A 144,179-nucleotide genomic window follows, 5' to 3' on the forward strand; every position below is an offset into this window, starting at 1 on the left:
CATATAAGTGCAAACTGAATACTATATCACTATAATGTTAATGAAAACAAATTATTACAAATCTAAACTTCTGCATTAAATGTTAATATTATACACATACCATATATATTTTAACCCTTCCATTATTGTACAAATCATTAGTTTTGCATTTAACGATAATATACATATTTCTTAACGTGGAGAAACTTGTTTAAATTTTAATATGCAGCTCTAGCATCCTTTGGCGAATAAAGATTTTTTTTTTAACTTATTTTCTTAAAAACAGCCGTCAGGTCCGTGCGGGATTCGAACTCAAGTCCATGAAGCACTTTGTGGTAAATTGTTGGTAATTCTCCGTAGCAAGAATTAATGAATTCACGTATTGCTGCCAAGATTCTAGCAGATTAAAACATCGGCCCATCACAGTTTATATTCCTACCAAGAACTGAAAGTTATGGCCAATCATAACCCATATCGGCTACAAAGGGTTTTTTTTTTTTACTTATTTTAGCGATAGTTTTTTTTAAAGGCAGTCAATCGTGATTACATGTACCAGTTAGGAAAAAAATGAAGAAAAAAAAAATTACACTAGCAGAGGATGGTTTCGATCCATCGACCTCTGGGTTATGGGCCCAGCACGCTTCCGCTGCGCCACTCTGCTCCGTTACTTATTCTTTCATTTCTTTTTTTTTCACTAATACTTTTTTTTTTTTGTTTACAAATTAGTTGGTGTTAGTCGAGGCAATCCAATAGCCAGACAGCAACTATGTGCAACTATTCGCCGTCGGACTAGTCGTTCGCCTCAACGCACTAATTCTAGTTTACAGGTTGACACCTTCTATTCTTTCAGAAGGGCAGGATGGCTTCTACATCGCAAAGGGTGCTTTTGGGATTACGAGACGCAAGGATTGACGTAGGAAAGCTGCAAAATCTTTCCTTTTTGACGAACAAAATTGGCGATGTACCGGTAAGATATATATATATAAACTTAACAACTTCATATCAAAGTCTTTATTAAATAAAACACATTCAAGTTTTTTCATAACCTAATTGTGCGTGCTGCCTATGCTACACACGCTCACCGGAGGCACTCTGTTTACACGTGCGTTAACGACGGCTGACAACGTAAGTCAACGTCGAGGCTTGTTCGGAACACAATGATGACATTTCGTTCTACACATATGTAATATGGAATCGTGCCAGTTTACACAGTGTAATTTTAAAGTGCGCAATAGTGATAAGAAAACACAAAGCAAGTTGTTTTTAAGGCAGAAAGCGTGATTCTTCAATTTTGAGGCCTGCATGAGACGTAACCGAAATCGCGTTAAACCACGTTTATACACTGAATACCAGTCGTCTGGTGCCGCTTCATTTTATAACATATGAATGCCACTAGACTGTAGACTTAAATATCGTAAACATTCATAAATAAACGAAAATATTTTTAAGCGACATCTTGGCGGTCGTAAAAAACTCCGTGTAATGCTCCTGGTAAGAATGGGGCAGTGTGCGGGCCAGTGGCGCAATGGATAACGCGTCTGACTACGGATCAGAAGATTCCAGGTTCGACTCCTGGCTGGCTCGATTGTTTTTAATTTTTTTTGCAACTGTATCGTTGAAAATAAATAAATGTAAATATACATTTACTTCCCAGCTAGAAGAATATGATCTCTTTTAACCATTCAGAATGAAAATGCCACAAGAAAACTATGACAACGTGGCCATACTATTTATATACATTAACCAATCACGATGTATCATCATTTGCTGTTATATTTAGTGTAGGTATTACGCACTTACTGTGCGGATGATTTATGACGCATAAATACTATTAATAGAGGTTGCTGCATCTAGCTGATGTGTCTATGTAGAGCAGGTTTACCCTTACTACTTTTTTCACGAGGGCCGTATATTAGCAGTTATTGTACTTTATACCAACTGTATTCATTTGAATTTACTTACCGTTCAACAAGCAGCGGCTTGAAATAAGAAGCATGCAGGTGTGTCGACGTTTTGATGTTGCGATACTGTTGTAGGTGTGCAACCGAGTCTTCTCCTGACATGGCTTTTGATGACGTTCATTGAAATATTAAAGATTAACAGATACTAATGAAAGGAAAAGAACGGTGAAGAGCAGAAATGCAATCGGTCTTGTGCGGCAGACTTGTAGATAGTCTTTTTTTCGTTGCCCTTTAAGCAAACAAAAAAAAAATTTTAATATTTCAAATACGTCTAGTTTACGAAGTTCTTCCTACAGGAATGGAGTCCACTGGCCATCTATAGAAACGAAATGAAGTCGTAGAAAAAAAATGAAGGATAATTTCATTTAACAACTTGAAACGCTCCTTTCTATTCTGTTGATAGTACTGTCGGGAAAGTATGCATCCGAGAGTAGTTTCTCATTTTGTATTTTTTTTCCGCAATGTTGCGGTGTAACTGAGTATCCTGTTCGAAGAGGACCAAAAGTTCAACTGTCGTATAATTCCCGAAACGCTTAAATTTTTTTTTCGGTTAGAAAGGTAAGTTCGCATACTTTGTCCATCATTCAACCCCTGCTGGCCAACGCAAATCATTACGCAACCTAAAGCAGGGTGCTGTGGTACGTTGAACTCTCGCGAGTTAAGTGTAAAAGCCTCATCATTTCATGTATAGTTTAATTTTCCTACTGAACTTGGCTCGCAACTTTAACTTTGGTATGAAGAAGCGAAATGCTATTAACGCTGGGTTACGTTGTGACTACAAACACCATTTTTGTTTTTGCATTAAGAAGTCATGCTCACGTGTATGGAGAGCAAACAAAGCAACTCTTTCTGAAAACACCCCACTGAGAACTTAGTCAATGGCGAGTAATGTTCTATCTGCTATCTTTATATTTGAAAACAGAAAGAATTTTTGAAATCGTCTTCCAAAACGTCTGTTTACTTAACTAAGCATTTGTTCGGTACTGGTAATTGTCCCTACAGCTCCAGTTTTTTGCATTGTAACTTACATCGCCTTTCACTATATAAAATGAAATAACACCATTTGCAATTTCATTTTCAGCCTGAACAGCAATGAAGCTGCAAAAATGAAAAGTAAAACGCAAATAAGCACTGGCGCCACCTGCTTCTCACTGAATTTTTATTTTCCACTTTGCTTTTTCAAGTTCTCGATACAAATAGTGTGGATCAATGGGCGGAGCTTTACACCTCTATTTTCCTCTGCTATAGCCACTTTGATCAGTAGAATAGTTCTTACTTCGATTGTGTTTGAGTCATGTGATTTTCATCTTCGTCATCTCCGTACTGCGAGCCTCATAGCGAAAACGTCCCACAAAATCCGGGGACATTTCATAATTATAGTGCTGAAGTAATTCCATCCATTATACAACCCGCTATATCCGAACTACAGGGTCACGGGGGTCTGCTGCAGCCTATCCCAGCCAGCACAGGGCGCAAGGCAGGAAATAAACTCCGGGCAGGGCACCAGCCCACTGCAGGGTGCTCACACCCACATACCAAGCACACACTGGGGGCAATTTAGAATCGTCAATGCACCTAACCTACTGTGCTATTTAATTACAATATTGAACATGACAAAAATAACATTTATTATGTCATATTTATTTACACTGAAAAAGTGTTAATCTTAAACAGAAATGAGCATAAGGACTTGAAGTTGTTCATGCTACATCAACCGACCTCAGGGTTTAACCTACTAATGAGATAGGAGGGGGTCAAAGTTATTCCTTTTCACAAGACTTAGAAAAAATGAGAATCAGTCATATAGGTATGTCGAGTTTCGCTTTATGCAATTTCTTGGTTGCTTATCACAAATGTGATAATTATTTTGATATTTGCTTATTTACCGGTGGCCCTAGCCTTCTAAGTGCCACTCCCAAAGGGTTGAAAATGACAAATTTGAAACATAAGCATGTGCTGTACCGTTATAGACTATTTCAAGGTCAGTGATTACAAACATAATGTTATTTTTGATTTTAATCCTTTACGGGAATCTAGCCTCCTATCGACTTGTATTAAAAGTCGAAAATGATAAATTTGTGTTACAATCAAAAAATATTCAGACTTTACACATTTAAAGTGAAGACCTTGTTTTTCCATTTTAAATATCTGACACAACTATTCTTTATTATTATGTTCTCCTACTTCACAGATTAATTCATTATCACTTTTATAATCACCCCGAATTAGGGTGGCTTATGCTAATTCAGACTTTAGTGTGGTTCTGTGTGTGTCTTTTGCAGAGCAACAGTCCATGAAATGTCAGTAGCATGTTTTGAAACTTATACTTAGACCCCTCCAGACGGTTATGTCTGAGCATAACAGACAACTTGACATAATATTTTTATTGCCTACTAAAATAAATGAAAATGTGTAGGTCAAGTGAGAATTCAGTTGTCGGTTTTCATTATGAAATATTAGCATTTCATATAATCAGGACCTGAATGCGCTGTTCATTCATTTTCATTCATTTTCAAATGGCACGTTGCTATAATGAATTAACTGCTGTAGCCCCCAGTTAAAACACCCTAAACCATTTCCCACTCATTCATAATGCTTGCTAAGAGAAGGGTATAGCCAGGAGCCAAATGTTGAGTAGGAGGGGTAATGTCAAGTGGAAGAGCCTACAGTGTCGAGTAGGAGAGGTTTATGGCCTGTTAACATCTGATTGGTCATGGCGTAAAATGAATAGGAAATCTTATGTTATTGCACACAGTGCCTGACACATAGGACCAAATAGCTGGCTTTAAATATCGGCCCACAATTTGTTTAGGATTAGCAAAGAGTATGTTAAAATAAATAAACACATTAGTCATATTTTTTGTCTTTATTCTTGTGTGATCTGTTGATTCACATGTAAAAAGTAGAAAGACACAGTAACCAGGCAGCTCAGGCTGACAGTGTAAATCATTGAAGTAATTCAAACACTCTTCCTCTTTAATGAGAATTATCATCTGCATTTCAACTGTCAGCTTATGAATCTGCCTGCTAAGTGTATTGCATCTTCAAGCTGAAGCCGAAAACCAAAGCAGTAGTTTACTGGGATGTTGCCTGCTCGCACGTATCAGGATTGCTCGATATTCTAATAACATGACGTACTGGAGACATAAACAATACTAACATTAATGGGTAGGTGAAGCGAGTCAAACAGCAAAGCAACAAGAATTGGAAGGCAAATAGTACTGTATTATTTTTAAGAGAGATCAGTGACAACCTGAAATAAAGATTAAAAATGTAGAGAGTGAAATGAAGAAAGTAATAAGGGAGAATGAAGAGAAAGTGAAGTCATGAAATGAACACTAAAAGTTGAAAGTGAAAATGCAGAATGTTAAGTGAGAAATTCACATTAAAAATCCAGAATGTGAAATGAAAACTATTGGACCCAGAAGCGAATCCAGTGCTCTTGAATTACAGGTGAATATGATCTCTGCACCAGGCAGCTACTGTTTTGGGGTTTTGACTGCATGAATTTAAGAATAAAAGCTGAGTGAGTGAACTTGACACTAGAGTGTGCACTTGAAATCATTATTAAAAGTTGACTGCAGCATGCAGTGGAGATAGAAAAAACTCTCAGTATGAAGTAAAGTTTTAAAAAATTACAGCTTCAAATCAACATTCAGTTAGACTGGCTGTTCTTGGTCTAGGTCTGTGTTTTGGGAATATGGCTTAAATCTACCTGCAGTGTATTCTGTCAATTCTGTTTAAACTGTATATGTAAATTGTATATTTTCCCTATTATAAATAGCATAAGCTGTGAAAACTTTAGGGTATTCATTACAAACTTTAATTTTGACAACCTCAAGTGTAACAATCTTTTTTTTTTTTGATAACTTCATCCTACCCATCAAGTATGTCCCCTCCTACTTAAAATTGCTCCTCCTACTCAACATTCAGCTCCTGGCTGTAGAGATACTTGAGTGCTAAACCATTACTGATGCCATGTATTTTTCACCACATCCATTTTACGGGGCTCTGTTCTGTGGTGTTCACCACTCTGCCTGCCCAGTAAAAGGTAAAGTGCCTCAGAATACAGCATTCAGAACATCTCTAAGCCTTTTTAACCATACAAATGCATTTTCTTTTGATAACCCAGTGATAAAAATGCATAAGGTGCATGTTTAGTATTACAAGATTCATTAAATAAAAAAAAATAATAGTTGAACAGCCACATTGCTATTATTTTTGAACATTATGAATTTGGATAGCAGCACCACCACCTGTTTGTGTTTCCCATTTTATACTGTGGAGTATCAGCCCCAGACACACACAGGCACAAAGACACAAGTGCAAAAAAAAACCCATTAATTTTCTTTTCTTACCACATAATGCACAAATGACCACCAATAACCTCAGCTACTTCCTCTCTCTATCTATCCTTTCTTTTTTTCTTTACCGCCTACACTCCTCCACACAAACTCTGTCCTCCATCTCTCGACTCTGGCTCCTGGAATGAAGTGAGGCGGCCTCTTTTATAGCGCACCTGGAAGTGCTCCAGGTACACACTGATCCCCCTTCAGCAGCACTCCTGAGTGTGGCAGAAGTGCTGCACATGTTCCTGGATCCTCTTCCTGCAGCACTTCCGGGTGTTGTGGATATATCCTCTTCCCTGGTCCTTCCATCATTGAGGCGTCCCAGCTGGGCAAGGGTCCCAATCTTCCACCACAATACTTAAAAAATTATCATTTGCTAGAAGATAAACACAAATGTTCATGTTTAGTTTTGAAAAGAGACCCCAAAGAAGCACAAAAGAACAATTGAGCAAGGTTTTACAGAATTTGTACCCAGCATTTTCATAATGTTACTTTGGCTGGCCACATGAAAAGCAAGTTTTCTTCTGGTCTACTGCACTTTCAGTTGTTGCTGCTGCTGTTGTTATTTCTCCATAAATTCCTGCACTATCCTCTCGATCAAATCATGTGTTATTGCTGTGACAGGAGCTGCCAAAGGCGTGTAAACAACTGCATGAGACACAGTTACTTCTGGAACATGGCATCTCCCCTAAAAGACACAGTGCATCAGAGTGTAGCTTTTAAAAAGCAATTATAGACATTTAAAGTATGCCAGCTATTGTTGTGGAAAAAACATTCCTCTATTTTTAAAGAAGGGAGTCATGGAGCCCGGGTGAAAATGCAGAACATTTCTTTATTTGCACAGAGTATGCACAAATGTCTCAGTCCTTGGAGTGAGTAATCGATAATACAATAATTTGATTTTATACATTTCTTTACCATTACTTCATCTAATGCATCACATCATCTAACTCTTAATATGCATAATATGCAGAACTTTTGTTATTTCATCTGAACAACTAGTGGCATCAGTATTTTCTGACTCTTGTTGACTCTCCCATTTATCTAAATGCCGCCTTGTTGATAGGGGTGTTTTGCAGACTGCCCTATTGATCTTAGCGCTGCTTCATAGGAGGGGTGTTTGGGCTTCGCATTCGTTTATCTTTGCTTTCTAGAGGGATGTTGGGTACTCATTTACCTCATTTTAATGTTGGAAATTCAAGTTGCTGGTTTCTCTAAGGTGAGATAAACCTTACAGTATGTGGTCAAGCTTTAGGCTACGTTTAGGTAACCCTTGAGTTACCTTCAGTTCTTTTCCTTATGTTTTAATAATTCATTGTTACAACTTAATTTAAGTATATACTTGTAATAATGTATGAAACATTATATATATTAACTACAACTTCCAGAAGTACTCCACATAGCTAATACATAGCTAATTGGGAATAATAAAATATCAGCTTTTCCACTTATATGTGATTGTACACTCACTTGTCATAATTATAAGTACTAAAGAATGAAAAGTAGAAGAAGGTTAGGGCTTAAAATTTTGATTAATGAAAAAGAATCATTTAATGTGTACTACTGCTCAGGTTATTGTTTGTATCATTAATTTATAATTTAATATAGAGTATGATGCTGATCAGATTAAATTCATATTTCTAAATTATTTGATTGTATATTTAGTTATTTAGGAGATAGAGAGAGAGATGTGAAGCACACTAGATAGAAAGACAGATAGATAGATCCAATAGTATTATCTATATATTTCAGTATTTTCTTTGAGCATGTATATGTATGTATAGATAACAAATCCGTGGCTCTTTGATGGAATTTATGTTGTAAAGAGGTTAAGATAATACACACATTTATGATTTTCTATCTGTTGGTAATGGGTTAATAAGCTATTTAGAAACTCTGTCCTGAATTAATGTTTGGGTGAAATGAATCCCTAGTGAAAATCAATGCTATAGGCAATATAATGCCTCAGCTATGCATATTATTAATTATTATCAGTAGTCAAAGCATTGTATAAACATTAAGTGCTAATAATAAAAACAATTGTTTTTTCTTTCAGAATTGTATGCCATGTATCACATTTCTTTATCCCACTTGCACACTTTGTGGTGAAACCCTCCTTCATATTGTGCAAGTATACTGCCCTTTGGAGGGTTCCCTGTATCATCGAACCATTAATGTGTTTGCTTGCCCACGAAACGAATGTTCAGGAAAGTCAGAAAGGTGAGTATTAACAATGCTAATGAACAATGTGGTTAAGGGTCATTTTAAGCAATTTTGTATTAATATATTGGCCTGATGTAAGTGACTGTGGGTGTACACTGCATTGCACTGCAATGACCTTACTTGTCCTGTGTTGTTTCCACTCTGATCCTGCAAGGAATGGTTTCAGTTTCCCACAACTACGAACTTGACAAATTGGGTATGGAAAGTTAAAACATACTGTAGATGTATTTCAATCCAAAACAGGGACAAGAGTTTAATGCATACAGACTGTAATTTTGTAATCAAGAGTGACGAGACTCACAGAGGGAAAAAGTTCTTTATCCATTTCAAAAAGGCATGCATGTTAGGAATAAGATTACCAAATACCCAAGATACAATATCCATGATATACTGTACCTCCACTACTCACAGTTTCTTCTGTTCGGGAATATTTGAGTTACTACATAGAGAAGTAATAAATAATTTGTAATCTTCACATTTTTTTTTTTTTGCTGTTCATACGTAAAGTCCACCTCTGACTTACTCAGTTCAGATGTAAATATTTGTTTGTATATAGTGTATATATTGTACATAGTAGACACTCAAAAGTTTTTACGTTAAGGTGTCTGCAATGCAATTGTTTTGCAAAGCCATAGACACCACAACAAATTGGAATGGGTGTCTTTTCTACAATGGTCTAAATTCTTGAACTGATATGTTTTTTTCCTATTTTTCTCTGTGCCACCATAGACTTCTGGTGTCCTGCAGCAAATGCCAGCTAACATGCAGCAGATAACATTTTAGGAGGAATAATTCGACAGATACGTAAGGATTTAGAAGCAAAAAATACCTTTTAGTTGTTTAGTACTTTTCTGTAGTGAATACTTAAGCATAAAGGTGCATGTTCCCATTTTGATGGTAGAGAGAGAGAGGTTAGGAGCACGCACTGATACAGCACATTGCTGCACCCACCACATGACAAACCAACTCAGGATCCCAGATCAGGACCAGAGTTTAGCCATGCAACGGGTGACACCTCAGCACCACACTAGTTCAGATGGAGTGGAACTAGTGTGAGGTTTTTTATGGTGGCTGGAGTGCCAATTCTGCCAGCAACCCCCAAATTTTTCCCTGCTGTGTGGAGGGCCTACCTGCAGGTCTGGATGCAAATTAACATCATACCCAGGACGGATAGGTACAGGAAAAAATGTCTTACTGAACATCTCCAGAGTACTTACAACAAACACACAGTAGAGTGCACAATTAAGAAAAAAGAGAATGTCTTCCTCCCATATATAAATGAAAAATCTTATTGTTAATATAAAAGAGTGGTTCATTGAAGTATAGGACTATACACTTGTGTTCCTCGTATTTCATGTCTCGCTACATGAGATTAACTATCTAAAATGCGCACAGACATACTGGTGTATTTATGGTAAAGAAAAGTGTGTTCCTCTCTGCTACTTGTGGTAAAAAAAGCATTGTGAGTAAAAAAAAAATTATATATATACTGTATATATGTATATTTGTTTTATTTTGTATATGTCACATTTGTTTCCCCTTGTGGGGATCAAACCTCGGATGTCAGCACCAGAGGCAAAGCTTCAGATGTTGCTCCACAGCGGCTGGTTCACTTACTTGAGAGGGTGTAGATTGAAGTATTATATCCATAGGTCTAACATGTTTATAATCTGCTTCTCACAACTGAGAGGGTGTGGCTTTATAGTATACATTAAAAAAGTAAATAAAAACTATGGGATTGGTGATTATTAAATTATTATTGATAAATGACTATTATTCTGTTCTTTGAGTCTCGTAGAATAAGAAATTTTCCTGTGTTGTTTTGTTTTTTTCTATCTCTAGAATTTACAAAATTTGCTTGTTGTTTCTGCATGGCAGCACAGTAGTTAGTGATGCTGCTTAAAAACTCCAGGGAATTTTGTTAATTTCCCAGACTAGAAAATATTTGTTTGAACTTGGACATACTCGCTGATGGACTGGCATGCTATCTGTTGGTATCTAATGGTTCTGACCTTTACTGCTGAGATAGGCCCTATACTTCCTGTGATCATGTAAAACATAAAGGGAGTTTCAAATTATTTCAGCTTTTCCTCACCTTGGATGCTGGATATAATTTTCTATCCCACTTAATCTAGACCAGGGGCACGGAGGGATGTTGGGGCCTTAGCCTGTCCCTGCCAGCATTGGGTACAAGGCAGGGTGAACACAAACGCAGGCCAATTTAGTGTCATCATTTCACCTAACCTGGATGTCTTTGGACAGCAGGAAGAAACCCACGCAAACATGGGGAGGACCTGGGATGTAAACCCTGGTCTTCTTACTGCAAGGCAGCAGCACTACCACTATGCCACCATGCATTGATGTGTTTCAATTTTAAATCATTAATGTCCTCAAGATATAACTGGCACTCTGAAAAACTATATATCGAGCCTTTATTTTTATTCTATTTTACAGCTGGAAAGTATTACGTTCCCAATGTTTGGAAACAGAAGCAAGGCAAAAATCTGAGGCAAAACAGGTAAGACAAACATACTGTACATGTGTATAGTGTGCAAGAGTGTGTGTTTTATGACATTTATAATATACTCAAACTGTACTACAAGTTTTGCACATGTAAAGTAGATGCAATGAAGTGCGAGTCCTAATAAACAGTGTTTAAATTGAAAAACAGGTAGTCCCAAATAACATTCATGCTGTAAATGAGGACTAATATGTCCAGAGTAATGATTATTTTGTGCTAATATTAATATGTAATATACAAACAGTGTAGCCATAATGACAATCTTAAAATTCCCAATAATTGCTACTAAGGAGCAGCATCCCAGGATATACATATTTTATTTAGCTTCATATGCAATTGTATTATAATGAGTAATATGTAAAAGTTTTAAATATTAATGTTTAAAAGTGCAATAGCTAATAAACAGTGATATTTAAAAGTGGCCATGGTATTTTTTTTCATGATCTTGTAGAGTCCAAGTAGCATTATGCACATGTCAGGGTAGGGCAGTGTTAAGTTCAGTTGAATCATCATAGCAGTATTTTCTACAAACTGTGCACAGTTCCTTTTTTTATCATGGCAAAATTGTTAATCTAAATTTTATACTACATTATTGTGTTCTACATTCCTATATATTGCTTTTTAATTGGTGTAATCAAGTTTGCAACATTTTGAAATGTAATTACATTTCCTTGTTAGATTATTAGGATGTGTTACTGTTTTAACTCATAATGTATGTAACTTTTTAATAATTGCTCTCAAGTGCTATTTTGTTTCAGTAATTTGAGAATTTGACATGTATTAATTTCCTGCTGCTTTTCTTCATTAGATAAATAAATTTCTTAGTTCACTTTGCCTCAGTCATCTAGTTTATGTCTAAAATTAATTAACACTGCCCATTCTTTATAGTGAAGTACTGTTAATAGAAATTTTACACAAAACATTTTAAACTGCAGACATCGACTGGAGTGACCAAGTGGTGTGATGGGGCTGATGATTGGGGAATGGATTCAGAGGAAACGCCTTCAAGAAATATGACTGTGAACATATCTGAGGTTGCAGATTTTACAAATCACCTACAGCGCCTTAGCTTCGCAGATAACGCACAAGAGGCAGAAGACATTCCTTTACCTACTGGAACAACAGGGCTGATACCTCCAGGTCCTGTTCCAACTTTCCAGCCCTATTATATAAATGTGATTGATGAGGAAGAACTGTGTATGCAGGAGGACACAGATCATGCCTTGCAGTTACTGAAGGAATACCAAAATAGAGAAGGCATTGATGGGATTGATACTGAACAGTTAGCAAGGTAAGAACACCTTATTTGTTCCCAGGGGGAAATTAATTTTTTTTTTTACAGAAGCACAATAAATAAATAAAAATTATTATATTTTGTCAAAATAAAACAATTCTCAAAATATACACAGTCACAGTGGAACATTGTAAAGACGTTCTACATTGGTATAAAGGTGAACATATGTGGTGCATTTATGAGTCACCCAGTTATGGAGGCAGATAAACCTGCCCAGTCATGGTCTGCCTCTGTCTGTGTATGTTTCCCCTGGGTGCTACAGGTTCCTGTTCTATCCCAAAAACATGCATGATGGATTGAGAGGTTGTGTTTCTTATGGAAATCCCTGTGGATAGTCTCCAGATCCTCAAAACCATTTAATTGAAGTAAGAAAGTTCATAAAGTACATGAAACAGATGATGAGTTTAATCAAGTCATGCAACATAGTGTTTCACCAGACTCATAGATAATTCATATGTTAATTTAGTGTTTTGTCAAGACTGACTGTAATATCCTTCATGCATGTGTATGTGTAAATCTGTACTTTAGATTAAAAGTAAGTTGACAACCAAGAAAAAAGGTGAGAAAACAGGTTTTTTATCAGCATTGTACACATTTGACGAACTCTTGGTATATGTTACTAACCTGCTTCATTTAGTAATAAATACAAGCAGTCTGATGAAATGGCATTGCTGCTTTTGCACTTGTGTTATTTGTTTACTTCCAGTTGTAAAGAGAATGGAGGAGAAGAACGATATGAGAAAACAAAAGCTAAGCATGGTGATGAAGTATTTATGAAGTTCATGAAGAGAGTCTCCTTATGTCAAGAGCAGGTGCTCAGGTACTGTGTGTGTGTGTAGTTTTTGTTTTGTCTTTTCAAATGTGGAGGCTCATGGTATTTGACAGTGTGAATGTCAAAACCACTATATTTAAAAAAAAAAAAAAAAAATCCTTTGGTGACCTGGTTTAGGTGTAATTCTTACAACCTCTCGAAAAATAACCAAATTTAGCCGGTCAAATGGCTTAAATCAAACATGTCAATGTTTTATAACCTTGGTGTTACAACATGCTTAGATAGTGAAGTATATATGTGTATATAATAGATAATATATTGTGGCATCCGACCGGGGCTGGAGCCCAGCCGGGACGCCCAGGAGGACCGGAGGAGGGCTTGTACCTCCTCCAGACCGCGAGGGGGCGTCCGCCCTGGTTATGTTGGGGGCCACGGGTAAAGGGCTTGGTAGCCCAGCCCTGTAGGGACCCATGGCCACCGCCAGGCGGCGCCCCGGTGCCTGAACAACCCTGGAGCCCAGCACTTCCGCCACACCAGGAAGTGCTGGGGGGAAGACAACTGGGGACACCCGGATGGCTTCCGAGTGCGCAGCTGGAACTTCCGCCACACTGGGGCGTGTCTGCAGAGGAGTGCCGGGGAGCAGCTGGAGCCCATCCGGGTTCCTATTTAAGGGGCTGCCTCCCTTCAGTCGAGAGCGGAAGTTGGGTGGAAGTGGACAGAGCTGAAGAGAGGACTGGAGGCGGCCAAGAGAGAGAGGCACGTAGGACTGTGTGGCCTGGACTTTGAGGGATCGGTGCTGGAGGCACTGAGGGTGCACGTGAAGTCAATAATTGTAAATATTGTAAATAAAGGGTGTGTTGGGTGAACATAAGATGTCCGTCTGTCTGTGTCCGGGCCAGCGTCCACAATATGTATTTAATAGATTTATGAAAGCTGTAACTGTGACCCTTTGTTGATGTAGATTTTTAATTCATATCTGAGTGTAATTTTAACATTACATTTTACATTTACTTATTTGGATGGTGCCTTTATCCAAGGTGACTTAAAACATTTATGATACAATTGGTTACATTTCCCCCGTGACCCTGTATTCGGATTCAGCGGGTTAGAAAATGGATGGTTACATTTCCTTTGCTTTTGTAATTGGAGCACAGGCAGGTCAAGCGACTTCCTTATGGTCACACAGTGTCAGTAGTAGGATCTGAACCCACAACCTCAGGGTTTGAAATCCAAATCCTTAACCACTATAGCACACTGCCTGCCTTTTAAGGCACTTATGCTGTATTAAGAGAAGTAAGCTTTAAATGGAAAACCAATCTTTAATCAGAGTTTTACTATATACTTTTATTGCTTTTCTAGGTATTCTTTCAATGGGCAGCCACTATTTATATCTGCCCCACCTTGCAATGTGAACCAGATGGTCCCTTTTTGTAATAACTGTGGCAGCTGTAGAAGATTTGAATTACAAATTATGCCAGCCATGGTTAGCATGCTCAGAAGCAACAATGAAGATGGTAAGGGTTGTATTTGTTGTTGGTGTTCTAAGAAAAATTATTTCCTGTCCTGGAGTTCCTCCATGCATATCTTTAGAAAAATTCATAGTTAATGTGATTTCTTGTTTGCTGCATCGTGAATAGACAAATATTGAATAAAATAGAAATAAAACATACATGCACTGAGCTGTCAACTTTTTTGTTGTATGAGATGTTTTGCATTTTTCTCTGAAAGTTATCTTACTATTGTAAGTGGACCAACCATGACAAATTGATCTATTTTATTTCATTTTTAACTAGTTATTTTCACTATAGTAATGCAAGATGCATATTTGGTTTATAATTTATTAACCCTAAATATCGTTTTTTTCTTTATAATGTATTTGTCTTTCAGATTTAACAGTGGAATTTGGGACTGTGTTAATTTACACATGTGAGAAGAGCTGCTGGCCTGCTAGCAATCATACCTCTCTTGAAGAATTTTTATTCTTGCAAAGTGATCCAGATCAAAATTTTTTTAAATAAATAATAAAGATGGCATGGTAGTAGATCTATATTGTACAGACATTTTTTCTTGATGACAGAAGGACACACTGTGGCTTAAACCGAACAGGAGTGGTGGAGGTGGTATAAACCAAATGCTAGGATCTACCCCTTATCTGAGTTGTGTTTTTATAGTAGAATCAAAATATCAGAAGGTATATACAGTGTTTGGGAAAGAAGGAGTAACTGATGATAGGAAAGGAGCAAGCCATGTTTATCCTGAAAGAGAAAGGGAATGATGGAATGATGTAGGCTCCTTTTTAAACAGACAGGGAGATTACCCACATTACCTAAATAGTGTAAAGTTGGGCAAATAAGCTGTTATGAGTATGATCAGCATAAAACAACATTCAGTCCACATTGTTATGAAAATGACTGACAGCCACACTTTGTTTGTTTAGTCTTTTAAACAGAGGTTCTGCAATGTTACAGTCATGTTTAAGTGTAACCATTTCTGTTGGAGTAGCCTGAACCCTTGAGTAAGGCACATGAATTAACCACCTCTTTTTATGCTATGGATAGTTGTTAGGAGTCAGTAGCTCCTCTGCAACCAGTTGGGGGTTAGAATTGTAATTACAAAATGTTTTGTATTTAGGGAATGTTATCACATTCAGCTACTAGAATATTTATGAAGCCTTCTGTATCAGCAGCGGACATGGATGCCTAACTCTCTAAACAGAAAATGACGCTGTGGAGGTATGGCAAAAAGTTGCAAAGCCTTCTATCTGGGGAAACTATGGCTATCTGCTCATTCAAGGATAAATTCAAAAAGGACTGGCAGGAGGCCAGTACTCTCCCACCTAATATCACACAGTCCTTGACTTAGAAGAGAGAGTCTAGGTCATAGGACATTCTAGCCAGCTGTCTTCTTAACATAAATGGTATAGCCCTTGATCATGAAAAGGATCCTGACACTTAGCAAAAAATTACCTCAGCAAATAGTTTAAAGCCGCCTACATCATAATTTTATTTGGTGGAATGCAAGTGGCTGAGATGGCAGCAAAAATTTTTGTCATAGAATGAGTTGAGAAAATACTCAGATTACTTGAATACACTGGAAATGATTTACCAAAACATTAATCTGAAATCACAAACTACACCAAAGATAAGTTTAAAAGCCTAAAAATACTTTCTCTAATGATTTCATTGTTTGTAGTTTTTAATTTAAATCTTTTAACCGGTCTTCCCTTTTTATTGAAATGTTCAGGCATACAATTGTTTTTCTTATTCAGTCTTTCTAAGGCAGTTGGCAAACCACATTATGGTGTATTACTGCCACCAGTTGGACTGCAGTGGGGTGTAGGGCGTTAGAAGAAAAAAGGCTTTCATTTGTTTCTTCTACACCATACTAGAAACCCACTTAATCCAGAGCAGGGTTGCTGCGGGCTGGAGCCCATCCCAGCAAACATAGGGTGCAAGGCAAGAACAATCCCTGGGGAGGACCCCAGTCCATTGGTGGGTGAACACACACACACCCCTTTCACATTAAATATAAATTACCTCAAAATTGGAAATAACAAAAACTATCCTTGGAATTAAGTTGTTTACCTCCATAATTTAACAAATTTTGTAAATTAAAACTATTATCCTCAAAGACTGCAAAGCAGCCTGAATATAGTCGCTGTCCACTTTAAATGCATTACAGTACAACTGTAGTTGTGCTTCATATTGATGATAAAGCCTATATATTCTCAAAGGCATCAATAAAACTAATACAGAAATATTAATTTAGGTGAACAGTTACACCAAAAACCTTTTTTCATGCTTTTTTGGGGAACCACTACTGATTTTTGCAAATGTCCACTCAAATCTTATCCAGAGATCCAAAGCACTGGACCAAGAATCCCATATTCCAGGACAATACTGAAAATTAAGGGTTAGTGTTTTTACAGAGGGCTCATAGGAATCTTGAGCAAACAATTGAGCAATGTGGTTGAAATCTTCATAACTCTTTGAAATGTTCTGCATCTGGATAAAATACTGGGTCTGTTTTGTTAACACTTTTTAATTAGACTGACGGACTGAATTACCCACTGTACCTTGCAAAATGTCTTGCTTTTACAATTCAGTTCAAATCCAACATCTGAAGAATGAAGAAAATAACTTGTGAATTAATATGAAGAAAATAACTTGTGAATTAATTTTAAACAAAATATCAAGATTATAAAGAAAATAGTGGTGGTACTTACAGATAAACAGGACATATAGTACCTATAAAACATATTCACACTCTTGGAAGTTTTCAAATTTTTATTACTATACAACATTGAATTACAGTATTGTACAATTAATTTGCCTTTTTGACACTGATCAACAAAAAACAGTATAAAAATGAAAATGTATCTCTGCAAAGGGGTCTAAATTAATTACAAATATAAAACACAAAATAATTGATAACATAAGCATTCCCCTCTCCAAGTCAGTATTTAGTAGATATACATTTGGCAGCAATTCTAGCTTTATTAGCTTTGCACATCTGGACACTGCAATTGTTCCCCATTCTTCCTTGCAAAACAGCTCAAGCTCTGCAAGGTTTTGTGGGGATGATGAGTAAACTGCCTTTTTCAAATTCAGTAACAAATTCTCATTTGCATTGAGATCTACAATGACATGGCAATGTCAGTTGTTTTAAGTCGTTCCTGTATAGCTTTGGGTTTATGCTTGGAGTCACTGTCTTGCTGGAAAACAAATCATCTCCTTAGGTACAGGATTCCTGCAGACTTATCAGGTTTTCCTCCAGGTGGAAATAGTGTGTTTTGATAATTTAGTTTGATGTCCAAAAATCTCAATTTTGGTCTCATGAGACCATAGACCTTTCTTCTAGATGACTTCAGACTCTCTCACGTGCCCTCTGGCAATCTCTAGTCAAAACATCCTGTGCATTTTTTAAACAGTGTCTTTCTCTTTGCAGCTCTCTCATAAACCTGTGGCTAATGAAACACCCAGGCAACAGTTGTATGCATAGTCTTCCCAATCTCTCCACTGAAGCTTGTAACATCTTTAGAGTTTTCATAGATTTCTTAGTGGCTCCCCTCACTGTTCTTCTTCTTGCATTATCACTTAGTTTGTATGTGCAGCCTGCTCTAGGCAGATTTATAGCCATGCTATACTTTTTCCATTTCTTAATGATTGATTTCACTGGACCCCAAAGGATATTTAGCAACTTCTATACTTTCTTATATCCATCCCTGACTTGTGCTTTTTTCAATCACATTTTAATTGTGTTGCTTGGTGTAGGGTTATTAGAATTATTTTCTTTTTTTGTCTACATTGTGTAGGTTTGGCCATGTTACAGATTCACCAAATTTTGGACCTTCCAGATATGGGTGCATTTACACTACAATCAATTGAAACACTTCTCTCCGAACAGTTGATCTTAATTCAACCAATTATGTGTCATCTAAAGTGAGCTGGCTGTACCAGTGATGATTTAGATATGTTATACTAATTAGGGTGAATACTTATGCAGTTATATTGTGTTTTATATTTGTAACTGATTTAGACCACTTTTCAGAGATCTGTTTCACATTTGACATTAAAGGGTCTTTTTCTGTTGATTAGCACCAAAAAAGCAAAAGTTAATCCACTGTAATTCAATATTGTATACAGTTCAGTCCTGCACATCCTCCTCAGTCAAACCCTTTTCCAGCAGATCTTTTACTCTATCCATCCAGGTCCTCTTTGGCCTCGCTGGCTTTCTCTTTCCCCATACTTCCATTCCCATTACTTTTTTCCAACATATTCATTGTCTGGCCTCATCACATGTTCATCCCACTTCAACCTATGTTTGTGTACTTTCTTAGATATTTCTCTCACATTTATTGCGCTTCTGATTGTCTAATTTCTTATTCTTTGCTTTTTTGTAACTCTATACTTCCATCTCAACATTCTCATTTCTGCCACAACTAAACTTCTTTCCCTGTGGTCCCTTTACTACCTGTATCTCAACTTCATACATCTTTGCTTGGTTTACCACTGCCTTAAAACCTTACCTTCAACCTTTACCTTAATTATTCAATCACACAACACTCCTGATATCTTGTACTAATTGTTCCATCAACACTACACTCTATGGGTTATCTGTGTATGTAACTTTCCATCTCAGGCTACCACTGACCCTAGATATTTATATTTGTCCACTCGTTTCAATAGTTTTCCCTGCAGGCTAACCTCTGGATCCTGATCTTCATTAAACTTCATACATTCGTTTATATCTTCAGTCCTCTGTCTTCCAAAGCCCTTTTCCCTTCTTCCAACTTCCTCTTTTCTGGTGCTACACAACACAGTGTCATCAGCAAAAATTATGCTCCAGTGGAATTAGACACAGCACATCCATAACCAGATCAAAGAGGTAACAACTTAAAGAAGATCCCTGGTGCAGGCCTACTCTAAATGGGATCTTTTCTGTTACCCCAACATCACTTTTAACCCAAGTCCTCACTCATTGTCATACATATCCTGGACATTCCTCACATACTGTACTTCTCTAGTACTCACTTCTCTTGCATACCCCTCCAGACCTCTTGATTTTCTCAATGCTTATGCTGTCTCAATACAAAGACCGCATCAGTTGTTGCTCTCCCTGGCATAAAACTAAAATGCTCCTCACATGTGGTGATCTCATCTCTAAGCCTTCTCTCTACAAACCTTCACAAATTTTCTTTGTATGTGATTATCAGTCTTATCCCTCTAGTTTCCACAATCCTGAATATCTCTCACCTTATACATTGGTATCACTGGTACTCTATCATGTTCACAGATCTTCTGCATTAGATCTACGACACATCTACTTGCTCTGGTTTGTTAATAGTTAACACATTTTTTGAAAATAAAGAAAATCGGCTACTGTGGAGGAAGTAGTACTAGCGTGTTGTATGTACCATGTTAGCCATTGTGAATGTAGTGAGAAGTCAAGCAAAATGATACATTTTATTGGCTAACTAAAAAGATTACAATATGCAAGCTTTCGAGGCAACTGCTGCCCTAAGGAAAGCCAAACAGGCTTTCTAATATATAGATGATCTCATTTGGGAGACACGAAAATTATATTTAACAGTCGAGATGCACGTAATAATTAATACAAATTACATAGTAAAGAATATTAAAATAAATCAGCTTTGCATGGATAGTGTGTGAAGAGACAGATCCTTCTAAGAGTAAATTATACATGTAATGAAAATGTTTGCCTGGCTGATATTTACCTCCGCCTCTCTAAACGGAACGAGGGATTGGGTAACATAAAAATGACTGATTGATTGGCGCCTGCGCCTCAATAGTCTCTCGATTGGTTGGCTTCAAAAATGATTGACGAAAATCCCGCCCATGCCGTCTTAAGTCTGTAATACTATTACAGACATATTTTTTAAGTCTTCCGAGTCAGCAAGTGGCGCTAAGCATACTGCCGCGTGACTACCACTACAATATAGTTGTTTCCTTTCACGATGCTTGTCAGCAGCCAATGGTTCGCATTAGCGCTGATTTGCAACCTCGTCCTGGAAGGAATTGAGAGACAAGAAGTATCTAGGTTGTAGTCGCTTCATGATGGCGCTAGTGGGTTCTCTCCGCAAAGAACTGGCAGAAGCCGTGGCTTCAGGCAGGGTGCTGGTGGTGGGAGCAGGGGGTATCGGTTGCGAGCTGCTGAAAAACCTCGTTCTGAGCGGTTTCGTCCATATTGATGTGGTGAGAAGGATTCTCGCGGCGTGTTTATTTCTTAGCGCATGTATAAACAGGCCTCTGACTCACTGGGATGAATGAAACAAAAAAAGAAAGACAAAGGAGATTAATATATACGATAAATGAGCTTTGGGAGGGTTTTCGTACGTTTACACTACCCATCTTAAGCAGTAAAAATGCGATTGTTCTCTGAGTGTAGTTTGTTTTTTTTTATTCTTATTTGTAACCCCCGTTATACGGTCACGGTTTTGTTTAATAATCCGTTTACACAGGCTAACAGATATTTATCACTTTACGTATTGGATTTCTGTGTAATTTTAGACAAGAGAATAACACGAGCCCCTATACCTCCTGTTGTTTTGTTACCCGCAGCTATTGTCCCGTAAATTTGAAAGTGAATTTTACCCGCCACTACCGAGGGGAGGGTTGGCGGAAGGGGAATGCTTTGCTCTTCCTTAAATCCGTAACGTTATTGGTGATATGGATGGCGCAGAGGTTCTTATTTTTTTTTAAAGAGTGATGCGCGTAATGATCTCCTGAAAGTTACGCTGTTTTTGATAAGCATTTTCATCATGTGTTCTGGTTAGACCAGTGTGTAGTGGCCTGAAGATGTTTAGTTGTGGTTTTATAGAGTTCTTTACTTGTCACACACATTGCGGGAGCACAGCTCAGTGGTGTAAATAATAAGAGTATGCATGCAGTGCCAAGTTATGTGTTTTTTTTTTTCCCCTCCTTGGGCTTAACTAATATCGCTCAGAACGTTATACTTTTGCTGAGTGTGTTTCGTTTACTTTTTTTTTTATATATATATAAATATGGTCTCACCAACATTGTACCCATAAAATGTCCGTAGTTTCATTAAATAACAGTACATCTTAAGCTCTCTAAAGAGAAGGATGTGGTGTGAATGATTCACACGAAGTGTGTAATTTATGAAAAGCATCCTGTGTATGTCAGTCAGTTCCTTTAAATGATAGATAACATTAACATGTCACTATTAACGTTTTGATAGCACTTTTTCTGGGAAGTGTAGATTTTTACAGGAGCTCAACAAATGTTATTACAAACAACACAAACCTCTTTGAACCAAAAGACAATTTTTTTTTTTTTTTTTTACCCAAGTTCTATACCGTATCATCTGAGAAATTCGGCAAGTGACTTGCCCTGGTGCTATATTTATATTCCCAAGTTGTACAGGGTATACAGAGAAGATGGAAAATTTGTTCATTGTGGTGTTCCAGTGTTGGTCACGTCAACATCAGAGACATGTTACTTGCACCTCACAAGCTGTGATTTGCTGGACAGCTAGTCTGCTACGTATCCTTGAGCTTACTCTTTAACAGGCATGGCTGTATGGTAGCAAAAATTGAAAAAGGTAACCCACAAAGTACTGCCTGTAGTGTCCAGATGGGAATAAGCCTAGCGGCATCACAAATGCAGTGCCTGTTGTTCCTAATGCACGCCTCTGGACCTCCCAACAGACAAACAAGATAAAGCAACTGTTCAGTATTTTCCATATTGACAATGTGTGTGTGTGTGTGTGTTGGATTTGTTCATAACTTTATGTGAAATTCTCAAGATGGCCTGATAGAGCTTTAGGTTACAGAAATAAACTACAAACCTTATTGCTGTGCTTGCAGAATAACCATTTGTGGGTCTGTTTCAGTTTTCATTTTAACATATTCTGTTACTTGCATGTTTTGCCCCATTAATATAGCTAGAAAGGTTTGTTTATCTTTCCTCGCCTTGTTCTAGTCATTTATGATGAAACCTTTGCTTTTTCTCTCTTCAAAAGTACGTTTAACATTTTTTGTTTTGCGATGGGTGTTAGCTTCATAAGTCAACACTTAACCTCTTTTATTGTGTACATGACTGAAAGCAATTTTCTATGTATTTATTTTTTGTAAAAACTATACATAAAGCTAAGTAAATGTTGTCCAGATATTTATAGGAATAGTGGCCTACTAGAGAATTTGTTCCAAAAATAAATACAGTAGACCTCAGCTGATGCAAACTGGTCAGTTTTTTTTTTTATATTTATTTGTACATCTACGTTTACAAAACTAATTTATTTAAATGATACATGTTGTAATCTTAGTAACAATTTATTTCATCACTCCTCCTAATGCTAGATTTTCTCATTTTACCTAATATGATTATTTCCAGATTGACCTTGACACCATTGATGTAAGTAACCTCAACAGACAGTTTTTGTTTCAGAAGAAACATGTTGGAAAATCAAAAGCCCAGGTGAGAAAAGCTTCCTCTCCGTATTCTTGAGCATTGTGTACTTTGAAAATACAGTAGATTTAACATTATTCTTCCCCTCTGTTTAGATTGCCAAGGAAAGTGTGTTAAAGTTCTGCCCCAAAGCCAGCATCACAGCGTACCACGACAGTATAATGAAGTGAGTTAATGTATTACTTCCATTTGATATATTGGATAAAAAAATTTTTCAAAGAACTATTTCTCATCAGGAGATATTTGGGGTTGGAAGAACAATACTTACTTTTTATCTCATTTCTGCAAAATTTGTAAGTGGCAATTACTTTCTGATTTTAAAATCTTACACTGGTACACTCCTGCCTTATATTTTAGTAATTGTCCTACACCACCTTTTATTGTTGGTAATCATTCCAAAACATGTTACACAATCCACTAAATTTTGCTGCAGATGCTTGTGATGGAGGTGATAATGGTGTTAACACACTTCATACAGTAAATATGTACCTATAGAACACAAATAACCAAGGTAGTTACATATAAGACCCCCAGTAGTTATTACTGTAACATGTTTGTGAGTGAGATGGAGACCAGCTCAGGGTGTTCAGTGGTTTAACTTTATTTACTTTTATACTTTGCCATTAGAATTTCAGAAAAAAAGCTTGTATAAACTTATTTTTTTAATGTAAACATTTATGTGAAAACTTACAGCAAGAGAAATGTCTTCATCTGCCATGTCTTTGAATTAGTTTTTATTCTCTGAAAAGGATGTTTCAGGAACTGATACTTAGGTACCAAGTTGATGTCAAAGTTCTAAAAAAAAAAATAATGGTAATACCTAGACCGTCAGTACTGCACTCCTACATCGTTACAAGTTTACAAATCACTCAGGATGGCACAATAATACATGAGAAAATTGTAAGAACTACACATGAAAATGACTCAAGAAGAAAAACAGCATAAGTCATGTCTGGAAATGCTTTTATTTTAGGCAGGAAAAATTCATAGCACAATTGCAGGTGTATATTTGTTATTTAAAAAAACAAAGCTGGGCAAAACACACAGCATAAGCTCTTGTTATTGCTGCTTTCATCCCATTATGGAGTTAGTTTAGAAACTGGTTTGTGCATGCTGTGAGAGCAGCCTAACACCCCAGATGAGATATGGTACATTACTTTAACTTTTATGGTAATGCATTTGTAAGAGGAGATGAAAAGATAAGGTTAGTCACTTTTTAATACAGTGTCCTGCACATTCCTGATAAATTAACAGAGGCTTTGTATTCTCTGATTGTAATGAACACTTCTACAAATGTTCATCTGTCCTGGGACGCACTTCTACAAATGTTCATCTGTCCTAGTATCCGTCCATTTTTCAACCGGTGTATACAGTTCATGGTTGATCTGAGGGATGTGTGAGAGTAGGGGTTGCAGCCTCGCACCATTTACAGTTGTGCATGTAGGGGAGTGGAATATGGGAGAACTGGTAGCACTAACAACAATAGTAGCAAGTAACCATCGACAAAAGATTCAACCAAAGTGGCTATTTGGCTTGTCTGCACCAGCAATGACATAAGCTGCTCCATTTTTTAATTCAAAAATAAAATAATTTTCCAACACTTCCAAGGACTAGGCATGTCTCTCTATTAATACAAAATGTACTGCATTAACAGAAATGTATAATTGCCAAAACAGCATACTTCAGTTCTAAGTACAAATCTGCAAGCACTCCATTTATGTCATTTGTTTGGTTTTTGAAGGCAAACTTTTCATTAGTATAACCTATAAGTAAAAGGCCACGTCATATATTTGAGTGGTATGTTGTAGAATGTAATACAGTGTCACCGTTGTAAATTTTTTGACTACTGGTAACAACAACTTAAGTATTTTTCTAATTCTGGATTTCTACATAGGCTTAAACAAAAAGTCTGATCATTTGTATAAGAAACCTTGAAAATGGCAAAGTGATGGAGTTCTGAAAGAAAGGAGTAATGTAAAATCGAGAAGTTTGATTTCATACAGGATGCTTTAAAGTAGGGACAAATGTAAAGCACTATTAGTTTCCTTAAATTATAAGTAATTACTTGATTAGTATAACAGTATTTTAACCTCCTACTGTTAGTATATATGTATTTTATATAACAGAGAAAAGCCAAATATTGTTCACTACAGTAATGGTGGTAATTTTATTAAAAAAAAAAAAAAAGCCATTGAATGGGATTTCTATTTTTGACTTGGTATTGTAAGGTATCAAGTACCAGTAAAATTTTGCTGGTATTGAATATACAAAAATTCTGGTATAGTGATAGCCCTGTTCTCTGAGGCATTTGGTGCAATCGTGGTGGTGAATTAATTTCTCATGATTAAAGTTCATATCAGAGTTGTTGTTTTAAAGTGTTGATTTTTCAGCTGTTGTCCACCTTTTCAAAGTATTCTGTTTTATAGTTATAATTGACCTTAAGTCGTATTATGTACTTAAAAGACTGGACAGCTTTTACCTTTGTGGACTAAAATGACTTCAGTACATTCATACAGAGAGTAAAATCTATATCTTTATTTTTTGGTTCTTGTTGTTTAGCCCAGATTACAATGTGGAATTTTTCAGAAACTTTACTCTTGTCATGAATGCTTTGGATAACAGAGGTAAAGTTTTTCTTTTTGCATTTTTATTATCTTTAGAGCATTGTGAATGTTATACATTTTCTGAAAAAAGTTGTTGCCTGATTCATGAAAAATTACTTTGAATGACTTTAAAAAGCATAAAAATGTAAATTTGTTTAAGATTAAAAAAATATTGAGGTTTTTGAATGTACTTTTCAAAAATTACAAATCCTTACATAACTGAAAAAGGGTACAAGTTGTCTCTCAATGACAGGGAGTAAATATGTTTTTAAATGCAAAACCTTTACTCTGATAAAAATAGCAGTGGCAACACATGCTTCCCCTTCATAGCCAAATATTTACAGTTGATAAACAATATTCACATGCATCATTTTATCTATCTACCTACCTACCTACCTACCTTTCTTCATTCATTCATTCATTCATTTTGGGGCCCTACAGTAGGTTGATAACCGCTTTAAGAAAATATTTAAAAAATATTAATTTCACAACACTCGACTCAAGAAAGATTTAAGCACAATCTGTAAAAAGTTTGTGGATTACCAATATAGGTAATAGACCACACAAAAAAATTAGGAAAAATTCCACTGATGTGTTTACAGAGAAATACGAATACATATACAGTACCTGTATCGTTATATCACACCATTGTTCTACCCAGAAGTTCATGCTTTCCATCCTTTAATTGAAATAGTAGCTTTAACACAAAATACAACTGTGCAGTTTCTATGATTAGTTAAACCTTACCGTTATGGCTTAGTAGAAAACATTTTAGGAGGAATTCTTGAAGGAATCCATAAATTTTGAAACACCACATTTTTTAAGTTTATTACTAATAATACATTAGGGTAATTAGGATTTGGTATTTTTATGTACCTTTGTGTGTTCAGGCCTAGCAATGTCTGCTGTGCAGAGATTGACTTGCATGTTGGGGTGTGTGTGTGTGTGTGTGTGTGACTTAAGTGTATTTAAATGCGCTTGTCTTAGTGGTACACAAACCAAAGCAGCATCTACCTATGAGACTGTATTTATACTTGACACTCATGACGCATGCGACTGCTGACACTACTTCTACACAAGCAGTTTACTGTTTATATTTGCACTAGCAAAATACCCGCGCTTCGCAGCGGAGAAGTAGTGTGTTAAAGAAGTTATGAAAATGAAAAGCAAACATTTTAAAAATAACGTAACATGATTGACAATGTAATTGTTTTGTCATTGTCATGAGTGTTGCTGGCATATATATATATATATATATATATATATATATATATATATATATATATATATATATATACACATATATATACATCTATATATATATATATATATATATACACATCTATACACATATATATACATCTATATATATATATACATCTATACACATATATATACACAGTTATATATATATATATATATATATATATACATATACACACATACATATCTACATATATACTGTATATACACATTTATATATACAAATCTACATATATATATCCACATATATATATATATATATATATATATATATATATATTAGGTGGGACTCGATTAAAAAATTAATCCAATTAATTAGAGGCTGTGTAAGAATTAATCTTGATTAATCGTATGTAATCGCACGTAAATTTGCCCCAAATCGCAAATGGTTTTTTTTAATTTAAAAGTGTTTTAGTGGGCGACAGAATCAAATAATAGACATGTACATGAATATTGTAAACTGAAGCTGTTTTAATTTCTGAAAAAAAAGCCTTTAAACTGCATTTGAATTCAAAACAGAAACAAAAATATCATCCCTGGTTAAAATTGGGCAGACTTAAAAATAAAGTGGTAGTTTAAGTACTTTAAGTAGATTTTCAGAATAGTATTGTCTTTAAATAATAATAACCAAAATTTCAACATAAAGTGCAGTTTTTCTTCTGAAAAAAATAAGTCAGAAACATAAAAGGTAATTTGACCAACTTAATCTTTAAACTCTGAGTAACCTTAGCCAAAATTATTTTGTACATTAGGCTAAAACAGTGTGATCATTGAACATTTTGTAATTAGATGTAATTAGAATTACTAACGGTCACGGAAGTCCAATGATCCCCAGTAAGAGCCACAAAGTCCGCTTTCTGTAATGCATCTAATTTTGCTTGCTTTTCATTGTACACAAAACCATGCTTTTATCAAGGCTTCGCTCGGGAAGTCGAAATGATCAGTCGTAGGAACGCGCTTTATTCCGACTCTAACATTTTTGTAGCTGTGATGTGTGCATCAGTGTAATGGATGTACCAGGAAATGATGCATTGACAAAAGTTCCGTTTGCTTGGAATTGAAAGTGTGATTAAATGCGTTATTTTTTAGCGCGTTATGGAGTACATGCATCGAAGCTTCTCAGCTGTGCTTGTGCTAATAAAGGGAAACATTTTAAAAATAACGTAACATGATTCTCGTTAACCGAATATTTTTCATACGTCCCAAACCAAGGAGATGCGAAGGTAAAATGAATCAGTCGCGCGTACATACTCAGTGCATCCCTCTCGGGAATCGAACCTCGAATGTCGGCATTAGAGGCGAAGACTCTACAATTGAGCCACAGCATGTGGCTTGTCTATGTGAGAGTATGTACTGTAGATTAGGGGTATATATATACATTTAAATATATACCCGCGTATCGCAGTGGAGAAGTAGAAGTTATGAAAAAGAAAAGGGAACATTTTAAAAATAACGTAACATGATTGTCAATATACAGTAATTGTTTTGTGAGTGTTATTGAATGTTGCTGTCATCAAGGATTTGATTATCATTATTTCTTTCAATCAGGGTCGTATTTGTGCGATGTGTTGTGTTCAAGTTACATTCCGTGTTTGTCAATCGTTGTAAAGATGACAGGTTTCATTCATCGATTCGTTTCTTACTGCATCAATAAACAGCTCGTCTTCTTCTTTATCTGAGACCTGACACACTGCATGCACGGGTTTTTTTTACACTGTCTTCCTTTAGCGGGACATTGACTTTTTCCACCGTGTGCTTTGTTTCCACAGTAGCTGCATTTATGAATATGCTTATCAGGCGCTTCATATTTTTGCTGCCTTTTCAACTGTGTAATTCGGTTTTGTTCAGCTCTTTGGAACTGTTGCTTTTATCTGTGCACTGCGTCAGTTCCGTGAACCACTCGGTGTACTTGCATCGAAGGTTCCCAGCTGTGCTGGTGCCATCTCGTGCTATGTCCATAGCTTTATTTAATGTTACCTTAGTCCTGGCACTTAAAACTTTCTCTCGCAGTTTCGCTGAGTTTGTGTCAAACACCACCCTGACCATCTCATCTTCCTCTCCATAAGCACAGTCCTTCACCCGTGAATATTTACCCGTGGCAGTTTGCTATTGGATTGCGCTGACGGACGGCCTTCTATGGGCAGGCACTAAATTACAAACGCCAGCGGCAGCCTGTCTATGAACTTAATTTAAAGTGTAGGTTTACATCGTGCTTTGTTTCCGAAGTAGCAGAACTCGCTTCTTATTGTTTCGCTGCCTTCTCAATTATATAATGCATGTTTTCTTGAGCGCATTTTTGAGATCTTCCTGGTTTTCTATGTACTGCGTGATTACGTGGGAGGCGTGATGATGTCACGAAACTCCGCCCACGGCGTTGAAGCTCATCTCCATTACAGTAAATGGAGAAAAACTGCTTCCAGTTATGACCATTACGCGTAGAATTTCGATATAAAACCTGCCCAACTTTTGTAAGGAAGCTGTAAGGAATCAACCTGCCAAATTTCAGCCTTCCACCCACACGGGAAGTTGGAGGATTAGTGATGAGTGAGTGAGTGAGGGCTTTGCCTTTTATTAGTATAGATGAAAACCATGTAAATCTGGAGCATTCCAACAGATGGCAGTGTGAGATATTATTATGGTGAGAAAACAAAGTTTGGCTTCACTGTGTTGTGAATTGCCCAAAACTTCCATTAAATTACCAGGAAATCTTGCCACAATATCTCTGAAAAGGATGAGTGTTTAATGATTACATCCATCAATCCAGGGACGTGTCCATTCCAGTAAGCATCTGGCACAAGGTCGAAACAATCCCTGAATGGGGCATTGGCTCATTGCAAGGTGAATACAAGTACACACATTCATTAGCGTCATTTTAGCATCACCAAATTTCTAAACCTGCATGTCTTTGGAAGGTACCCGGTGCACATTATAGAAACCCGACAGGAAAACTTGCAAACTCCAGGCAGGGAACACCTGGGATGTGACTCTGTACTGCGATGCAGCAGCACCCCACATGTGTAATTATTAACAGTATTTTTTAAATGTTAAAAAAAAAAGTTAATGATTTATCTGTAAAGTGTAACATACATGCTTTAACACATTTCATCATGAAAGTATAGTACTTTCATCAAGTATAAATCTAAGGGCCAGTTTATACTTCATACTCAGAATGAGTACATGCAGGGTTCACCACATCAAACCATTCATCAAACATTGAAGCACTCGCATTGATCCTGTAGGATCTGCACATTGACTTGCTGTTACAGATTGATAGTAAACAAAGATTCTGACATCACGTTCCAACCTGAACACACTACACATCCCTTAATTTAATTTGCATGGTCCTTAAAAGATGGAGTGGTGTTTCTTTTTTGTTTTTAACCACACTGACAACATCTAAAGTAGAAATGAAGATTCTAACCAAGGAGGAGTCATCATTGGCTTTTATAAATGGTAGTTTTGGTTTTTTTTTGTGGACCTTTTTAGAAATAAATGAAAATGAAGCAAGGGTCACCAAGTAATCTGTCACTTCTGCTGATAACCTCTTTATGCAAATGTGAAATTTAAGTCACACAGCCTGCACACCTGATCGCACATTTGGTTTCCCACTAGTTACATACTGTGATTACATTTTTGCAAATGTTTTTTGGGCACATTTTGTTATTTTAGGTTGGTGTTGAATAGGAACATGGCTCTGCCTTGCCCTCCAAGCCGTTACTTGAGTCAAACTGCTCTGTGTGCTGTTTTTCAAACTAACCTTGAGCTGAATGCAAATAACAATAACCACAAAACATGATACATACATGTATCAGACAAACTCTGAAGGTGTGTTGTTTGTTTACACAGTCTAAGTAAGAGAGCTTAGATTATTGAAGAGCTTGCTACTTTTTTTTACAGTGAATCAAGTCATTTGGCCCAGCTTGTGTGTAAAAGCCAGATGTTTTGGCTCTTAACTTTTTATTCAGGAAAATTAAATGTCAGCATTTTAGAACATTGTGACTTATGATAGGTGTGATTTTGTTTGTTTTATTTAAACAAATTCATATGCTACTTTTGTGATGGTCACTTGTATTGTTTTCAAGTCTATTGTCTTAGATTATTCTCCTCTGTGCTCTTCTACTTTTATCTTCAGAATCTACTAATGTGAAAGTTTAGTCAGTCTCTTGACAAGTGCGAGTCTGGAAGAAATGCAAATTTTTAACATTCCAGTAGACATTCAGTCAAATTCACTGGTACTCTTTCTTTCACCCATTGTAAAGCATATGAAGTCAAAAAAGGTATTAAAAAATAATAAAAAATTAAAGCTGGATAAGCACACTCCTGGTTATTCATCAATAATAATCCACAGTTAATATACATTCTATATGCAGATAAATACATTTTAGTTCAATTAATTTTATTACTTTACATATCTCCAAGGATATACATGTGCACTGATTCATTTATTCATTCATTAGTCCCCTAAAAAATTACTTGCATAATTCTGATTAGAGTGCATAATATAACTAACGTTGCTGTCCATTTATTCTTCATATTTAAGTCAATGCAGACTGCAGACTCTGGGTGTTAAGTATGCTTTGAAAGCATTACTCATACGGGTAAGGGCGAAGATGTGGGTAACAATTTTTCAGCAAATGTTTCCTGTTATTGATGCTGATACTGAGATCATAGAGAGTAATACAGTGGGTGCAGACAGCCTTTCCAAGGTATACCTTGTACTTTTTATCCACAAGAAATCACAACTTAAATTATGCCAACATTATTTATTTTTATTTTTTTGGGTTGTTTATCTGCCTAGTAGTTATTGGGTCGCTAGCACAGTAACACAGTTAAGTTTCTATATTTTTACCTGCTCTTTAAGGTCTTTTTGTAAGCGGTCAGTGAGTTAAGATACGTGATTTGTTTTAGTTCATATGGTTTCTTCTTATGTTCATGTAATTTTTGCGATGGGTACTCAGAAGTGCAGTGTAAAATAGTTCTGGACTCCTGTGCTGGTTGGTACTAGAAAAGACATAAAACGTCTTGGAACTTATCACGGTACTGAAGTGTATGAACCCTGAACTAAATAAGAGGAAGACATTCAATATAGTAGGGAACAAAAGCAATGGGATATCATTTTGTGCTTATTGAACATCCATGTTTCATTGCTATGTGAAGAGTAAAGTGGACTGTATAAATAACATGACTTAAAGGGTTTAAATAAACATTGGTATTGAAAGGCAAGGTATTTTAACAGGCTTTGCTTGTTTAATGGAAAATTTAACGAGCTGAAAGTTTAATGAATATTAGAAAAACATTACTTTAAATGTCTTGTTAACGTCATATACCTCATAAAGAAATGTACATTTAGCTAACAGATTATTTAACTCACATGTAAAAAGTACTTAGAGAGTGTTTCTGATATGAAACATTTATAACTAGGTTAGTCAATGGGTCAAATGATAACCTTACTCCATAAAAGTGGTGATTTCACTTAATCAAACAGAGAATGGAGTATTGAGAAGCCATCTTCCTTTTGGTAAATGTCCAAAAAATTGTAATTTTTATACTATACCAAAACCTTTTTTTCTTTTTGTGTTTTTGAAGGAAACACACTTATAGCAACAGGAGGTCAAGTTTTGAGCATTTCAAGAATTTTTTTGTTTGTTTGGATTTGCACTCAGTTGTCACCTCTGCCAAAGCAGTATGATTTAAAGAGTTTTGCAGTGTGACAAATACTAACATTTTAAAATGAACCTAAATTTTATGTTGGGAAACCTATGAAAAAGTGTGTCTTAAATTGGAAGTAGTTAAATATCATTCTTTCCTTTTACCACATTCATTATATATGATTAATCTCTTATTCAGCGGCTCGAAACCATGTGAACCGAATGTGCCTAGCTGCTGATATCCCTTTAATAGAGAGTGGGACAGCAGGTTACCTGGGACAAGTCACTGTCATCAAAAAGGTATGGAAGACTTTTGTCATTGTTACTGCTGTTCTCCTTCTTAATGCTAGAATACTTTCACACTTATTTTTTCTGGTTAAGTTACTTGTGTTAAATGTTTTACATTAGAATGATTTCACAATTTTTGCATTTTTTTAAAAAAGCATTATAACATTTTCTCCTATAAATGAAGCTATTCTTGTATTTACTATTGCAGAATTTGTCATTTGTCAACTAAATTTGCAGTTTTGATAAATTTCTCTCAGATTTAAACATGGTATTTTTGTCCTTTTTTTTTTTTTTCAAATTCTGTGTTTAATTATTAAATATGTTATCCAGATAGCCATCTCAGCATGCCAGAAACAGGTGGTATTTATAGTGGTTTGTGTCATAGGCCTCTGTGCATAATGTTCCATGCCAGAGTTCTTTGAATCAGTGAAAACACCTTTTCCTCTAAATTTAAGCATTTTAATAGCTTTTTCGCCATTCATTTATTTTCTATATGTACGATACCTTGGCGAGCTCTGTAAGCCCTGCTGTTTTGTTGAAGAACATGCATGTGGCAGATTCACTGGCAGAATGGCACCTGACCTCTTGCTGCATCCAAATGGTGTCATCTCTCGTCTTGTTGCCTGGTGCAGCTGCGTTGTTCTTATGTGTGAGTGGGCGTTTCTTGAGGGGAAGGCTTCTGTTCTCTATTTCTCCGATGTAGAAACCTCATCTTCATCTGAGTTCACCTCTGTTAAAGCACGACTTTATTTGAAAACTAACCGTGTCAGACTGGGGGGGAGTGTGAACGTGACTGAGAGAATAAAAGTTAATAATGAAACAAAACACTAACTTTTACAAGTGCCTTACATTTACACCAGCTATTACAGACTCAAATAAATTAAATGTATGTTTTTTATTCTATAGTAGTAGTGATAAATAGCCGCTCACTACTCAAAACAGTTAATGTGTAAAAGCTCTGCGATCGAACCTGCCACCTCTCGACTTGGAGACAGCAGTTCTAACCTCTACACCAGCCAAGCAGACATATGTGTGTGTGAGAGTTTTTACCCTATCCCAGTTTCTTTTGCTTTGGTTAAATTCTTGGAAAAAAAGGTTTATTTGATATTTGGACTTTAGTCTTCACACATTATACGCTTCATGTCAGCATTTGACCAGTTATTAGCAGAACATGAAAAAGTTTCTGTTCTAGTTATATGTTCAGCATTTCTTATCGCCCTACATTTGCACAGATCATTGTAGACACAAAACACAAATGAAATGCATGTGTTCCAAATAATGATATGTTAACCCTATACAATTCAAGGCACCTCACACCCAGATAAACCGATTTGAGCTGGGAGAACGTTGTGTACAACAAGCTGCGTTGGTGGGTGGATGGGATAGCAGGCTGCTGGTGCTGATCGACACATGTGCAAAACAAAAGATGCTAATGGAGAGGTGCGAAGGAATTTAAGGTGACCCAGGATTACAAGTTTTTTCGTAGGCTTCAGGGATTCTAGTGTCAAGTTTTTTATTGTGGAGTTCTGTAATGTGATCTAATACAGTAGGTGCAGAGAGCAGGAGCCTCATATATAAAATATTGCTTAGATTCCATTCTAAAATTTTGATTATGCTAGAAAGATAAACAAAGCTTAAGCACAAATTTATTGGATTTATAAAACCTTATATATGCCATGTGCCACTTCCAAGTTCCTTTACACATCTCACAGCAACAATTATGCGCTTGTGCACATGTTGTTAGCCACCATCTGTTGCCTCCTGCCAGTAACCATGTATGGCTTAAAAAACACACACTTTGAGTTTTCGTTCCGTAATCACCATATAAATTTGGCTGTACTTCCTGAGTTGCATCTTCTTTCAAGCCATTGGAGAACACAGAAAACACAACTTCAGGGAATATGAACTTGATGTATTACTGACATTTGATAGAGTTTAAGGAAAGATATGTTGTCCTGCTCCCAACCAACAGATGCACTGTGTTACTAAAGTAAGTTTCAAATAAAAAGTATTTTTTCCTCAATTTTTAAGAGCATTAATGAGTAAATGAATTAGGTGCATAGTGACTCTAGAGTAGTGCTGTCATTTCATTGTAAGGAGGTGGGGAAAGCATCACATCCCGGGAGCTCCCCTTTGGAGTTTGTACATGGGTCTTTGTGGGTTTATTCAGGATACCCCATTTGTCCAAAGGCATGCAGGTTAGGTGAACTGGTGATGGTTAAAGTCATCCTCTAATATATGTGTATATATACAGTAGGTTCATCCTGTAATGTGCTTGCATCATATCTAGGGGATTGTTCCTAGTTGTGCCTATTGCTTTCTAGGATAGTCTCCAGCTACCCTTTGCTCAGGATAAGCAGGTTTAAATAATGGATGGATACATGAATATTATAATCTGTCCTGCTGATTGCAGCTGTCACTTGCCATGTTGCCAGTCTTTAAAATGCGTAGATAAATACCCTCTTCAATTTCAGTTACAGATTTACAGGTTTTTCATATTTACCTTGAGAGAGGTTATTTTGGCTAGAATATGTTATATATGGTATTTGTCTCTAACACCCCCAGAAGCCACTCCTTTTGGCAAACAGATTCTCAGTAATAAGCATGAATGATTGAACAGTAGGCGTGCCTGCCGCAGCGTATGTCTGCTTGGCCATCTGAACAAATCTTAAAACACATCACACTGTGACAAAACATTAAAAAAACAAAGATGTTACACCTGTTACATCTGAGGAACAAATAAATAACAGAAAATGAAATTCAATTTTCAAATCAATTTGCTGAGTTGTCGCCAAAGGTTACGCTAAGTGTATGTTTTCTAACTTCTTAAATGAGAGAGCGCTTATGTTATCACAATCAATATACAGTGGAACTTCGGGTCACAACCGTAATTCATTCCAAAACTCTAGTCGCAATCAGATTTGGTCGTGACCCGAAGTAATTTCGCCCATAGGATTGTATGTAAATACAATTAATCCGTTCCGGACCATACGAGCTATATGTAAATATATATATTTTTTAAAGATTTTTAAGCACAAAAATAGTTAGTTATACCATAGAATGCACAGTGTAATGGTAAACTAAATGTAAAAACATTGAATAACCCTGAGAAAACCTTGACCGGAGATAACCAACATTGCAAGACTTCACGCTACAGTGATCCCTCGCTATATCGCGCTTCGACTTTCACGGCTTCACTCCATCGCGGATTTTAAATGTAAGCATATCTAAATATATGTTACGGATTTTTCGCTGGTTCGTGGATTTCTGCGGACAATGGGTCTTTTAATTTATGATACATGCTTCCTCAGTTTGTTTGCCCAGGTGATTTCATACAAGGGATGCTATTGGCGGATGGCTTAGAAGGGTTCTGGAACGCAACCCCTGCGATCAAGGAGGGATTACTGTATAGCATTATGAACCACTCTCTGTAAACACTTTTTTTAATGAGTTTTAAGCACAGGGAAAAAAATGGAACATTTGAAAAATCCGTAATTTATACAAAAACTAACCATAAGCAACCAATTAAACTAACCTTGCATGAGTCGAGTTCTGGCATGAAGAAAGTGAGGAGGAACTGAGTGGAGAGGAGATTACAGTTTTGAGGTAAAATCTGTGAAGAAGCGGGTCCGCTACATGCTCCCATCTCGCTTCCGGGAGCCCTTAAACCCGTCACAGTCGATAATGTTACCGATGAGCACGACAGTGAGGCACTACAATGGAGCAATCAGATGGTGCAAAAAGTGCCAAGTGCTTTTATTAAAATCAACAAAACAATCAAAAAGTGCAGTGTTTTCAGAATCCTTCAATAAATAAATGATCCCATAAAAACAGAATTGGAGTGGAGGTTAAAATCCAGTAGAAAAAAGTCCTCATTAAATACAATGAGATTAAAGCAATGCTCGAAGCAGTCTCTTTAAAAACAATCCTGGTGCAGTCTTTTAACTGCCTTCTCAGCCTTACTGCCTTCTCGCGCTCTCTGTCTCGCTGCACAGGGTGAGACTGAACATGTGCAGAAATCAACGGCACGTACGAACTAGAAGGGAAATTGGCTTGTTCCTCACCCAAGTGTGTGATCGTGAACAGATGCAAAGCTTTTTGGTCGTAACCTGGTTTGTACGTGGTCCGAGACGTTCGTGACCCAAGGCTCCACTGTACGTGGACAAACGTAACAAACACATTTTCTGTAATTTTAAATACTGTTAATGTTGTATCCTTTTTCGTGATGATGACTGGATTATAAGCAGATTTTAGGTGTCCTTGAATCATCCTCTTGGAGTCATGTTCTGAATTGGAACCTACAATACAGAGGCTATCACGCAGAAATCATGGGATCCTTGTTTCATTACAGTTTAGAACAGCGCTTCCTGATTGGGGGGTGTGAGCAACTGTTACTGGGGGTGCCAGAATCCTTTGAGGAAGAAAAATGAAAAACATTATTTGTACAAAACCTTAATTTATCTATCCATTCCTAAATAATTAAATGGGCAGGCTATTTCGTATCAGTGCAATACGCTGTTTGTTAAAACGGATGACTTTCGCTCTTATGCGCACTTAGTGCTGCGTGGGTATCATGAACTATCGTATCTGTTCAAGTTCTGTTTAAATTTTAAATAAAAGTAAGTTTTATTTAGTCGACGGGAATATCTTTGGTAGGAATGCAAGTTAAATTTAGTCATCATTGCATAAATTTTTCTTCACCATAGAAATTTAAAGACTAAATTCAACTTACATTCCTACCAAAGATATTTCTGTTGACTAAATAGAACCTACTTATATCCAAATAGAACTTGAAAAGATATATTTTTTCGAATCTGACTGCACATTTTAGATCAACTTGACGCGCAGTACATCGAGCCTGCATGCTATTGTGCTCTCGCCTGCCTACCTCTAAGTCACCGTCGCTTCGCTCTTACTTTTTTACTGTTCATTTAATCATGGCTAGTCGCGAAAAAATCAGAGAATGGAAGGAGGATTACATTTGAGTATGACTTTATTCTCCATCAATAAATTGTTTTGGTAAAGTATCCATTATTCATAAAGCTTCAATTGGTGATCTGTTTTTCTGCGTTAACCTCATATTTTTTTCATACTACTTCTCAAACCAAGGGGGTGCGAAATCGGCCTCGTCCGTCACAGGGGTTGCCAGGGTAAAATGAACCGGGAAGCGCTGGTTTAGAACAACAGGGATTAGAAAATGGATGGACGGACGGAATGCCATCAAAAAATAACTGACACATTATTGAAATGCACAATGAAATTTTTTTTCTGTTCAATTAATTGTCTTGCTACCTGGAGTCACTAAAATGCCAATAGCAAAGTTTGCGTAGGACTTGAGGATGGCCAAAACTTTTGGTACCTTTAAGACAATTTTCAAACCAAGTTCACATTTATAAGTCCCTACTTTTGTGTGAGAAATTGCTTCTGCTCATTTCCAGATGTAAAAAAAAGTTATATACATGAATCCCCAGAGCTTCAAGACAAAGTTTTCTTTCTTTTTTTTTTCTTCTCACTACTACTCCAGTAGGCTTAAATACTTGATGGTTTGATTACAGGTTTAGATAATAATATGTATTCCTCTTTCTCTGCATTATTGTAAAAGTTTGCACAATTACTCCTGTACTGCTAAATGTTGTCATGATAATAAGGAGAAAACTACTATAGGGAGGAAAGTCCATTTGCTTTATTCACTGTAATGCTGTCTTCAATTGTGAACGTCTTTAACATTTTTATGCATATTTTAAAAAAAAAAATAATAATATTTTTGTTTAATCTTACAGGGAGTAACTGAATGCTATGAGTGTCAACCAAAACCAACTCAGAAAACCTTTCCAGGCTGTACTATTCGAAACACGCCTTCTGAACCAATCCACTGCATTGTATGGGCAAAGTATCTATTTAAGTAAGAAAAACAAAAACTTAATTTTCTAAGCTGGGAACAATTTCCATGGTTTTTTTGTCTTTTCAGTATAGGCTGGGCTGAAAAGAGGAAAAAAAAATCCTTTTGCTACTAAATATTATAGATGCCTGAGTAGGTAACTTTTTTGATGGCACGTGGAAATGTAAGGAAGCTGGGTATAGAGAACTAATTCGGAAATGAAAAGCTTTATTTTTAAATCTTTTTCTGATGTTGTAAATTTTCTCTCCTTAAACTGGTTTACTTTTTACATCTCGTGGTATTAAACCAAAGATCCTATAATGTTTGTATATTACATTAGTATAAACTTTTCATATGCATTTTTTTCAACGTTGTTCTGATGCTTTTTATATATGGTAAATTATTTGTGTCATATTTTACTTATGTCTGCTTATGTATTTTTGTGTATTCCTTACCAAAATTGGAAGTAACCAATGACGAAAGGCAAAAATACCCTTGTATGAAACTTTTTTGCCCCTTAAAATACAAAATATTTATTTCATAGCTGTTCCTCCCTGCTCTGCCTCTTTTTGCATGTTGTGATTGTTTCTTCTTTGACTTGCTCAATATATGTTCAAGCTCTGCCCCCCTCTAGTTCAGCTAATGTCAGTCTCTACATAGGTCTGTTGTAAATTAATCTTGATGTCAGCTTGGAAAGTCCTGCTGTAGCATTGCAATCTTTAAATTCTTTCTGGCTGGTGATATTTGCTGCTTCTGCTAAATCAGTGCTGTCCAGCAGCTTATTACTCTTGCTTTATGGTCAATAGGTTGTTGATCTCTGGAAAACTCTGGAGCTTTGAAATGCAAATCTAGAAATACTGGATTAGATTTTAGTATTTAATAATTATACTATGGAATTTGGTGATTAAGTGGCTGTTGGCTGTAAATGTTCCTTTGACTTTAGGATGGTGATCATCGGTCTGAAACACTTAATAAAGTATAAATATATTTTTCCCTGTCTTAACAACAGGCATAGTGGCAGTTTTAAAGCGGAGTATACCCTTTGCCTGATTAAGTGAGAAATTGCCAATTATTTTTAAAATACAAGCCATATAACTAGAACAGGACTTGTGTAGAAAGGAGATCAGGCTCTCACAAGCTTTGCTTTTCTTTCTGTGTCTTGAGAATGTGACTTGAAGACAACAACATGGTTATTTCTTTCCAGACTACTGCTTCATCTTGTTTTATACATCACAACTAGGGGTAGTATTCATTTAGATTTAAGTGGAAGCGTGGAGTTGTCAAATAGGCAGAGCATGTTTCATTTTGTAATCTGTGCTCATTTTATTTTCCAGTTTGTTCTAAACTTAAACTTTGGCCCATCTTGGTTTTTTGTAAAGCTCATATTTACCATATTTTTTTTAATCAAAGCTGCAAGGATTGCACAAGTTTGCACAAAAATTGATGCTTCAAATATATGTATTTTTCAGGTTAAAGTAATTTCTTCACAATTACAGTGTATATTAATTTGACACAAGGTTGTGCTCATATATACATATATATATATATATATATATATATATATATATATATATATATATAATACACACACATACAGTGCATCCAGAATGTATTCATAGCGCATCACTTTTTCCACATTTTATGTTGCAGCCTTATTCCAAAATGAATTAAATTAATTTTTTTCCTCAGAATTCCACACACAACACCCCATAATGACAACATGAAAAACGTTTATTTGAGATTTTTGCAAATTTATTAAAAATAAAAAAACTAAGAAATCACATGTACATAAGTATTCACACCCTTTGCCATGAAGCTTAAAGCTAAACTCAGGCGCATCCTGTTTCCCCTGATCATCCTTGAGATGTTTCTGCAGCTTAATTGGAGTCCACCTGTGGTAAATTCAGTTAATTGGACATGATTTGGAAAGGCACACACCTGTCTATATAAGGTCCCACAGTTGACAGTTCATGCCAGAGCACAAACCAAGCATGAAGTCAAAGGAATTGTCTGTAGACCTCAGAGACAGGATTGTCTCGAAGCACAAATCTGGGGAAGGTTACAGAAAAATTTCTGCTGCTTTGAAGGTCCCAATGAGCACAGTAGCCTCCATCATCCATAAGTGGAAGAAGTTTGAAACCACCAGAACTCTTTCTAGAGCTGGCGGCCATCTAAACTGAGCGATCGGGGGAGAAGGGCCTTAGTCAGGGAGGTGACCAAGAATCCGATGGTCACTCTGTCTGCGCTCCAGAGGTCCTCTGTGGAAAGAGGAGAACTTTCCAGAAGGACAACCATCTCTGCAGCAATTCACCAATCAGGACTATATGGTAGAGTAGCCAGACAGAAGCCACTCCTTAGTAAAAGGCACATGGCAGCCCGCCTGGAGTTTGCCAAAAGGAACCTGAAGGACTCTCAGACCATGAGAAAAAAAATTTTCTGGTCTGATGAGACAAAGATTTAACTCTTTGGTGTGAATGCCAGGCGTCATGTTTGGAGGAAACCAGGCATCGCTCATCACCAAGCCAATACCATCCCTACAGTGAAGCAGGTTGGTGGCAGTATCATGCTGTGGGGATGTTTTTCAGCGGCAGGAACTGGGAGACTAGTCAGGATAAAGGGAAAGATGACTGCAGCAATGTACAGAGACATCCTGGATGAAAACCTGCTCCAGAGCGCTCTTGACCTCAGACTGGTGCGACAGCTCATCTTTCAGCAGGGCAACGACCCTAAGCACACAACCAAGATATCAAAGGAGTGGCTTCAGGACAACTCTGTGAATGTCCTTGAGTGGTCCAGCCAGAGCCCGCATGTGAATCCGATTGAACATCTCTGGAGAGATCTTAAAATGGCTGTGCACTGACACTTCCCATCCAACCTGATGGAGCTTGAGAGGTGCTGCAAAGAGGAGTGGGTGAAACTGGCCAAGGATAGGTGTTGACAAGCTTATGGCATCCTATTCAAAAAGACTTGAGACTGTAATTGCTGCCAAAGGTGCATCGACAAAGTATTGAGCAAAGGCTGTGAATACTTATGTACATGTGATTTCTCAGTTTTTTTATTTTTAATAAATTTGCAAAAATCTCAAATAAACGTTTTTCATGTTGTCATTATGGGGTGTTGTGTGTGGAATTCTGAGGAAAAAAATTAATTTAATTCATTTTGGAATAAGGCTGCAACATAACAAAATGTGGAAAAAGTGATGCGCTGCTTTCCGGATGCACTGTATGTGTCTGTGTGTGTGTACTATATGTATGTGTATATACTGTATTTTATATATAATATATATATATAGTGTTTGCTGTTGTGGTTTAAAATAGTATTCAAGGGACACCAAAAGCCTCATAACATGCCCAATACATCCACTTTGAGGTGGCAAAAGTTTTGATTTGATAAAGTATGCCTTCTGTTTTTCTGAAGCATACTTAAGATAACAAATGCAAACTGCAAGTAACAATTCTTTTTATATATTCTTGGCATTGTTTTTTTGAGGTAAGTGTATTTTTTCTGTTTGCTCATAGAGGCTGTCATGGACAGTTTTCATGTAATTAGCGAATTAATCTAGAAACCATATGCAAACAACCAGAAGTACTTGTTGTTTTCATAGTACACTCAAAGCCTCTTCTGCTTCTTTGTATCCAATGAAAACACCAATTAGTGAAGGATATTAGTTGCAGATGGCATAGACAATGCAGCTTAGCAAAACAATTCTTCTGTCATTGCCAAATAGTTCACTTTTCAATGCCCAATCCACAACCAAAAGATTTTTCAACAGATTGTGTCGAATTAATAAACAGTATTGCAGAACGTCTTGTTAAATAAACAAGACATTGTTAAATAGAACAAGTCTTGTTAAATAAACTAGGCAACATAGTAACATGCATATCAAGCAACACACCCAACACTAGAGACCATGCATTCACTTGAATCTCACATACATTGCAGTAAATGGCAGTCTGCTGCAAAAAAAAATAAGATCAATAACCAGACTTACTCCAACTATAACTCATTTGGGCCTCCCGGATTTGATTGCTTCTTTTAGTTTAATTTTGGAAAGTGAAAAATTTCTCCCAACTCCATGATAGCTGAAAGTTCATCCTTACCCATATGTCAGCCTGTCATAACAAAGTGGGCTTGTCCCTTGAAATGTCAGTTTTTCAGTGGTGGAAATAGAATTTCCATCTTCCTACAACAGACGCTCATTATTTAATACTTTCCAGAAGTGCGCCAACAATTGCCATTTGTCCACGGCCTGGCAATAGCATTGGGCTGCATGTCTTTCCGCTTTTAGTGAGTCCAATTTTTTTTTTTTTTTTTTTCCAGTCAATTGGAGCTCATCAGTATATTCTGTCTATCACAAATACAGTTCATATAGTATAGAACACATACAGAGAAAAAATAGAGAACGATTTTTAACTTTTGGCTTTGGTAGGTACGCATGGTGTGGTGCTGTCAGTGGGCTGAGCATGCATCCATCTCAGGCTTGATGGATGCCGCATTTCTGCCCATCCAAAAGGCAAACATCTCTATAGCCACTTTCCCAGGATAAAATAAAAAGTGTGGAGCGTTTAGTTTGTTTTTTTTCACATATTACATGCATGTGTTAGTTTTGCCTGTAGTGGTTGTCTTTGGACTCAGATGGGTGGAGACTGTGGCTGGTATAGTGGTTTTCACAATATACCATTATATATTTTCATCCTGACTGTGTTTCAATATTTAGGAAGACTACAGCTTTTGCCTTTGATTATTTTCACTTTGGGACTGGCAAGAAGCACTGTAAATATTTTTCACTGTTTTTGATCAGGACATTGTTTTGTGTGTGTGTGGCTTTTTTTTTTTTTTTTTGGCGCACCTGCAAATAAAACTCACCCGAACTACAAGATGCCCACTGTCTGGCTTGTTGTCAACCTTGCCAATGCACTGCGGGTGTCACAAAGCATTGAATTGTTCCCTAAACAAAAATGATGTGTTACTACATTGACAAAAATGAGTTACAGGAAACTGTGTCCTGAAAGGGGTGAAAGGTTGCTTCAGAAATGAGAGGAGCAGTGAGGTGAAATGCTTAGCCATTCTTCTTTTAAAATAACTGAACAAACCCATACCCTCCCACCTCTAGTATTCTTGGCTTGAAAAATTGTCATATTTGGTAAGTTTTAAGGCTTGGTTTTTATGTATGGACTGGAGCTCTTTGAATTCTGTTTTAAACCACAAACGCTCTTTCCCTCTACAATTTCCTGCCTAAGACTGTGCTTCATCACTCTGTGGTGCTTGTTTGTCATCCTTCTGAGTCTCTGACTCGTCATCTGCAATCAACGACAAAAACTCTTTAAAAGTCCTGATAAGTGTGGAGCCATTTATTTTCTTATCTCTTACCTTTCTAAACGTGTAAATACTTACAAAATAATCAATAAGAGAGAAGCACAACTGTAATAAACATATATTGATACAAAGAAACCATGAAAAACCATGTTTTCTTTGAATGTTGTTTACAAATGCAGCACTCAAAATACTCATGTAAGAATGCAGACACTTTACCACATAGGAATTTGAAGTGATATTTTGCAGAGGCCAAGAATTTTTGGAAAGAAATATCTATTTGCTTTCCCCTTACAAAGCATTTACATCCCAGGGTATGTGAATTGTAAACTCTTGTTTACCAGTTTACAGTGCTTTATTAATGTAGTGCTTAATCAGTAAATTGTTCATATATGTGGATTGAACCTAACTTCATTTTGCTTCAATTGATTTAATATCGGAGTGATCTTTTCACCTGCATTCTTCATACTTTTGTGGGAGCGCTGCTTTGATGAAGTAATTGTGACTTGGCATTATAGCATTTGTAATTTCGTTCACGGATTTCTTTTTCACACAGGCATTTGCAGGTGAATGTCTTAGTGATTGTAAACAGGCTCAAAGTTCATTTCACGTTTGTGTCATGCTGTATGGCTAAAGAAGCTACAGCTCGTCTTTTCAGACGCTCACTCTGTGTACCAGTGTTGCTGCTCTTGAGGTCTACAAAAAGTGTTGCTTCTTCCCACCCTTTGCATCAATGCAAAGTGTGTACATATTCCATTAATTTGGTTAGTGTTAGTAATTTACAAATTCTGTTTTCTGCTAACAGGGTGTATTTCTCCACCTTCCATCAGAAGTTTGTTTTGCAAGCACGCATGTATGCCCAATAGCAATTGCTTGTTGTAGGCTGTAGAATTTGTGTCACACAGTTATGTTATTTAATGAGTTTTCCCATCTACCCTAATGTAGCTCTGTTATTTCTCCAGGTCAGACAGCTGAAACACCAACATTTTATTAATAGATTTATGATTCACACACAAGTATAAAGGTTTTAAACTATCATTAGATACAGTTAAAACTAAAACTCCTTATAAATGTGTGAAACCTATATAGGTATAGGCAATATAGCATTCCATGATTATGAAGAAATAATTTCAACCTGAAAATATATTTTTTTAAAGAAACTGTTTATATACTGCTTAATTTTTATTTTCTCTGCTATAATTGAGTCTAAATAATCTAATTTCATTATTCTGAAAAGGTGAAATGTCTTGTATATTTTGCAAACTGCCCCTATTGGTTCATAAATATATTTTGTGTGCCTTTTGATTGTTAATTTATTAGTTCACAACACATTCTTTTATGTAATTTTATAATATCTGCTATATTTATATGCTATATACTATAAGATTCTAGTTCCTTTAAATAATGTTTCTTTGTAGCAATACAAAAACAAAACAAACTAAAGCTTTTTGATTGTTAATTTCTCCCAATACTTTGTCTAGCCAACTTTTTGGAGAAGAAGATGCAGATCAAGAAGTGTCCCCTGACACTGCAGACCCTGAAGCAGCTTGTAAGTATTTTTGTGAAATTGGAAGTGGAAGAAATTGGCATAAAATTGGCTGGCGCAGCTTTGATCACATGCATCATTATTAATTCCTTTAGACAATATTTTACTAATTATTGAGAGGCATGTTCTTTTAGCATTTAAGCAAGTTTTAATGACTTATTCAGGTTGAGGAATGGAGCAATTTTCTGGAAATGGGACATGGAACATTTTAGTTTGAAGTCAAGTTGAACATCTGCTGTCGTTCATCTTTGGCAAATTACTTGAATTTACTTTTCAAGTGCAGGCGATATTGAATAATTTAGTGTCTCTAAAAGCCTTATAGCCTTAAGTTTTGTTTTTCCTCAGTGCAACTTATAAAAGATACAGTGGCTTGTTCAAACCATTTGTACATGAATCACTGAAAGTTTGATTTAAAAATAAGACATGGGCTATTTTTTAACATAACTGCCAAGGACACAACTGTAGACAAAGTACTGAAATTCACTAAGAACAAAAAAGCTGGTTTACCAAGAAAAGGCAATTTATTTGGGATTATCTCCTTGCTCTGAGCACTTGTGTGTCTACATGCCATCCTAACCACTAAATTAGTTTTAGAATGTAACTTTATATTATGAAATGATTGTATTTAGTCACACACATACATTGTGGGGTAAAATTTTTGCCACCTGCATACGTGTGTTATTTTTATTTCTTCTTTGAGACTATTAATGTGTTATTTTCTCTTATTTTACTTATTTACATTTTCTAGGTTCTGGTATTCATGTTAAACAAAATATTTTGAATACAACATAGTTTGTAAACAAATAACATGTTTTTTGCCTGGGTTTTTTTCTGCACAAATAAGTAAAAACCTACACTAAGTAGGACAAAGTATTTAAAAAGTGTATTAAAAAAATCAGTAAGTGTATATTGAATTAATACCTTGATACTATAATAATATTATGAAATATAGGACAGTGTATCAAATTTAGCTGTAGGATACACTTCTTCCATGTCAATTACATGACTTTGTTTTCAGGTAAAGATTTTATCAAATAATGACATATGCTTTGCTTATACTGTACAGCCTAATGTGCTTTGTTTTGTTAGCTAAAATCTAATCTCTTATTTTTGGAGTTCGTTCTCTGTGCATTTTTAAAAACCAAGCAAAGAGGCACAGTTCTAAAAAAATATTTTAACTATAGTTCTTTTTTGTGGTGTTTTAAAGGGGAGCCAGAAGAAGCAGCAGCAAGAGCTGGTGCTTCAAATAAAGATGGTGACATTAAACGAGTCTCAACAAAAGACTGGGCAAAATCCACTGGATATGATACAGTAAAGCTTTTTAATAAGGTAATAGTACCTTGATGGTTTAAAAATAAAAAAAAATGTACCTATATTCTCCATTAATTGTTTTATGCTTAAATACTTTTTAAGCTTTTTAAAGATGACATAAAATACTTGCTCACTATGGACAAATTGTGGAGGAAAAGAAAAGCTCCAGTTCCTCTCGATTGGAATGAAGTCTACACCATTGGTAAGGATCTTATTTTTAAAAATGTTAAATAGTTAATATTAACCACTTTTAATATTCTGTTTCTTTACTACACTGTGTTTGGCAAGTACATTTTGTACAATGTCTGAGTTGCTTTTTTAGTTTAAAAAAAAGTTATTTGAATACTGTATTACATTTAATGTTGCCGCCAAAAATTGTAAAAGTTCAAAATGTTCATTACATGAGTTAAATGTATCGGTAAAGCATTGTTTGTTTAGTGTTTACTTAAGAGTCATTTAGTTGAGTTTTCTTTTAATGAGGGAATCTGATTTACTTGGTCTCTCCTTTTAGACCCTTTCTGCAATCTCTGATTCCATGATATTGCCAGAAAGTAAACACTGGATGTGAAAATTTTATTAACAGTATACCTAGTAGCTAAGGAGAGGGGTAGCAGGTGTAAAATTTCTTTTCACTGTCAACTTGTATTGTTATGCTGTATTTGATCGACTAAAACTCGGAACCCACAATTTCTGACATCAGACTTTGAAAGTACAAAGAAAGCACATTCCAAACTTGGTATTACTACTCGCAAACTCAGTCCTGGTCTTTGAAGTCCAAGTTTGTCTGACTTCAGATTATGATGTCATTCCAAAATGGCAGTGTACACTGCGGACAGTAAGTACAGTAACACTTTATAGGTTTGATTTATTTATTAGAATAATTTAAGAGAAATGCCCAAATCCATTATTTTAAATATTTAGAAGATAAACATTAACATTACCAGAATTAACTGTGACGGACTTAACTGATGTTTGCTACTTCATGTACTATTCATACATTGCGCTTAACGGTTACTTTGTGCAGATTTTTTAAATGCAGCTTCCAAGCAAAATTTGTGCTGTTTATCATTGCCAAGATTCCAAAAAATAATTTTCAGACATGACAACATACTTTTTGTGTGTCTCTAGTCCTTTTGGTTTCTTCTTTGATTGGGATTATAGATCTATTAGTTAGCGTTTGTTGCTGGAACAGCAGCCAAATACCAGCTTTCATTTGGACGTCAATGTTTATGCCAAGGTCTCAAATGATTCAGTTGCAACTGCTGACTTCCCAGCTCCACTGTATAGTGAATGCAGCAAAAGTGTTGCATTTTATGTTACCCGGTTTGTCTTTTTCGGGCACTCAAGTTATTAATAAAAATCAATGAAACTTGCTTGCCTGCTTACATGTGTTAGGGATGCATGTTAATTCATTACTGTAAGAACAGAGTGGCTGAACTTGACCAGGTAAACTAGCTGTACTGCAATAGGGATTTGAAGAAAGTCATCCAGGTGTGTTTTGGTGGGGGAACACTACTGTGAAAAAGTAATTTTACCCTTCTTGATCTCCCCTGTTGTAAATTTTAGACCCTGAATGTTTTTATGTCCTTAACTAAAATCTAATATTAGATGGAGTTCTCTTCTTTGAACAAATAAGTTGGGGTTTTTTTTGGTGTTTGTTTTTTTGCTGCGTGTGTTTTAGTGAACAAAGTTATGCAACACTAACTGGAACTCATTGGAAAAGATGTAGTTGTCCATACTTAAATCAACCCTGTTAAAAGCATCACTAGTCGTATAATTGAACACAACCAGACTTTTATAAACTATTTTCTTACATTAGTTTTGGTCATTTTAAAAATAACTTATTTTAAACTTAGCTATGTATCAGTCAAGTTGTCGGTATCAAGATTCAACAAGCTCTTGTTGCTATAATTAAAGTAAATTCCTGAACAGATCACAAAAAAGGTTCAATTTCTAAGATTTACAAAACCATTTCCGAGGGTCTGGGAAAGATGAGACAACAGTGGAACTTTTTGCAGACCATGGGTCTTATTATGTCTAGCATAAAACAAATATCCAGCTAGAGCAAATGCTTTCTGTCCTGTCTTTATGCTGCTTTCCATGTTTATAAATAGATGCATTTTCTTCCATTGAAGAAATTGTATGCTCAGATGGTAGTAAAAGCTTTTTTGTGCTTGGAGTATACAGTGCAAAATTATGCGTTTGGAAAGTAGTACCAAAAGAACACAACACTGTGTTTAGTAGTCACAAACTTTTTATAAATGTTTAAAAATCGGTTTTAACTGACACTGTTAGAAGTTCCAGACATCTTCTGTCAGCTAACACCAAATTGACTATCTCCTGTCATTTAAGTGACAAGATCAGACTTAATTTTGCTTCAAATCAGTATGTGTTTACAGTAGCTCTGCCTAGTCCTCTGTTTCACCTGCATGTTTTAGAGGAAAGGAAAAGGGCTTGTATTACCTCAAAGTGCATAAATGAATCATCAGAAAAAGGATGTGAATTACTACAGAGTAAATGGATCATCATTCATTTATACGGAGAGACTGATAAAGTCTGCATTGTTACTGAAATAGCCTGGCCAAAAGCATTTACCACCAAACAAATGCTATTTGGATAGTGATGATTTAGCTGACAGTTTCTCTAAACTAGATAGTTTGATATTGAATGAATAATTGCATTTTCTGGAGGGGTTGGATCCACAGTGGGTACGGAAAGTACTCAGACCCCCTTCAATTTTTCACTCTTTGTTATATTGCAGCCATTTGCTAAAATCATTTAATCATTTAAATTAATTTTTTTCCTCATTAATGTACACACAGCACCCCATATTGACAGACAAAAAAAAGAATTTTTGAAATTGTTGCAGATTTATTTAAAAAGAAAAACTGAAATATCACATGGTCCTAAGTATTCAGACCCTTTGCTGTGACACTCATATATTTAACTCGGGTGCTTTCCATTTCTTCTGATCATCCTTGAGATCACCTTCATTTGAGTCCAGCTATGTTTGATTATACTGATTGGACTTGATTAGGAAAGCCACACACCTGTCTATATAAGACCTTACAGCTCACAATGCATATCAGAGCAAATGAGAATCATGAGGTCAAAGGAACTGCCTGAAGAGCTCAGAGACAGAATTGTGGTAAGGCACAGATCTGGCCAAGGTTACGAAAAAATTTCTGCTGCCCTTAAGGTTCCCAAGAGCACAGTGGCCTCCATAATCCTTAAATGGAAGACATTTGGGACGACCAGAACCCTTCCTAGAGCTGGCTGTCCGGCCAAGCTGTGCTACCGGGGGAGAAGAGCCTTGGTGAGAGAGGTAAAGAAGAACCCAAAGATCACTTTGGCTGAGCTCCAGAGATGCAGTCAGGAGATGGGAGAAAGTTGTAGAAAGTCAACCATCACTGCAGCCCTCCACCAGTCAGGGCTTTATGGCAGAGTGGCCTGTTGGAAGCCTTTCCTCAGTGCAAGACACATGACAGCCGCATGGAGTTTGCTAAAAGACACCTGAAGGACTCTGAGATGGTGAGAAATAAGATTCTCTGGTCTGGTGAGACCAAGATAGAACTTTTTGGCCTTAATTCTAAGTGGTATGTGTGGAGACAACCAGGCACTGCTCATCACTTGTCCAATTCAGTCCCCACAGTGCAGCATGGCGGTGACAGCATCATGCTGTAGGGGTGTTTTTCAGCTGCAGGGACAGGACGACTGGTTGCAATCGAGGGAAAGATGAATGCGGCCAAGTACAGGGATATCCTGGACAAAAACCTTCTCCAGAGTGCTAAGGACCTCAGACTGGGCCGAAGGTTTACCTTCCAACAAGACAATGACCCTAAGCACACAGCTAAAATAACGGAGGAGTGGCTTCACAACAACTCTGTGACTGTTCTTGAATGGCCCAGCCAGAGCCCTGACTTAAACCCAATTGAGCATCTCTGGAGAGACCTAAAAATGGCTGTCCACCAATGTATACCATCCAACCTGACAGAACTGGAGAGGATCTGCAAGGAGAAATGGCAGAGGATCCCCAAATCCAAGTGTGAAAAACTTGTTGCATCTTTCCCAAGAAGACACATGGCTGTATTAGCTCAAAAGGGTGCTTCTACTAAATACTGAGCAAAGGGTCTGAATACTTAGGACCATGTGATATATTTCAGTTTTTCTTTTTTAATAAATCGGCAACAATTTCAAAAATTCTTTTTTTTGTATGTCAATATGGGGTGCTGTGTGTACATTAATGAGGAAAAAAATTAATTTAAATGATTTTAGCAAATGGCTGCAATATAACAAAGAGTGAATAAATGAAGGGTGTCTGAATACTTTCTGTACCCACTGTATGTGAAGATAGTTAAACACTTAAAAATATTTTATTTGTATTTACTCACACATATATGTCTGAGTTTTTAGAAATACTACACATGAATGCCATCCAGGAAACACTGTTCAAAGGAGAGTTAAGGGTGATTAATGACACTGAGCTATAAAAGACATTTCATGTCAGAAATCAGTAATTTAGTACTATATACACATGACTGGTTGATCTTCCTGATGAACATATTTTGTATTATACCAGCCACCACATAATTCTAGTATAGTATTGTGCATTATGTAGACATTTTATTAACATTGCTAACAAAAAATGTATTCTTCACAATGAGATCTACAAAGCAAAGGACACAGAGCCAATGAAATGCAGAAAACTATGCTTTAGCAGCTCAATTACATGGTGTGTCTCTGCAGATTCCTGCTGCTCAGGCACTGTGTGTGTGTTTTTCTGTCTGTCCCAGTACAAGGACCACATCTGAGAGAATGAAATGGGTGAACCGCTAGCAGGAAACTGCTTGGCAATGCAAGAAATATAGTGTGCCATTTTGTCTCATCTAGACAGGAATGGGTTTGAACAGTGGGACATGTAAATAATTTTACGATTTTTTGCAGTAAGAAATAAATGGATTTAATTCATCAAGTTTTGAGTGGAATACTGTATGTTGAGTGATATTGAGAAAACATGTTGAAGGCATGTCTTTGCAATTTTATATTTCCAAAACTGTTGGATCTGTCAATGTTTTGTATTTTTTCAATGGAAAACTACAAATTTGAAATGTGTTTTACCAATTTATGGCCATTTGTACCACATTTTAGCTAAACTATAATATATACAAGCCTGTACTAGACATTTTTGAAAACTACAACTCGTAATGAAAACTGATGTATATAACATGTATGGTAAAAATCCAAATTAATGCAATTAACAGGCAGACTTCAAAAAAACTGGAAAACACTAAAAATGGCTCTCTTAAAAATTCTACTGTATCCGCTTCTGTAGGATTTTGATTTTGAAAATCAGCCATGTGATAAGTGGGAAAGCTTTCTTTACTCTAGGAAACACTTTTTGAGCAAGGGGAAAGGCCCTATATGAATGGATTATTTTTTTAGTTGATTAAAGTGGTCCTTATGAAAAGAAACATCACAGAATTATTCACTGTCAATCTATAAACTTGGGCCAGCAGAAGCACCTAAACTGGATTCAGTCCAAAAAGTACAAGCATATGCATGTACAGTGGCCTTCATAATGTTTGGAACAAAGACGCCCTTTTCCTTAATTTAGTACTCTTTTCCTTTAATATTACAAATCATATAATTAGGATGTGATTAAAGTGCTTGTAAAAATGACAATATTTGTTTATACATGGTCCCACCATTTCAGTGCACCATAAAGTTTGGTGCACTTCCAGTCACAGGTTTTTGTGGTTACTGAGGTAATTTTTTTTGCTTCAGTATTGCATGCACAAGATACCTAGGCTTGCTTCTACTTACAGACTACCTTTGGAGACTGTAGTTGCCATTGTTCAACATAAAGAACTTTGCCAGTGAAAATCAAGGAAACCATTATGAGGCTGAAAACCAAGAATAAAACATTACAGACATTGGTAAAAATCTTAGAATTACCTAAATCAGTGGTCTGGAATATCATAAAGATAGTCATAAAGAGACTGATAGGGCAAGGAAGACCTTCACTACTGATGACAAAAGAATCCTCGCTATGGTAATGAGAAAGCCCCAAATGGCTGTCTAACAGATTAGAAATAGTTTTCAGGAGGCAGGTTATGTTTGTGACAAATTATTATCTGCAGAAAACTTCATGAACAGACTTACAGAGCCCACGCTCCAAGATACAAATCATAAGTTGCCACTAAAACAGGATGGCCAGATTAAAGTTTGTGAAAAAGTACTTAAAAGAGCTTGCAGATTTCTGGAAAAAGTTTTGTGGACAGATGAGACAAAGATTAACCTGTATCAGAGTAATGGCAAGATCAAAGTGTGGAGATGAAACCTGCCCAAGAACCAAAGCATATCACCTCATCTGTTAATTGAACATGATCGTGGGGATGTTATGGATTGTATGACTGTCACACTTCTGTGATGAAAGATGTAACTGCTGATGGTAGTTACACAGTGAATTCTGAGGTGTTTAGAAACATCTGCTCAAGCTCCAGTAAATGCTTGGACAGCACTTCATCCTACATCAACATAATGATCCCAAAAATAAGTTCTTGAATGGCCAAACCAGTCACTCAGTTTAAATCCATTTAAGCAGGCCTTCCATATGCTGAAGAGAAAACTTAGTGAAACAAGCAAGAACTGAAGATGGCTGCATTAGATGCTTGGAAAAGGTTAACTAGAGAAGGACACTTCTCACCTGGTAATGCCTATGAATCACAGTCAATGCATACAAGGTATATGCAACAAAGTAAAATAGGACTGATTTAATATACCTACCATTACTGTGTCCCAAACATTATGGTGCCCTAAAATAGAGAGACCATGTATTAAAAGTGTTGAGATTTCTACTGAAAGGTATGGAAATACAGTACAGTCTTGATTATCCAAGGTAATGTGGACTGAGGCCACCTTGGATAATCAAAAACTCTAATAATATGGAAGGCTTATGTGCGAACATAAATTAGGACAAAAATAAGATGTTTCCATGCTTTGCCAAAGTCTGAAATACATATAATATATTTAAACAACTTCAAAAATAATACATACAGTACTTTCATAAACAAAATATTTTTTTCTTTCATTAATGAAATACAGTATTTGTCTTTCATCTATTTGCGGTTCCAACTTCTTTTCTTCAATATCTTGGCTGGCAGCAACATATCCACAGGTACGGTATCCTGCAGTTTAAACAAATAAAATATTAATTTAAAAACCTGATAAAACAACTAAAAATTAATTACACTACATTTATATCTGGTTTAAGATTGTGGCGATCTAACTTCTTTCATACTCACTTTTATATATTATATTTTATAATATATAAAATAGTTACCATGAACATTTTTAATTTTGTTGTGATATAACCTTTAGGCCATATCGCCCACCCTTGCTTATTATCACCAAAAGATGCATGTGCAAGACTTGTTGCCTCAGGTCGTTGATAATGTAAGTCTATCATTAGCCTAAAACAACTTGGAGAAGTCTCGTCACATGTTTTCTGACATTTTGTATTGTGTCAAAGTGAATTTCTGGGTTAGTGGAGAGCAATTGCACTAAATAAATAAGCCAATGGTAAAATAAACGTATAGTGTATCACAAAGAAAGGCACTTAATAGAAGTTTAGGTTAATCCTAGAAGAATATTTTTTGTTTACGATGCAGCATTCTTTATTTGAATATAAATTAGTGTTTATTTTTGTTCAGATGGGAATTAACAAAAGTATGCAAGTAGTTCTTTCTTTTAAATATTTAATTACACCCACCCCCCCCACGTCGATTTATGTTTATAATGGTGCTTGTAAGAAGTGTTCTTGTAATCTTAAGATTTGAATGGTTATATTATTTATGCTGTACAAAACTGTGATGTTTCATTTGAGGTTTATTTTCTTTTCTTTTTTTTTCTTTTTAAATTTATGTTGTTCATAAGAGAGCTGTGACTCAAAGGCAGAGTTTACTGTTGTGGGTCTGAAAGATCAACAAATACTGGACTTGAAAAGCTGTGCAGTGCTGTTTGCAAAAAGTGTGGAGACTTTACGTGCTCGATTAGCAGAAAAAGGAGAAAAGGCAGAACTTGTATGGGACAAGGTAAGTTATTACTATTTATGGTTGTATATGTATCTTGGAGAACTCTGGACTGTTTCTAATGCCATAAAGCATAGCTATTTGAATACAAAATGCATATCACTGAATAAGAAGATGGAATGTTTTTCCTCTTTTTTTCTTAATTTTATCTTAACCCTACCATCCTACTGTGTCTATTTTTGTTTTTTAAAACAATGTGAGGTATACAAGCACCATAATTTATAATATAGCAACAGCTATATACATCAAACATTTAATAACATTTTCAATATTGTTTACCCATTACAAGTGTTGTTATGAAGGCATACACCCTCTTTTACTTCATCTGAGAAAATTTATACTTGCTCTAAGCAATTATGTATTACCTTTATTTTTTAATAGGATGACCCCCCATCAATGGACTTTGTGACTGCAGCAGCCAATCTTCGTATGCACATTTTCAGCATGAATATGAAGAGCAAATTTGATGTGAAATGTATGTTATATTATGCATCAGATTAAGAAAGATTATACACAGTTCTGTTGTGCAACATAATTCCCCTTTTCTCTCATCCCTCTTAAACTGTTTTAAAAATGATTGTATTTTTTGCAAGTTAAATGGAATGCATAAGGTGAGAAAATCGGGGATTTAGTTGTTTTTTATTTAGATACTAGATGTCTTGATGCAAGTTATATAACCAAAGTGGTCCTTTAGTGCTCTCTCTTGTCGTAGTTTTATTTTATATTCTTTAATAAATGGACTTTTGGAGTCTTTTCATAGAACAAAAAGTGTGTAAAATTTTCAAGGGTAACTTTTATGCTCAATTCTGACTGTTATTTTCAGTCATTTTGCTATATAGTTTTTGATAAGTGTGAAGATTGCTGCAAATGTTCATTTTACTCTGCACAACACTGAAGAATGATATAATCCTACAAATCGGTAATTAACAAGCCTGATAAATTAATAGATGTAACATATGAACAAAAACAACTTCCTTTGTGCATTTTTAGAAAATTAAATTTTTTGATGAAATTTTCCAGGTGTGTTATGCTTTTAAAATAGATCTTGTAGTTTCTAATATGGATGTTAAAGTTGCTTAACCAAATAAAGTTTAAGCTTGTTTGCTTTTATAAACACAAAGAAAAAGTTACTAGGGTTTCATATATAAACTGTTTCTGCATATTTTTGCACCAAATTAAATATTCTGGACAGGACAATTTGATGCATGTTACATTAATCATCAAAAAATGGTCCCTTTATTTTCTGTTTTATGGGATCTATGGTAAATAAGGTTAGAGTTCTCTTAATAGTTTAACACTTGTCTTTGTAGCCATGGCCGGAAACATAATACCAGCAATTGCTACTACAAATGCAGTGATTGCAGGATTAATTGTGTTGGAGGCTCTGAAGATTTTGTCGGGGACAGTTGAACAGTGTAAAACGGTAAGTTTTTATATGGTGACTTTTTTGTACATTGGATTATAAACAGGAAAATCTGAAAGGAAAACATTTTCTTTATTTAGGTGTTTCTGAACAAGCAGCCAAATCCACGGAAGAAACTGCTTGTACCTTGTGCTTTGGACCCCCCAAATCCCAATTGTTATGTATGTGCTAGTCGACCTGAGGTGACAGTGAAGATGAATGTGAACAAAATGCTGGTGCAGACGTTGCAAGACAAGGTAAGATTTTTTTGTATTAGATGATAGCAGTTTTTAGTGGAAGCAACCTAACTGCAATTTTTGTTGTCAGTTTCAATTGTCTATTACTGCTGGCAAAATCGCAGGATTTAAATTTGCTTGCCAGTGTCAAGACATACTAGGATGCAAACTGAGACATCAGTCCTTCAGACAATGCAGGATGTAAAATATTTTAAACAACAATGCATACAGCTATACAGTACACACGGTCAAATTAAAAAGTATACTTCTTCTGGCAAAGTGTTTTGTGAATTCATGTTTATAGTTAAATTTTGGAAAATATAGTTTTATAAAAATTATTTAAAAGATAAGGTCCGTATTTTTCAAGTCAATTATTGTTTCACAATTGTACATTAGCCACATTAAGCTGAGTTCTAAAGTGAAAATTTTTATATTTTTTTTAAATGTTTGCATTTTAAAGTGGTATCCAAAGGGCACATCTCTAAATGTAAAACAAAAACCTTAAACTTATAAAATATGTCAGTTTTTCAAGCCAAGAATGTTCATGAGTAATAATCAGCATCTTATTACACAAATGCAGTGTATCTGTCATATTTAGCGAGAAAAAATACATCTTTGAAAATAAGTCTAGCAATGCTCTTTATATCTTGTCTGGCTCCCTACGTAATAACTTTTTGGCCCTAGGGGAGTGTGTTTTTTTTTTTTTGCAGCTCTTGAATTCTGCCATTATACTGAGTGTTTCCAATGCTTAGAGAGAATTTTCTTCTTCAAGTTCATGTTAATTGTCATGAACCTAGTATAATGAGTACCTTACTTGTTGGTCTGCTCAGAATAATGACAGCAATGCGGTGCCAATTAAAGGCACACTCAAAAAGCACTGATAAAATGCACCATATATTTGCAATTATATACAATACTAGCCAACCCGCGGCGTACCATACGCCGCATAATCAGGCCGGTTTTTTAATGATTTTTAGCACAGGGAGAAAATTAACATTTGAAAAATCGGTAATGTAATAAATCAGCAAGAAAAGCAAAATTGTAAAAATGCATGGAACGAACCAACACACAATCGTTCGTGACTGAAAACTGGCGGACCGCCATCGCTCATGTGCCCACCTCCAACTCGTCACATGAGTCGTCGTTTTTGCACAGTCCAGATGCACCTGTGACTCACGTAGACTTTCTGTGTTCCTGCAGGAGCATCTAAGAAGACGCATGTTTGTCACGGATGCGAATTGCTGTATGTAGCGTGTAAAACAGTTTGCTATGGTGCACGCGGTCGTTCGTCGTAACCTAAAACTCGTTTTTTAAAGACTGCTTACTACTAGTTTTTGGCCGTGACTCCTTCCTGCGTACGCCATAGGTGTCTTACTTGGTTAGTGCTTGCTTAGTGAATTCACGCCTCTTCCGGCATGTTTTCCATGGGTGTCTTGGCTTAGTGAATTGTATATATAGATGCACATACTGCATTTGTTGTTACTGGCTATTTAGTAACATTATGGCATAGGGATAGAAATGGTCTCTGAATCTGCTAGTGTAAGTTTGAATCGTCATATACAGTTTGTCAGAAGGATGGAATGAGAGAAGAGACAGTGTGAAATGACGATGTCTTTTATTTGTTATGTCTATGTACAGAAGGATACTTGGTGCTGTTATTAATCTATGCCTGAGATCTTATGCTTTTGAGCTGAGCTTGTGCCGTATACCAAGATGATATGCCTCCGGTAAGAGTAGATTGTACTACACAGTCGTAAAAGTTAGTGAAAACAGGTGGAGAAATGTACACTTAGACATCTGAAGAAGTAGAGGCTTTGGTAAGCCGCCTTAACAATTACTGAAATGTTTTGTGCTGTCATCTTATCACAGTAATAGGTCTAATTATGAAGGCAAGGATATATTTAGCCTCACTTCTGAAACATTTTGTTTCTAAACTAAAGTGTGGAATCCCTGTTTACTATTTTTGTGGATGCCCTAAATGTTTATACAGCTCCCAGTATATTATCGCTATGATTGTCCTGTCTCTGCAACATTTTTTTTTTTTCTTCTTTCCTTGTAGGCAGCACTGTTTTGTTATAGTTTTGCATGCCTCATCACCAAGTTGTTTATGCAGATGAAGCTTGTTACAAGTCTCGTGATCGCACATCACTGTTACATATGATTTCATTGTCCATACCTTAATCAAAATTTTGGTGCAGCAAGTACTTTTAGCTGTTGATTCATGAAATGAAACAAATATATTTTGTACTTTAGGTTGAGATAAGCAAATCTAGATGACACACATTTTCTAGCTTGCTATCTATCAACTTCTCTGTATTGGGTTTTTGCCAATCAACTCCTTTAAACTAAAATCCATTCCAATTTTGAAGATTGCCTTTAAATTGCTTCACATGGCATTTTTGAGTAAGTATAACTAATAAATGTTCTCCAGTGTTGCATGAAAATATTCCTGTACCAATATAATTATTGACTATTGCTGCAGTTCTTAGCCAGACAGTTGGGAGATGGGCAGAAACATAGACTATAACCCGAGTCTGTATGCTGTAAGAGCTGTCATATTATACAAGAATTAAGGTTCAAATACTTATTACAAATAAGTATTCAAATATATTGGAATGTTGGTTAAAAATTCTAAGTGCTACTAGATGTACTTTTGTACTTAATGTGCCTTTGTTTGATTCTTTATTATTATATTTGCTTGCTTTACTTCTCCAAGGCATGCAGTGCTTATGACTTAGGCACTGACACAGCCTCCACAAAAGCAGGATTTTTATAGAAAAGTGGAAATGTGGCACTTTACATGCCTGTGATGCATATGCAAAATTCACGATTACTTAAACAAGTCAAACGCTCTCATTACTTTAGTCCTGTGCATCCTGCCCCCTCTTCCAGCTCTTCGCTCTGCTGTGTGCCTTTCTGATGCATGGGTGCCCATCTGTATTTTATATAAATTAAGAAAAGGTCAGTTAGTTTGTTTTACCAAAGGAATTACTGAAAGAAAGTTTACATTTTCTTATAAATACAAAAAATAGCAAAATTTTAAAACAAATCGCAGGAAGTACAGGTTGTAATTAAAAATAAATATATATATTTTTTGTATATGTAAAAAATTGCTCAAAGAATTAAAGGGACACTTCGAAAACGCATAAGTATGGAGGAATATTTCGGAAAAAAGTAAATAAATAAAAGTACTGGGAAATGTGAGCATAAATAAATGTGTCATGAAATGAGAGCCTAAATAAATAAATGTGTCACAAGATATGTTTTTTGTTGTTTGTTTATTTCATTTTGTCCGCAACATTCCTGCAAACCGTCATGAAATACAACTTGAAATAAAACTGTCACTTTCACTCATCAAAGTTGAGAGGGTTGGCTCTAACACGCTCTCTAGTTACTGATAGGAATAACATGCCAAGGCTGACACATTTTTGTACAACAGTACATCATAACAGGAGAGTCCTGTTTATCACCACAACACAAGCATTTTGCAAAGTGTCCCTCCATGCCATCGTTGGCCTATCACGAGTCCAGTGCACCAGTGTTACATTGTTTTTAGTTTTGATAAATTTGTTTGTTTTATCGTCATTTTTAGAATAGTTTTAGAAATTGGCAGACTAATGCAGAATATACAATGACATAAGAAAGACCAGTGTTAAGTACAATAAAATAATCATCTAAAATTTAATTTTAGTACTAGTAATTTTAATCAATAGCAAAAGGTTATAGAGAACCTTCCTTAAATACACTTGCAGAAACTATAAACAGGACTGGTCAGCCATGAAGCAGGCTTAAACTTTACATTGACTTGGAACCATCTGTGAGTTATTTTTCTCTTTTTTGACAATCAGTTGTATTGATCTCGTGACTAACTTCAAATGTTCATTCTTTTTGTAAATGTAAAGTATTGAAAGCATTTTTGCTTTCCATATCAAATTTCTCCACTGTGTTTTCATTAAAATAATTAAGCATTTGGTATATATACATGTTAATTTTAAAAATTAAGTAGTAGACTATTGGTAATCCCTTGTTAAAATTTCAAAATACAATGAGTGGAGGAGAGTCTTAAAAATCACTTTTAGTGGTCTCTGTAGAGTTCAGTACTTAACAATGCAAGAAAAAAAAATGTGGTCCTTCATTTCAGTTCTTGGAGGCGTTATCTATCTGTCTGTCTGTCTGTCTGTCTGTGTGTGTATCTGTGCTCTAGCATCACGTCTGAACAGATGGAGTGATTTTCATGAAACTTGGTACACATGTTTCTCATTAGTCGACTAAAAATACTGTAGGGTGAAATCAGCCCTAACGCACCCCCTTCTGGGTAGGGTGGGGGGGGTGATCTTACTGTGTTGTATGCATGTTATCATCCAGTTAGCACTCGGAGCGACCCCCAGAGGGCGAACTGGAGGTAACTGCCAGCATTCTTTGTTTGAGCACCACCACCGCCTTTGAAATTAAATCGAGTTCTACTTGTGCGAGTGTGTGTGTGTGTCTGTCCTGCACGGAAATGAGAAGTAGAGTTGGAGTGAGGGCTCCAGCTCCGAGGATACGCAAGCAAGGCCAGCACTCCAGCAAAAGGAAACCTCCTAAGAAAGACAGACACTTGGCTGCTAATGCACAAACGATGCAAGCATGTTGGCAACACAAATCCTAGTAGCACAATACTTTCTCGGATCCCGTGCCGTTACTTACACTTAGCAGTTTTAAAGAAAATTGATAAGATTTTGCGTTGACTTCATGTCCTCTGCTTTCTCAAAGACCTGTATTTTTATTTTCAAATCTTTAGCCAATTGCTCAGAGAAGCCCACGTTTTGGTAGCGGATCAATACTCCTGACATAATACAAGGCGTTTTGGTATTTGTTTAGGTAGAATGAATGAGTTACAGAGTTGAATAAAGTCCTAGTTGTCATGTTTTGAGGTCTTTAAACAGAGCATTTATTATTAATTGGAAGAGGGTACAAATGGACAAAACATTTAAACATGTTACATTCAGTGTTGTACCTTTCATTTTTCTAAAATAAGTTTGTAAGTTATAAACACTATGATCACTGACTTTTAACATGAAAAGTTAAGGGTGCATTGTGAGTGGGAGTTTCCGTAATTTTATGTACAATTGTATTTTATGTATATTAGATTAGGTTATACTTTATTTGTCCCCATGGTATAGAAACAAACAACCACCCCTACAAAAGCACATAAAGACTTCTGGCTAGGATAACAGAGAGCTGCTGCTGTCAATAACAGGCTTGTAGGTGACAGTAAGATGAGGTCAGTCCTGGTCAGATTGTACTACATGTTTATATATAAAGTCTTTAATATTTCAATAGAGCAGGTCCTGCTTGTAGTATCCGTAAATTGAACATGCCTAATAGTCACTTGATTCCTTATTTGAAGTCACCAGCATTCCGAATGATTCATCATTAAGATGTTGGTACAAAGTAAATTATTTCTGTTGCTGAGACAGTCAGAATGATGTAACTTAACTTTCCTGGGACGTGACATGGACAAATTCAGTCCACATTTCAATGTCTTGATCACATGTTTTTAGTTTTAATTGCACTGTATGTCAATCTCCATACCTAAGTTTAGAATTAATAGGTTATTAAAAAAACTAGACATTAAGCCCGTTACAATAACGGGCGCTAGAACAGTAGTGCATGAACATTAGTAGGAACAGTCTATATTAAATGGCATGGGACCTTGACCTCATTCGGTTTCTTAATTTTTTTTTTTTTGTCAAAAATATTTTTGCAAGAAGCCTAAAGTAAAATAAAAATAAAATAGAAACGTATATGACAATACAGTAAGTATAATTAATATTGGCTTAGTGTAAAACTTTGTAACAATCTGTAAGACACAATATCTGAAGAAGATATTTAGGTAAAATTTTATATTTTTTTACCTCATGAAATTTTTCAATACAATTTCATTATAGACATTTCTTGTAAATATTCTGTCTGAGTTTGGCAACAGTTTGCTTTGTTCAGGACCATCTACAACCTTGACAACAACATCTGGAAAACTTCTAATTCTTGATAATGCAACATATAACTAACCGTGGCTGAATACTGGTTCTGGCAAGTAAATGCCAACTTTTTCTAAGGTTTGCTCTTCTGAGTCTTTCTCTTTTAGCATTTTTCTGATGCTCATTTTCTTTTTCTTCAATCGATCTATTTGCTCATATTTTTCTTTGTCTTTCAGCCTTTCTTTTGTTGATGTTTACTTGTTGAGCTGACCGATCTTGCAGGAGATGTTGCTTATGTAGGATTTGATTGTCTGTGTCTTTTGTCCTACTTGACATGTCCTTTTTTTTTTGGGTGGCATGTTATTAGTAGATACGTCCGTGATATTTTCTCTTACAGTAATACTGGCTTGTACATGGCTGTAATATGCATCACTGTATTGTGTGTCATTAATTTTCTCTCCCAGTAATACTGGTTTGTATTTCCGTAAAATTCCTGTAATTTTCTCTGACAGTAATACTGGCTTTGATGTCCGTAATACAACTTTAATTTTCTGTCACAACAGTGGGCAATCAGCAGAGTGTCCCCAACAACTGATGTAATGTGTGTCGTGTAGCTGATAATCGTGCCCGTGGCATCTCCCCAGCAAGTACTGTTTAGTTCCCCTGCAAGTATTTTAATCTGTGCTGGCGTGCAGATGATTATTGTATGTGTGGCATCTCCCCAGCAATGGATTTTATATGCACGGCCGCGACTACCCAATCAGCACTCTCCCCAGCAATGGTGTCCTTTATTTCTTATCATGCGCAGCCGTGGCAAGGCCATTCAATGTGTGCCCAGCTTCCAGTGTGTGTGCTTTATTTGCTTATCTTGAGCGGCAGCGGCTAGGCCATTCACTGTGTGCCCGGCATCCAGTGTGTGTGAGTCCACGGAGCCATGCACATGGGCGGGGCACGGTGCAATGCGCTGTGCGGCCCGCACATGCGCACTTCACCAGAAGACACACACACGGACACCTGGACACACACAGGGATTTTATTAAAGAGGATAACAGTGGGTTACTAAAGAGTTAAAAAAAAAGAAGCTGCAGCAGCATATGAGATTAATAAGTCCAAAATGAGTTGTAGGGCATATGAGAACATGAGGGCAGCCATTAAGAAGGTTATTAGGGAAACTAAAAGTTAGTTGGAGAGGAATTTAGCAGATAAGGCAAAAATTGACCCTAAGAAATTCTTTCAGTATTTTAGTAGTTAAAAGAACAGTCAAGGAGGAGGTGAAGTGCATTAGAAATAGTAAAGGGGAATTAAGATACAGACAGTGAAATAGTGGATGCACTAAACATTTTTCTGAGGTCCTCACAAGTGAGGAAGTGGATAACTTCCCAGTGGTAAACGGGACTACTAAGAAGGTACTGAAGGATTTGGAAATTATAATTTATAATTATAATTATGTAATATTTACCCTCAAGTTTTTAAGGAGGCTACCGATTACATATACAGTTGGACCTAGCTAAGTCGACCTTCCCTAAGTCAAAAACCTCCCAATGTCGAATTGCTCGTTAGTCCCTGGTCGAATTGCCATAAGACCAATGTATTTAGATCTACTCAAATCGAAAACTTTTCGGCTCCCAACCTCCATTAGTCAAATTTTCTATGGTCTTTCAGTTATTATTCTGAGGCTACATTTCAGAACATGTGGTCCAGAAAACCAAGAAAAGGGACGTAAAGTCTTATCGTCATGCATTCCACAAGGAATTAAGCGACTCTCTGAGGGTAGGACATCTATTTTGAGACCAAAAATGTCCAAAAACTAAAGGTAGTGGTTGGAATCATCCACATCCCTTTGGTGCTCCATGAGTCATAACCAACCGGGTGGCGTCTGGAATTTCCAAATTGTCTCAAGAAAGATGTTTTTAACCCATTTTCCATTCACCTTTGTCAGTCTCTTGTCGGGAGGAGCCTTGAATATTGTTTGTGTCTGTGTGCTTCTCCATAGTCTCCCGTATGGTATGTGCCACAAAAATGCCAACTGGTAAGCACAAGCTTAAAACGTCAATCGCGGGAAAAGTTACCGTCATCAGAGCCGTCTAAAACGGCGACAAGAAGAAAGTGGAAATTGCAAAGCAATTCGGCATTCCCACAAGTATGCTCTCCACTTTTCTGAAAGATAAAGAAAAGATTTTGAAACTGTACAGTGAGAAGTCATGTGGCTATCAGAAGAGGTTGAGGGAATGTGAGTATCCCGTCATTGAACAATGCATTTTGAAGTGGTTTGTGCAAGCAAGGGATAGGAACGTTCCTATTGACGGGAAGCTTTTACAAGCAAAAGCAGAAGAATTTGCCAAAGAGTTGGGCCGTTCAGAATTTAAAGCCAGCAATGGTTGGCTTGACAAATTCAAGAAAAGACACGGAATTGTGTTTGATAGGCTATGTGGCGAAAGTGCGCAAGTGCCAGAAGAAGATTGCAGTCATTGAATACAGAAACTGCCAGAAATTGTTCAAGATTACAGTCCTGATGACGTCTTCAATGCACCGGATCTTGAGGAAAATGTGTTTCGGTCCATTGACGAGATTGAGGAGATTGTTGAGCGAGATGCATCGGCACATCGACACCAAACAAAGTTAATAGACTTTTTTCTCTAAAGGTAACCTGTTTCATTGCACTGTTCGATAGTACATACTGTAGATGCATGTACCGCAGCGCTTCCCGATTCATTTTACGCTCACACCCTCTGTGACAGATGAGACCGATTTTGCACCCCCTTGGTTTGAAAGGAAGTATGAAAAAATATGGGTTCATATGATAATCCATAATACCCATGCAACACTAAGTACGTGTAAGAGCGGAAGTCATTGGTTTTAACAAGCAGTGTATTGCACTGATATGAAATAGCCTGCCCATTTAATTACTTCGGAATGGATAAATAAATAAAGATTTTGTACAAATAATGTTTTTAATTTTTCTTTCTCGATGGATTCTGGCACCCCCAATCGGGAAGCGCTGATGTACCGGTATGTTGCCTACATGTATACGTATAAAACGACAATGTAATAAACAGTTATACTGTATAATAATTAAGCCGGAAAAATAATGTCCTTAATTATCCTGCGCCTATTACGCCATTTTCCCTTACTCATAAACTCCGTAAGTCGAATATTTTTTCGGGTCCCTTTGAGTTCGATTTAGTGAGGTCCGACTGTACTGTATAAATCCTTGACACATTTTTAGGAAGTCAGTGCGCACTGGGGAGATTCCAAAGGACTGGAAAATGGCAAATATTATCCTGTTATATAAAAAAGGTTGACTGAGCAGATCCAAGCAACTAAAAGCCAATAAGCTTAATATGCATCACAGGATAATTAATGGAAGGAATTATTAAGGGTAAGGTTGAGCAGCACATGGCAAGTGCAGGAGTTTTTCTGAACAGTTAGCATTGGTACAGAAGGCGGGAGGTAGTGTTTTACTAACCTGCTGGAATTCTGTGAGGAAGCAACAAAAAGATACTATCAAAGTGGCGCATATGGTATTATTTATCTTTCAAGAAAGCATTTGATAGGGTGCTACATGAGACGTTGGGCATCAAACTAAAAGAAGTGAGAGTTCAGGGTGATGTTTTCAGATGGGTGCACAATTGGCTCAGACACAGGAATCAGAGGGTGTTGGTGCAAGGATATTTTATCAGAATTGGCTGATGTTAGGAATAGTGTTCCGCAGGGGTCAGTGCTAGGTTTGCTGCTATTTTTTATATTTATATTTATTATTTTATATATATAAATGATTTAGATAGGAATATAAGTAACAAGCTGGTTAAGTTTACAGGTGATATACCAAGATAGGTGGATTGGCAAATAATTTGGAACACATTAAATCATTACAGAAGGACTTGGACAGCCTGCAGGTTTGTGGCAGATGAAATTTAATGTCAGTAAATGTAAAGTATTACACATAGGAAGTAAAAATGTTAGGTCTGAATACACAATGGGAGATCTGAAATTCGTGAGTACGCCTTATGAGAAGGATTTGGGAGTCGTAGTGGACTCTACGCTATCAAATTCCGAAGCCATTATGAAGGCAAACAGAATGTTAGGTGATTGGCTGAGTGGAGTGTGACACCATGAGTCTACAATATTGAACTTTTTCACAATAATCTAATTTTCTTAGATACTGAATTTTGAGTTTTCATTACATGTAAGCCACAATCGGCAAAATGAAAATAAAATAAACACTTGAAATATATCACTCTGTGTGAAATGAATCTGTATAATATACGAGTTTCACACGAGTTTCTATTGAATTACTGAAATAACTTTTCGATGATATTGTGTGCAGTTTTGGTCTCCAGGCTACAAAAAGGACATAGTGGTAGAAAATGTCCATAGAGTGACTAGACTGATTCCAGGGCTACAGGGGATAAATTCTGAAGAAAGATTAAAAGAACTGAACCTTTTCAGTTTAAGCAAAAGATGATTAACAGGTGACATGATTGAAATGTTTAAAATTATGAAGGGAACAGTGGATCAAGACTGTTATTTTAAAATGGTTCATCAAGAACACAGGGCACAGTTGAAAACTTGTTAAGGGTAGATTTTCTCACAAACATTAGGAAGCTTTTTTTTTTATACAGAGAACCATCGACATTTAGAATAAGCTACTAAATACCATAAAGGACAGTAAGACTTTAGGGACTTTCAAAACTAGACTTGATGTTTTTTAGAAGAATTAAGTGGATAGGCCTGGCAAGCTGCTTTGGGTTGAATGGCCTGTTCTTGTCTAGAGCGTTCTAATGTTCCAATCCCTCTCCTGCTTTTTCCGCTCAGTCAGTTGAAACCCATCTATCATTAAAATAGCACCTGAAGTAAGAGGTGTAAGCCAATTCTTCCTAGTACCCAAAATATCACTGTACCTGATCGTGTAACTCACTATATTAGATATAGCAGCCCGAACAACGTATATGAGAGCAAATAAACATTTATCATTATATTCTAGTTCTGTTTATTTGCCTCTTCCATATTCAAATGAGCTTGTAAATTTTACTTTTGCTCCTACTTTCACCCTTTTCATTTGCTGACAAGCCAGTAGGGTGGCGGTGATCTCTGTGCCACCAGGCAAATAAGGGAATGGTTAATATATCCAACTTACATTCTTCTGAGTTTCTTGTATTCTCAGATACTATCAACATAGGCAGCTATTAGATCTTTTAAACTACCCACCCAGGTGACATTTCTCAAGTTTGCAGTTTGTCTGAGAGGCATTTGTGGTGGGCTGGTGCACAGGTCTGCGTTGACAGCAGTGTCTCTATAAAATAATGAATTACATTAAAAAAAATTTTCTAAATAAAAAAGAGAGAACTTCTGTAAAGACTGAACCATGGCAGTATCAAATATAGTGTGTCTGTTTTTCAGTGGGGGGAGAAACAGAGGCATGACTATCGTATATGGGGAAAAATGTAACTTATGTTAATGAGACAGAGGTATATGGTGTTTTGAAATGATCAGAGCACATACAGTTAGGTCCATAAATATTTGGACAGAGACAGCTTTTTTCTAATTTTGGTTCTGTACGTTACCACAATGAATTTTAAATGAAACAACTCGGATGCAGTTGAAGTGCAGACTTTCAGCTTTAATTCAGTGGGTTGAACAAAAAGATTACATAAAAATGTGAGGCAACTAAAGCATTTTTTTAACACAGTCCTTTTATTTCAGGGACTCAAAAGTAATTGGTCAAATTAAATAACTGAAAATAAAATGTTCATTTCTAATACTTGGTTGAAAACCCTTTGCTGGCAATGACAGCCTGAAGTCTTGAACTCATGGACATCACCAGATGCTGGGTTTCCTCCTTTTTAATGCTCTGCCAGGCCTTTACTGCAGCGGCTTTCAGTTGCTGTTTGTTTGTGGGTCTTTCTGTCTGGTTTAGTCTTCAAGTGAAATAAATGCATGCTCAATTGGGTTAAGATCAGGTGACTCACCTGGCCATTCAAGAATTTTTCACTTCTTTGCTTTAATAAACTCCTGGGTTGCTTTGGCTGTATATTTTGGGTCATTGTCCATTTGTATCATGAAATGCCACCCAATCAATTTGACTGCATTTAGCTGGATTTGAGCAGACAGTATGTCTCTGAACACCTTAAAATTCATTCGGCTGCTTCTGTCCTGTGTCGCATCATCAATAAACACTAGTTTCCCAGTGCCATTGGCAGCCATGCACACCCAAGCCATCACACTGCCTCCACCGTGTTTTACAGATGATGTGGTATGCTTTGGATAATGAGCTGTTCCACGCCTTCTCCATACTTTTTTTCTTGCCATCATTCTGGTAGAGGTTGATCTTGGTTTCATCTGTCCAATTAATGTTTTTACAGAACTGTGCTGGCTTTTTTAGATGTTCTTTATCAAAGTCCAATCTAGCCTTTCAATTCTTGAGGCTTATGAGTGGCTTGCACCTTGCAGTGCACCCTCTGTATTTACTTTCATGCAGTCTTCTCTTTATGGTAGACTTGGATATCGATACATCTACCCCCTGGAGAGTGTTGTTCACTTGGTTGGCTGTTGTGAAGGGGTTTCTCTTCACCATGGAAATGATTCTGCGATCATCCACCACTGTTGTCTTCTGTGGACGTCCAGGTCTTTTTGCATTGCTGAGTTCACCAGTGCTTGCTTTCTTTCTCAGGATGTACCAAACTGTAGATTTTGCCACTCGTAATATTGTAGCAATTTCCCGGATGGGTTTTTTCTGTTTTCACAGCTTAAGGATGGCTTCTTTCACCTGCATGGAGAGCTCCATTGACCGCATGTTGTCTGTTCACAGCAAAATCTTCCACATGCAAGCACCACACCTCAAATCAACTCCAGGCCTTTTATCTGATTAATTGATAATGACATAACGACAGACTTGCCCACACCTGCCCATGAAATAGCCTTTGAGTCAATTGTCCAATTACTTTTGAGCCCCTGAACTTAAGGGATTGTGTTAAAAATGCTTTAGTTGCCTCCCATTTTTATGCAATAATTTTGTTCAGCCCACTGAATTAAAGCTGAAAGTCTGCACTTCAACTGCATCTGAGTTGTTTCATTTAAAATTCATTGTGGTAATGTACAGAACCAAAATTAGAAAAAGTTGTCTTTGTCCTAATATTTATGGACCTAACTGTACCTCCTGAGTCCAAGATGCTGCTAACTGTCATGTTAAATTTCAGGTTTTAATTTATCTACCCTTTTCATTTTTATGGGTAACCTTTAAATAGTTAATGAAACTAAATATTAGCTGTTCAGTATTCAAAACCTTCATCTATGCATTTTAAAACTTTTTTTTTTGCCTGCTTCACAGTATTACCACACATAGGAACAGCTAAATTATACTCTGTTATCATATTCTCATTGTCCGTACTGGCAAAGTTATGTTTTGTACTGAAAAAGATCATTTTGTTCGTCTCATTTTGCATACTCTGCCATATAAGCAATTTTATAATCCTGATTGAAAAAGTCACTTCAAATTTATTTACACCTTTTTCGTGATAATCCATGATGTTTCATCTCAGTTGTTTAATCTTTAGAAATGCATTTTTGCTGTATGTGGTAAAATATATTAATATATTTTTAGAACGGTTTCTTTAATTTTTTAAAGCAGGTACAATTGAAACCTGTATGCTTATAAACATTTTTATGCATTCTTGGACTACTTTTTCAGATTTTAAAAGAGAAGTTTGGAATGGTTGCCCCAGATGTTCAAATAGAGGATGGAAAAGGAACAATTTTGATCTCATCAGAAGAAGGCGAAACTGAAGGCAAGTATTTATTTTTATACATATATGTATAATATAAAGTTGACTCACGCACTAACCAACAAAAACACTGCTTCCCATTTATATAATAAAAAACAAAAAAAAAATTGGCAGAATGGTATATCTAGGGAAATAGGTGTCTGCTGAGAAAGGACAGTTTGATGTATCATTACCCTTATTACCCTGTCCAATAGAAAAACTAAATACTCCAAAAATTTCAAAAATGCCTCAATGGATTTGAAATGTGTAGAAGTTATAGAAAAAAGATAATTTTTTTTTTTTTGGATAAATTTGTCAATATTAATATTATGCTAACTTATATGATTTGTAATGTGCTGAGAACTGTTTTATTCAAGGGACACAGCAGAAGCAGTTCACAGACTGAATAGCAGCACTGTTTCTTAACAGCTGAAGAAGTGGCGGTGTCCTGGATAGGAAAAAAGAGATGTGATTAAATATGGTGTCTGCTGTCAGTTATGAAATGGAAGTACTGTATAAAGTTCAACGACACTCAAGGAATATTTGAAGGTCAATGGTTAGCAAGTGACCTAATCCTGCCCTGCTTAACGCCAGGCACTGTAGCTGTGAGTAAGTGCTGCTTCCCTAAAAGTAAAAACTGAGTGAGAGAAGTAGAGATGAAAGTGGTGTCCTCGGGTCCAAGACCAGCCAGGAGCAACACAGTGGTGTCAGGTTGAGTGGGGGGCTTCAGAGGCTTAAGCCCTTGATCTTTTTTCTTGATTATATATATGACAGTGGTTGTAAGTGTTGCGACTCCTCTCGATGAAGATGTTTGGGAGACTGGCATCATCTTGCAGGGCACCCTGGATATGATCGAGTGGAGTTGCAGAGCATGGCTCAGTGGCAACTTTGGTCTGTATCAGGAACTTTGAAGGATGGCTGTGAGAGCAGATAAAGAGGCGTTTGTTAGAGGAATCTAGGAGCAAGTGACACACCATCTGTGGTCTAGCGACCCACGTCCTGCTTACAGAGGCATCGAAGCACTATGCACTTCTGAATCTGTTCCTCGGAGAGTCACAGTCAGGGCGGCTGATGGAACGGGCCTTACGGATGACACTGCAGTTGTGACCCGGTGGGCTGGCTATTTTGAGCAGTTGTTCAAAGCTGATCCTCCGGCTAGGACGTTGGGTATCTCAGGGTCCACGGTTCTTGAGGCTGATCCTCCGATTAGATGTGAACCGCCCAGTCTCACTGAGATTGCAGAGGTGGTGAACCAGCTTTGGTCAGGCTGCAGGGATCTGTGGTATCCGGGGTGAACTTCTCCAGGTTGGTGGTAAGGTTGTTGTCCTGGCATTGCAAGCAATCTTTGCTTCCATTTGGGAGACTGGCATCATCCCAACTGACTGGAAAACGGGACTTGTCGTCCCTATCTGGAAAGGGAAGGGTGCTCGCCTGGATTGCAGCAACTACAGTGGGATAACACTGCTCTTGGTGCTGGATAAGGTCTTTGCTAGGGTCATCCTCAATAGGATCTGTGATCAATTGCTAACCTACCAGCGACCGGAATAGTCTGGTTTTACGCCTAAGAAGTCTACTTTCGACCACATCCTGGCACTGAGGGTTCTCATGGAGCGCAAACACAAATATCGGCAGAGTTTCTTTTCAGCCTTTGCCAATTTTTATAAAGCTTTTGACTTGAGCTGCCCTGTGGGACATCCTGAGGGTTTGCGGGATCCCCTCGAGGTTGCTGGATATCATGACCGGCCTGTACACTGGTACTGTGAGTGCTGTGCAGAGTGGAGGCAGGACCTCTGCGTTTTTCCCAGTTGATTCTGGGGTTCGTCAGGGGTGTGTTGCTCCTGCTCTGTTCAGTGCTTGTATGGACTGGGTGTTGGGCAAGGTTGTGGGGTCCAGCGGCTGTGGGACATCTGTTGGTGAAGAAAGATTTACGGATCTTGACTTTGACGATGCTGTGCTGTTTGCGGAGTCAATGGAGGCTCTGATCGTGGTGCTTGAGAGACTGAGTGAGGAGCCTGAGTGTCTGGGCTTGCGAGTGTCCTGGATGAAAACCAAGATCCAGGCCTTTAATGACCTCTTGGCCGCAGCTATCAGTAGTGTGTCTGTTTGCGGAGAGAGTGTTGACTATGTTGAGAGGTTTACTTACTTTGGCAGTAACATTCATGTTTCTGGTGACTCTTCCTATGAAGTCAGTAGACGGATTGGGAGAGCATGGGCGGTCATGAGGTCATTGGAAAGGGGTGTGTGGCGCTCCCGATATCTGTGCAAAAGGACAAAGGTCCAAGTCTTTAGAGTCCTGGTGCTTCCTGACTTGCTATATGGTTACGAGACATGGACGCTATCCATTGACCTGAGACGAAGACTGGACTTTGGTACTGTCTATCTCTGGAAAATCTTTGAGTACCATTGGTTTGACTTTGTGTCGAATGAGCGGTTGTTCATGGAGTCCTGAATGAGGCACATTACCTGCATTGTAAGGGAGCGTCAGTTACGGCACTACAGCAATGTGGTGCGTTTCCCCAAAGGGGGGTTACGGCTCGTAAGATCCTCATTGTTGGGGACCCGAGTGGCTGGACCAGGCCAAGGGGTTGCCCACATAACACCTGGCTGCGGCAGATAAAGGGTCATTTCCGGAGGGTGGGACTGGACTGTGCATCTACCTGGGGGGTTGCAAACCGGGATCCCGAGTTGTTTCTTCGTGTGGTGGTTGCGGCAACGCACTGTACCAGTGCATGCTCCTCATCTTGACTTGGTAGTAAGCCTATGATCATTTTGTCCATCATATACAATATAGCACCTTATTAATGTTAAACCATTATATACTATAAACGTGCATGAAGGCCCAAAGGAAGTTCCAATCTTTGATTTTATATACATGTAAGACCACAAGCAACAACCACAGAGGGAACTGAAAGGGGGGATGAATTGATCTAATTCAACAGGGTTTTAGTCATTGACAACTTTGTTTTATAGCAGGTTCAAGAACAAGCAGCTCCAGTGACCTAAATATGTTACTTATTTGACTGATGTCTTTGTCCAATGGGACTTGTAATCAGTTGTGTCTCAAATGTTTTATTTTTTTGTTTTTCCAGTGGGAACACATGTGGGTGAAGTGACGCTCATGGTCACACAGTGGCTGTAGCAGTATTTGAGTGGTCATCCTCAGGGCTTGAACTTGTAAGTCCAAAGCCCTAACCACTAAACTGCCTGCCAGTAATACCATTTCTTGGTTTAAAAACCTGCAAGTACCATATACAGAAAAGTAGTTAGTTACATAGTACTTCTGATTGACAGCACTAAAACTTAGGCCTGTTCTACAAATCTTCTGGCTGTATCAGGGAAACGCATCAAGTTTATATATAAATACAATGGGGCTGTGCCCCCTGCTCGCTTTGCTCTCCCACCCCCGGGTTTGGTTTACCGGATATACAATTTAAAAAGATTGTTAGTTATATGCATTATTTTCACTTTTATTTTAAAACTTTTGTAAGAACAATACTTTATTTCCGGCCCCTGGTGTGGTTACATCTCTTTCTCGTGGGATGTGTAATGCCGCTCACAATGTGAAGGGGGGGCGGCTGAATGCATGCTAAGGAGGTGCTGTCGGATCATCTGCTGTCTTTCTGTTGCTGACGAGCTGCCTGTTCTGCTTGTCTCACTGCCCGATCATTTCAAAGCCTGTACAGCAGCTGTCCTTTTGCCACTTCGCATCTCTGTCTCTCTGTTGCATTGCGAAGGGGTTGGGGGCCGGCGAGGGTTAGTTTGGCTGAACGCACAGTAAGGAGAAGCATACTGATCATCTGCAGGCTTTTTGCTGCTGGCGAGCTGCGTGTTTTGCTTGTCTCTTGTCGTCGTTTTAAGAGCTGGGAGCACATGAAGCGTGTCTGCCAGCAGCAATCCAACAACTGCTAGGTTAGATGTCCGTGGACTTGTCTTTAATGATGTCTAATGTGACGTTGTAAACACAATACTTGTCCTTTATTTCCGGCCCCGGGAGTGGTTAAACCTCTTTTTCAGGACGTGTAATGCTGCTCGCGTTGTCTGGCTGGGTGGCTAAATGCATGCTGAGGAGGTGCCGTCGCGCTGCTATCATTTTTCCGTGCTGTACTCCGCCCTCCCTCAATCGGACCTAATAGTCACTTAAAACAAAATACGCTTCAACCAGGCTGGGACGCTACACTACTTTTGAATTTTACTGCTTTCATATTCTTTACCTTTCTCTGTATGTGTATCACACCATCGTTTGTTTGAGCCTTTTGAATTCCACTGCTTTCATAATCTATCTACCTTTTTTTCACTCCCAACGCTTTTGGGTCTCTCTTGTCAACGCTGCTCTTTCTTCTTCTTTCGTTGATGTTTCATCTAGAACGTATTGTCCTTATACGCTTTATATGTGCTGAGAGCACAGGATCTGTGTCATTACACGACTGAGTGTTATTTGATATTGTTTGCGTCTCGCAGGTCTTTTTAAGTGTCTTCCGAGAACATCGTCTCCCTGCTTTTCCTTTCCAGGATTTTTTTTTTATAAAATAGAGATATAATAAGTGAGAGTTGGATATCCTATTAATTTGTTCAGTGAATCCTCTATCTATTAAGTAATTCCCATAAGTATACTGTGTTTATACACTTAAAGCTGAATTTCAGTGTTTAGTTTCAACTGGGCTTTAAATGTAAGGCCATTATTGTTGAAAACCAATTGGGAGTGGAGGTTGTAAACTGCTGATTGAAAATGTTTTTTCTTCTCTAATTAGGTCACCTGCTTAAGAATTACAAGCAGTTGTTTGTTTTTTTTTTTGTTTTTTTTTTTATGTATATCTAATGTCGCTAGTTTGCTTACCTTGATATAAGTAATATGTTCATTGTAGAATTGCATGCAGTTTTGATGTAGACGGAGATACTTGTGGGCCTAGGTTATGACCAATGTTTTTTATATGTAAATCGGAACTTGCATTGGTAAATTAAATGTACATTATACTTTAAATCTTAAAACAAATACAGTGGTCCATCGTACTTAGAACTTGATTTGTTTTAGGAGGCAGTTTGAACTCTGAATTGTTTCAAGTCCGAATCTGTTTTTCCCCCATTAGAAAACAGTACCCATTTCAGTAAACTTAAATGCATAATTTAAGGTAAAAATACTACAATTAAATACCCTAAATAATAAATTAAAACTTGAAAACAAATAAAATATGTAAATACTGTATAGTTAAATGTAAGTTGCATTTACTGTACCTTAGTGAGGAGTATAAGTACCATCTGTTGCTGCATTTTTTTCACTGTGCACGCAGTTTGAATGTAGAAGCATTGTTCGAACTCCGGATCAGGTTTTTCTCGAATTTAGCGTTCACTATCTGGAACATTCAAAATTAGAATCCAAAACAAATCCCAAGTGTGTACAGTATTAGCTTTATGCCCAAACCTACTACAGCTTTTTGAAAATGTTAAGAGTATTACATAGAGTTGGAAAAGACATAATACTATGAAAATCCACCAATAACTAAAAATTGTGAGTCATGTGCTGCCTCTGCTAAAGGATCTACTCGGTGTCACTGCTCCCTCAAATGACAAGACAGCGGGAGGTACAAGTAGCATGTTGTTTTTATTAGTTAAACGGACAGTTGTCATCCTCGTAGCTTACTCTGTGCTAGTGCTGAGTGGCGGCTCATGCCTCTAGTTACATTTGGTCACAAGTCTAAACGATTGAAACTGCTGAAAAAGTTGTGCTATGCAAAATGAACTCTTTTGTACATTATTTAAAAAGAAAGGAAATGCTGGTAAGCTCAGGAATAGTATATCGCCTGGTAGACCAAGGAAAACTGTTGCAGTGGGTAAGAGAAAATTTCTTTCACTTGGAAGTGAAAGCTCACTCACTTTTAGCCACAGTTGTTTGGTTGCTCTGCTAGTGTATGAAAGCTTTAGCACCTGGAGGTTCTGAATGCAGCTGAGTACCTTCAGGCCTCGCTCCTGCTGAGTTCCACCAGTGGATATCTCTGCACACTCTAACTGTGCTTGTTACAGTTTGTCCAGAATAAGCATCACGTTCCAGGATGAGGGTGTTTATAAGTGCACTTTGCACCAGAGCTCCATATGTCGATGATTGATTTCATAGTCTTTTCATCCGATCTATGACTATATGTCTTGGACACTTGTGTGAGTAAAGAGAGAACCTTAGCTGTCAACTGATCACTACCTGGTTTTGAGATGGCAGGGTAAGATGCCAGATGGACCAGGCAGACCCAAACATATGCTGAAATTGTGCTTGGAATATTTGGCAAATGCCTCCATCCAGGAGATCTTTAAATAGCCCCTCTAGAAAAAAATTTTCTTGCATTGAGTGATGCAGAGAATAAATGGGTCATGTTCCCTTGGGTGAGTGATATTTGTCCAGGGTTCGTAAATGCTCTGGATGTTTTTTGGCTATCTTGGTTGACACACCTCTTCAAAATTACATGGAGGCTGGGAACAGTGACTCTGAGTTGGCAAACTGTGTTGATGGTGCCCATCTTTAAGAAAGGATAGTTCGAACTTTTGGGGGGTTCAAACTCCTCATCCTCCCTGGGAAGGGGGGAGGTAGGTATGGACAGTGTTTGTGGGGTGGGGGTTGTCCATTATCTGCTTCATTAACATTTCGGTACCGGTACTGAGGTCCAAAAGCTGGTAGAGTTTACTAGTTTGTAGAGTCAGGCTCATCAAAGCCTGTGCCTACTCTTAACTGTGAATGGCCAGATCAAGTTTTTCCTTTATCTGGTATAAGGTGACCTTTCACCCATTATTGAGGACATACAGTATGTGCTATGTACTATAGGAAGCTTTTCTGGAAGTAGTTAAGTTTTAATATTTTAAAGAAATACGATAAAGTAACATTGTCATTAGAGTGCTTCACAATTATTTAAAACAACTTAGGTGACATACAATACTTGTAAAGATATATCAAAAATAACATCTTGGAATGTGAATTTCAATGTCTATGTATTATTATTATTATTATTTAGTCTCATGGATTCTGGAAATCAGCACTTTTTATTCATTGCTCTTTTTTTCCCGCTGCTTGCAACAGGAAATAATAGGAAGTGCCTGGTTGAATTTGGAATCCGAAATGGAAGCAGACTACAGTCAGATGATTTTTTACAAGACTATACACTTCTAGTAAATATTGTTCATTGGTAAGATCTTTTGTTGCAAGATAAAATGAAAGTTGTTTGTAACAACCTCAATATTGTATTTTTATTTGAAGATATCTTGTATTTCTCAGTGTGCTTAAGACTCTTATACAGGCATATTATAATCACATTTAGAACTGAAAATAAATGTAGGCTCTCTGCTTGAAAAAAATAAGCGGAGTTTGCATTAAATTAACAATAACTGTTGGTACAACCTGGATACATTTTTAATAGTACTTGGAGATCACATATGAGAGTATTTTGTTTGCGTAGTTATAGTTATGTTTTAGCCAAAGACTATAAATCTGTTTAAAGTCACTTTTCCTCTATATGGATTTGTACCTATATGTGCAAAATTTAGTTATGTACATTAATGTTTTATATATTTAAGTGTGTTTTACAACTTTGAGGTTGCTTTCAATGAAGAATTACAAAAATAAATTAAATGCAAATGTATATTGGTGTGTTTAATAGTGAAGACCTAGAAAAGGATATTGAATTTGAAGTTGTTGGTGACGCTCCAGAGAAAGCACCACAGAAGCTGACTGAAGACCCTGAGAAAAATATTGCAAATGGTAGTGATGATGGGGCACAACCATCCACATCAAAAGGTAACTGGATATCCTTTTACAGGTTGACTAATTCAACTAATGAGGTGTGATGTTTAATTATAAAAATACCACTTTAATATTGAACATAAGGCTTCTACATGACTGGTTATGCAGTAGTTTAGTGTTTTTTAAAAAAAATCCTGATCATAGCATCCGTAGCCAACACTATTGTAGATCCTTCACCATGTTTAGCAGCTGACAACAGACAGTGTGGGTTTAACATATCCATTGTCTTTCTCCAGACCTGAGCCCACCTTTAGGTAGAAAATAAAATGAAAAATGACACATTGAACCATATTATATTTCCATTCAGCACTCCAGGGTTTGTGCTTCTTACAGCAGATTCTGCATATTTGTGCATTGGCCTTGGATGCAGGTGTTTTTGAATAAGAGCGCTTTGTGATGCTCACAATGGACAGTCTTTGTTTAGACTGGGTCACAGCGGTGTTCATTAAGTGGTGATCTGTCTGTTGGCGATCACTGTTCTGTCTTTACTGGTACAGTGTAAGTTTGGCATATGTAGTTTATTTTTTAACACTGTTTCTGTTGATGCATAAATTTTTACTGTTTTTGTGACCAATGCACCTACACCAACTGTTTGACCCCATTTTTTGTTCTTATTTGATAAATGTTTTTTCCAAGTGACATGAGGCAAATAAAGATCGGAGGTGGTAACTGTCAAGACTTCTTTTTTTAGCTGTCACATAATGGCAGCAGCCTAATATGATTCACCTTTTTAGCAGCATTTGTTTTTGTGGTGTAGCTACACTATATTACCAAAAATATTGAGATACCCCTCCAAATCATTGAATTCAGGTGTTCCAGTCACTTCCATGGCCACAGGTGTATAAAACCAAACGCCTAGGCATGCATTTAGACTGTTTCTACAAACACTTGTGAAAGAATGGGTCACTCTCAGGAGCTCAGTGAATTCAAGTGTGGTTGGTACGGTGATAGGATGCCACCTGTGCAATAAGTCCATTTGTGAAATTTTCTTGCTACTAAATGTTCCACTATCAACTCTTAGTGGTAGTATAATGAAGTGAAAGCAATTGGGAACAACAGTGGTAGGCCAAGTAAAATCACAGAGCGGGTACAGCATATGCTGAGGCACACAGTGTGCAGAGTCAATAGCTACAGACCTCCAAACTTTATATGGCCTCCAGATTAGCTCAAGAGCTGTGAGTAGAGAACTTCATGGAATGGGTTTCCATGGCCGAGCAGCTGCAGCCAAGCCTTACATCACCAAGTGCAATGCAAAGTGTTGGATGCAGTGGTGTAAAGCACACCGCCAATGGACACTATAGCAGTGGAGATGTGTCCTCTGGAGTGACAAATCACGCTTCTGTCTGGCAGAGCAATGGACGATTCTGGGTTTGGCGGTTGCCAGGAGAATGGTACTTACCTGACTACATTGTGCCAAGTGTAAAATTTGGTGGAAGGGGGATTATGTTGTGTGGTTGTTTTTCAGGGGTTGAGCTTGGCTCCTTGGTTCCAGTGAAAGGAACTCTTAATGCTTCAGCATACAAAGGCATTTTGGACAATATCATGCTCCCAACTTTGTGGGAACAGTTTGGGGATGGCCCCTTCCTGTCCCAGCATCGCTGCGCACCAGTGCACAAAGCAAGGTCTATAAAGAAATGGGTGAGCGAGTTTGGTGTGGAGGAAGTTGACTGGCCTGCACAGAGCCCTGACCTCAATCTGACAGAACACCTTTAGGTTGAATTAGAGTGGAGACTGTGAGCCAAGCCTTCTCGTCCAACATCCGTGCCTGACCTCACAAATGCTCTCCTGGAAGAATGATCAAAATTCCCATACACACACTTCTACACCTTGTGGAAAGCCTTCCCAGAAGAGTTGAAGCTGTTATAGCTGCAAAGGGTTGGCCAAGTCCATATTAAAGCCTAAGTATTAAGAATGGGATGTCATTAATATTCATGAGTGTGTAAAGGCAGGCATCCCAATACTTTTGACAATATAGTGTTCCTTAGACAGAGAGTCCTTTTTCAAGTGGCATTTCTGTTAGTTTTCCAGTTTTCTAGATTAAACAGCTGGTTGTGAGAAAAAAAAATGTAAAGTGATTAACATACATAGTGGAGCAAGCTACAGTGATAGGCAAAACTACTGGTACTGTGACAGTATATTTGTTATTTGTTTGTTGTGTATTTATAAAAGATGTATTCTGGGTTTAAAAAAAAGTAAAATAAAGAATGTTAGCTTTTATTTCTGGACTGTTTTTAAATATAACATTAACAGTATTAGGAAAAATGACACTTGTTGCGTTTAGCCTTGAAATTACACCTGAGCAAATGATTCTAATTGCTCAGGTGTTCCATGTTACTTTTAAATATCAGCATATAAAAGAGCTCCGATTGTTTTGAATTGGTTGTAGTCAGTGGAGGTTGTGATAACTAGAGAACCAACTATTATAGAAAGCCAATCCATTTTTAAAATTAGATTATAACAAATCCCAATGAGAACCATTTGTGAATAACTTGGCATTCTAAAATTATCAGGATGGAATATTTTGAAAAAGAATCGTACAACTGGGGGTATAAGCAGTTTGTAATGAGTTGGCTTTCCCAGGGAAGCCATAGCCCCTAATGCCAGGAGTTTTGTTAGAGCTGTGAAAAGAACCCCAAAATTAATATCCAAAGAAATAAGACAGTACACAGGGTGCAGAGGTAAAAGGGTCAGTATCAGTATTCACCATTTGCAAGAAGAATTACAGAGGATACACTACAAGAAACAAACTTCTTATCTGAATTAAGACCAGAAAAGCCAGAGTGGAATTTGCAAAGAAGTGTATAGAGCAGCCAGAACATTTCTTAAGCAAAGTTTATTGAACAGATGAGGTAAAGACTAACAATTAACAGTGTGTTGAGAAGGAAGAGGGTGGAGAAAGAGACTGCAAATTATACTAAGCACACCAGGTCATCTGTGAAGCATGGAGGAGATATAACATCATAGCTTGGAAATGCATACCATCTTCTGTAACTGGCTCACTGATCTTTACTGATGATGTAAACAATAATGGTAGCAGTGGGATGAATTCTGAAGTGTACAGAAACATGTTGCCTTCTCATATCCAACCATAACCAAGGAGTTCATTGTAAAGAAAAACTTATAAAAAGCCATAGTCTCAGCAAATCAGTCTCCTGGTTTAAACCTGAACAAGAATGAATTTCACCTATTAAACAGTAGTACTAGGGTGTAGTACCATGTTAGCCATTATGAATTTAGAGAAAAGCCAAGCAAAATGACACCTTTTATTGGCTAACTACAAAGATTACAATGTGCAAGCTTTCGAGGCAACTCCGGCCCCTTCTTCAGGTAAGATGTAGTGATTACTCGAAAGCTTGAATATTGTAATCTTTTTAGTTAGCCAATAAAAGGTGTGATTTTGCTTGGCTTTTCATCTATTAAAGTGGAAAGAGTCAAAAAAAAAACCACAAAGAAGAACCAACAGAGAGGCTGCCATAGGGACCTGATAGAAAATTCCAAATGAAGTTATAAAGAGTCTTATTTCCATGGGTACACACTTGAGATAGTTATTGTTGTAGAGTTATGTGACCAAATTCTAACTTTAACCAAATTTATTTTTCTTTACATTAATTTGACCCCCTGCTTTTGCTGAGCTAAAATTGAGGGGCTGTACACAAGTGTCATTTTCTTCCAGTATTGTTTGCTAAAAGTAAAACATTGCACAGAAACAAAAGCTGTCATTCTGTGCGCAAGCCTTGTGTTAAGATTTTCACCTAGAATACATACTTTGTGAAATATTTAACACAAATAAACCCATATCTCATTTTCCAAGTATGTTTGCTTCTCACTGTAAATTAATGATCCTTGACCACTAAGCACATGCTGATGTCACTGGCGGTTGCTAGCCATCACAAAATGACACTTTAAGTGGTTTCTGGTCTGGGACCTATAGCTGGTATCTACTCCCATGCCATCATAGCAAAAATTGAAACTACTGAAACCACCACATTGTTGTATTAAAAAATTCAGTTACTAAACTGGAAAAAAACATATTTGAAATGACTCAAGTAGTTTGCCAGTTTAATTACTCTTATAATTTGATTGAAGAACATCAAGAAAATAAATGCAGCAGCCCTAAGTGCTTTGTGCCTGTGTTTGTATTTTACATTCTCCTTTGGTAGCAAGGATATGTATGTAGCATATTTTCAGTTGTAAATGACTGAAAAGTACAGTTACAACTGTTCAACCAATTAAATTCTTTAAGCAAGATGTAGTAAATTAGACCAATACATTCCACATATTAAAGTGTCTGCTTTTGGTGCTCAGGTTGAGTAATTAAGGTTTTATTTTATTAAATAAATGTTTGAAATCTACTGTACAATTAGGTTCCATTTAAGGTTTTGGTGTTGGATGTTTAATTTGTTTGGATTCAATAAATGCTGTATAAGAAGCTGTTTACTGCTTTCTGAATTTAAAGGCTTTGGAGTTCTCCATACATTGAGCATATAAAAATTTGGCAGGGGTCTGCATGGTTTTTTTTTACCTTATACCAAATAATGCTGACATGGGGTTGATTCTGGATCCAGGCCTTTAATGACCTCTTGGACACAGCCATCAGCAATGTGTCTGTTTGCAGAGAGAGTGTTTACCTTGCTGAGAGGTTTACTTACTTTGGCAGTGACATTCATGTCTCTGGTGACTCTTCCTATAAAAGTCAGTAGATGGATTGGGAGAGCATGGGGGGTCATAAGGTCACTGGAAAGGGGTGTGTGGCACTACCGATATCTATGCAAAAGGACAAAGGTCCAAGTCCTGGTGCTTTCTGTCTTGCTATATGGTTGTGAGACATGGACGCTATCCAGTGACCTGAGACGAAGACTGGACTCCTTTGGTACTGTGTCTCTGGAAAATCCTTGGGTACTGTTGGTTTGACTTTTGTGTCGAATGAGCGGTTGCTCATGGAGTCCCGAATGAGGCACATTACCTGCATTGTGAGGGAGTGTCTGTTACGGCACTATGGCCATGTGGCGCTTTTCCCCCTTGGGTGATCCGGCTCTTAAGATCCTCGTTGTTGGGGACCCAAGTGGCAGGACCAGGCCAAGGGGTCGCCCACATAACACATGGCTGCGGCAGATAGAGGGTAATTTTTCCGGAGGGTGGGACTGGACCGCGTGTCTGCCTGGGGGGTTGCAAACCGAGATCCCAAGTTGTTTTGTTGTGTAGTGGGTGTGGCAACGCGCTGTACCAGTGCATGCTCTCCAACTTGACTTAGGGTTGGTTCCCCAGGAAAAACTGTGAACATACCTTTGATTCATTTTGGGGCTCTTTAAAACATTAGAAAACAATGGTGCCAGCTTATATCATAGAAGCATTTACAGGTGAGTATCTCTCTATGTAGCACAGAAAAATCAAACAAATGTGATGCTCAGAAGATTTTGTAGTGGTTACACTAAAACTACAGCAGTGCAAGTAGAGTTCTACATTACTTTCAGAATGTGGGGTGTCCATTGTAGTGAATATATCAAAACTTCTACATTTGGCAATTTGTCATATCCAAACCACATTAATTTAGAGCTGATCTGAAACAAGTTCTGAGACCTAGCTAAACAAAATATTTGTGAAATTACAGAATTTATGTTCTTTATTAGTAATTATGAAGCAAGATTTTTTTTTTATTTTTTGATTTGCATAACATGCACATTTTATTAATTTTAATTATTATCATTAGTTTTAGTCAATTGTCACAGAGAATGCTAGTCATTTTTGTAAATATTTGCATATTATGAACTTTAGTGGTATTTTTAGGAACAATTGTTTTCTAATTTTTTATTTATTTCTTTTTTTCTTTGAAAGCTCAAGAACAAGATGATGTGCTGATAGTTGATTCGGATGAAGAGCCAAGTTCTGGTGTGTCTGATGTCAACATGGAGGACAGGACCCAGAAGAGAAAATTGGAACAAGAGGAAGATCATATCAGAGCAAAAAGGATGCGAGTAGAGCAGCCTGCTGATCAAGATGATGACATTATAGCTTTGGACTAACTTAACTTTTTTAGCACAGCCTTAAGGATGATCATTTTTTGCAGTGACAGCATTATGTATGGAGTGTGTAAAAATGTCCCCCTACCCCCCTTTCCTTTTTTAAAGAATGCTGTGTGCCTGTGATTCAGCTACATTCTTCATATTTGACATTTCATGTGCATATAATTTGTTTAGTCATGGATTCTGAGGATTATAAGAATATGTGGTTTATTGGCATTTAAACAAAATCAGAGCTGAAAATGAAACATTTTACAAGAATGATTTCCTAAAGTTCTTGAGTTCATCCAATATATATATATATATATATATATATATATATATATATATATATATATATTTTTTTTTTTGAAAAAATCAGTTTGGAAATCCAGCCATGAGTAAGGGAAGACAAATACAAATGATAGTGCTATTCTTTCCGTTTACAGTTATATAATATAATGGCTTTTTCAAATTGTGCCATATGTTTGGGATCCTGCTTATTGAAAAATCAATGTCTGTAGTATTATATGTTTATCTGTTCAACATCATTTGGGACATTTTTACACCTCCTGCTGTTAAAAGTCATATTTGACTATTCAAAAATGTAAATGCTTCACTGTAATTTGATGGCCAAGATGTGACCAGTCAGTATAAACCTAAAAGGAGCATGGTGTACATTTCTGTAAAACACTCATTGGTTATGGTATTGTGAGACACAAATTTTGTTGTGTACTGTTACAGGTTTCATTATTTATACTGACATTTTTGTAATACACAAATCCAGTTATGCTGTACCTCTTTGGACCAAATAAAGGGCAGCCAAATATTGGTTCCTCCTACTGTTGTACAAGAGCACATCTGCAACAATAGACTTCCTTTGCTAACCTTTGAAGTTCTTCCCTATGTTTGTTACTTTAGATTCTTCTTAGTATATGTAATGCCCAATCCATCCTTGTATGTCAGAAGATTAGAAATGAATACATTGGATATTTCCCAACTATGATAGTCACCAATCTCAATGTTGTGTTTTGTTAACATTTTGGCCCAAAGAGCACTTGTTTGTGGATAGTTCTTGTCCATATTTATTACCAGTGTTCTTTTTCAGTCTTTAATTGAGCACCTGTCTTAATTAGAGTACATATTTATATAAAATCTAGATTTTTAAAATTCTTTACATTGTAAATCTGTTACCAACAATGTTAGGATCCATGTACACTTCTTGGCCTCTCTATACAATGCCTGGTAACCCTAGGCAAGGTATAAAATAAACCTCTTTCACACTGCCTTGTCATTTTATATAATGTCTGCTTTGTTTCTTGGAATGTTGTGAAACAAGAGTAATTCATGTTCAGACAGCCATGTTCACAGTAACACATTCTCCCCTTTTAACTAAAATATATTTTAGTATACTCAGTGGTGTTCAAAAGGGTGAAGAAAACAACTTTTGCTAGCTGCAGTACAAAACTGAAGATGTACTGAAAACATACGAACTATATCTTGTAATATGTAACCTAATTTTCTGTGTTTTTGTTGCTTTGTACTTATGCAGTAATTTCAATTCTTAAATGCAGCTGGCCATAATTTTTGTTAATGTTTACAATGGGCAACATTACATTTATATTAATATTTGATATTAAACATGTTTATTAATCTTTGCTTGACTTTTGCTGTGTCATACAATGTCTAGGTACTAGGCATTATTTTAAAGTATGAACTCTTTCTGTCTCTCCTGCATCCATTTTGTTACTGGTTGTTCCAGTTCTTTGTCATGGGAGTTGGTGCCTATGCCAGCTATATTGTGTACAGGAACCAATTTTGGCTTGGTGCAGAGGCATCACATGGCACACTTGTAGACACAGCCACATTACTTGATCAAACACACCAGTTAACCTACCATACACAGATTTGGGAAGACACCCAACACAATTTTGTTGGGAAGGCGCAAAATGCACACAGGTAGAGCCCAGACCTTACGTTTGAACCCTGAAGTTTGTGCTAGCGCTTGTTTTAAATATTTTTAAATTGTCCTGCATTGTACAGAGTGGCTATGAAGTTTTTTATGTTGCTTCATTTTATGCTTTGGCAATAACATCCATTAAACCCGACAGCCAAAAAAAAAATTTTAATTTCAGCTGATCACTGGGATTCTAAAGGGGCAAAAATTAGGTTACTGAAGAGTTTTATCAGCCAAATCTTTGAGTTTCCTTCCCTCAAATTGCTTTCAGGCTGTACACTTTGAAACAGCATGGCACAGGTGCTAACTGTTGCACCAGTCCAATTTTTTTTTCTAAAGCCTCCACTGGTGTACAGCGACAGAGTCCTGTGAAGTGGCAAAGTACATGCTTCCTCCATCCAACATGTATTGGCTTAATTTAGTTGTTGAATGGAGTTCTACTCTTGAAAACCATGAGACCGTAGCTTTTAAGTGTGGGTTTGGGTATCTGCTCAGCTTAAGTGAATGCTTTCCACATGGAAACAACTTCAAAAATGAGCATTTAAGTTTGTTTTCGTTCTTGTGTGTAAAAGGAACTGGGGCAGTAATATGTCTTGTAATGTAAACATTTGAATGTTTTCCCCTTATTTGTTTAGGAATAACAGGCTAGTTTTTGCTTATGGCTTGTATTTCTTCAAAGCCGTTAATAGTATTTTATAAGTGTGTACATATTTTATGTTACTGAAGCTGTAGAATTAGTTGATAATAGCAGACCTTTAGAGCTTCAGCATTAATTTTCAAGATCCATGGTATATGTGAGCAAGTTGTGCTTTGAGGCTTACTAATCAGAAGGTGCAGGTAAGTTCAAGTTACTACGTTTTAGATCCTGTAATTGAAATACAGGCATGATATTACTAATTCTAAATTAGACTAAACATTGTAATTTCAGAGAAACTACAGAAGTCAAAATGCAATTGTGAATATTAGTGTCATGACATAGTACAGTTAAGGTCATAATTATTAGTCCCCTGTCCAAAATTAAACAAAATTGTTCATTTTTCTAAGAAAAATGACAAATTGTTTTAGAATTGTCCCAAAACAAAGACAATTTCCAAGAAGAATATTTTACTTATGCGCTTAATTGAAACAAAGCACACACAAAAGTTGCATGGCCAAAATTAGCCCTTTGACAATTAAGTCAATAGTGAACCCCATCTGACTCAAAACTGATCGCAACCTCTACTATACTTTCTCGCAAGGTTTGCACAAGTCTCCTGAGGGATCTTGGACCTCCAAGGCAAACTGCTCCAAGACCTTTACTTTTGCATTACTCAAAAACCTCTGGACCAACTTTGATGTTTGCCTTGAGTCCTTATCTTGCTGAAAAGATCCAGTGACAACCCAAAGACAGACTGGCAGCAGATTTCTTCAAATAATCCTTTAAAATGTCAATAAAGTATCTTATCTAATCTACTTCATTATGTCTGTGACACCCCGTGTAGTGGGCATTGGGGTCACCAGCCTACACTCCAGGGACCTCGTGCATAACGCTGTGCGGTAGAATTCGTACTATAACATGTAAACACACAAGTGGAAATGTACTTACACACAGAAAAATCCAGATGCAGGAATCTGTGCGTACGCAAACTTCCATGTTCTTCCGCTACATAAATCCATATCAGCGTGAAAAGTAACGCTCGTGCATGCGCCTGCTGTCCCATCCCAACCTCTCCCACAATTACGCCTCTTTGAATATGCAAATCAATATAAATATCACTTAAGCTCAGCCTTCTGTGAAAAGGCAATGGGAAAAGCACGGGGGAAAATATAAGAATTTCAGCGAATACCAAGTGGAGACAAGGAAAAATGTACTATTTGTTGGTTTAACAGTAGTATAATGAACAAAAGGAAGTTGATCGAGTGATATAGCGTGCCGGAGAAACTTGAAAGCTCAAGTTCACAAAGTCACACAGTGAAATAAAAAAGTCACCGTGAAAAGGCAAGTCGTTGCCCACCGTCTGAGTGTCATATGAAAGCTTATTAGGGTACAGAGAAAAAAAAATAGGCACACAGTGGGGGAAAAAAGCACGAAATGTCAACTTTAATCTTGAAATTTCCACTTTAATCACGTAGTTTATTTTGTCATTAAAGCAGAACATCCTAAACTTCATCTTAAAATCGTTTAATTTACTAGTTTCTCAAATCCCATCGTAATTAAATTAGCATGCTAAATGCTGTGTTTTGTATTTGACTTTCTATGTGCTCTATGTGTGTGAATCACTACGTGCTTACCGGCTTTCTCTTCCTCTGACAGGGCACAGAATCCATTGCATTCGTAATATTAGAGCTCTCTGAAAAATTAAAATACTGAGATGTATATGTGGTATCATTTTCATGATGATAGAGGTGTTAAAGCATGTTATTATACATGGGAACACGGTGGCGCAGTGATTGTGCGCGACCTTTGATGAAATTATTGGAGCTGTACTGTCTCTTTCAGACGTACTAACCTCCAATTCCTGTCCTTACTTTTCTTTCTCCAAATACCCAATCGCCACACAATCAGCTCTGTTATAGACGTTAAGCTAGCCCAGCAAGAATACAGCATGAAGTAGGATCAATCCGTTAACTTGCTAGCGCTGTGGCACCGTGGCCTCACATGTTTATTAATAATACAGATTATTTAAATTAAGTTAAAGTTTTATCTGTATAATATAATCAACATATTTTGCTGCATTTCATCTCAAAAATGATATCGTCATCATATGTAAATATGCGCTTTATAAGGTGGCGCAGGTTGTGCAATATTATAACTGTGGTGCAAGTTTACAGTAAGGTGATTGTACTTATAAGTACAAACAGTTCTACAAGGAGCACTTGATTGAGTGCCTTTAAAGTTCTTGGGATGAAACTGGTTCTGAACCGCGAGGTCCGTACAGGAAAGTCTCTGAAGCGTTTTGCTGTGGCTGAGGCAGCGTGTGCTTGATGCTGTATCCTGATAATTCTCTTTCTGATCAGCTGCTGCTGTGATTCCCCACTCAGATACAGTAATATAAATACTCCAAGTGGTGCAGTGAGAGTAGATGATCTGCTGTGGCAACCCTTAACGGGAGCAGCTGAAAGAAGAAAAAGAAATTGCAGTGACAACGCTAAAGCAGTTATGGTATTTGGAATACTATGGCTATTCCCTGGACCATTATATTGTTACATGTTAATTACAATCAGATGCATTGCACTAATAAACAATATTTGGTTAGTTTCAGTGTATTTATAAAGCCACGTCACGAAAATAAAAGAGTAACCACATAGGAACAGCAGCACTGCTTTGACGCTGGGTGCCGCCAGTCTGCAAAACCGAGCGCAGAACTTGCATACAACAGGGTATGAGGTACCGTGGAATTGTGCGTGGTTTTACGCCAAGTTTAGGTTTTATATATCGTGATTTGAACGTGGAAAGGTGTCTAGTATGCGGGGCCAAGCGTGACCAGGATGATGGTGTAAGACAGGGACACAAAAGGGTTCGGTTTTTGCAAAAATAAAGTGAAATTTTATTTACAGGTTGCATCTAAAGAAAACCAAAAATAATGTCCTGTGGAAAAAATATATATACAGTCCAAATACCGCATAAGACACAAAAAACAGTAATGAAACGAGGCCCAAAAATGATTATATACAGTACTAGCTGTGCCCCGTGGCTTCGCCCACATAGTGACGAGACAGGACAAACTAAAAATCAATAGACGTTGGCATTATATTTGATCATCTTTAGCTCTGACGGGATAGCGTTCCCCGCGTGGGGAGAAAGCACATGGCCATGATATGTCTGGCAATCAGCAGCTACCCTCTAAAACACATGGAGCTCTGATCTCTCTCTCAAAAATGTCAAACGTTACTCCTTAACAATCTGTAGATGATAATGTCTGTTGAATAAACAGGTATCGCTAGCTAAGCGGAGGCAAGGTACACTCTAACACATGGCGAGACGTGGACTTACTCAAACAGAGGCTTGCGAGGGAATGAGGAAGGCCCCACCCCCTACTCTCGGACCACAGCCACTATGTTGGATTTGCATAAATACATTGGTATCGCAAGCGAACTATGGTATTTAGCGCGATGAGAGAAGTCGCAAAATCAACCGGAAAGTTCAAGCAAATTATAGAAAACAACCAGATCTAATTCCATTCAGTAATTATCTTGTGAAAAGCGGACAGACATACAGTCAGAACGCGCTTGGACCACGAAATGTTTACAACTGTTTCTTAGCGAGCACCTATGGGTCAAGGGTAACCTACATTCCAAATATGAAGTCCCAAGTCCTCATGGTTCGGGAGATTTCATGATGAGTGAGTCAGTGGTGGTTGGTTTATATATATACAGTAATCCCTCGCTACATCGCGCTTTGACTTTCGCGGCTTCACGCTATCACAGATTTTAAATGTAAGCATATCTAAATATATATCACAGATTTTTCGCTGGTTCGCGGATTTCTGCGGACAATGCGTCTTTTAATTTATGGTACAAGCTTACTCAGTTTGTTTGCCCAGTTGATTTCATACAAGGGACGTTATTGGCGGATGGCTTAGAAGCTACCCAATCAGAGCATGTATTACTTATTAGCTAAAACTCCTCAATGATATAAGATATGCTTCCTGCGCGGTGCTTGATTGTTTGCTTTTCTCTCTCTCTCTGACATTCTCTGCACCTGACGGAGGGGGTGTGAACAGAGGGACTGTTTGCACAGAGGCTGTTTGCTTAGAAGATACGGAAGCTCCTCTAAAAAAATGCTGCCTTATCACTTCGGCATATTTAAAAGCCCAAAAGCACATATTGATTTTTTGATTGTTTGCTTTTCTGTCGCGAGTGCTGTCTCTCTCTGACATTCTCTGCTCCTGACACGCATTCTTTGAAGAGGAAGATATGTTTGCATTCTTTTAATTGTGAGACAGAACTGTCATCTCTGTCTTGTCATTGACTAAAAAGGGTGTTATTTCATGTCTAGAGGACTCTAATAACGTTAACAGTGTGGGAGAGTTTATAAGGGCTTAAAATATATAAAAATAACCATACAAACATATGGTTTCTACTTTGCGGATTTTCATCTATCGCGGGGGGTTCTGGAACGCAACCCTTCATGATCGAGGAGGGATTACTGTATATACTGTATATATATATATATATATATATATATAGATAGATTTACAGTCCTTACAAAGTCCCAAAGGAAAAGAAATATGCACACAAACTAGTGAAACCCATATATAAACAAAAATAAAGCTGTCTTCCTCCGCAGTAATCCAAGTCAGGAAGCTGCTCCTTGAAACAGTGTATACAGTAGTACAGGGTTTACCAAAAAACAAGAATATTTAAAATACAGAAAAAGAAAAAGTGTATATACAAAATAAACAGTGCACTGTTAACCACGACCCAATAAATACCTCCACCAAAGGTAATCCAGAGATATTTACATAAGAACAAAAAATATTTACAAATCAATGCACAAGTCACAGTACTTGGTAAACTGACAAGAATGTTTTACTACGTAGGGTGACCAGGGGCCTCATGTATAAACGGTGTGTAAGCACAGAAATGTTGCGTAAGAACTATTCCACGTTCAAATCACGATGTATAAAACCTACACTTGGCATAAAGCCATGAACCTTTCCACGGTACCTCATACCTTGTAATATGCAAGTTCTCCGCTCTGTTTTGCAAACTGCCGGCACCCAGCGTCAAAGTAATTCTACTGTTCCTGTGTGGTTACTCCTTATTTTCCTGACGCGGCTTTATAAATTAACTGAAACTAACCTCATATTGTTTACTAGCAAAATTCCCGCGCTTCGCAGCAGAGAAGTAGTGTGTTAAAGAAAAAGAAAAGAAAACATTTTGAAAATAACGTAACATGATTATCAATATAATTGTTTTGTCACTATTATTAGTGTTGCTGTCATATATATATATATATATATATATATATATATATATATATATATATATATATACAGTGCATCCGGAAAATATTCACAGCGCATCACTTTTTCACATTTGCAAAAACCTCAAGTAAACTTTTTTCACGTTGTCATTATGGGGCATTGTGTGTAGAATTCTGAGAAAAAAAATGAATTTAATCCATTTTGGAATAAGGCTGTAACATAACAAAATGTGGAAAAAGTGATGTGAATACTTTCCGGATGCAATGTATATATATCGTATATATAAGTCGTGTGTTAAAGAAGTTATGAAAAAGAAAAGGAAACATTTTAAAAATAACGTAACATGATTGTCAAAGTAATTGTTTTGTGTATTTTGCGGCAGCGTCACAAAGTTGTATTCGTCTAGCTGCATCAGAAAATGTACCACAACGTCTGACATGCCACCTTTTTACTGTTTTCTCACAGCTTGGATTGCTGCTGTCATAATCGGTTTGAGTCTACATATATATATATACATACATACATATATATACACATACCTATGTTCATATCTATATACATATATACATATCTACATATACACATATCTATATATATATACATACCTATGTACATCATATATACACACACATACATACACACACACAAATTATATATATGTGTGTGTGTATGTATGTATGTGTGTGTGTGTATATATATATATATATATATAATGTAGATAGGTGTGTGTGTGTGTGTATATATTGTCAGGGATGCCAGGGGCCATGACCCGGCCGGGACGCCAGGAGGGACCGGAAGAGGGTCAGAGCCCTGCCTGGATCACGTGGGGTTTGCCTTCCGGGTTGCTTTGGGGGCCACGGGTCAAGGGCATGGAAGCCCTTCCCTGTAGGAGCCCGTGGTCACCGCCAGGAGGCGCCCCAATGCCTTGGGGACTTGTTTCCCCAGCACTCCTGCCACACCAGGAAGTGCTGGGGGAAGACTTTGGAGGATGCCCGGAGAGCAGCCGGGAGGACAGCCGACACTTCCGCCACGCTGGGGCGTGGTCAGAGAAGGAATGCCGGGAACACCAGGTGCTCATCCGGGTCGTCTATAAAAGGGGCCGTCTCCATTCATTCAGGGCTGGAGTCGGGTGGAAGTAGGACGAAGCAAGAGGAGTGTGGAGGCGGCCCGAAGAAAGGCATTGTGGCCAGGACTGGGACTGTTTTGGGGTAATGTGCACTGAACTGGGTCTTTGTGACCAGTATTTGGGGGTCTTTGTGACCAGTATTTGGGGGTCTTGGTGACCAAAGAACTGTAAATAATTTATATAATAAACGTGTGGTGTTTAAAAACAAGATGTCCGCCTGTCTGTGCCCGGGAGGCGTTCACAATATATATATATATATATACACACATACATACAAACATACACACAGGTATATATATGTGTATATATATGTATGTTTGTGCAAGGGAAAAATAATAAAATGTAGTCTATAAGTTATTAAACAGTAAAACATTACCGTTTTAAGAAGTAAAGCTACATTGAGCACTACTGGAGTGGTTTTGGGTAAATTACATTTTAAAGACAGTGTAACGCAACAGGTAAGTAGTACTAACAGCTGCTAAAATGTATATGGATCATCTCTCGGTAGTAGATCCCTTTTGAAAGGCGTTTCACGACGGCTGTGGTATAGAAATTACATTTTCTATGTGAATATTCAAATTTCTGCCTCTGGTAATGTGCCTTACCGGCATTACCAGCAATTAAAGAAAATTAGTTTTGTGTCCTCTGCAGTGTTAAGAGAGAAAGGCTTTGGTTTGGGATAAAAGGAAAAAAGGTGTAAAGAAAAGAAAGTTGCCTTTTTCTTTTATATAGTGTAGAGAGATGTCTTTGCTAATGATATGAGCACCTTTTGGGGACAGTCGCAGTGGGTCTTGTGTAGACTGGTGAGACGTCCCAGCCATTAATCAGCTGTGATGGCACTGTCGGTCCTCCACTCCTGTGCGTGTCTTCATAATCCGAGTTGACGACCATCATCACAATCATATATGTGCAAAAGAAAGTGCGAAGCGCCTTAATATTAGTTTGCCGCGGTGTAGAAAAGGGATCCCGTGTTTGCACTTGTCTGGGCTATAGCTCAGGGGGAGGATGAAAAAAATTAAAAGTGCTCACTTTGACTTAAGGCAGAAGCGCAGAATGCGCGCGAGCCGGCTGCTCGAGTTTTGTAGGGCAGGAGACCCCACTTTTTGCAGGCACGTTCACGTGATCAAAAGTCTCAGCACTCATTGGAGGTCATTCATATATATATATATATATAGCAAAATACCTGCGCTTCAAAGCGGAGAAGTAGTGTGTTAAAGAAGTAATGAAAAAGAAAAGGAAACATTTTAATGATAACATAACATGATTGACATATACACACATATATACAGTATATATACATATACATCCACATATATATACATATATATATGTGCAAAAAAACACGCTTTTATCAAAGCTTCCGTCGGGTAGTCTTTTGAAATGAAATTTTTCTCCAATCAGTCGTAGTAACGCGCTTTCTTCCAACTGTTTCATTTTTGTAGCTCTGATGTGTACATCAATGTAATCGGTATACCACGAAATCATGCATTGACAGAAGTTCCCCTTTGCTTGGAATGCAAAGTGTGATTAAATGCGTTATTTTTTAACGCGTTATGGAGCACATGCATCGAAGCTTCTCAGCTGTGCTTGTGCTAAGAAAAGTAAACATTTTAAAAATAACGTAACACGATTGTCAATGTAACCTTTTGTAAGTAGTGTCTGGAGGATTCAGAGTGTGGAGAAACTGTAGAGACAGCGTGTGAATTAACGTGGATTTTTCTTTGAGTATTTGGTGGCAGCGTCACAAAGTTGGTTCCTGAAGACTGCGTTAACTGCGGAGCTCAGCTCACAGTGAAATGAGGTGAATGGGAGGGGAGATGATGACGTGACTCCCCCACCCGCCTTAACTGTCAATTCCCCCACAAAGACAGTCTCACGGTATTTGCATAAGCACAGCCCTTCACCAGTAATTTTAACTTAATTACAAAGTGATCAAAACTCTCGTTTATATCCTGCATCCTCTCATTAAACTTGTATCCCGCATTAGCCATGGGCATGACAAACGCCAGTGGCAGCCTGTCTATGAACTTAATTTAAACTTTAGGTTTACACCGTGCTTTGTTTCCAAAGTAGCTATACTCATGAATATGGTTGTGTGTGTGACTTGGTCGCTTCTTATTGTTTCGCTGCATTCTCAATTGTATAATGCATGTTTTCTTTAGTGCTTTTTGGAGCTCTTCCTTGTTTTCTACGTATTGCGTTGACAGTCAGTTCACGTGATTACGTGGGAGGTGTGATGATGTCAAACGAAACTCCACCCCCCATGGCCATCGAGCTCAACTCCATTACATTATATGGAGAAAAATAGGTTCCGGTTATGACCATTACATGTAGAATTTCGAAATAAAACCTGCCCAACTTTTGTAATTAAGCTGTAAGGAATGAGCCTGCCAAATTTCAGCCTTCCACCCACACGGGAAGTTTGAGAATTAGTGATGAGTGAGTGAGTGAGTCAGTGAGGGCTTTGCCTTTTATTAGTATTGATTAGTGTAATGCATCTGATCGTAATTAACTTGTAACAATATAAATGTCCAGGGAATAGCCATAGTATTCCAAATACCATAACTGCTTTAGCGTTGTTACTCTAACTGCACCTTCTTCTTCTTTCAGCTGCTCCCGTGAGGAGTTGCCACAGTGGATCATCTTTTTCCATATTACTCTCACTGCACCACTCGGAGTATTTATATCACTGTATCTGAGTGTGAATCACAGCAGCAGCTGATCTGAAAGAGAATTATCGGTATACAGCTTCAAGAACACGCTGTCTCAGCCTTGGCAAAACGGTTCAAAGCCTTTCCTGTACGGACCTCGCGGTTCAGAAACAGTTTTATCCCAAGAACTTTAAACGCACTCAATCAAGTGCTCCTTGTAGAACTGTTTGTACTTATAAATACAATTACCTCACTGTAAACTTGCACTACAGTTATAATATTACACAACCTGCGCCACTTTATAAAGTGCGTATTTACATATGATGACGATATCATTTTTAAGATGAAATGCAGCAAAATATGTTTATTATATTATACAGATAAAACTTTAACTTCATTTAAATAATCTATATTGTTCACTGGGACTGGCGTGAAGGATAGAATAATTAAACATGTACTACGAAGATATTTCAATGTTCCTGAAACGTTTTTAAGAATCGGCGCTCTAAGCTTACAGATGGCTTAACGTTTATTACAGAGCTGATTGTGTGGCGATCCACCGTGCATAAGATAACATATTGACGTTGGACTTTCTCTACTGGACATAGAGCTGCCCCTGAATACTGCTGCAATAAATAATTTCATCGAAGGTCGCACACAATCACTGCACCGTGAAACCCATGTTTAATAACGTGCTTTAACTATCATCATGAAAATGATATCACGTACACATCTCAGTATTTTAGTTATTCAGAGAGCTGTAATATGAATGTAATGGATTCTCTTTTCTGTTAGAGGAAGAGAGCCGGTTTAAGAAGCACGTAGTGATTCACACTCATAGAGCATATAGAAGATCACATACAAAGCAAAACATTTAACGTGCTACTTTAATTATGATGTGATTTGAGAAACTGGTTAATTAAACGATTTTAAGATGAAGTTTATGATGTTCTACTTTAATGACAAAATAAACTACATGATTAAATTAGAAATGTCGAGATTGAAGTTGACATTTCGTGCTTTTTCAACACTGTGTGCCTTTTTTTCTCTCTACCCTAATAAGCTTTCATATGACACTCAGATAGTGGGCTACAACTCGCCTTTTCACGGTGACTTTGATATCTGACAACTTCTTTTTTATTTCCGGCACTGTGCGATTTTGTGAACATAAACTTTCAAGTTTCTCCAACACGCTATGTCACTCGATCAACTTCCTTTTGTTTATTGTACCACGGTATATCCCTGGGGCCTCATGTATAACGCTGTGCATAGAACTCGCACTATAACATGGCGTAAGCACAAAAGCTGAAATGTGCTTACGCACAGAAAAATCCAGATGCAGGAATCTGTGCATACTCCAACTTCCACGTTCTTCCGCTACATAAATCCCGATCAGCATGAAAAGTAACGCTCGTGCATGCGCTTTATGTAACAACAACATTTATTTATATAGCACATTTTCATACAAGAAAAAATGTAGCTCAAAGTGCTTTACAAAATGAAGAATAGAAAAATAGAAGACACAATAAAAAATAAAAATAAGTCAACATTAATTAACATAGATGTAACGCCCCAACTCCTCCCAGAATTACGCCCCTTTCAATATGAAAATGAATATACTGTATATCGCCCTTAAGCTCAGCCTAATGGGAAAAGCACGGGGGAAAATATAAGAATTTCAGCTAATACCAAGTGGAGGCAAAGGAAAAACATACTATTTGTTCAAATAAACCGTGGTATAATCAACAAAAGGAAGTTGATCGAGTGACATAGCGTGTTGGAGAAACTTGAAAGCTCACGTTCACAAAATCGCACAGTGCCAGAAATAAAAAAGAAGTCACATATCAAAGTTGCCGTTAAAAGGTGAGTTGTAGCCCACCGTCTGAGTGTCATATGAAAGCTTATTAGGGTAGAGAGAAAAAAAGGCACACAGTGTTGAAAAAGCACGAAATGTCAACTTCAATCTCGACATTTCCACTTTAATCACGTAGTTTATTTTGTCATTAAAGTAGAACATCATAAACTTCATCTTAAAATCGTTTAATTAACCAGTTTCTCAAATCATATCGTAATTAAAGTAGCACGTTAAATGCTTTGTTTTGTATTTGATTTTCTATGTGCTCTATGTGTGTGAATCACTACTTGCTTCTTAAACCGGCTCTCTTCCTATAACTGGACACAGAATCCATTACATTTGTGATATTACAGCTCTCTGAGTAACTAAAATACTGAGATGTATACGTGATATCATTTTCATGATGATAGGAGTTAAAGCACGTTATTAAACGTGTTTCACTTCGATTAAATAATTTATTGCAGCAGTACTCAGGGGCGGCTCTAGGCTTGTGGTGGCACTGGGCAGAGGAAGAATCGGTGGCTCCTTTACCCACCAATGTCAGTAAGGTAGCTTATGCACGGTGGATGGCCACGTCCGTTGCAGACACTGCATAGCCGGCTCGTGCTCATGACACAAGCATTTAACTTTTGCCAAAATTTGTCACTGCGTTTTTAGCTGTGTTGTTATTTTCTCCTTCTGTTTTATATTCAATATATATTGGCGTAGCCGCCACTGCAGTCCTTGCTTTTCTTTCCCCAAATACCCAATTACCACACAATCAGCTCTGTAATAGACGTTAAGCCATCTGTAAGCTTGGAGCGCCGATTCTTCAAAACGTTTAAGGAACATTGAAATATCTTCGTAGTACATGTTTAATTATTCTTTCCTTCACGACACACCCAGTGAAGAATATAGATTATTTAAATGAAGTTAAAGTTTTATCTGTATAATATAATAAACATATTTTGCTGCATTTCACTTAAAATGATATTGTCATCATATGTAAATACGCGCTTTATAAAGTGGCTCAGGTTGTGCGATATTATAACTGTAGTACAAGTTTACAGTGGGGTGATTGTACTTATAAGTACAAACAGTTCTACAAGGAGCACTTGATTGAGTGCGTTTATAGTTCTTGGGATGTAACTGTTTCTGAACCGCGAGGTCCGTACAAGAAAGGCTTTGAAACGTTTTGCCGTGGCTGAGACAGCGTGTACTTGAAGTTGTATACCGATAATTCTCTTTCCGATCAGCTGCTGCTGTGATTCACACTCAGATACAGTGATATAAATACTCCGAGTCGTGCAGTGAGAGTAATATGGAAAAAGATGATCCGCTGTGGCAACTTCTAACGGGAGGAGCTGAAAGAAGAAGGTGCAGTTAGAGTAACAACGCTAAAGCAGTTATGGTATTTGGAATACTATGGCTGTTCCCTGGACCATTATATTGTTACAAGTTAATTACAATCAGATGCGTTACACTAATAAACAATATGCGGTTAGTTTCAGTGTATTTATAAAGCCGCATCAGGAAAATAAGGTGTAACCACACAGGAACAGTAGCACTGCTTTGACGCTGGGTGCCGCCAGTCTGCAAAACCGAGCGGAGAACTTGCGTACGCCAAGGTATGAGGTACCGTGGAAAAGTGCGTGGCTTTATGCCAAGTGTAGGCTTTATACATCGTGATTTGAACGTGGAAAAGTTCTTACGCAACATTTCTGTGCGTAAGCACCGTTTATACATGAGGCCCCTGGTCTTGATGTGGTACAACAGCTGCTGGTATGTAACTTCGACGAAATCCCAGAAATCTTTCAAAGCCTGCATGCGAACGATGTAAATGGAAAAATAATTGAACACTTTCAGTACAATTGTCTCAACTTCAACTGGCAGCAGATCTGCCCCATGCTGAATGCAATTGTGCAGTACATGGGCTGGACATCCTAGTCCAACAAGTGGGCACTGCAGGGCTTTTTTCAGCTGCGAAAACACATTATTCTCATCCCTCCGACTGATACCTCCAAAGTTCACATTAGCATTGTCCCCGGAAAATGCAATACATTTTGAAGACAGATGGTACTTCTTAAGAATATCTACAAGATTCTTGGGAATAGTTTCTGACGTTTTGTTTGGTATGCTGTCCAGCTCAAGTAATCCTGTTTTAGTTCCACCAGGTTTCCAGTCAAAATACTGCACAATAACTGGGAACAACTTCTCTGCTCCGTGATTGCTTGCGCCGGTTGCCACTCCAAAATAGCTAAAGTCATTCAGTATCTTAACTAGTTTGGTAACACTGTGAGGGCCAATGACGCAGTTGATAATGGCTTCTGATTTCGTCCTATCATACGAAATATTTTTTGCAGTTGTTAGAGTCCGCAAACAATTTGTGCATTAAACCAGCAGTACAGTCCATCGACCTATAAGACTGATTATGAGCAACAATATGAAGCGCTAATGTAGCTACAGCTGCATGCGCCTTTTTGTCAGCAGTTGAATGCTACCGCTCAAAAAATGTCATCTTGGCATTTGAATCGTACGTTCGTACCGTCTTTCGGTGTCTCTCGCTTTCAATATATCGTGGTAAAGCGAGTGTTGCTCTATTAGCAACGACACGTAGGAATCACACACCACGCATTTCGCTTCGGTTTCATTTCATCCTGCCTCAAAACTCGGATATTTCGTCTTGTGACAATCAGAACACTTGCATTTTCTCTTTTCGGTTTTAGACTTTTCTGTTTCTGTTGACATTTTACACAAACTTCTTAGTTATTACTTTTTTAGACAATCAACTGCTAACCGCTGTCCGTTGCGCCGTCGGGCGGAAATAGAATATATAACAGTGTTGTCGCTACTTGATGTTACAATTACAGTATTGATAACGTCGTAACGTAACGTAATGTCACACGGTGACGCGGATGAATGGAGAATGGCCGAAGGCTGCTTATTCTCGGTATACATCATATGTAATTAGTCAAAAACGGTCAACTCTGTTCGTGATTTTGTGAAAGGAGGACATTTTGACGAATTTTTGGAATGCCTGGAGGACGGAGGAAACCATGTTAAAAAAGAGGACATGTCTTCCTTTTGGAGGACGTCTGGTCACCCACTGCCTATCTCTCTCTCTCTCTCAGCAAGATCTAACCATACCCCTCTAGAGGCCGGAAATTCCCTTTTGTATTTTGCGCAACCAATTAAGCTGATGAACGTCATCCTTCCACGGGCACAATTTATTATAAAAATGCGAGAAGACGGCGCGCGTGTAGCTGTGTCAACCTTTGAGACGCCAACTGCGCTTCTCTCCTAGTATTCCCATGCGCACACAAACCCCGCCGCGACTCTCCTCAGACGGTTCTCATATCGTCAGTAAAGTCGTCCCTCTACACTTTCTAAATGGAAAAAAGCTTTATTTCTTTATATCTATTTGTCTTTTTTTCCCAACAAATGCCTTTCTCTTAACACAGCAGTGGACACTAAACTAAATTTCTCGGTACTGACCCCTACTCTCTTTTCTGTTTCTTTTTCCGGTTTCTTTGTTTCAAAGCTTCATGATGCTCCAACAATGATGGACGGATTAAAAGGCAGAAGTCTACGTGACCATCATCAACATCAAGCCCTTCTGTGAGAATCCTAAATCCAAAGAGGACTGTTTCATTTATGTTAGGTAGAATGCCCAGAGGGGACTGGACGGTCTCATGGTCTGGAATCCCTACAGATTTTATTTTTTCTCCAGCCGTCTGGAGTTTTTTTTGTTTTTTCTGTCCCCCCTGGCCATTGAACCTTACTATTATTCGATGTTAATTAATGTTGATTTATTTTGTTTTATAATTGTGTCTTTCAGTTCTCTATTCTTTAATATGTAAAGCACTTTGAGCTACTGTTTGTATGAAAATGTGCTATATAAATAAATGTTGTTGTTGTTGTTGTTGTTGTAAATTTATTTAATGGTTGGTAATGCCAGTGAGGCACATTGCCACAATGTCTTGTATCTGCGTAAGGTTTCCTGTGCCTGAAGCAGCAAAACAGCCCAACAGCATTATGCTCCCAAACTGTTTTCAGGGTTGAAGGCCCTTCCTTCGTCAAACAAATGCTTTATCCAAACAGGTCCAGTTTTGTTTCATCAAACCAAAGGACAGACTTACAAAATTAATCCCCATGTTTTAAATGGAGCTGGGCAAACTTCAGTCTAGCTTTGATTTGCTGCTGTATGAGCAATGGATTTTTCCTTGACCGATGACCTCAAAGCCTCCCATGATGAAGAGCCATCAAATTTTTTTTTTTTTTTTGGTGACTTCAAGGATTCAGTGGGTTGGAAAATGGATGGATGGATGGACTTCAAGTCCAGGTGAGGTTAGTTGAGTGACAATGGCCTTAGCAGTAATCCAAGGGTTCTTGTTGGCATCTCTGATTATTTTCTTCTCCAAAGTCTTTGAAATCTTGTTCCTGTGACCAAATCCAGGTTTGTTTCTGACAGAAACAAGGACAATCACTAATCACTTTGTATTTTGCAATGATGCTACTTACAATTGTTTTGAACACAGTAAAACACTTGGAAGTGGCTGTATAGCCTAAGATGAGCATCCAATATCTTTTCTCTGAGGTCCATACTTTGGATTTTGGCATGATGAAATTACTTTTCACAAAAAATGTAAGCATGATGCCTCTCAACCTTGTGTTTAAGTACCACTAACCCTGTGCATTTCTGTCCTTTTATTAGAGTGTGGTGCTAATTGATTGGCTCAGTCAAGTCATATGGGGTTTAGGTGTGGTTTGACACCAGAACATTTAACTTTACTACAATGCTTCCTGACAAATTCACATGGGGCTAATCAGTTTGACCACCCCAACTTTCAATAAAGTTGTTATACAGTAATATAGAAGCTGTTCTTTAAATAAAAAATGTACCAGTTGGACATTTTTACATTGATGAATGTTTTACTTTGTAGGTACTTGTGTACTAAATGGACATCCAGCATGGTAAAGGAAAACAAAAGTGTTTTGATTTATTGGGATAAAAAAATATAGAGAGAAATTGGAATATTATAGAAATACATACGTACAATTGTTTTGACAAATTCATAACATATTTATTGGTATAAAAAAATAGGTTTCCCCCTACCCATTGTAGTGTTGGGCTCCGTGGGGGAGATTTGATCCATTTAGTACAAAAGTACCACTTAGTAAAATTTGAAAAGTGATGTTAAAAATTGGACATACATGTAGGAAAATGTCCAATTTCTCATAGGGGGCTAACAATTATGATCTTAGCTGGTATAACATTTATAGTTAATAATTTGAAAAGCAATTTTGCTTTAGACATTAGGTCTTAATTGTTTCACAATACAACTTAACCTTGAACCTTACAGGTATAGAGAAAATGAGAACCCTGTAGTATTGCTGTATTTTATGAACCCTTATCTACTTGCACTGGTGTATTTTGTACACCAATCTCAGTTATTTTTGTCCAACATCCTTTTACTTGAACCCACAGGCAGCATCCGCCATCTATCCTCAGCTTGATTCACTATAAGTACAGTGTCGCACAGTGAATGCACAGTCGCAAATTCCATATGGTGCATTTGGTACACCGCACTGGTACTTAACGTTTATTTGAAAACGATGAGATATTCTTCATGCAATGACTTTGTCTGCAAAGGGCATTCAACAAGTGAAGTGAAATGTGATACATGTGCAAATCCTGCAGTGGATGAGAGTGTGAGTGGTGATGAATGAGCACTGGAGAAGTGGATCAGGGTTATTTTCAGATAGTCCTGGATTGTATCATACTATTCAGTAATATGGTATTAAATTACATTAAAAACATGTACAATTTGCAATTATTGCAATATTTTATATTACAGTCTCATAGCATGCATATAAATAGCCATTTCAACACTGGTGCATAAAGTACACTGTGTGAGTACTGATGAGAAATTGTGCGAGTCTTTAAGGGTTAAGTATTAGGATTTTAAAATTTTTTTTTTTGTTTTAAGACTGTTCATTTCTTCAATTGTTGCTATAATCCCATAAATCTTTGTCGTGCTTTTTGAGAAAAGAAATAACTTTTGAATAATTTTTATCATTCAGTTTCCTTGGTATTAACCCAGAGCGCCTCTTGGACTTGGAATTCCATGAAAATATAATTAAGCCTGACTGTCTCCTAAGGGTAGCTTTATTGCTCACGTGTACAGTGTTAAGCCTGAACAACATTCGAGAGAGTATTATGCTGCCATCTTGTGGATAAAATAACATCTTGCTGCAAAAATATATATTTTTTATTTTTTTAAATGCATTTTACCTTTCTATGGTAACTCATCAGGAGTGAGCCTTCATGCAAAAGTGCACAATGGTGTGTAAATGAAAAATAATTCAGCCAATTTTAGAACAAACTGAAACATTAGTCGAGTCAAGTGATAGCGATGACAGTATGAATTGGTCATTAGACATTTAAGCGGATAGTAAAACTAATGCGCCAGCATGGCATAAAGGTAAAATGACTGCAATCAAGTGGAAGGACAAAAAAGACGCTAACCTCCTAAGCACTTTACACAGTGCAGCAACTGTCAGTGTTTGTGTCAGGGGAAATGTGAAATTTACTAAGTCTTGCATTGTGGTGGCCTGCAATAACCTAAGGGCCATATCCATCTTGAACAGCAGGCAATGACATTCTTTTCTCTCAAGCACAATTGAAAGGAAAAAAAATAAGTGTACAAAGAAACATACTTCTAATGACCCTATTGTGACTTTGGACTGTCCGTTGATGGCCATTACAAAACATATCGCATGAAGGACTTGCACTATATTTGCATTAGTACAGCACTGGACACTAGACATATCTTTCCTGCTGTATTTATTGTGATGTTTTTCTTGTTGCCAAAAAAATTCAATGTTTTTGGCACATTTTCTCCAGGGTAAACAGCACAAAAGAGGTTAAGAGTATCATTTGTGACTGCCAGCATTAACATGATTGCCTAGATTTACAAAACCTATTAAAAGTTAATGTTTAATTAGATTTTATTCACAATGTTAAAAGGCAAGAAAGCTTCAGATATAAAAATTCAGTTAACAAGAATTATCCTTTAGGAATCAATGGGTTGTGACCTAGCTATGCAAACATCTTCATCAGCTGTGTGGAAGACCTTTTCTTGTGTTCCTACCTAGGCTTTGTACCTGAGCTGTACAAAAGATAATTTGATGATTGTGTCAGTGACGTGTCTTGCTCCAGAATTGAGCTACAAGAATTCATTAGTGATTTTCCTAGTTTTCATTGTATCTCTCAAATTTAGAGATAACTTTTCCACCACAACTCTGTCAACTTTCTAGGATTTAAAACCTCTATTACAAGCCAGCTGACTAACACTGTTACCTTCTCTAGAGCTCCTTCCATCCCTGGCATACCAAAAAATCCTTTGCCTTCACAGTTCCTTCGACTCTGCCACCTCTGTAGTGATGAGGTTTACTTCTGTAATGAAGCACATGGAATGAGTTTCTTTCTTTATTACCAGGAGTAGACCTCATAACCAGGGCTGTGGAGTCGGAGTCGAGAAGTCGGAGTCAGAGACAATTTTGGGTACCTTGAGTCGGGGTCTGGAGTCGGCAAAAATGTACAGACTCCTAATAAATTTAAATTGTAATAAAAAAAATACAGCAAGTTCAATTGTTCCATTTCATAATTCATAATTAAGTACTTCTCGATGTAAGAATAAAGCCCAGTGCATAGTTGTGTTACTACTAGTGTGAAGTTCAGCTGAGCTATTATACAACCTGACATTCACATATTGTAATCTGGATTATGGTACATTACAAAAAGTGTTTCATTTTATTTCAGATATAATGTGTTTAACAAGTTAATATGAGTGTAAACAAGTGTAATGATGTAGGTGAAGTTGTGTGCTATGGCCTGATGTGTGTTCAGGGGTTCTTGACTTTTGATTAAACTGGCCAATATGGTAGAGAGTCAACTTCCTAGCCAGTAGTTCTTTGGTTAAGTGACGTGTATGTTGTCTTCCTTCAATCAACATGGAAAATACATTAGCATATTAAATACAGAGGAGTCGGAGTTGGGGAGTCAGTCAGAAGTACCGAAAACCACACAGCCCTGCTCATAACATCCATTCTATGGGGAATCCTAGCTATGAAATCCACATCCTCTCATTTCAACCAAACGCAATCCCTTGCACAGGTAATCAAATAGAATATCCAAGTTTCACAGATCCTTCCACAAGAGCCTTTTTTACTAACCCTACCACGATCTCCTTCCGTTGGCCAACTAGCCAAGGCAAACACCCACAGCTCACTTCACACAGGAGAGCCATTTTCCTTACCAGGCACTTTGAGCTGTAACAGGAGCCACTGTGTCGCTTGCAAGTACAGTATGTCACTCTGATAAATTCAATATTAATGGGCCTCTCTTGCCAGTCTAAAAATCTTACTTACTGCATATCTTGTAGGAATTGTCCAGCCATCTACAGTATGCTGATGAAATAGGGAGATGGCTAGCAGACTACTTTAGAAAGCATGTTTGAGCTGTCAAGACCAAAGACCTTCCAAAGCCAACGGCTGAACACTTCACATCTCTAGATCGTAGCCACACTGATCTCTTTCTCTGTGTTATTTCACTGGGCTTTAAAAATCACTTTCTCAGCATTGGATCAAATATTTCTACAGGTCTCAATGAAGGACTACCTTTTTCATCTCTCCAACCAGCCTTCTCTTGGGGGCCTTTTTAAGTTGTGGGTGGGTTCATTACAGCTTTGCTCTGTCTTTTAAATTTCTCGGTTTTCCTTCATGTGACTGTCTTGTATGATTTACTGTACACTTTAACTTAAAGATATATCCTGATTTCTCTGTGTGCAGAAATGAAGTAGTAACCATTTTCTACAGGTCAGTTACTGAAAGTATTTTAACGTTTGCCTTCACAATTTGGTATGTCAGTTTTCCTGTTGGAGAGTCGAAGGAAACAGAGTGGCATGTGCCACTGCTAACAGTATTGCTTGCCACGACTCCAGTATGGATTCACTGTCCTTCTGCGGGCTGAAACTAAAAAGCCATCAAGACCCTCTGAAGCTGTCACACTCCATGCTCACACTCTTCACTGTCTTCTTTCTTCTTTTCATCTGGTAAACAACTTAAATTACCAAGGCCACCAAAGTTCTGTAATAATTCAATAATGATTTCTAAGTGCATTTTGTTAAAATGGTTGTTTCAGGGTTGTATGAATTAAGGTCAATGTTTAATTTGTATGAACATTGCCCAAACAAAACTAAAACCAGCTGATAGTGTTAAAGCAATAAGCCATTTATTTGTGTGTAAACCCCCGGTAGAATTAATTGCAACATTTAGCTGTAGTGTTACATGCATACAGCAGAGTTGCTCTTTTTCTTTCTGTTCCAGCCCTCATTGTCTGTAGGTCACATTAGCATGAAATGTAAATCCAGAAGAATCAGCATTAGGTGCAAAGGAAATGCCTACTTCATTGCTGGGTCTTATAGTCTTGTCTTTTCTACCTACTAAAAGTAAAGGAAGAGAAACTGTGAACTAAAGTATATCACTAATTTTGTGTTAATTTCAAAAGAAACATGTGATTTGCAAAAGTCAGTCTTGATGAATAGAGAAATGCCTAGGAAATAATGAATTGGGAAAATTTTAGAAAAAATGTTTACAATTATGCAGTATGTCTCTTCAGGGTATCAAATTATTTTAATTATTTATTCTTTTTTTTTTCAAAATTACAATAGCATAGATGGTTGAAAATAAAACAAAAAATCTCCAAGGAATTTAAAAAAAGCAAAAATGAATGTGAGTGCAGGCAATTGCAAACAGGGTGCAAATAGGTTACATTAAGGTTAAGAGAAGGGGTTTAGGGGATACAAAGGAACTGAATACAAAGTGTAATATTAATATATATACTGTATATATTTATAGTACGATACTCAAAAAATGTCAAGACCATACATAGTTTAGGTGTGCTTTATTTTCTTTTGCTTATTGAGTTGAGTGATGTATCAGTTTGTTGTATTGATTGGTTTTTGTTTTATCACTTAAAACTAATTAGGATTGGGTACAACTCATGTCTGCTTTTAAAACCTTATTATCGCATTGAATATTAGACATTCGGTGGAAAAGACTGCAGGAGAACAAATGATGCTCAGACTTATCAACTGCAGGGGCAAGTTGCCAGTGTCCTTAATGAATATGTACTGTCAACTGAGTTCCCTGTGAGGAGCCAAGGGAAAAAAAAAACAATGGAGTTAGAGGTGGATATTGCTAAGGAGAGGAGCCCAGTTTAGTTGGTTAGTGTACTGTTTTTCCTGAACAAATAAATAGTACTTTTGTCTTCTGTATATGCATTTCTTTGGTTTGTGTAAAGAACTGAATTTTTGCTTATTCTACAAAAACATTCCAAAATTTCCTTAGCAAAATTACTGGAACTCTTTAGAAGTTAAAAGAAATAATTGTATTACTTGTACTTAGCATCAAAGGCATTTTCAATCTGAAAATCACTCATTCACCCAGTTTAAATGAAGAAAAATACTCACTAGACTGTTTTATGTCACACTAAACATGGAAAATGGAAGGAAAGGCAGACCATTGTCTGAGGTGGTAAAAAGAAGAAGGTAATAACCAAGCAAAGCCAATATAGAGGCCACAAGACCATGTTCAAAGACCTTGATGTTCCTGTGACCACTGTTGCCAGCTTTAACAACCAGTTTAGGGCCATGAAACTGTAGATAACATCCCTGAACATGGCCTTAGGGGACAATTGCTTGAATGGTGCAGCAAAACTTCAAAATGGATCAAATTTCCCCTTCAGGTTCAGGGTGCAACAGTTTCAAATCACATTATCCATTTCTGTTTGAATGAAAATTGGTTCCGTGGTACAACACACAAAATATACTTGTAAGAGGGACACACAAAATCTTGACTAGATTTTGCCAAAGTGCATGTTGACAAGCCACAGATGTCTTGGGGGAATGTCCTTTGGACAGATGAAACAAAATTAGAGCTTTGTGTACAAAATTAGTATTTACAAAAGACAGAACAAAGCTTTCAAAGGAAAGAACACCATCCCTACTGTGAAACACTGAGGAGGCTCAGTTATATTTGGGTGGTTGCTCTTCTGTCTCTTTTGGGTATGAAATCAGAAGACTTTCAGTCCATTTCTGAGTGAATCAGAATTATAGGTCATAGGCAGCACCCAAAACTAACCACAAAAAAGCCCTCAAGAATGGTTGAGAAGAAAACTTTTCACTGTTCTGAAAAGGATTATTATTAGTTATGGTCTGAATCGTATTGAAAATCTTTGGAAACTCTAAATTGTAAGAAGGCACCCATCAAACCTAAGAGAACTACAGCATCTAACTCCAGAAGTATCAGTCACACTTCCAGTCAAGAAGTGTAGAAATCTTGTTTAGAGCTTCAGAAAGCACTTGATTGCAGTTATTGTCTCCAGGGCTGTGCTGTGAAACAAGGGTACCAAGATTTTTGTCCATTTGTTTTATTATGTACCATAGTATGGTAGATGTTAAATCAAAAGCAAAGTTGCTGTACTGTTAAATGTAAAACAAAGAACAGTAGATACTGAATACTTTTGTCAGTTTCAGCTTAGGTCAGGAAAATGTATTTATTTTTTAAGTGGATGAGTACAGATATTTGTAGCTGGTCATTACAGTATGTGGTTGACAATATTGGTGCCTTTGCCTTTTTTATGAGAAGAGTTTGTGACAGCCTTTTATAAGTTTATTTATATATATATATATATATATATATATATATATATATATATATATATATATATATATATATATATATATATATATATATATATATATACTGTCAGGGATGCCAGGGGCAATGACCTGGCCGGGACACCTTGAGGGACCGGAGGAGGGTCTACGTGCACCCTGGATCACGTGGTGGCCGCCATCCAAGTCCAAGTCAAGGAGCCAACACCACTGACAGGGACCTGTGAGAGTAGAACAAAAAGCACTGAAAACCAGTAGTGAGTTTTGCTATTACTGAGTAGGATTAGTTCAAGAGTGAGCAATGCTCATTCTTATTATGGTTGACAATTTACTGGTGGTGACAGACTTGTGATGAAGCTCCTTTTCTTTTCATTACCTACTGAATAGGCTGAAGATCTTTAAAGTGATTTGGTGGCGGCAGGAATTGCTAATTGACAGAGGCTCACAGACACTCTTTATGATTTTATTATGATTTTTTTATGCTGTCTAAATAAAGCAGATTACTACATTTCATATATTAGTGCTATTACTGTTTGACTGGGAAGTGGAAAATTCCCATTGCAGTGAATTAAATAGAATGCTGAAGGATTGGTGTGGGTCTTACTGCTGAAGCAGTTTGCTACAAGGTTTGGCTGAGGACACTGTTTAAAAGCATTGACCATGCCGTATTTTTACAATTGTTTAGTAGGATTTGTACAAGTGATTTCTAGTATACTATAGATCAGTATTTTTATCCCACGAAGGTGATTTTCAGCATATACCATACCTGCTGTTCCACATCAGATTTCTAATGAGAATATTTCCCCATTAGAGAAAGGTATAGCCCCAGCCTATTAAAATGGCAGCCCGCAGGCAACATGCAGTCCAGAAGCAACCTCAGACTAGTGCAGCCCGTGGTCTTGCCAGAAACACAGAGAAAAAACAAGAAAAATACATTTTGCAAGCATTCAGAAATTCCTACGTAAATTCATACAGGCATGAATGTAGCACTCTGCCTAGCGCAGTAACATTCAACCCACAATGCAGCATGTTGTGTGTCTAGAACTGGTGGTAATATTTTATGACACAATTTTTTTTTTTTTTTGTGTGACAGTGCACACTGGTACATCGTAACGGCTCGTCCGTTACAACTGGTCATGGATTCGACTACATATTAAATGATTCTATGATCAATTGTGTGCTGAGTCTTAGTTGCATTCTAGTTTCCTCAAGTGAGTATGAACGTGTTTTTTTTGCAGATTAATGTAATTGTTACTTCATTGTCTCCGCACTTCTCTTCATATGATTGTATTGTATTGTATTTACCCCCATTTTTGACACCCAACGCATACCCAACCTACCTGGAAAGGGATCTCTTTTTGAACTGCCTTTCCCAAGGTTTCTTCCATTTTTTCCCTACAAGGTTTTTTTTTTGGGAGTTTTCCTTGTCTTCTTAGAGGATTCAAGGCTTGGGGGGCTGTCAAAAGTCAGGGCCTGTTAAAGTCAATTGCTGCACTTCTTGTATGATTTTGGGTTATAAATAAATTAATTGTATTGTATGATTGGTTGACCCTCCACTCTTCTATCCTATGGAACAGGGATCTCCAACACGTCGCCCCTTTTCCAAGTAGCTCACCAAAGGGTTAATGAATCCTACATAAATTTGAAAACTTGATTAGCCAAATTTAGGGGTGGGCAATCTTTCAAAAAAAAAAATCATATCACGATCCTTTTAACACAAAATCATGATCCACAATCTGAATTGCAGTCTATCTTTTCAATATGGTATACACTTAAGAGAATATCAGGACTCAAACTCATCAAGACCCAAGTAACACTTTATTTTAAATATCAAACAAAGTTGAATTCAATTGTTCTCTCATTCACTAGCTAAGTGGAGTTAATGAACACGCCCCGAAGCTGGCGAGTGAGTGAGGAAAGCTCAAGGGCCCGCTGTCTTTTTCTCAGAATCATGCAAATAAATTGGCACCGCAAGCTAACTATGATACATAACGAAATGAGAGAAGTTGCAACATCAACCGGAATGTTTAAGTAGATTATAGAAAAAAACCCGATCTAAATCCGTGAAGTAGTTCTATCGTGAAAAGACATACAGATAGATCGACATTGGATATTATATATTATATATTAGTAAACCTTCAAAATAATTTGCAGTTAAAGCCTCAACAGCATTCTCAGCATTTCTGGAGCTTAGTAGAGCCAGATAACTAAAAGAATCTTCACCAAGCAGCTCTGAAAATGTCTGCTTTGTTTGGGTCTACATACCTCTGTGAGTCTGACATGAATGTAATGAAATCAAAGTTCAGAGCAAGACTAACAGATCAACATTTAAATGACTCCATAAGAGTGAACCTAAGTGGCTACACTCCACCATACACCTCTTTTGTTGACTCCATGCAGTGCCAGTCATCTGACTAACTAAAAAACACATCACACTTGCAACTGAACATGTGAAGTGAAATAGTGACATGTAACAAAATGACAAATGAATAAGTAATATCTGTGTATTAGTAATTACATTGTTTTGTTTAGACAGCATTCATGTTTTAATTCAATAGTATGAGATACACTAGAAAATGCATACAGACATACAAAATGCACTTGCAGGATGAACTAAATATTTTTTTGGGATGTTTTAATGGAAAATGTGAGTTGTGGACACCAACATTTTGTAAATGTTCAGGCAAAATAAGCTTATTCAGTTTGTTTGGGCTGAAATAAGCTATGAGAATAAACGTTAGAAAACATGAGTAGCTCTCGGCCATTTTTATTTTGTAAAAGTAGCTCTCAGGGGAAAAAAGTTGGAGACCCCTGCTATGAATTCATGGCTGTTATGAGGACGGCAATCAGCCATTGACCCTTAAGTAAAGAACAAATTAGTTCTTGCTTTGCAGAACTACATAACTTCTTTGTAGAATGTAGAGCTTGTTATTAATGTTGTGGTTTCTTGTCAATTTCGGAAATTCTGTGTTTGTAATTTTAAACTATCAAGCACAATATTATGCAGTACAGTACACCTGCGCAGGTGGTGTGATAGTAGCGCTGCTATCAGGAGATCATATGTTTGTCTCCTGGATCCTCCCTGTATGGTGTTTGCAAAGAGCTTTTAGTAATGAGTAAAGTGTTATATAATATTAAAGAATAATAATAATTATTATTATCTATATATATAATTCACTAAGGCAAGACACCCATGGAAAGGCAAGACACCCATGGAAAGGCAAGACACCCTCGGAAAGCACGCCGGAAGGGGCGTGGATTCACTAAGCCGCCGACAAGTAAGATACCTATGGCACACGCAGGGAGGAACCACGCTCACCAACTCCAAAACCATTGGATACGAAGACAACTCGCAGAGCCACGCCCACCAACTCGGGCGCGACGACACAGAAAGAACGGTGTCATTTATATTCGTCTGTCGTTGAGGCCTCATGTTCCTCCGAGCCACCTTGACTGTTCATAGAGGCATGTTTCTTGCGGAGGTGAGTCGCCATATGCAGCGTGTAAAACAGTTTGTGAGGGGTATCCCATGGGATCCTTAAAACAATCCTTTACAACTGAGGTTAAAACACAATGAAGTAAGCAGTCTTTAAAAACCGAGTTGTCGGATACGACGCACGACCGCGTGCACTATAGCCAACTGTTTTACACGCTACATACAGCAATTCGCATCCGTGACAAACATGCGTCTTCTTCACTCACGGGCAATATATGTTGCTCTCTCCAGAGTTCCATCTTTTCATTCACTTTCTGTTGTATCCTCAAACCCTCCCTTTTTAGACAACTGTGTCTTTCCAGAAGTGTTCAACCATCAATAAATAATTATGCGGCGTTTGTTATGCCACGGGTTCACTATTGTGTTGTATTTTGCTCTCTCCAGAGTTCCATCTTTTCATTCACTTACTGTTGTATTCTCACACCAGCCCGTTTTAGACAACCGAGTCTTTGCAGAAGTGTTTAGCATTCACTAAATAATTATGCATGAGATTGAGCGTGTGTCTACCCGGCGTAGAGAGGCGTGGGTAAGCCATTGAACCCCATTCGGGCTGCAAACCGTGGAATTCCCACTAAGTGCGACTCATACGCTCCCACTGGTTGCGTCCCTACCCTTTGTGCACACCCCCCTCCCACCTCGCTACTACTGTGGTCGGGTGTCTTGGTGGATTATATATAGAAAAGCAGCCAACGACTCAAGTGACGAGTTGGAGGTGGGCACATGAGCGGGCAGTACATACTGAATGAGAATTCAGCAGACTAGCATGACGGAGGGAGCTGAATGGACATCCTTCTCCTCTCCTCCCGGTCCACACTCCGCGCCATGCAACCCCATTCCCCCTTCTGGCAAGAGAAGGCGTGATTGCGGTCCGCCAGTTTTCAGTCACGGACGATTGTGTGTTGGTTCGTTCCGTGCATTTTTACAATGTTGCTTTTCTTGCTGATTTATTACATTACCAATTTTTCAAATGTTCATTTTCTCCCTGTGCTTAAAAATCATTAAAAAACCGGCCTGATTATGCAGCGTATGGTACGCTGTGGATTGGCTAGTACTTGATAATTTCTTAGTTTCAAATTTTATACATCATGCTTTTTCAACAAATAAACAAAACATGTAGCTCTAGGACTCTCAGTTTCTGTATATCTTCACAGTACCTCAAACTTGATCCTAACATAATGTATGCATACTGCCACCTGTTGTAGATGTTGTATCCATGTGTGTTAGTTACTGTACTTGTTATGGGTTTGTGCACTGGTAGCTTTGATAGTATTGATAGTTATCTTTTATTCTGTTAATTGCACTTTGTGATGTGCCTGGGTCATATATGACCAAAATATTTATTTTATTTCAAAAGGGAAACAAATGTTATTGTTAATACTGTGCACTAATTTGTTTTTATGCATTTTGAGATGTGCGTAAGTCAGATGTGAGTGAAATGTTTATTTTTTTTATTTCAAAAGTGGAAAAAATATGGCTACTACCTCAGATTCTATTCAGTTATAGCTTTTGCTTTATTTATTTGTTTTATGTGCCTGAGTCAGATGTGGCTAAATTTAAAAGGGAAAGAATGAATAAACATTACTTGTTTGTTTGCGTTGGTCTAAAATGTATTACCTGCTGCTGGCTGCTGAAAATGTCTGGCCCAGCTACATTTCTTGGTATGAAAATCTGTCCCAACTGAATTTGTAAATGGATAGCCCCGGTGTACACCTTTTCCATTGCTGGTTGTAAATTGTAGGTTGGAAGCCCCTTGTTAACAAGTATGCTAAAAAGTCTAACAAAGGCACTTGCAAAAACAGGTCCTCCTTGGAGTAATCTGCACAATCAAGGAGTGGGGGAGTCAAAGGGGTCCTCTTTGTAATGTTCAATGTGATCAAAAAGACCTGGGTGGTTTCAGTCACGCTCACCTACTCCAGGGGCCTTGTCATCATTTGTCAGCTGTCACTTCCCCATATTCCAAAGCAGGCTGAGCCTGTTGGCTACAGTGCCCTATGTAGCCTCTTCTCTTATGCCTTGGGCTGGCTGTGCCAATTTCCTCCAATCCTCATATTAAGTTGCAAGTTCAATGCATAGTCATGCCCATAGTGGTTTTAGTAAGGATAAGGGATGGCTTTTGGAGATTTTACATAGTTTACTGCAAGTTAAGACTGTGGTCCCATAAAGATGCTTAATAATCTCCCTAGGATGACTTCTCCCAAGAAAGCACATTGGTATTTTACTCTTGTCTTTTGTAGTAACCATTGATAGGTGGTTTAACCTTCGAAAACAAAAAGGAAACTTGCCTGTACAACTCCAATTAGAATACTTAAATTCAGCAGAATGCTTTTTGGGCTTTTTAAATACTGTTGTCACATTTCAAAGACTGATGCAGTGGTTCTTGAGTGATCAGTGTGTCAATCCTTATTAAGCTACTTGGTTAATGTGACAACATATTAACTGTATTTATTCCTTCTTGTTTGGCATCTGTTAAAATTTTATTCACTTAAGCAGTATAAATCAGCAGCCCAAGTAGTGTCCTGTGTCCCAACATGAGGTCCATTACCTGAGCCATACAATGATAAAAATGGACTAACCCTGAATCCTGAAAAGATGTGTGCTATGAGAGACTAGTCCATTCCTAGATTAGTAAGTGATGTGAAGTTGTTCTGCTACTTCCAAGTTAATACAGGGTGCTTATTGTGAACTTTTCAAAGCTGGCAACTCTTCTGCATTCCTTATTAATACACACCTCAAAGGGGATAAGAACAGCACGTATATTAGGGACTGAATTGTGTCAAAAAAAAAAGCATTCATAGCAGTTAACTTGCTTTGACTTGTTCTTCATTATTGCAATTTGCATAATATGAATTGTTGTGGGGCAGCATGGTGGCGCAGCGGGTAGCGCTGCTGCCTCGCAGTTAGGAGACCTGGGTTCGCCTCCTGGGTCTCCCCTGTTTGCATGTTCTTCCCGTGTCTGCATGGGTTTTCTCCGGGTGCTCTGGTTTCCTCCCATAGTCAAAAGACATTCAGGATAAGTGGATTGGCGATCCTAAATTGTTCCTAATGTGTGATTGCTGTGTGTGTGTGCCCTGCGGTGGGCTGGCACCCTGCCCGGGGCTTGTTTCCTGCCTTGTGCCCTGCATTGGCTGGGATTGTCTCCAGCAGACCCCCGTGACCCTGAAGTTAGGATATAGCGGGATGGATGGATGGATGAATTGTTGCTTCCTTCGTACACTGAGGCCAGTCAAAATAGATGGAAGGTAGTCATGACTCAAATACATGAATGGACTACAAAGAACAGGTATTTTTTATGGCAGCCAAAGCCATTGTCATGCTGAAAGATGGGAGCTATGGCTGTTTTAAAAAAATTAGAACTGTTGGTGCTGAGATAAAGCCATCAATGTTTATGGAATATTTGTATGCATCTGGTCAGATATTGTAATAATCCTTTAGTTCATATGAACTTTGCCAAACTGGAATGCTGTAGAATAAAGAAGACAAATAGCAAAACTTAAACTTTGTAATTAGATATCAACTTGATGTGACCAGTAATGTGCTGATTTTTTTTGACAAGAGACATTCATGTATGGAGCCCAGAGGCTCCTCTGATTGATTTACATCTCCAATTGAAACACTACTACAGCCAAATCAGGAAGAATGCTGTGGAAAAAAGATCCGATGGGAAGGCTGACAGCATCCTGATCTTCAGGTAGTCAAAGAGCAATACAAAAGAAACATACAAAAGTTGTCATTGCATTCAGAGCCAGTTCTAGGATTTTTGCTGTCCTAGGCAAAGTTGTAAATGGCACCCTGCCACCCTCTTTGCTTTGATAGGCATCATCACTGCCAGACCTGTAAACATTGAGACATGGTGACAGGACTGGGAACAGCAAAGTGTTTAGGACCTCAAATTCACAATTTGAAAATGTTGAGTTACAGCACTTGTCAGTTTACAAGGCTGTCTCAGAAAAATACACTCTTGAGGGGTGCCATTTCAGAAAATAAGTATGAATCAGGCTGTATTAGTAGTCTTTATTTATTGTTTTTAATGTTTCTCTAAAGGAAATTAAGAAAAAAATATTTAAGTTATTGCTAAAATGACATATATATATATTTTTTTTCAATTAAGACATTACGATAAAATATACATGTCTTTTAAATTAATAATTAAATTGAAAGCTTAGCATAATGGCAACATTCAATGAAATTGATAATATAATGATTATCTTTAAATAGGAATCTTTACCCACAATTCCTATTTACCATAGGCTCATGTGTGCAAATAATGCAATCTACCTATCCAAAAAAATGCACAACTGGTTTTAACATGCCCAGACCAAATTTCACAAATGGTGGTGAGCAATAGAGGATGATATTTGCTACATTTTAACACAAGTTTTAATGTATATTCATTTGGGATATGATCATAGTTTGGGTTAAATCAGCTTTTAGTAATTCACTCAAGAGCTACAGTCTTGTTGCAGTTTTGATCACTTCATTTTATTTTGCCATGTTTGTCTCTTCTATGGTACAGTTTGAGGAATATTATAGTAATATTATTGTTGTCATCATCATTGCTATTGTTTGTGTTATTGTTGGACTGTGTAGGTCATCAGATGCTAAGACCGAACATTGCTAGTATGTGAAAATAATAAATAACAATATAGCTGGACATTTGCTTTGAGTCTGAGTGCTCATAGGTCTGCATTTAAAAAAAATCTGAATCACCCAGGGCCATTTCTGGACAACAGATCGTGCTGTGAATAGGCAGACAGTGCAGGCGTTTCTGAGACGCAGAACATAAACATTTCTTTGTGTTTCAGTCCAGTCCGGAAAAAATTTTCCAAACAAAATAAAGATTAGAATCTCTACATGGGGCTGCAGAAATGCACCCTGAGCACTAGAAGGCGCCATAGTCATAGACCACCTGTACTCAGAAATAGCCCTGCTTGCATGAGTAGAAGCACCGGGGCCGGCTCTACGCTGGGGCAAGGGGGGGCAATGCCCCCTTAAACAAACATCCTGCCCCCTTAAATCAAACTTTTAGAAGCTGAGAGAGAACATAATAGATTACCCACAAACTGAATATGGACAAGATTTACTACAGTAGCTGAAAAATCGACTGGAAAAGGCACAAATGAGATGATAGGTTTCACCTCTTGTTCGATCTTTCCCTCCGTGCACTGTTTGTCCACAGCTCACACAGCACTCCGCAGAGATCCCCCACTCACCCTCCCCCTAGCGAAACATCCAATCACTGTTAGTATGCAAATGACCCGGTGTCAGGTTTCTCAGTAGGCAGGGCTGCGCAACAGCGGCAGGCTTTGAGGAAGCAGCAAATCTCTGTCGTCAAAATCATAGCGACTCGTGAGATAATTAACAACAACTAAAAAATACATCTATATTTGTACAGTCAATGGGGGACTAGTCCATTGTTCTTCTCACAGTTTCAGTCTGGTAGAGAAGTGTTTCTTTCTCGATCCCACAAGCACCACTGCTGCTGCATAGAGCCGACTAGAGGACCCGTGTCTGTCTGTCAGACCCCGACACAAAGCCCCACCCCAGCTTTCAACTCTGCACTCAACAGTTTTCTCGTTTCATATACTGATGAAATCACAGCGATTTTAGTAAAGCTTATTCACTTTCCTCCCCAGCTTCCAGCAGTTCACAAAGGGAAAGTTAATGCTGTGAGATGCATCATTTTTCCCAAGCTTTTAAAAAGTGTGACGCTGCCCTGCCTGTACCAATAGCAGTAGTACCAATAGCAGTAGCAATGATCAGAGACAGCAACTAGCATGTCTACTCCTGTGGCATCAACAGGCACTGCTTCTCCTGTACCTCTGCCAACAATTGCTGCCCCAAAGCAACCCGCTCAGCTACCCAGTGAGTTAAATGGTAATACACCATCCCAGCCAATACTGGGTAGTTACCCCAAACGTGTATTTGGTGGTACAACATTAAGATCATTCAATCCTGCCTGGTACCGCACACAGCCATGGCTGGAGTACTCTGTTGTGTGGGACGCATGCTTCTGTTTCCCTGTCGAAATATGGCAGCACTGTTAATGAGAGGGATGTAGTTTTTACCTTAACTGGTTTTAACAACTGGAAAGCAGCACTTGATCGAGACAAGGGGCTACAGAGGCATGTGTCCAGCCACAACCATGTGCATGCTTCAACCATCTGGACTGAGCATAAAAGCAGAGAGGCCACAGGGGGACTGTGGATTCAATGTTGGTTGGTAAAACACAACTTGAAAAAAACATTACTATGTCAAGAGTATTGGTAGTGCTATAAGGTTTCTCTGTGTAAATGAGTTGGGGCTCCGTGGGACTGCAGAAACCTTGAGACATGATGCAGCGGGTAATGATGATGACATTGCTTCAGGTATTTTTCTAAAACTGATGGAATATACCTTGTAGAAGGATGAGAAGCTAGCAAGCATTGCTAAGGGTGTCCCAAAAAAATGCAAAATACACATATAAGGATATCCAAAATGAAATTATCCAAACACTGGCTGACATGGTGCTTGGAAAGGTCAGGAAAAAATATGAAAGTGCTGATTCTGCAGGGTTTTGCCTCAAAAGTGATGGGACCAGGGATAGGTGCAATGTGGAAAATGTGTCTGTGATAATACGGTTTGTCAGAAATTCCATGCCAGAGGAGCATCTTATTGGGTTGCTTGACTTGCAACAACTTGATGCAGAGTACATCACCTCTGAGATACTGTTACACCTTTGTGATGCTGACTACAGTGCTGACAGTATACTTAACCAGTGTTATGATTGGGTTAGAGGTGGTGTACAAGATCTGTTCCAAAAGAAGCTTGACAGATATGTCCCATACATCCACTGCTACAACCACCAACTGCACTTAGTGGTTCTGCATGCCATGCAGAGTGAGCCGTGTGGTTCACTCTACAACTTTTTTCACCACCACTATGTGCTCAATAAACATGATGCACCTTGTCTAAAAAGGCTGCTTGAGATCAGATGGACAAGTCACTATGAGGTGAGGTGACAAGGTGCACTGTGGACAATCAAGAACAAATCCTTAGTATCCTATCTGAGATGACAGAGGATGATGATGCTGCAGTTGACCTGTGCACCGAGGATTTCAGGCCTGCTATGCCAAATTAAGAGGCATCACTTCTTTGAGACTGGAAAGTTCCCAGTACCGGTGCTTGGTGTCTTGAAACCAGCAAATGCTATTCTACAGTCTCAGTCAGTTGATCTGTGCAGTGCTTCTGAGGTTGTTAGTGCAGCACTGGACTCCTTAAAAAACATCCGTGAGGATGACTGTTGGGGAGTGTCATCTCCTGCTGAGGATGAGTCACATCCAACAAAGAGAAGGAGAACAATGAGCAAACACCTGGGTCAAAGTGTTGTGCTCTCAACTTTGGGCCATACAGACTCTGGTGACCCTACCATTTCCCCCATCAGTCTCTGAAAAGATCCCTGCTCAACATCCTTGACAGGGCCATTTCAGAAATGGAAACTAGATTTTCACACAGGAATATTGACCTGATGAGAGCCATATCTACCAAATCTAGTGCATTTCTAGATCCCACACTGTTGCACCCTCTGGCTGTGATGGCTGGCACTGTAGCAGATGTTGTAAGTCTGAAAAATGAAGTTCTTGTGGCAAAACAGATGCTGCTCAAAAAATGTTCAAAGGAAACAGACCTGTCCACTGTGTGTAAACTCCTGCAGGAGTACAAGGAAGCCTTTCCTGAGTTGCATAAATTGTATGTAACAGCCCTGGTATTGGTGTGTCTTCAGCATCGTGTGAGAGTTCCTTCTCCACTTTGTCACGGGTCCTAACCCCTATCGTCACACCATGTTACATAAAAGAAAGAGGAATTTGGTGATCTTGGTCCATGAGAAGTTCATAACAAATAACTTGAATATGGATGAATTTGTAAGAGTTTTTTGCAAAGGGAAACAGGAGACTGTTGTTGTAGAGTGGATTGAGGAGAAAGGAGAGCGGAGCTGTTCAGTTGCAAACAGAGAGTTCAGTTGCTTGCAAAACAAACAAGCTTAAAACAAGACAAAAAAGAAGAAAAAAGTTCAAATGTTCTGTTCTAAATCTGTTGTGTTCTACAAATTAGTTTGAGAATTGTAGGAAAAGACATGGTGAATTTTTTTTTTTTTAATTACTATGCCAACCCTTTTTAGTTTTGTAAATATTGGCTATATTGAGAGGTCTTATTTTATTCTTACTTTATTTTGCAAATTTATTTGAGAATTAGGCCATCAAATTAAGATTTTTATGTTGTTGGTTGTAAAGATCTGGATGGATATTTTATTTTATTCTTTATTTTATTTTTTTACTTTTCAAGACTTGGTGAATTGATTTTTTTATAACTTGGCCTACCCTTTTTAGTTTTGTTAGTATTGGCAATAGTGAGAAGTGTTATTGTTGGGTTCGAATATATTTGATATAGGCCATAAAATTAAGGTAAATGTCATGTTTTTAGTTGTTATAATTTGATGAGGAATATTTTATTTTACTTTTTGTTGTTTTATTTTTCAGTTTTCCTCCTGAGGGATTGCCACCTTATTGTGGTCAGGGGGTTTGCGTGCCTCAGTGACCCTAAGAGCTACACCAGCAGAAGCTTAGCCTTCAGGTGGGACACCCAAATTGGACAGGTCTTAGGGTAGAGGCCTGACAAAGTGCAATCCAATTATATGACAAAAACAGTCATCTAGAGCACCCCCACCCCTTTCCCGCCTCCATCGTCACCATGTGCCCCCTTCACATTTCTGTCTGCCCCCTCATATATGCCTGTCTAGAACCGGCCCAGAGAAGCACATAATGTTCCTAGAGGGAATTTTTGTGTTTTGCTGGAGTGACTGTTCAAAATAAGTGCACCAACATTGTTTTTCCTCCGGAACACACACAAGCAGTATGAGAAGAACATCAACAGGCCTCAGGACATCATGGCTGAAAGAAGACCAGGGGCCTCATGCATAATGCCATGCGTAGAATTCACACTAAAACATGGCATACGGACAAAAGTGGAAATATGCGTACACACAAAAAATCCAGATGCATAAATCTTTGCATACACCAACTTCCACGTTCTTCCACTACATAAACCCGGGTCAGCGTGAAAAGTAACACACATGCACGCACCTTTTGCCACTCCCCAACTCCTCCCAGAATTTTGCCTCTTTGAATATGCAAATCAATATAAATAGCCCTTAAGCTCAGTGTTCCGTGAAAAGGCAATGGCAAAAGCATAGGGAAAAATAGAAGAATATCAGTGAATACCATGTGGAGGCAAGGAAAAACGTACTATTTTTTGGTTTAAACAGTGATATAAACAACAACAGGAAGTTGATCGAGTGACATAGAGTGTCAGAGAAACTTGAAAGCTCAAGTTCACAAAGTCACATAGTGCCCGAAATAAAAAAGAAGTTGTCAGATTTCAAAGTCGCCGTGTAAATTTGAGTCATAGCCGACTGTCTGAGTGTCATATGAAAGCTTATTAGAGAAAAAAAAAAACAGGGAACACAGTGGGGGGAAAAAAGCTTGAAATGTCAACTTTAATCTCGAAATTTAAACTTTAATCACATAGTTTATTTTTTCATTTACTGTAAGTAGAACATCATAAACTTCATCTTTAAATCATTTAATTTACTAGTTTCTCAAATATCATCGTAACTAAAGTAGCACGATAAATGCTGTGTTTTGTATGTGTTCTTCTATGTGCTCTATGTGTGTGAATCACTATGTGCTTCTTAAACGGACAGAGAAGCCATTACATTTGTGATATTACAGCTGTCTGAATAATTAAAATACTTAGATGTATGCTTGATATTTTCATGATGATAGGAGATAAAGCATGTTATTAAACATGGGAACACAGTGGCACAGTGATAGTGATGAACTGGCGCCCTGTCCAGAGATTGTTTCTGCCACCCACAAGATGCTTGCTGCGCCGTGCGCAACCTTCAATGATATAATTTATTGCAGCAGTACTGTCTCGTTCAAACATACTAACCCCCAATTCCTGTCCCTCCTTTTCTTTCTCCAAGTACCCAATCGCCACACAATCAGCTCTAGATGTTAAGCCGTCTGTAAGCTTAGAGTGCTGATTCTTCAAAACTTTTTAGGAACATTGAAATATCTTCATAGTACATGTTTAATTATTTTATCCATCTATCCTTCCAGTGTCACACCAGCCCCAGCAAGAATACAGCGTGAGGCTGGAACAATCCCTGAAAAGGGCGTCAGCTCCTTGCTAGCGCTGTGACACTGTGTCCTCACATGTTTAATTATTAATAATATAGATTATTTAAATGATGTTAACATTTTATCTGTATAATGTAATAAACTTATTTTGCTGCATTTCATTTTAAAAATTATATCATCATCATATGTAAATATGCGCTTTATGAAGTGGCTCAGGTTGTGCAATATTATAACTGTATCGCAAGTTTATAGTGAGGAAATTGTACTTATAAGTACAAACAGTTCTACAAGGAGCACTTGATGGACTGATTCAGTGCATTTATAGTTCTTGGAATGAAACTGTTTCAGATCCATACAGGAAAGGCTCTGAAGTGTTTGCCGTATGGGAACAGTTCAAATAGACAGCATGGCTGAGGCAGCGTGTGCTAGATGCTATATACCGATAATTCTCTTTCCGATCAGCTGCTGTAAATCTGTGATTCCACACTCAGATACAGTGAGTGCTCCTAATGGGAGCAGCTGAAAGAAGAAGAAGAAAAAGAAGAAGAAGGTGCAGTGAGAGTAACAACGCTAAAGGAGCTATGGTATTTGGAATAGTTTGGCCATTCAATGGACCATTTTATTGTTGCAGGTTAATTACAATCAGATACCTTAAACTACATTTTTGTGTGTACACACCATTTATACATGAGGCCCCAGGTCCTTTCTTTTCCATCCTTCTTTCAAGATGAAAATCAGCATGACCAAATAGAAGGTGGAAAAGCCAATAGTTCCAAAGTAAAATAACCCACCAAAGCCCAATATACCCAATTAGAGTGGATTGAGGAGAAAGGAGAGCGGAGCTGTTCAGTTGCAAACAGAGAGTTCAGTTGCTTGCAAAACAAACAAGCTTAAAACAAGACAAAAAAAGAAGAAAAAAGTTCAAATGTTCTGTTCTAAATCTGTTGTGTTCTACAAATTAGTTTGAGAATTGTAGGAAAAGACATGGTGATTTTTTTTTTTTAATTACTATGCCAACCCTTTTTAGTTTTGTAAATATTGGCTATATTGAGAGGTCTTATTTTATTCTTACTTTATTTTGCAAATTTATTTGAGAATTAGGCCATCAATTAAGATTTTTATGTTGTTGGTTGTAAAGATCTGGATGGATATTTTATTTTATTCTTTATTTTATTTTTTACTTTTCAAGACTTGGTGAATTGATTTTTTTATAACTTGGCCTACCCTTTTAGTTTTGTTAGTATTGGCAATAGTGAGAAGTGTTATTGTTGGGTTCAATATATTTGATATAGGCCATAAAATTAAGGTAAATGTCATGTTTTTAGTTGTTATAATTTGATGAGGAATATTTTATTTTACTTTTTGTTGTTTTATTTTTCAGTTTTCCTCCTGAGGGATTGCCACCTTATTGTGGTCAGGGGGTTTGCGTGCCTCAGTGACCCTAAGAGCTACACCAGCAGAAGCTTAGCCTTCAGGTGGGACACCCAAGTTGGACAGGTCTTAGGGTAGAGGCCTGACAAAGTGCAATCCAATTATATGACAAAAACAGTCATCAGAGCACCCCACCCCTTTCCCGCCTCCATCGCCACCATGTGCCCCCTTCACATTTCTGTCTGCCCCCTCATATATGCCTGTCTAGAACCGGCCCAGAGAAGCACATAATGTTCCTAGAGGGAATTTTTGTGTTTTGCTGGAGTGACTGTTCAAAATAAGTGCACCAACATTGTTTTTCCTCCGAACACACACAAGCAGTATGAGAAGAACATCAACAGGCCTCAGGACATCATGGCTGAAAGAAGACCAGGGCCTCATGCATAATGCCATGTAGAATTCACACTAAAACATGGCATACGGACAAAAGTGGAAATATGCGTACACACAAAAAATCCAGATGCATAAATCTTTGCATACACCAACTTCCACGTTCTTCCACTACATAAACCCGGGTCAGCGTGAAAAGTAACACACATGCACGCACCTTTTGCCACTCCCCAACTCCTCCCAGAATTTTGCCTCTTTGAATATGCAAATCAATATAAATAGCCCTTAAGCTCAGTGTTCCGTGAAAAGGCAATGGCAAAAGCATAGGGAAAAATAGAAGAATATCAGTGAATACCATGTGGAGGCAAGGAAAAACGTACTATTTTTTGGTTTAAACAGTGATATAAACAACAACAGGAAGTTGATCGAGTGACATAGAGTGTCAGAGAAACTTGAAAGCTCAAGTTCACAAAGTCACATAGTGCCCAAATAAAAAGAAGTTGTCAGATTTCAAAGTCGCGTGTAAATTTGAGTCATAGCCGACTGTCTGAGTGTCATATGAAAGCTTATTAGAGAAAAAAAAAAACAGGGAACACAGTGGGGGGAAAAAAGCTTGAAATGTCAACTTTAATCTCGAAATTTAAACTTTAATCACATAGTTTATTTTTTCATTTACTGTAAGTAGAACATCATAAACTTCATCTTTAAATCATTTAATTTACTAGTTTCTCAAATATCATCGTAACTAAAGTAGCACGATAAATGCTGTGTTTTGTATGTGTTCTTCTATGTGCTCTATGTGTGTGAATCACTATGTGCTTCTTAAACGGACAGAGAAGCCATTACATTTGTGATATTACAGCTGTCTGAATAATTAAAATACTTAGATGTATGCTTGATATTTTCATGATGATAGGAGATAAAGCATGTTATTAAACATGGGAACACAGTGGCACAGTGATAGTGATGAACTGGCGCCCTGTCCAGAGATTGTTTCTGCCACCCACAAGATGCTTGCTGCGCCGTGCGCAACCTTCAATGATATAATTTATTGCAGCAGTACTGTCTCGTTCAAACATACTAACCCCCAATTCCTGTCCCTCCTTTTCTTTCTCCAAGTACCCAATCGCCACACAATCAGCTCTAGATGTTAAGCCGCCTGTAAGCTTAGAGTGCTGATTCTTCAAAACTTTTTAGGAACATTGAAATATCTTCATAGTACATGTTTAATTATTTTATCCATCTATCCTTCCAGTGTCACACCAGCCCCAGCAAGAATACAGCGTGAGGCTGGAACAATCCCTGAAAAGGGCGTCAGCTCCTTGCTAGCGCTGTGACACTGTGTCCTCACATGTTTAATTATTAATAATATAGATTATTTAAATGATGTTAACATTTTATCTGTATAATGTAATAAACTTATTTTGCTGCATTTCATTTTAAAAATTATATCATCATCATATGTAAATATGCGCTTTATGAAGTGGCTCAGGTTGTGCAATATTATAACTGTATCGCAAGTTTATAGTGAGGAAATTGTACTTATAAGTACAAACAGTTCTACAAGGAGCACTTGATGGACTGATTCAGTGCATTTATAGTTCTTGGAATGAAACTGTTTCAGATCCATACAGGAAAGGCTCTGAAGTGTTTGCCGTATGGGAACAGTTCAAATAGACAGCATGGCTGAGGCAGCGTGTGCTAGATGCTATATACCGATAATTCTCTTTCCGATCAGCTGCTGTAAATCTGTGATTCCACACTCAGATACAGTGAGTGCTCCTAATGGGAGCAGCTGAAAGAAGAAGAAGAAAAAGAAGAAGAAGGTGCAGTGAGAGTAACAACGCTAAAGGAGCTATGGTATTTGGAATAGTTTGGCCATTCAATGGACCATTTTATTGTTGCAGGTTAATTACAATCAGATACCTTAAACTACATTTTTGTGTGTACACACCATTTATACATGAGGCCCCAGGTCCTTTCTTTTCCATCCTTCTTTCAAGATGAAAATCAGCATGACCAAATAGAAGGTGGAAAAGCCAATAGTTCCAAAGTAAAAAATAACCCACCAAAGCCCAATATATAACCCAAATTCTTTAGCACAAACAAGCAAAGTTCTGTTTCTATTGATAAAATATCATTAGAAACATTAACCACTACCACAAAGTTTTTTTTAAATATCTACATTCTTGGACGCTGGCAACATTGAGGTGCTGGTTTAAATAAGGTCATAGTGTAAAGTCATAGTGATGATATTACATGTTGCTGTTATGATTTTGGCAGGGTTTTATGTCAGGCATTGGTCTTTTCAATCCTGTTTGATCATTTTTGTGTATTTTATAAATAATATTAGTTAATGAATGAGTTTTTGTTAATTTTTCTTTTTGTGTTTTAATTTGCTTAAGCATTCTTCAGTAGTTCAGTTAGCCCTTTAAACATTTCTGTGTGTTTTCTTGTAGAGAAATGGTGAAGGAGTAAACACTTCCATTTATCCAAAACAAGAAGAATCACAAATCAAAAGCATCTGTAGTGTCCCCCTGTGTTGAAATTCTAAACAAATGTACTTTGCAGAGTTTCCACAGTTTTCCCATTGATGAAACTTGGAGATAAAAATTGATCCAAGCAATCAAAAGAGCTGAAAGAACCAAAGGTTTTCATACAGTGTGGCAGAATGTATGTTTGTGGCCGGCACTTCAAATCTGATGTGTACATAAAGTTTAAATGCTGCTTTAAGACTAATGCTGCACCCCAACTTTTGAAGTAGTGCAACTTTGGTATCCTGCCCATATGGAATCAGCCTTTGAAATAGTAAAGGCTTATCTTGGGGTTAACGTGTGTAATTCTGTGCTAATGGCAAACAACACAGCAGGTCCCTCCTCAAAGGGGACTTAACATAACTGCAAAGATATTAAATTTATTTTTTCCGATTAACAGCATGAACTGTAAGTTTAAAACTGCATTTATGTTTGCATATTGGCACAAACTTATAACTCACATATAACAAATATAAAAAAAAACACTTTGAAACAATTTAAAGGCAAATGGTTGTTAGGAAAAACATTGATCAAATACGGTTTATTTATAAAATTATACTTAATTTCCCTCATTAATTCTTTATTAGAATATACTGACATCTGTCAAAACAGAGCAAGCTGATGTTGAATATACAAAAACATGTTTAGCTTAAACTATTTGCATACTAGCATAACAAAGATAACCAATTCACTTAACTAATGATACAAGAATTCTATCCTGGCCATTTTATAGCTTTTGTCGAGCTTTGATGATCTCATTGTGTCTTGCCTTTCAACATTATTTCATACACTACTAAAATCAATTGATAGCTAACTAACAGGAAGTAGTATTAGCTGTTGATTGTGTCACTTTTGATTTTTGTAGAAAGGGCTCATTATTTTGTGTTTTTTCTTTGTATTCTTTAGTAATGTCTGTTTACTTGGTTATCTGTTCTCTGTTTACTGTAATATATTGAGCCCAAGAGAGTGGGACCCTCTGATGCTACAGCTGTGGGAACCCTCCTAGGCCTATCTAAGGCCTGAGATGCCCAGGCTTTGTGGTGAAACATTAGCTCCTGCTTGTGGCGTTCATCTCATTTTTGGATATCTCTTGTGTGCAGATCTTGTACATTTTATTGTATTCTTTGGTGTTTTACTTTTTCGCTTTTGTTAAAAAGATTTTGTTCATTGGTTTATGGGTTTGGATTGTATTAATTTTGGTTATCTCTTTTGTTTTCCTCTTCCTCAGTTTTGAAATTACTCCTTTTGAGTGAAACATGATTTTAAGAATCTCTGTAATGTTCTTTGTGCCAGGGGTTTATAGTTACCCCCATTCTGATAACTGTAGATTTCCCCTTTTAAGTGTGCAAGTCACAAGTCTGCATTTCAATTTTGAGGGTGGGTCTTCTTTATGGTTTTATATATATAATTTATATACCATTAACGGCGCACAGCATGGTAACGTGCAATGAATACACTTGACTTGAGCATTCATAGTTTTTATACTCTTTCTCTGTACATTTAGCATTTGTTTGCTCAGAGGTTGATGTGCTTGCTGCTTTGTGAGCAGCTCTTGTTTTCTCCACTCAACCTGCTTCTTCTCTTGTTCTGTTGGCATCTTTTCACATTAAAACTGATTAAGTCAGTGTTTGTGTTGCAATTACTTAGTATGTTTCCCTTAATTTGTCACTTAAGCTGGCATTTAACTTTTCAATCTGCCTCAAGAATCATTTAAGATATGAAAAGGTAGGAGAAGCGAAGGTGATAGGGATGAGAACGGCGCCTGTACACATGTGCACTGCCGCCCGCTGCTGAGAGTTGATTCTACAATAAAATAAAAAGAGGAATAACCTTGGAGGTCAATTATCACCCCAAAAGTGGATAGTAGACATCACGTAGTATATGTGTACCAAATTTTAGGTCAATAGTTCTAACAGTTTGCAAGCTACGGGCAATTTAAAATCCTGGAGAGACAAACGAACAGCCATGGTAGTGTATTTTATATATATATATATAAAGTGGGTCAGGTTTAACAAAACTAGGTTCAAAACTAATCAACCCCCACCCATGAGAAAGAGAGCTAAGCTAGCAGAGCAAAACTTTAACAATAGTAAAAATATGTAGATAAATAAATGAATAAAAATAAATAGAATAAAAAAGAGGGAAGAGAATCCACGTCCCCAATTTAAATGCTTATTCTAAAATTTTATTGATTAGATCCTGCCAAGTTTTGAAAAGGTTTTGTACAGATCCTCTAAGTGAGAATTAGATTTTTTACAATTTTATATATATCAGCTACCCATTGACTTAAAAGAGGTGAGCTAGGATTCTTCCAGTCTGTGTAGCTGAAACTGATCCTTGCTTAATAAGAGAGTCTCTTGTAAAAATGTTTAAGCATTTAGGCCTGTTTGGTGAAAGAATACTTTCTCTTTAATTCGTGATTCAGCCCTTTAACATTTAACCTCACAAAATGAACTGTTTGGTAATGAAGATATTTCATCTGAACTTTTGTTATCATTTTGTAGTCTTAAGATAAGACAGCTTTGACCTTAATTTCCAGTTTTCCCAGGAGTTATTGCCATGAAGCCTAATGTTATGTTGGCACTTATAATTATAAGGATTGAAAGGATAGATTAGAAATAGCTTGCTCTCTTTCTCTCCATGCCCCCCTTTATATCTTAAAACCTCATTCTTGAGATGAAGCTTTTTTTTTTAGTTTTGTTGGCCCCAACATCATTAAAGCCATGACTTTGGGAAAATAATAAAAAATTAATGGTAAAAAAGTAACACGTCCAAAACAATTAAAGGCCAATAAATGAAAATGAAACCGTTCATCAACATCCAAAACTTAAAAAACATAAAATTGCATAAAGAAGGGTTTATAAGATGTAAGGTGCAAGTGTGTCCACAGTGTTGCCTGAATAAGGTTTAGAGAGTATGCCGAGCACAGAATAAATTATCCCCTTATGACTCTGAAATCCTTATGTTTAGAGTTCTCTACAAGATTGCACTCATTGTATTGAGTAAGATCAGAAGGCCAGGAAGGGCCAATGAAGATTATTTAGAGAAACAATTCAAAGGTGTCTCATTTTTGTTTCTCAGCAGATCTTTGAGAACAGGCCACTTCAAGAACTGAACAGAAGCTCCTACTTTTTGTACTGATGATATGCTCTCTTGGTACCAAAGGAGACTTCAGGGTTAGGTCAGATAGAAACTAAAAGTGTGAATGAAAACCTCAGCAATAAAAAGAGGGGGACAGGAGTGAGATTCCCATGAACAGCTTGCAAAAGGCAACATGTTGGATTTCTGCAAGAGGAATATTGTAATTAAAGGGGTCAGTGTAACAATTAAATGTTTTTAATACATTTTTTAATAACATTTTCTGTAAATGTTTTTGAGATGGGGAGATTCTTCTATGTGCCTAGAATTTAGATGTGTTTTTTTTTTCTTTCTTCCTAATTGAATTGCATAGTATAGCTTTTAGTAATTCAGAAAGGGGTTTTGTAGTGTTAGTGTGTTTGAGTGTTTGCAGTATACTACATGTTTTGACCTTATGAATTATTGGTTTTAATTAGTTACTGTTAAGTCTTATATGTACTTTAGAAAAAGTTATTTATGGTTGTTTAAAAAGGGTTTATATGGGTGTTAGACATGCAGAAAGAATTCTCCGTGAATAAGAACAGCATGAGCAAGAGTGTCAGACAAAGCTGTTGATTGCAGAGTGAAAAGTGCTGTCGTCATGTCTCCTGTGAAATGGGTTCACTGAGATGCTCTGCGAAAAAATCCAAAGTAGGAGTTAAGAATGATTGCCAAGGTGATAAGCATAACAAAGTGCTCAGAATATATGGTAGTGATGTTTAGGAGAGGCTGTGAATATATTTGGACAGGATATATGTGTAATTGTAAATGGTTTTAATGAACGAGGTTTTGCCTATTTTTAAAAAGAATGCAGCTCTGGTTTTGTTATTTGTTGTATTTCACTGTTAGCTTTTTCAGTCATATAGTAGTATACAGACCTCTGGCTCCACTCACCTGGACAAGGCAAAATGGTCTTTGTTATTGACGACCCGGCAGTACTTCCGGTGACATGATGTAACCAGTTGGAAGCACTTCCAGGTTATGAGAAAGCCAGGGAAGTCTTCCCCCAGCAGCATCCTCTATTGTCCACCAGGAACCCCTGCAAGGCTGCTCCTCATGACTGTAACTCCCATGCAGCCCTGCAGATGTCCAAAATGGGACTCCATATGAGGGACATTGCCACCTATTAAAGTGGGGGATGAACTACTTGCTGCTGTCCTCTCCTTCCATTTCTTATAATCTTCAGGCATTCCACCCAGGATGGGGATCATAAGGTGTCCCATTTAGTCCATCCTTCCATTTAAGCATTTGGGCTGGGTAAGGATTTAACCTCTGTCCTTGGTGGGACATCCAACTGTCCTCTGGGGCATCTACACTCCCTAATTTTCCAGGAAGTGAAAAACACTCATTACAATGAATTGAACAGAGTATATCTATAGAGTAAGCAGTCATTCATCAATGTTCCTAAGTCCATTCTCTGATTAGGACTTCGGCCGTGTCATATTCCAACGAGAGTATCATTATTAGCAGGACCCAGCACATAAGTGAAATAAATAATTGATTTTTCTTCCATAAGAATAAGCTCAATGCATAATGTCCAGCAGACCCCTATGACCCTTTAGTTAGGATATAGCGAGTTGGATAATGGTTCGTTGGTTGCATAATGTACAAATAAAAACCCTGCTTTATATTTAAGGAATTCAAAATAGAATACTGAGGTGCAGCAGGCCCTAAGACAGAAATCTTCAGTCATCGTCCATGAAGGCCATAGTGACTGCAAGTTTTTAGTGAAACCAGTTCCCTAATTTGAAGACAGTTGTAGCTGATAATAAAACTTGATATTTAACTATAGTATATTACTTGTTAGTGTAGTCATTCATCCATAAACTTGAACTCAGTAAACTTGGCCAAAATGAAAAAGTGTGCTTTTGAGAGAGAAAGTCCATGCACTGTCAGAGGGTGCATAGCCACCCTGAGAAGCCAATGATAAAGGGAATATTTGTACATATGTGTGTGTGTGTGTGTGTGTGTGAGAAAGAAAGAGAGAGATGATCAAGCACTTCAAGAGCAGCATTTAAAAGATTTGCTGCTTTGTTTAAATCCATTGACTTGGGTATGCCGCTGCCAGCAAGTCTAATAAAGAATACTCACTAGTACTGTTGATTGGCTAAATTTTCCAAAGCAAATAATAAAATGTGTAGTATATTCATTTGAGGGGTATATTAGCTGATCATAATGAGAATATTATGAAAATACTAGGGGGCTTTGCCCCCTTCTTGCTTCGCTCGCCAACCCCCGTTTTTGTTTTTCCGGAAACACACTTTTAATATTTTTTTTTCTTTGAATTGTTGCTATTTCATTAGTTTCACTTTTATTTCAGAACTTCTGTAAAAACAATATTTGGAATCTTTCGAGTCCCAACGTTCTGAATCTTTTAAATGAGCTCCGGGAGACGTGTTTAATGACTTTGTATAGGATAGCTTTCTCGGTTTGGAATTTCAGCACAGACAAAACGATCTTCATCAGCAGCAGTTAATAATTTTTTTTGCAAAGTAACCAATAAATGCATGTGAGGTAAACTCCGTTTTTGAAATTCTCTTGACTTAAACTTCAAAGCCCTACAATATTTACATACTTCTGACATATCACCTATGTCCATATATTCAAACTCTATTCGCCTTTTCGTTATTTCACCAAGTAATAATTTCTCTTTCTTTGCACTAATGCGATGTTTACTTTCTTTGGTTTGACACTGTCATTTTTTTCTGCTTTCATATTCTGTATATTGCTCTGGATGTGTTTCATGCCTACGTTTTTGAGTCTTTTGAATTCCAGTTTTCATTAACTCTAACCTGCTCTGTATGTGTTTGGCCCCCTTGTTTTTTTAACGTTTTTATGACATTTTACTTGGTTTTCTACTCTGTCTTTTATTTCTGACCACGCTTTATCCTGCTTTTTTTCAATGACACCTGGTTTGTGGTAATTATTTTCCCTTTTTCGAGTAATAATTTCCATTTGTTTGCGCTCCTGCAATCTTTACTTTCTTTTTTTTATACTTTCTAATTTTCCTACTTTCATATTCTTTAACTTTCTCCACATGTGTATCGTGACAACTTTTTTTTTTGAGCCATTCGAATTCCACTGGTTTCATATTCTCTAACCTGCTCTGCATGTGTATAGCGCCAACATCCGGATTGGACGTGCTTTTTTTTTAAATCCACTTGTTCCGGGCTGATAATTACTTTCCTTATTTTCTGAATTTGCACCTAGATTATCCTTTTTCTTTTTTGTCTCTCCAACGCTTTTGAGTCTCTTTTCTCTGCACTGCTTTCTTCTTTGCTTAGTCGTCTATGTTTCATTTATAACGTATTGTCCTTATACGCTTTATATGCACTGAGAGCCCTGGATCTGTGTGTGCTCAAAGCCAAAACAAGACTGAGTGTGTTGCTGGCTGCCCTTGCTCTTATTTATTTGTAAGTAGGGCATGTCTTGCAAGAATCTTATGTTCTATGTCATTGCAAGAAGATTCTTGGTCAATCTCTTGGCACAAAGTCTCATGTTTAAGGTCCCTGCGAGACGCTCCGTGGCCAATCTCTCTAGTCTCATGGGTCTTTTAAGTGTCTTCCGTGATCTTAACGTGAAGATCATGTCTCGTTGGCCTACTGTTTCTCTCCAGGACTTTTGTTTATAATAGAGAGACTTTGTTGATCTGCATAGATTCATTGTATGTTGCATTTTGATTGCTGGATTAAGCATGTTATGTAGCACAGATCATAAGTGGTCTTTTTAAATAAAAATCACGCCCCAGAAAGCGTAGGCTCCAATTGGAACTGAGTGCGTTCGAGTTTGTTTAACTTCTCAGGCTAATTGAGGTGGTGGCTGACCACGGTGCACACACATGCAGAGGTGGGCTGATCATTCAGGTGTCTCAAAGGTGCCGTGGAGAAGGCCGGTCATAGCAGAGACTGGGAAAGTCAGAAAAAAAGAACAGAAACAGTTACATGAGAACAGTACCGAGTGGAGAAGCAGGACGAGCCAGCCAACTAGTGTGTGAGAGGCAGTGCAGTCGTTGGCCTCATGGTGGAGCAAAGGATTAGTGCTCTAGGGGTGGATTGTCGTCTCTGAGTATTCTAGAGGAGTAGGTGTGAATGTGTTGGAGTCCTCTCCAGGGATCTGAGGCACTCCAGGGGAGCAAGAAGGATGACAAGAGGACAACCGACTCTGAGCAGTCTGGCCAATGATGCTCGCGGCAGCTAAGACAGGGGTTGGGCAGTTAGGACCGCAGCTGCTGATGTCTCCATCGGCTGAGTGAGTAATATGGGAGCTGGAGAAATGAAGAGGGAGTTGTGCTGGAGTTGTCTAAGATTAGAAGAAACATTGAGATTCTGATGACTGTATTTCTTTTTACTTTACTTACTTTATTTTAATTCTGGATTTTAAACTCATGGATTATCACTGTTTTAATGGATTATTTATTTATTTACTGAAGTTTGCACTGCACTTTGAACACTGGTTATTTGGATTTTAAATAAAAGCACTGTTCACCTTTTTGCACCTACCCCTTGCTATTTGTATTTGTCCTCATTTGCCTGTCTCATCTTGGTAATGTTATCAACGGTGGGGGGTTCAAGAGGCTCCTGGAATGAACTGTTTAGTATGGAGCCATCCCATCCTGTCCTACCACCTGAGTATTTAATGCTGAACCACGGCAGCACAGACTACACCGGTGTTTAGAAGTTCTAACAGAGAAGTGCCGATACAGAGTAACACATTAATTTAAACCAATTAGAGTCCCCATGGGTGGAGCCTCTGACCTCTCACCTGCCGTGGGCTGGGTCCATATAAGGAAAGTGGGCAAAGGCCAAATGTATTTGCAATTAACCATGAGGTGTGAGGGCATTTTAAACAAGCCCACCCTCTCCCCCTTTGCGTCAGAAAACACATTAGACCTTGTGAAATAATAATGACAAAAGATTTGTCACTATTACAAGGCTTTTCTATCATCTTGATGGATATAAAAAGTTCAAACCATCTGCCCAGATAGATCAGCACAAAAGAGATTTGCCTGCTGCATAGACACTGAACCATGACTTCAATAAATACTGCATGGCATGGTGAGTGCCCCTAACATTGAAATGACATATATGTTTTTTTTTACTTATTGGTACTTTGTGGTCATTTGTTGTATTTTGTTTGTGCTATTCTTCCGTTGGTATTTTTGTTGCTTGAGGAACGGTGACACAGTGGTTAGCACTGCTGTCCCAAAGCTCAGGTCACATTTTTGGCCACAATAATCTGTCCAGCAGATGTTTCCATAGCTCTCAGGGACATTTTAAAGACCATTGCGCAATCATAATCCTTACAAAAGTAATTCAGTTCCTCCTTCCCCATTGAATTCACTGTATTTCAAAGAATTCAGCAAAGTTCCCAAACATTTCCGTGATTTCACTGAAGTCACTATGATACAAACTCTGCAGAATTTGCCATCAATGCTGATTAGGATTGGCTCACAGAGTTAGGGAAATCTAGTGCAGACACTGCAACCTTTAGCCTCAAATGATTGGTTATGAGATGGAGCTGGGTGTAAATGTGCAGACAAACAATTATTGGGAAAATAGGAGGAGCCATGAAAGATTGGAGTGGTGGGAGCTGTGTTAGAGTGTGGCCAATGAAGGAGACAGTTTCAAGTAAATCTTGTGTGAGGGACAAACACTACATTTCACAATACATTAGTTTTCCAGCACCAGTGATGATGAAATGGCAACGTATTATAATAACTACTCAGCCTCAGTCTTAGTGTAAGGCAGATGCCTGTAGAACATTGCGTTAGGACACATACACCACGCTTGCTCACAAGGGCATTTTGAAGCACCAGCTAATCTAATACGTGCGTCTGGAATATATAGTATATGTGCTTATCTTGAAAGGAGAAAAGAAATCAAAAATAACAATAAACTAAACAAGTGTCTAGATCGACATTCGAACACTCTCTTCAAGAGCTGTGAGAGAGCATGTCAAACTACAACCATAGTGCAAATAAAAAATTAAATGTGCTCAGCTAATCCACCAAATGTATTTTGAATTATTAATACATACTAAAACTTAATCATAGAAGCTCTGAACTGCACAATGAAAAAATTATGGTATAACCCCTATCCCGTAAGTATGTGAAACTTTCTTGTTAAGTATGGGATACTTTTATGTACTGTATGTACATAATGTTTTCACATACGTATGTGATACTTTTACATACATACAAGATGTTTTCATGTATTTAATGAATGCCCGAAGTGCACTTTTGTAATTGTTTTAATCTAATTTGTACATGAAAGTATCTCATACGTACATGAAAACATCCCTACGTATATGAAAGTATCTTGTACGTACATGAAAACATCCTGTAAAAGTATCCTGTAAGTATGTGAAAACATCTCATAGGTATGTGAAAGTATCTTGCATGTACAAGATAAGGGCTATCCCATAATTGTTTTTCTTTGTGAGGTTCAGAGCTTCTGTATTTAATTATCCTTCCACTGGAGTACTCTTGTGTGTGTGTGCCGATATTAGCTATACTTACTTGCATTTCTAAACAAAATCACGTATAACTGCCCGTGATTGAATTTTGTTTCTTTCTCTCTATTAAATAAAATTACTTTTTTGAATGTTTGGCACTGAGATTTGTTAATTGTCTTTGCAAAAGCTATTCTAATGGGAAACTGTTAACGTTTTAATATGAATCACATATCCAGATCTCCTTTGTCTAATGTTATCTGCAGAAGATGTACTACATTACCTTTCTTGGATACATATTTCTTTCTACAGTAATTCGTGCGGTGGAAGACCGGACGGTGTTAACATTTGTAGATATTCTTCGGAATATTGTAAGTTGATGTTTTCATCTTCCACACGATCACCACCAACTGTTTCAGTATAGTCTATTGATATGTATTTAACCAATTTACCATGTAACCGATCATCATTTTTGCTGTTAATTCATTGGACTTCATTGTTTCTCGGTGCTAGGATTGCCCGTGTACTCATTTTTTCTGTTGATAATCCTTCGTGATGAAATTCTTCAACAAGATTTGGACATAATACGTCTACTTTAATTGGGAACTTAAAGTGAGGAAAACGTTAAAATTTATAAGAGCCGAGAGTGCAGGAACTGTGTCTGTCAAAAGCATTCACATGAATGAGAGATGAGAATACTGTGTGCGTGGTTGAATATGGTTGAGAGGAGGGTGTGACTTGAAAAAATATCATGGCAAAAATCTCATCTTGCAGGACTTGAAAAAATCTCTTGAAAAAAGTCTTGTCTCGTCCCAGGATTTTATTTTATAATAGAGAGATGTACTAAGCAGTTACATGGTGTGGTGTTATGGGTCCACAGCTCGTGGAGAAAAGGCCATTGATTTTAAATAAATAATCACCGCACCCGAGGCGGCTTCGTGAGGGGGTTGTTGTAGCGAGCAGCGGGGCGTCGTCGATGTGGCGTTTCTCACCGTGTGCACAGGTGAGGAACTGCCCACATTCGTGATTGCTCCCGTGGCTAATGCTGCAGCTGTGATGGCCCCTCACGTTTTTAAAAGAAGCGCAAGTCGGTTGGGGAGAAAGAGAGAGAATCGATTGGAGAGAAAGGAAAGGAGAGGACGGAGGTTACAGGGAGCGTGGAAGCAAGCGGTGCAGGAGAGAGACGGACACGCGGAGCGTGTGGTGAGCGCCGATCGGCGCGTGGGCAGCTGCGAGGAAGCTGGGTGTTAGGCCGACACCCAGGTGTTTGTGTAGATGTCGCTCCCGCTGAGCGATCTGGTAGCGGGAGTGACAAGGTGAAAGCGACGGGCCGCAGAGAGGCCATGGAAAGGCAGCGGAAGTCGGGTGACTTGGTGATGGAACCCCCAACGTGGGCGACCTGGCCGTTGAGGGTAATCAAGTTCTCGGGGACTGGGATGAGTGCCAGACCGAAGCCAGGGATCGGGAGGTCTCCAGTCTCCAGCGTGTGATGTAGGAGGGCAGCTGCAGAGAGCGTCTTGCCTGCTGCTAAGCCCGTACGGGATAAGCAGGTGAGACGCATACAGAAAATAGGCACCGGATTTTGTTAGTGTTTTAAGACTGCTTCCAAGAGAAGATTTAACCTCCGATTTTAAGGATTGTTTTTCTATTGAGTTTTAACCCCCACGTGTTCTTTTAATGGATTATTTATTTTATTGAAGATCTGCACTATTTATTGGAACGCTGTTTTTGATTTGATGGACAATTATAAATAAAAGCACTTTTGCACTTTTTACCTTCCCCTTGCTCAGATGCTTAATTTGCCTCCATTGACTAGCTCACTCGGCAACATTATCGACGGTGTTGGGTTCATGTGCTTCCAATATCAAAGGGAGTGTGGAGCCTGAACCCACATCGTCACACATGGGAATAACCTATTTTTTAAAGAATATTTTCAACTTGACTTTCATTCTACTATTCCAGATGTTCAGGTCAGGTTGGGGAGAATGCACTGGTACAACATGTTGTCACTCCCACTACATGACGAAACAGCTCGGGATCCTGGTTGGCAACCCCCCAGACAAACATGTGGTCCAGATCCACCCTCTGAAAATTACCATCTATCTGTCACAGCCAGATGTTACGAGAGTGTCTCCTTGGCCAGGTCCAGCTACTGGAGAACTCAACAATGAAGATCCTGTGAGCTGGATCACCCTCGGGGAATCATGCCACATGGCTATAGTGTCGTTACTGACCCTCCCTAACAATGCAGGTAATGTGCCTCATTCAGAGCTCCATGAGCAATTGCTCATTCGACACAAAGTCAAACTAGTGGTACCCAAGGATTCTCTGAAGAGACACAGTACCAAAGGAGTCCAGGCTTCATCTCAGGTCATTGGATAGGGTCCATGACCATATAGTAAAACAGGAAGCATTAGGACTCTAATGACTTGGACCTTTGTTCGATAGCAGGAGTACCACACATCCCTTTCCAATGACCTCATGACTCCCCATGCTCTCCCAATTCATCTACTGATTTCATAGGAAGAATCACCAGAGACATGAATGTCACTGCCGAGGTAAGTGAACTTTTCAACAAAGTCGACACTCCGCAGACAATCTCACTACTGATGGCTGTGCCCAAGAGGTCATTAAAGGCCTGGATCTTGGTTTTTATCCAGAATACTCGCAAGCCCTGACACTTAGATTCCTCGCCCAGTCTCTCGAGAGCACTGATCAGAGCCTACATTGACTCCGTGAAGATCACAGCATTGTTGGCAAAATCAAGATCAGTGAATCTCTCTTAACCAACAGATGCCCCACGACTGCTGGACCAAACAAAACTTCCCAACATCTAGTCCATGCGAGCATTGAACTGAGTAGGTACAGAACACACCCCTGAATAACCCAAGAATCAACTGGGAAAAACAGAGGTCCTGCCCCCACTCTGCATAGCACTCACAGTACCAGTGTACAGGATACCCAGCAACTCAGAAGGGATCCCAAGATGTCCCACAAAGGAGCTTAATCAACTGAGTTGAAAACTTTAAGAAAATCGACAAAGGCTGCAAAGAATCTCTGCTGATGTTCGCATTTGCGCTCCATGGGAACCCTCAGGGCCACGGTACAGTCGATGGTAGACTTCTAATACGTACATCCAGACAGCTCCGGTCTCAGGTAGGGGACCAAGTGATCATGAATCCTATTAAAGATGACCCTAGCAAGGACGTTACCTGACACGGAGAGCAGTGTTATCCTCCTGTAGTTACCACGATCCAGGTGATCACCCTTCCCTTTCCAGATAGGAATGGCAGATCCCATTTTCCATTCAGTTGGGATGACTCCTGTCTCCCAAATGGAAGCAAAGATTGCTTGCAATGCTAGGAGGACCATTACCGCCAGCCTGGAGAAGTTCACCTCTCTGCAGCCTTCCCTACCCTCAGCTGGTTCACCATGTACAATCTCAGTGAGACTGGGTGGTTCAAAGCTAATTGGAGAATCAGCCTCAAGAACCATGGACCCAGAGATGTCCAGGTGTCCATTATTATTAATCCATTATTTACTAATAAGTGGGTCTGACAATAAATAAATTGCAGCCTTTCATGATTCAGTGTTGTTTGCCAAGGTGTCTGCTCTGCCCATTTTCAATTGTCATTATTAAGATACAATACAGAGAGCAAATTGCACAGATTTAAATATATAGCAAAAATTGAAATATTTCTAAATGTCTTATAAATGTAAAAATAATGTTGCTGTGCTTTTTTGAATGTAGAATAAGCAACAAGAAAAAAGACCAGCTAATTAAATGAGAAGAGTGCTATCAAGTCATTGTCACTTAATATGAATTTTGTTGAAACAAACCCCTGAAGACACAGTGGGTCCCCAGGACCGACTTTGAGAACTCCTGATATAAATGAAGAGCCATCTCGAATGGCAATGTGACCTGGACGAGACAGACCGCACAGCTGAATGGGATCCCCAAACCGCTGAGCCCACAGCGGTCAGCCCTTTCTCCCCCATACAGACGTGAATGTACGTTTAAAGAAGTATGCGAACCTCGGAGATCATCCCTTTTGAAGATGCTAGTAAGTGTTTGAATAACGGTTAATCTCATTTAACTGTGTAAACATTCCTACATGAGAGTCAAAAACAAGTTATGAATTCGTGTTATTTACCCTTTTCATCTAAAACATGACTAACAAGTATCACTGGGATTTCACAAGTGGAAAATGGCATTGATGTAATTCATTTATAAAGTAAGTCGTAGTTTTTCCTCCTGTTAAAAATGCCCTTAATCCAAAGTCCATTAAAAAAGATTAGACAGAGTGTAAATAAAAAGGTTTTCTGGAAATCGGATGGAAAAGGAAGTGGTCACTTCCACGATCTACCGAAGCTGATACTCCTCTTATTGCATTCATCGCGTTTCTTCCATCTTAAGGCGAACGTTTAACTTCGTCAGAGTCATCAACTAAATTTAAGTCAACGCAGAAAACCATACGCAAGCATATACGACGAGAACATGATATTCTGAAAAGGAAACGTTATATTATGGAACTAGTTCTCAGAGGATACAAGTACTGTAATAACTTTTTGAAGGAAATTCTACATTTCTTTATTCACTAGCTCCCCCTGGCGTTCAGTTTTATATCAATGCTACGGAGGAGACCTGTGGTGCTGCCATCGTCTGTGTCTGCCCATAATAATAATTCATTACATACAAACCACAGCGTAGGCCCAGTTAAACCAGTAAGCCGGGTGTTTCGCATCACATTTCTTTTCAAACCATTGCAATGGACCACAGTAATCATAGGGTTATCTGGTAAACTATACAAATTATTCTTTATCGTTTTGATAACGTCTATATACAGTTTGGTTTACACATTCGTGTTTTGTCTTGGCAACCCTAAACAGGTCGTTGGGAGGGATGTATAGCGTTCTCAGGGTTTTCTTTGTAAGTATGGTCGATTTCCTATGAATTTCTATAAGTGATCAGCACCTTCGCATTACAAACTCGCGCAGTTAAGAGAAACACGTGAGAGTTTTTTTTTTTTAATCCATTTAATAGTGCATTTATACCAACACCCATTGTTGGACGATATTACATCATTTGTCACGTATGAGGGCTTTACCAGCCTCCTTAAAAGGAAAAAAATAGGCTTAGAGGAAAGTTGCCGTGGTTATTGAAGGGAGTCACACAATTCGATAAAAATAAAATAAAAAAACTATCATTGCAGTACCTTCTAAGACGCCAAATCAAAGTGGTGCTGTGTTTACTTCTTCTTCACAGCCGGATTCTCCCGCGTGGAGCCTGCAAGCACTCCCAGTACGTCTGCGGGATTTCATCCCAACTCCAGTTTGGCCATTATGGAATGCGATGCGTTGTTGAGATCTGTAGTCAAGGGTCGCTCCACTGTGCGAAAATTAATTAAATGATAAAGTAATCACCTCTTTATAAATCATTTGCCATATAGGACACGGGTTTACTTAGAGCGCATACATCTCTTTTAAGGTCTTTCGGAAATTGAATCCTAAGACAGTATATTGGCTGCAAGTCGCAAAGGGGCGCCAGACCAACGCGGGACAATATCAGTCTTCAGCAACTCAGCCGGAGGGACACCAAATATTTAAATGATGTACATTTAAGTCCACACTGGATGATGTATTAAATTTTGGAAAAGTTAGTTTTTACATTTCCAAAGTATAATCTAATCAACATTTTGTTATGTATTAAGTGGCTTGCAACGACAAAATTCTCAAACTTAGTTAATCCAATTAAGTGTTTCAGGAGGCCGAAATGAGTCCTGGAAGCCATGGGTGTAAGGCAGGAAACAACCGGGTGCCAGCCAGGGTCATCAACTCACCTCACAGTGCACTGCTGGCAACGTGTATACTTATGGGGAGAAAGTGCACTGCACACTTCACAGAAAACAAGCCAGGCACCGGATTTGGGCCCAGCATACTGGATTTGTGAAGTGGCAACACTACCCAACATTGTATTTGTGACACATAAATTGATCTACTTGGTACAACTGTAGCTCGTACAAGTATTAACCACGTCATGTCTGGTGTGCAAGTGCAATAGTAGCCACCCTATTATCGTAAATATTCATTTAGACGCATTCATTAGACTGGAGAAATATACAACAGTAAAAGTGTTTAAAGAAGGCAAATACTGTACATTTACCTTAAATGCATAATTCGTTTTCAAGTTCTGTCCTGGATAACCCCCATGGCTAAAGGATTTTACTCCAAACAATTTCACTGTTAGTCGCCTTTCTTACCTTTATCTCATTGTTTATTTATCTGGCCTTCAAATATTTCTAAAAATGTAATAAATATTTGCCTTTTTTGCCAGACCTTTGCACCCTTATTGTTTCTTTAGTCGTTTTCCTTTTAATGAACCCGTCTCTGTATTGTAGAGTCTGATGTCCAAATGCTGATGATAGTTTATGACCAGGGCCGACGCGGGTGCAAACAACATGGACTGATGACTTCATTGACAGCTGACGAATGAATATTGCACTGAAGTAACAACTACACTTTTACATTCAGTCCTGTCAGCATTTAGGTACAATTATTTAAAGAGGCAAATTCTTTAAAGGATGAATTAAAAAGTAAATCAGAAATAAATTTTCTGTATTTAAAAAGCTTTGGCAAAAATATAAATAATTTTGAATTTCTTAGGGTATAAGATGTGAAACTGGTTGGATTAAAAATGCCCAGCCGACACATCAAAACTTGAAAACCGCTGGTCGGAAGTATCAGAATAAAAATCAAAGCCTTTAAAACACGCTATCTTAACTCTCACACGAAGGTTGCTATTTCAGGGTATAACCAAAACGTGGGATAACTTTCTGGAAGTGTAAATTAAACTGTGTACTGTATTTTGTTCACAGAGTTAAAAATAACATCGTCTGGCATAAAGTAAAATGAACATTAAGAAGTCAGCTCTTGACAAAAGCACTCGCAAGGTAATCCTGGTCCATACAAACCCTTCATTAAAAAAATCAATGGATGGAAAGAACCAGAAGGAACCTTTATTTTTAAGATTTTAGCAGGGGCCATAAATATACACGAACGGATGATGACACATTTTTGAAATGCCAGGTGTTCGTGGTTTTTAGAAAGACTCATACAGGCTAACTTCAGGCTTTCTTCGTCTACCTATCCTGCTATCCTTTTCAAAGCCTGACGAACCAATTCCATATACAAATAACCCATTCCAGAATGAAATGGTTCTCTGTCAAGTAAACCACCCAAGCCAGTAAAAAGCAATTACAGAACCAGTATTTTTAACTACGAGTTTACCCAGCGCCACAAACCAGCCCA

General features: G+C 37.7%; 2 protein-coding genes, 1 long non-coding RNA gene and 2 other non-coding genes across 8 annotated transcripts in view; 3 read left to right on the forward strand and 2 right to left on the reverse strand.

The window, feature by feature from the left end:
- LOC120535606 overlaps positions 1-2,356 on the reverse strand; it is a 26,483-nt gene extending 24,127 nt beyond the window's left edge. For both annotated transcript variants that reach the window (XR_005634928.1, XR_005634929.1), the window contains exon 1: positions 1,942-2,356. This is a non-coding gene — a long non-coding RNA (uncharacterized LOC120535606). The remainder of the gene's footprint in view (positions 1-1,941) is intronic.
- On the reverse strand, positions 569-640 carry trnam-cau. The gene has a single exon. It is a non-coding gene; the product is annotated as a tRNA-Met (tRNA).
- pdcd2l (programmed cell death 2-like) lies at positions 678-15,144 on the forward strand. Of its 2 annotated transcripts, none has more exons than XM_039763547.1 (7): positions 678-946; positions 8,346-8,509; positions 10,967-11,030; positions 11,969-12,324; positions 13,034-13,147; positions 14,459-14,613; positions 14,987-15,144. In XM_039763547.1, exons 1-7 carry the CDS (start codon positions 839-841, stop codon positions 15,115-15,117), a joined length of 1,092 nt encoding a protein of 363 aa, XP_039619481.1. In that variant the 5' UTR covers positions 678-838; the 3' UTR covers positions 15,118-15,144. The 2 variants fall into 2 exon arrangements, with proteins under 2 accessions (XP_039619481.1, XP_039619482.1); XM_039763548.1 differs by lacking the exon at positions 678-946 and adding an exon at positions 2,407-2,498.
- trnar-acg lies at positions 1,491-1,563 on the forward strand. Its single transcript has one exon. It is a non-coding gene; the product is annotated as a tRNA-Arg (tRNA).
- A 5,390-nt stretch (positions 15,145-20,534) lies between the features above and the next one.
- On the forward strand, positions 20,535-85,416 carry uba2 (ubiquitin-like modifier activating enzyme 2). 2 transcript variants are annotated; one of them, XM_039763553.1, is made up of 17 exons: positions 20,535-20,659; positions 22,975-23,058; positions 23,145-23,215; positions 25,609-25,673; positions 32,763-32,863; positions 38,632-38,753; positions 45,524-45,591; positions 46,796-46,917; positions 47,002-47,101; positions 54,835-54,992; positions 55,371-55,464; positions 56,300-56,412; positions 56,493-56,648; positions 70,275-70,371; positions 77,402-77,507; positions 77,979-78,115; positions 83,954-85,416. In XM_039763553.1, exons 3-17 carry the CDS (start codon positions 23,211-23,213, stop codon positions 84,139-84,141), a joined length of 1,632 nt encoding a protein of 543 aa, XP_039619487.1. In that variant the 5' UTR covers positions 20,535-20,659; positions 22,975-23,058; positions 23,145-23,210; the 3' UTR covers positions 84,142-85,416. The 2 variants fall into 2 exon arrangements, with proteins under 2 accessions (XP_039619487.1, XP_039619486.1); XM_039763552.1 differs by lacking the exon at positions 20,535-20,659 and adding an exon at positions 20,666-20,814.
- Positions 85,417-144,179: the final 58,763 nt, after the last annotated feature.

Source organism: Polypterus senegalus, chromosome 9 (assembly GCF_016835505.1).
Source record: "Polypterus senegalus isolate Bchr_013 chromosome 9, ASM1683550v1, whole genome shotgun sequence".
Lineage (NCBI taxonomy): Eukaryota > Metazoa > Chordata > Cladistia > Polypteriformes > Polypteridae > Polypterus > Polypterus senegalus.

Bases quoted from the DNA above. Each gene is read 5' to 3' on its own strand.
- pdcd2l (XM_039763547.1), top strand. From the start codon at position 839: ATGGCTTCTACATCGCAAAGGGTGCTTTTGGGATTACGAGACGCAAGG. The intron at 12,325-13,033 runs GTAAGAACACCT...GTTTACTTCCAG, and splicing joins GATACTGAACAGTTAGCAAG to TTGTAAAGAGAATGGAGGAG. The intron at 13,148-14,458 runs GTACTGTGTGTG...TTGCTTTTCTAG, and splicing joins TGTCAAGAGCAGGTGCTCAG to GTATTCTTTCAATGGGCAGC.
- uba2 (XM_039763552.1), top strand. From the start codon at position 20,674: ATGATGGCGCTAGTGGGTTCTCTCCGCAAAGAACTGGCAGAAGCCGTG. The intron at 55,465-56,299 runs GTATGTTATATT...TTGTCTTTGTAG, and splicing joins GAGCAAATTTGATGTGAAAT to CCATGGCCGGAAACATAATA. The intron at 70,372-77,401 runs GCAAGTATTTAT...TGCTTGCAACAG, and splicing joins AGAAGAAGGCGAAACTGAAG to GAAATAATAGGAAGTGCCTG.